The following is a 144,179-nucleotide window of genomic DNA, read 5'->3' as shown; positions in this document are numbered from 1 at the left end:
TTTGACGCAGTTATCTTCGGTTAATCGTGATAGCGCATCCGCTTTTTTATTTTTGTCTGCAGGCGTGTAGGTCACTAGGAAATTAAATCTTAAAAAGAATAATGACCATCGTACCTGCCGGTGGGAGAGAGTCTTGTTAGTCTGGAGGTATTGAAGGTTTTTATGATCTGTATATATGAGTATTGGTAACTGGGTACCTTCAAGCAGATGTCGCCAATTCTCCAGTGCCAGTTTTATGGCAAGCAACTCCTTTTCACCCACTGGGTAATTCACCTCTGGGCTGCTTAGTGATTTTGAAAAGAAAGCAACTGGGTGAAGTGATGAAGTGTTTGTTGGTCGTTGGGAGAGAACTGCTCCTACTGCCATATTCGACGCATCTACCTCTAGAATATATTGGAGGGATGGGTCTGGATGGCGTAGTATGGGAGCAGAAGTAAAGCTTGATTTTAACAAGTAGAAAGCTTGATTTGCTTCTTCTGACCATTTGAATGGTTTTTTTATACTTGTCAGTTGTGTGAGAGGTCTAACAATAGCGGGAAAGTTCTTAATGAACTTCCTATGGAAGTTCGAGAATCCAAGGAATCGCTGTAGGGCCTTACGAGTGGTTGGTATAGGCCAGTCTTGAATACAGGATATCTTACTCATATCCATCTTAATTCCAGTTTTGGATATGAAGTATCCTAGAAATAATATTTCTTCTTTATGAAATAGACATTTTTTTAATTTCACATATAGTCTGTGTGAGAGCAGTCTGGACAACACAAGTCTTACATGTTTTATGTGTTCAGGCATAGATCGAGAATAAATAAGTATATCGTCTAGGTATACTACAACACAGACATCAAGTAAGCCTCTAAAGATGTCGTTTATGAATCTTTGGAAAGCTGCGGGAGCATTACATAGCCCGAATGGCATCACAAGGTATTCGAATAGTCCGTATCTGGTTCTGAATGCTGTTTTCCACTCATCCCCGTCATGGATTCGGATTAGGTTGTATGCCCCTTTCAGGTCTAATTTGGTGAAATAAGTAGCCCCACGCACCTGTTCAATAAGTTCAGGGATGAGCGGCAAAGGATAGCGATCCTTTATCGTAATCGTGTTTAATTGCCTATAATCAATAATAGGCCTGAGACTGGAATCCTTATTGCGGACAAAGAAAAGTCCTGCAGCAGTGGAAGAAGTAGAGGGTCTAATGAACCCTTTTGTCAAATTCTCATCCAAGTATTCCTTGAGATGAGAAAGTTCATCCTGTGAAAGGGGATAAACATGACCGAAAGGCAATTTGCTGTTAGGGAGTAGATCGATAGTGCAATCGTAATCCCTATGGGGAGGCAACACTTGAGCATTTTTCTCAAGGAACACTTCGGACAGATCCTGATAGCATAGTGGTGCAATTTCATCAGACACCACAGACAGAATCTTCCCATAAGATGGGAGGTTACACGTATTCTCACAATAGTGAGAAGGGAAAACCAAAGTCCATTTTTTCCAATCTATGATTGGTTGGTGTGTGTGTAACCAGGGAAGTCCCAAAATAATAGGAAAATGGGGTGAGGATAGTATGTCAAAGGTGATGGTCTCCACATGTGATTCGTTGGTAGTGGCAAGGAGTGCCTGAGTCTGGTTGGTGATTGGACCAGAAGACAGTGGAATACCATTAATGAAACTAACAGAAACAGGCTTAGATTTTGAAATAATAGGTATTTTATTTAAGGTAACAAAGCGTGTATCAATATAGTTTCCACAAGATCCAGTGTCGACCATAGCCTTGGTGGTGATCCTAGTTTGGTCCCACTGTAATATTAAATGAACAAAAAGATAGGGGTTAGAGAAGGAAGTCGTTAATCCTCCCAGCAAGACATGTGAACACTCACCCTCTTTTTTGCGGACAAGGGGACAGGTGTTTATCAAATGATCCGAGGATGCGCAGTACATGCAGAGATTTCTGGATGTTCTTCTAGCTCGTTCAGTAGTCGTTAAAGGTGGGCGCATGGTTCCTACATCCATGGGAGTAGGGTCAACGGCCGAAATCTGAGAAGGACTAGACAACGGCATTCCCATCTTTTCAGCCCTTCTTTCTCGCAGTCGTCTGTCGATGTTGATACTAAGTTGTATCAAGGCCTCCAAGGTGCCAGGTAAATCCGCTCGGGCGAGCTCGTCTTTAACAGCTTCCGATAACCCGAGTCTGAATTGAGTTCGCAAAGATGTGTCATTCCACCCTGAATCAAGGGTCCATCTTTTGAACTCAGATACAAAGTCTTCTACAGGTCTCCTTCCTTGTTTTAAGGCCCTCAACTGAATATCAGCAGTACTCTGCCTATTGGGGTCATCGTATAAACTAGTGAGTTCCGCTAGGAATAAGGAGTAGGTGTTGAGAATCTGATCATTACTCTCAAAGAGAGAGTCTGCCCAGGCCCGTGGATCACCCGTCAGGTATGAATCAACGGTACAGACTTTTATTTGATCAGTGGGGTATGTACGAGGTTTTAACAAAAAAAGCAATTGACATGCGTTTTTGAATTCACAAAATTTTTTCCGATCACCTGTAAACACTAGAGGGTTTTTATAGTTACATAGTTACATAGTTAGTGAGGTTGAAAAAAGACATGAGTCCATCCAGTTCAACCTATGATGTGTGTGTGTGTTTGCTTTTAGCCGTACATTGTATACCCCTGTATGTTGTGGTCTTTAAGGTGTCCATCTAATAGTTTTTTGAAACTATCAATGCTCCCTGCTGATACGACTGCTTGTGGAAGAGAATTCCACATCCTTACCGCTCTTACAGTGAAGAACCCCTTACACACTTTAAGGTTAAACCGCCTTTCCTCTAGTTTTAGTGAGTGGCCACGTGTCTTATTGTATCTCCTTTCTCTGAATAGTTTGTTCCTTATGCTCGGGTCGCCAGTACAGTATTTGTACATTGATATCATATCCCCCCTCAATCGTCTCTTCTCCAGAGAGAATAAGTTCAGGGCTTGTAGTCTTTCCTCATAGCTGATGTCCTCCATCCCCCTAATTATTTTTGTTGCCCTTCTCTGGACTTTCTCCAGTTCCAGCACATCCTTTCTGAGGACCGGTGCCCAGAACTGGACAGCATACTCCAGATGTGGCCGGACCAGAGTCTTGTAGAGCGGGAGAATAATCTCTTTATTTCTGGAGTGAATCCCCTTTTTTATACATCCCAGTATTCTGTTGGCTTTGCTTGCTGCGGCCTGGCATTGCATGCCACTGCCAAGCCTGTTGTCTACCAGTACCCCTAAGTCCTTTTCCATCCTAGACTCACCCAGAGGTTCCCCCCCTAGCGAGTAGCTTGCTTTCTGGTTTCTGGCCCCCAAGTGCATTACTTTACATTTTTCAACATTAAATCTCATCTGCCATGTAGTTGCCCACTCCGTTATTTTGTTCAGGTCCGCTTGCAAGGTTTCCACATCCTGCATAGAAGATATTGGCATGCCTAATTTAGTATCATCCGCAAATACTGAGATTGTACTAGATATCCCCTCCTCTAGATCATTTATGAATAAATTAAACAGGATTGGTCCCAGGACAGAACCCTGGGGGACCCCACTTTCCACACCCGCCCAATCCGAGTACTCCCCATTAATCACCACCCTCTGTACTCTCCCCTGGAGCCAGTTCTCTATCCAGGTACTCACCTTATGGTCCATACCTATCTTCCTTAGTTTGTACAGTAATCGTTTGTGGGGAACGGTGTCGAAGGCCTTTGCAAAGTCCAGATACACCACATCCACAGGCTTACCTTTATCTAGGTGGCAGCTCACTTCATCATAGAAGGTTAATAGATTGGTTTGGCACGAACGATTTTTCATGAATCCGTGCTGATTAATACTTATAATACCGTTTTCATTACTAAAGTCTTGTATGTGGTCCCTTAACATCCCCTCCAATATTTTGCAGACTACAGATGTTAGGCTGATCGGCCTATAGTTACCCGGGATATATCTCGGCCCCTTTTTAAATATTGGTACCACGTTGGCTTTTTTCCAATCAGCTGGCACCATACCCGTCTGTAAACTATCCTTAAAGATCAAGAATAATGGTCTGGCAATCACCTGGCTGAGCTCTTTAAGAACCCTCGGGTGCAAGCCATCCGGTCCCGGGGATTTATTTATGTTAAGCTTCTCTAGTTTAGCTCTAAGTCTATCTTCTGTTAGCCATGGCGGCACTTCCTGAGGTGTATTATTTAGTTCGGCCTTACAAGCTGGGTTCGTGTAGACCCCCGATTCCTTTGTGAAGACTGAAGAAAAGAAATTATTTAACACTTCCGCCTTTTCTCTGTCCTCAGTGGCCATTTTTCCTTTATCATCTTTTATGGGGCCAATGTGTTCTGGCTTCGCTTTCTTACTGTTTATATACTTAAAGAACTTCTTGGGGTTCTTTTTACTCTCCTCTGCTATATGTCTCTCGTGTTCTATTTTAGCCGCCCTGATTTCATCTTTACATTTCTTATTACACTCTTTATAATGCTTAAATGCTGCCACTGACCCCTCAGTCTTGTATTTTTTGAAGGCCTTTTCTTTAGCTCTAATATACATTTTTATGTTGGAGTTTAGCCACCCAGGGTTTAGTTTTGTTCTTTTAAATTTATTTCCCAGTGGAATGCACTGGCCCACCCCCTTGTTAAGTATGCTCTTGAAGCACTCCCATTTTTCCTCCGTGTTCTTTGTTCCCAGGGTTCTATCCCATTTGATATTTTCTAGCAGCGAGCGCAGTTTAGGGAAATTGGCTCTTTTGAAATTCAGCGTCTTAATATTACCCTTGTGTTTCCTATTATTGTAATTAATACTGAAACCAATTGACCTATGGTCACTGCTCCCTAAGTTTTCCCGTATTTCTATATCCGTGAGCAGGTCTGCATTGTTGGTAATCAGTAGGTCAAGTACCGCATTGTTTCTTGTCGGTGCATTCACCATCTGACCCATGAAATTGTCCTGCAAAATATTTAGGAACTGCCTAGCCTTGGCTGAGTGCGCGGTTCCTTCTGCCCAGTCTATATCCGGATAATTAAAGTCCCCCATTATAATGACATTTCCCATCCTTGCTGCCAATCCTATCTGTAACATGAGGTCCGCCTCCCCCTCCTCACTCTGGTTGGGGGGCCTATAGCATACGCCCAATATTACCTTCCCCACCGTGCCTTCCCTTTGAAGCTCTACCCATAGGGATTCTGCCTCGTCCATAGCTCCATTATTAATATCATCCCTCATATTTACCTGTATACTGTTCTTAATATACAGACATACCCCTCCCCCTTTTTTACCCTCTCTATCCCTGCGATAAAGGGAATACCCCTGAATGGTCGCCATCCAATCATGAGAGCTGTCGAACCAAGTCTCAGTTATCCCCACAAAATCTAAGTCCTCCTCAAACATCAGCAGCTCCAGCTCTCCCATCTTGTTGGCCAGGCTTCTGGCATTGGTATACAAGCCTCGTAATTTAGATCGGTTACATTTATCCTCATTTGATGTTTTTAGGCTGCTCTCTTGATTTTTCCCCGTACCCACCCTGGGTTTAGGAGCTCCAAACACCCTACCGCTAATGCCCCCATTTCTGCCCTCTGAATCTTGCTTTCCACTGGCTAATTCTACATCTGTACCCTCCCCCCCATTCCCTAGTTTAAAAGCCCCTCTAACTTTTCGGCCATCCTCGCACCCAGTACGGCTGCACCCACCCCATTTAGGTGCAATCCGTCCCTACCAAAGAGCCGGTGACCGACTGAGAAGTCGGCCCAGTTCTCCAGGAACCCGAAACCCTCCTTACTACACCAGCTCCTCAGCCACTCGTTAACTTCCCTAATCTCCCGCTGCCTCTCTGGTGTGGCTCGAGGTACAGGTAGTATTTCGGAAAATACTACCTTGGAGGTCCTAGTCCTCAACTTAGCGCCTAAGTCCCTGAAATCGTTTAGGACTCTCCGTCTTCCTCTGCCTATGTCATTGGTACCCACGTGTACCATGACAGCTGGGTCTTCCCCAGCCCCACCCAGTAATCTGTCCACCCGATCCGCGATGTGCCGAACCCGAGCGCCCGGCAAACAACAGACTGTTCGGCGCACACGGTCTATGTCACAGATTACACTGTCTGCCCTTCTAATAATTGAGTCCCCTACCACCAGCACCTGTCTTTCCTTTCCCTTTCTCCCGGCCTCACTGGAGGAGTTCTTCCCCTGGCAGCTAGGGGCGTCACTCTGCTCCAGCAATGCTGGTCCCTGACTGGTTTCCCCAACATCACTCAACGGGGCGAATCTGTTGGGGTGCTCCAGCCCAGGATCAGCCTCCTTGCCTTGTTCCCTTCTACCCCTCCTAACTGTCACCCCTCTACTCTGCTCTGATGCCTGCACCTCCGATACTCCGCCCACCTCTGTGCAGACCCCTGTCTGCACCTGATTGGTACAATCCTGGCTCTCCTCCGGTATGGACATTCGTCTCAGTGTTGCCAGCTGCTTCCCTAGATTCAGGACCTGAGCTTCCAGGGAAGCAACGTGCTCACATTTTGCGCATTTGTATTCGCCCTCGATCACCTGTCCGAGGAACGCATACATATCACAAGATGTACACCGAGTCGCATCTCCACACCCGCCGGGCATTGTACCTACTAATCTAATCTAATGGGGATTCAGCGATTTAAGTCTATCCTATGTGGCTATTTCCTGGCTTCCTAACGCTACCTTCTCACCCTGTGGTATTCCGCTTCACTCACTTGACGCTCAGTTGCACAACACTCACAATCTCACAGCCCAGTCAGTCGCACAACACGGTCAGACGCACAACACTAAGTCGCACAGCCCGGTCAGATGCACAACACTGAGTCGCACAGCCCGGTCAGACGCACAACACTGAGTCGCACAGCCCGGTCAGACGCACAACACTGAGTCGCACAGCCCGGTCAGACGCACAACACTGAGTCGCACAGCCCGGTCAGACGCACAACACTGAGTCGCACAGCCCGGTCAGACGCACAACACTCTCAGTCGCACAGCCCGGTCAGACGCACAACACTCTCAGTCGCACAGCCCGGTCAGACGCACAGCACTGGGTCACACAGCCCGGTCAGACGCACAACACTAAGTCGCACAGCCCGGTCAGACGCACAACACTGAGTCGCACAGCCCGGTCAGACGCACAACACTGAGTCGCACAGCCCGGTCAGACGCACAACACTCTCAGTCGCACAGCCTGGTCAGACGCACAACACTCTCAGTCGCACAGCCCGGTCAGACGCACAACACTCTCAGTCACGCAGCCTGGTCAGACGCACAACACTGGGTCACACAGCCCGGTCAGACGCACAACACTAAGTCGCACAGCCCGGTCAGACGCACAACACTGAGTCGCACAGCCCGGTCAGACGCACAACACTGAGTCGCACAGCCCGGTCAGACGCACAACACTCTCAGTCGCACAGCCTGGTCAGACGCACAACACTCTCAGTCGCACAGCCCGGTCAGACGCACAACACTCTCAGTCGCACAGCCTGGTCAGACGCACAACACTCTCAGTCGCACAGCCCGGTCAGACGCACAACACTCTCAGTCGCACAGCCCTGTCAGATGCACAACACTCTCAGTCGCACAGCCCGGTCAGACGCACAACACTGAGTCGCACAGCCCGGTCAGACGCACAACACTGAGTCGCACAGCCCGGTCAGACGCACAACACTCAGTCGCACAGCCCGGTCAGACGCACAACACTCAGTCGCACAGCCCGGTCAGACGCACAACACTCAGTCGCACAGCCTGGTCAGATGCACAACACTGAGTCGCACAGCCCCGTCAGACGCACAACACTCAGTCGCACAGCCTGGTCAGATGCACAACACTGAGTCGCACAGCCCGGTCAGACTCAGTCGCACAGCCCGGTCAGACGCACAACACTCAGTCGCACAGCCCCGTCAGACGCACAACACTCAGTCGCACAGCCTGGTCAGATGCACAACACTGAGTCGCACAGCCCGGTCAGACTCAGTCGCACAGCCTGGTCAGATGCACAACACTCTGTCGCACAGCCCGGTCAGACGCACAACTCTCAGTCGCACAGCCCGGTCAGACGCACAACAGTCGCACAGCCCGGTCAGACGCACAACAGTCGCACAGCCCGGTCAGACGCACAACAGTCGCACAGCCCGGTCAGACGCACAACAGTCGCACAGCCCGGTCAGACGCACAACAGTCGCACAGCCCGGTCAGACGCACAGCTCTCAGTCGCACAGCCCGGCCAGGTTTATTTTAGGTTCAGGAGGCTGAATAGCAGTAAGCCGTGAGAGCTGGGTTACCTGCTGTGTCAGAGTCTGATTATTTTCTTGTACGTCAGTCAGAGCAAGTATTAACGCTTTTACTTGTTGTGTTAATTGTGTCACTTGAGTGGGTAATTCTGCTGAATCCATTTTTATGGTTCGTTCAATCTGTAACGCTCCTGCGTTTTTAGTATAGGCTGGATTTGCAGATGCAGAATCTCCACTCAGTAGTCATGTAGAGATGTGTTGAATACCAGATCCAACTCTCCAGGACTCATCACCGTGGGCCTGTCAGCTTCAACATACAGATATATACACACTCAATGAGATGTTCCTGGAGTGATAGTATGTATATGATAGTATAAAGGTGATGTGCTGAAGGGACAGGTGTGAACAGTGACAAGGATGGTAATCACTTGATAGGTTTGTATAGGAGAGTTCAAGATGGTATTAGGAATGCAGATAGGTTAGTATCGAGTATGCTAGCAGGTGGTGAGGACAGCAGATGACAAATACAGGATAGACTAACCCAGTGCAAGGATAGATAGTAGTAGACAGGAAAGCTAGCAATCTATGCAGCAGTGCAGATGATAGATGGTAGTAGGCTGAAGAGCTAGCAATCTATGTAACAGTGCAGATGATAGGATAGTATAGATAGGTAGTAACAGTCCTTAATGTGCATAGGTAGATAGTGCAATAAGGTTATGGAGGGTTCCCCTGCAGGGTACTTATCACTTGAAATGTTAGTAGTTAGAGAAGTCCAGTAGATGAGGAATGATCCGGTAGTGAGATACAGGGATCAGTAGCGAGGTTCCGGTCTGCTCCAGGTAAAGGGAATGGCTGGAGGTTCCGAACGAGAGACAGGCTTGAAAGCATGTGGGTAACAAGGCTGGTTGAACGAACAATGTGAGTGAGACCGCCGGCGGTTGAAATAGCCGCTCTGCGGCGCTCAGCAGTGACATCATCGTTCTTAAAGGTATATGCGTACCACCTGAAGAGAAAGGTGGGACGCATTACAGTGGAAAGTGGTGATTAAGCGTACCGGAGGTACCAGAATCTTACACAGAGATGGACGAGGTGGGGTAGGTGACAATCCCGCTGCATCCAATGCTGGCTGAAATAAGAAGAAAAGGACAAACCATCTTTATAAACCATCATTCAAAAAGAGTTAAGATTAGTTAGACAGCGTAAACACCCCAAGCAGACCTTAGAACAGTTGGATGTGCTTCTAATAAGCACTTTCTCATTGTAATGTTATCCAAGCTGGCAACACTTCTGATAATGGGTACACATTATGGTTTGGTTCCTAATATTACAACTGCAGAACAGTTTCTAAATTAACCAGTTCCAAACTAGCCCTGGTCCAAACTAGCCCTGGTCCAAATTTTTGGATTTGAAAGTCTCTTACTACACCACTGACTTGCAACATTTAAGTAACTTGTCTAAAATATGGCCAAATAAATGCGACATGACACCCAAAAAAAAAAATACACACAAGTTTGACTTCGAAAATCAAAGACTGCCAGGGTTCTAAAGCTCCTGGATGTTTTAGAACCTTTTGGGGCCAGAGAAATTCTCCAATTCTTCCCTGACGTTCATGATCAAATTCTTGTGCTGCTGGTGCAGCGTCAGAATGTCCCTGCACAAATTTAACGCAGACAATGTAAGCCACATCTATCCAAAAAACCGTACTAACATTTAAATGGAACATTTCCACCTTGTTCCCTTAGATCACATACCCCAGCATCGGATGCAGAATCCTCGCCAGCTCCTGGTCCAACTCCAGCTACTCCTTCAACAGGGGCCTTATGTTCTTTTAACCACTTACCGCCCGCCCGCCGTCATATGACGGCGGGACGGTGCGGCTATTATCCTGGGCGGACGTCATATGACGTGACCCAGGAAATGCAGGGCAGGCACGCGATCGCGGGCGCGCCGCCGTGCACTGCCGGTGTCGGCCTGTCCCCGGGACACAGCCGGTCACCGGCAGGGGGGAAACAGCCAATAGGCATGGCTGTTTCCCACGTGATCAACTGTGTTCCAATGACACAGCCGATCACAATGGAGGCGCCCGGGAGATGACCGCGCATGCGCGATCGGGGAACGCGCAGCGCGGTCATGTCGGTGGCACTGTGTTCCGTAGGAACACAGCTGTCACCGGCGGTAGTAAACAGTCACTGACAGTGACTGTTTACTATGTGATCGGCTGTGAATCCATTCACAGCCGATCACAAAATGTAAACAAAGAGCAGTAACTCACTGTTACTAGCTCTTCTCTCCTCATACAGTTTCCAGTATGAGGGGAGAAGAGCTAGAAACAGTGAGTTACTGCTTTGTACACCTGTAAAAAGTAAAAATCACACCAATAAAGGTCCCCACACAGTCCTCAGCCCCCCCCCCCAATGTCACCTGTCACCCAACAGTCACCTCATCAGTGCCCAGAAATTGACACCCATAACGTTCATTGCAAATTGCGGGACGCCTGTGCGTTTCCCGTTTTTTGCAATAGCACCCCAAACGCTGTGCGATGTTGCAGCCATTTCCGCCTGCCGAATCGCTGTAACATCGCGCAAACATCGCATGATGCCCAAAAAAGATACAAGAGTTTCTTTGGGGCATCATGCGTTGTTTGCGCGATGTTACCGTGATTCGGCAGGCGGAAATCGCAGCAACATCGCACAGCGTTTGGGGTGTTATTGCAAATCACGGGCAACGCACAGGCGCCCCGCAATTTGCAATGATTTCTGGATCACGGGCAGAATTGCAGTGATTCTGCCCATGATCGCTACGCTCACATGTGAACATCGCCCGTCACCTGTCACCCATCAGTGACCATCGCCCGTCACCTGTCACCCCATCAATCACCGTCACCTGTCACCCCATCAGTCATCGTCACCTGTCACCCCATCAGTCATCGTCATCTGTCACCCTATCAATCATCGTCACTTGACACCCCATCAGTGATCGTCACTTGTCACCCCATCATTCATCGTCACATGTCACCCCGTCAGTGATTGTCATCTGTCACCCCATCAATCATCGTCACTTGTCACCTCATCAATCATCGTCACCTGTCACCTCATCAATCATCATCACCTGTCACCCCATCAGTCATCGTCACCTGTCACCCCATCAGTCATCGTCACCTGTCACCCCATCAGTCATTGTCACCTGTCACCCCATCAGTCATCGTCACCTGTCACCCCATCAGTCATCGTCACCTGTTTGCCATATACATGCAATCACTTACTGACCGCCTAACGACTATATGCGTCGGCCATTAAAAGCTAAATACTGGGGTTATGGCAGCAGATAGCCCCCATAACCCCGGTATCTTTTGAAACGGCGGGCAGTCGGCTTTCAGATAAGGGTGGTCCCAGTGGCAGATTCGCCGCGGAATTACCCTTACGGTGCAGGGGAAGAGGTGCCCCCCCCCTCCTGCCGCGTCCCAGACGTTTTCCCAGCTTACCGGACCCGCCGGCAGCGGGGAAAACTATCCGGTCCCGGATCCTCAGAGACAGGAAGTCGAGTGAGGGCAAGATGGCCCTCACTCAACTCTATGGTCTTGGAGGACCGGAGCTAAAAAAAGACGTTACCTAGCAACCGGTTTAAAGGGCCGCTTTTTTTTTTCTTTTTTTTCCTCTTTCAACAATTTTTTTTTTTTTCTTTTTTAGTGTAGTTGTGAGGTGTGAGGTCTTTTTGACCCCAGATCTCACAATAAAGAGGACCTGTCATGCCTATTTCTATTACAAGGGATGTTTACATTCCTTGTAATAGGAATAAAAATGATCAAAACATTTTTTTTTTTAAACTGTGTAAAAATAAAAAAATAATAAATAAAATAAATAGGAAAAAAAAAAATTAAAGCGCCCTTTCCCCGTTAGCTCGCGCGCAGAAGCAAACGCATACACAAGTCCCGCCCACATATGTAAACGGTGTTCAAACCATACATGTGAGGTATCGCCGCGATCGTTAGAGCGAGAGCAATAATTTGAGCCCTAGACCTCCTCTGTAACTCTAAGCTAGTAACTTGCAGAAATTTTTAAAATGTTGCCTATGGGGATTTTTAAGTACCAATGTTTGGCGCCATTCTGTGAGCATGCGCAATTTTGAAGCATGACATGTTGGGTATCTAATTACTCGGCTTAACATTATCGTTCACATTATGGAAAAAAATTGTGCTAAATTTACTGTTTTCTTATTTTTTTGTTCAAAAAAGTGAATTTTTTTCCAAAAAAATCGCATTTGGAAGACTGCTGCGCAAATATGGTGTGATAAAAAATATTGCAACGATCTCCATTTTATTCTCTAGGGTCTCTGCTAAAAAAAAAATATATATAATGTTTGGGGGTTTCAAGTAGTTTTCTAGCAAAAAAAATTATTTTAGCTTGTAAACACCAAGTGTCAAAAATAGGCCCAGTCTTAAAGTGGATAAATGGACAACTTTGTGTAAAGCGCTAATTGGATGTTAGGCCTATGTATGTGGCCAGGCTGTGAAAAGGTGTTACACATGTGGTATCGCCATACTCAGGAGGAATAGCAGAATGTATTTTGGGGTGCAATTTTTGCTATGTACATGCTATGTGTTAGAAATATTGCATAAATGGACAGCTTTGTGTAAAAAAAATGTGTTTTCATTTTCTTTCCACATTTTCCAAAAACTTGTGGAAAAAAATGACATATTCAAAAACTCATTATGCCTCAAAAATTATACGTTGGGCTGTTTGCTTTCCAAAATGGGGTCATTTTATGGGGGTTTCCATTGTCTTGGTGCTCCAGGGCCTTCAAAAGTGCGATAGGTTGTCAGGAAATTATATGTGTAATTTGTGCTCCTAGAATGCCGGACGCTGCTACTTGGATGTTAGGCCTCTGTATGTGGCCAGGCTGCGAAAAAGTCTCACACATGTGGTATCGCCATACTCAGGAGGAGTAGTAGAATGTGTTTTGGGGTGTAGTTGCAAGTATACATGTGCTGTGTGAGAGAAATAACCTGTTAATACGGCAATTTGTAAAAAATAAAAAAAAATCTTAATTTTGCAAAGCATTGTGGGAAAAAATTACAACTTCAAAAAACTCACCATGCCCCTTATTAAATACCTTGGAATGTCTACATTCCAAAAAGGGGTAATTTGGGGGGTATTTGTACTTTTCTGACTTTTTAGTGTCTCAAGAAATGAGATAGGCCTTCAGTACATCAGGTGTGATCAAGTGTGATCAATTTTCAATGATTCGCACCATAGCTTGTGGACTCTATAACTTTCACATAGACCAAATAATATACACTTAATTGGGTTATTTTTACCAAAGATAAGTAGCAGTATAAATTTTGGCCAAAATTTGTGAAGAAAAATGACTAATTTGCAAAATTTTATGACAGAAACAAAGAAAAATGTGTTTTTTCACGATATTTTCAGTCTTTTTTTATTTATAGCACAAAAAATAAAAAACCCAGTATTGATCAAATACCATCAAAAGAAAGCTCTATTTGTGTGAAAAAAGGACACAATTTTTGTATGGGTACAGTGTTGCATGACTGAGTAATTCTCAGTCAAAGTGTGAGAGCGCTGAAAGCTGAAAATCGGTCTGGGCAGGAAGGGGGTGAAAGTGCACTGTAGGCAAGTGGTTAAAAAAGAGCAAGAAAATTTGGGGCCAATTTCAATCCTAGCTTCATGAATTAAGCATTGAGGCCAAACATTCCAAAGTGTTTCCCCGGGCTCATAGGACACTTGCTAGCACCCTCCCAAAGGCTAAGAAGGTATGGTCATAATACAAAATAGGCCACCCATGAATGATGACAACGGTGTTTTGAAGGGTAGACATATTAAGACCAACACTCTATCTAAAGAAATTACAACTGGGTTACCAATAACATTCATAAAAATACACATTAGCAATACATATCAACACCTTCCTCCAGGCCTTGCTGCACTGGGGGTGTTTCCTGACACTGATGCTCTTCTGTCAAGAAGACATAGCAATATGAGCTCTCATTTGGAAATGAGAGACTAGTCTTCTACATTGTTTAGCACAGGACGATTTGGGACCTACCAGAAGGAGGGTCAACATTGACGTCAGCAGCTGTGAGTCCGTCCGGGTCGCTGAGCTGCATGGGCTGCGGAGGGGCTGAGATCCGTGCTGCAGATGAACAAATCGGGGGTGTTTGAAAAAGAAATTAAAAAACTTGAAGGCCAAGTATAAAAGTCTATTCATGTCACACATAGGATAGTAGTTACTAATTTCACAACAACTCACACAATTTACATCTAAGTTAGTAACCTACCTCTGTGCAAAGCATCCGTATCAACGCCCTCCCTGGGATGGATGGTGTCGGGGCCGAGGATGGTAAGGAATGGCACCTCATAATCCCAGAGAGAACGTTCGGCAGATGGATCCAGCTGACCTTGGCGGTCATAAAGGCCATCCGCAGCCCATGCACGCAGCTTCTTTCCGAACGGACCCACGGATGTCGTTGACTCTCTTCCGCACACTTGCTAGATTGCGGCATACACTACCACCCAGTGCATTTACAGCCTCCTGGATTTCCTCCCACAGGCGTGCCCTCTCAGTGCCTGAGGTGGCCTGGGCCCTGGTCCCTTGTAGACGATCATATCTAGCCATATAAGCCTGGACCAGGACCCGGCTCTGCTCGCGGGAGAACTGGGGAAGCCGAGAGGCTGAGGACACGCTGCCTCTCCTCAAAGGTCCCTCTCCAGGAGGAGAAGCAGCTTGTCCACTTGGTGTGGTAACACCCCCCCCCACCCCCAACTTCCTCCTCCAGGATGGAGACGGTGGACTCCCTTCTGGATACAGCTGGAGCCTCCCTCACACCCAAGCCAGACAATCTGCCCCCCCCCCCCCACCTGATACCCTTGCACTCCTCCTTATAGGTCGGGGTGGGGCCATGGGAGAATGAGGTGGGCAGGTAGTCTGGCTGTCTAGCAGCAGCAAATAGCCTCAAGGCCATAATCTGCAACAAAAAAAGAGAAAAAAGGAAAGAGAAAAAACCATGAGTTCCAGAATGCGAAATACTACAGTATAATTAGTGAACAATTAGAGAACACACTTACCAAAGCTAGCCACTGATTGATTTTCAAGCCGCGTTGGTGGTGGTGGTGGTGCCTAAAGGAGGCTGCAAAAAAAATCCAAACATGAGAAAATGCATAAGCAAGGCCACTGCACGTGGGCCCAGCAAACACTTACCAAAGGTCACACAACAGTGGCTTGGTGGTGGTGGTGGTGCCTAAAGGAGGCTGCAAAGAAAATCCAAACATGAGAAAACGCATAAGCAAGGCCACTGCACGTGGGCCCAACAAACACTTACCAAAGGTCACACAGCAGTGGCTTGGTGGTGGTGGTGCCTAAAGGAGGCTGCAAAGAAAATCCAAACATGAGAAAACACATAAGCAAGGCCATTGCACGTGGGCCCAACAAACACTTACCAAGGGTCACACAGCAGTGGCTTGGTGGTGGTGGTGGTGGTGCCTAAAGGAGGCTGCAAAGAAAATCCAAACATGAGAAAACACTTAAGCAAGGCCACTGCACGTGGGCCCAACAAACACTTACCAAAGGTCACACAGCAGTGGCTTGGTGGTGGTGGTGCCTAAAGGAGATTGCAAAGAAATTTCAAACATGAGAAAACGCATGAGCTAAATCCCTGCACATGAGGGCAAATAACACTTACCAGGAAAGCAAAAAGGGGCATTTTGGAGCTGGGAAGGTGAGGGGGGAGGCACGCAGCCCTAATGGAGGCTGCAAAGAAGATTCAAACATGAGAAAACGCATGAGCTAAATCCCTGCACATGAGGGCAAATAACACTTACCAGGAAAGCAAAAAGGGGCATTTTGGAGCTGGGAAGGTGAGGGGGGAGGCACACAGCACTAATGGAGGCTGCAAAGAAAATCCAAATATGAGAAAACGCATGAGCTAAATCCCTGCACATGAGGGTAAATGACCCTTACCAGGAAAGCAAAAAGGACCTTTTGGAGCTGGGAAGGTGAGGGGGGAGGCAAATATAGCCCAAATATTCAGCCTAAATATAGACTGCAAAGATGAAACAAACATGATAAAACACATGGGAAAACAACATGCACATGGGGGAAACTGACAATGATTAAAATACACTTGAGGGGTTCCCGAGGTATGAGAGAGAGAGAGAGAGAGAGAGAGAGAGAGAGAGAGAGAGAGAGAGAGAAAGAGAGGAGAGAGAGAGAGAGAAAGAGAGGAGAGAGAGAGAGAGAGAGAGAGAAAGAGAGGAGAGAAAGAGAAGAGAGAGAAGAGAGAGGGGAGAGAGAGGAGAGAGAGGGGAGAGAGGGGAGAGAGAGGGGAGAGAGGGGAGAGAGAGGGGAGAGAGGGGAGAGAGAGAGAGAATCATTTTCCCTAAAGATAAGAAAAGTTCTTTATATCACTCACTATATCAATCTTCAGTCTCTAACATCCAGCAGCCATCTTGGCCATGTGCTCATTTTATAGCAGGCTCAGGCTGTGGCAATTAGTGGGCGTGTGTATATATTCCTGCGCATGTGCGCCGGCTAAATCCCGTGCTCAAAATGGCAAACAGAAGGCTTTTGGAAAATGCGCTCCTGGCATTTATTGGTGCCCTGTTTGAGGAGGCCAGAGCACAGGAGGCAGCAGAAGGTGGGGCAGCACCTGAGGGAGCAGCTGGGGAAGCAGCTGCAGCAGCACCTCCAGTCCCTGTGCGCTTACTGCACCAGCCACAAATTTTTGCTCCACAGGTATATTTGGACCAGCTGCGGAATTGGGATATCAGGAGGAAGTTCCTGCTCGAGCGGGAAGCAATTCTACACCTTTACCAGCTCATAGAGGACAAAATTGCACCTGACACACGTCGCTGCCATGCGGTGCCCGGCATGGTCAGGTTGCTGGTGATTTTGTATATATTAGGGCTTGGCAGCTTCCAAGCCACTTCTGGAACTATAATGGGCATTAGCCAGGCCACAGTTTCCAGGGTGTTCATGTTGGTGATTGATGCCATTATGGATATTGTGCCCCAATTTATCCACTGGCCACAGAATGCCAACGAGTGGAATGAAGTGAAGTTGGGTTTCTACCAGCGGGCACAGATGCCGCAAATCCTAGGGGCAATAGATGGCACCCACATAGCCATTAGGCCACCAAGGAGCCACAAAATGGACTATAGGAACCGCAAGCAGTACCACTCTGTGATCATCCAATTGATGTGTGACGCAAGACAGCGCATAATGAGTGCCAACACAGGTTACCCAGGGTCGTGCCATGATTCCATGATTTTAGAAGACAGTGAACTCTACCGGATGTTTGAAAGTGGCGAAATGCCCCAAAGGTGGCTTATTGGTAAAGTCTTATTTTTGGGCAACAACATAAACTATAAGGTTACATACAGACATGTTTTTTTTTACAGTAGTGTTTAGAGACGCATAGACATATGAATAAGCTACATAGTTGTACACCCTGCTTAAACCGAAGCCTACATAAAATGTAACTGTTATGAGTTGGCAGGCTGGTTGCACACAACCAGATCCTCATCTGCTTGCATGCAACCAGCCTACCAACTCACAACTGAAACATTTCAGAAGTTGTCTTCAAGTCAAATTAAGGTGGTTACCCAATCTGTAAATGCTGTCCTAATGCCACACAAGCAAAACACAAAAGTGATTCCAATGGTATTGACATATCCACAAAGTCCTTTGCAAAAGTGAGCCATTATTTGTTGCCTCAATATAGTGTAAGATATCTTCCAGAAGTAATGCCTATGCTAATCTAAGTAGAAAAAATAAGGCTGAAAGGTGGAACTTTTAATTGAAAAACCCCACTTTTTGTCTCCTTTTTTCCACTTAGATTAGGAATGGAGGCAATTAGACATATTTCAGATGTGCCAGATGACTTTTTGTTTTGCTATGATGCTAATATAAGCACACACCTAGACACACAGATGAGCAGGTTGTGTCCAAAAATCCATCATTGTCTCCCATTTTGATAACAGTCATCTAAAGTCACATGATATGAAGAACTAATGTATATCTTTTTTTCTTTTCAGGGGATGCTGGTTACCCGCAGCTGACGTGGCTGATGGCTCCAATAAGGTACCCCCTGGGCTGACCACAACATAACTACAACAGGGCCTTGCAGAGAAGCCGGGGCATCATTGAGTTGACCATAGGTCTTCTCAAATCCCGGTTTCTCTGCTCTGCTTACTCCTGTACTCTCCTCCAAAGGCTTCCAGGATCATCCTGGCATGCTGCGTGTTGCATAACATGTGCGTTGCCCGGGATGAATCCTGGGTGCTGACGGAGGAGAGGGAGCCAGAGGTCCGTCAGCTGGCGGCCCCCAGGTGGACCACCGCTGCAGGGATAGCCACCCAGAATGCACTGGTCGCTAGCCACTTTACATGTAAGTACTGTAACCGCTCGAGATACGGGATGTGTATTAACTTACTACTTTGCAGAGTTGACACTCACAGGGAGACAGATGGCAATTAACATCTGCCAATTACACTTGCCATTCTAGATAACATGTAGTCAACATTCCTAAACTATTTTACTTGAGCAAGAACACGCACCTCAAACCGAAAACATGTTGGTATTTGAAATAGTGGAGAGGGATGAGAAGACCTGGCAGGTGTTTAGTTGTGTCTGTGCCACCTGTGTAGTTATTGTCAAAATGAAAGCATGCTTGGTATCTTATGGTGTATGGATTTTTCAGAATCTGGACATCTTGGATTGGAATCATGGCACGTACCCTGAGAAGCCTGTGGTGATAGGCTGTCTTGCGTCACAGGTGTGTATTCAAATTTTGCATAAATTATTTCTAGTTTGTGTAAGTTGTGTGATGTCACTCCTGATGTAGAAAAAAATGAACTAAAAAATGAAGCAAGCGTGCAGTAAGATGTGATTGTCATGATGAAATTGCTTATCCTTTGATGTAATTTTCCAGGATTGGTAGTGTTTGCGGTTGTAGCTGGTAGAAACCCACCTTCATGGACTCCACTCGTCTTCATTTGTGGTCAGTGGATATTTTGGGAGGCACAGGCCCAGAACTGGCCTCGATCACCGACATGAACACCCTGGAACTTCAGAAGTGGCTTGGAAGCTGAACAGCAACCTGGCCATGCCTGTCCTCTATGAACTGGTAGAGGTGCAAAATTGCTTCTCAACTCTGCATGAACTTGCTCAAGATATCCGAATCTCGCATCTTTGCCTAATGTAGCCATGGAGCAAAGATCGTGGGCTGGCGCAGGAAAGGCACAGGGACTGGAAACTGTAAATATGACCTTGCTGCATTCCTACTTATGCTGTAATTACATGAAAAAAAAAAATTTTGTAAGGAACATGTCTTTCTTTTTTTTTTGTGGCTACAGACTTAAGCTGCCAATGCCAGGGCTTTGCACTTTGCATGCTGCTTGTACTGGTGATGTGAGGGGTTTGAATGTAGGGTAGGGATGGGACAGTGTTGTGTTGAGGTGTGAGGCAAAGTGTAGTGTTGGACTATGAGGGGCTGTGTTGGTAAAATATGTAGAGGGTCCAATACCAGACACATATATGCTTGGTGTTCATCAAATTCAACAACCATGGTAAATGTGTAAACAATTGCAGCTCAAGAAAAAGATGACCACACTCATACAGTTAAAATTGTGTTTGTTCCATTAGTGCTCTGTATATTTATGTAGGCTGCCCCCCCCTGACCCCCCCACAAAAAAAATAAAAACAAAAACAAAAAAAGGTTGATAGGGAAAATACATCCAAGTGTAGTGATTGTTGGGATTTGAAACCATGACCTTGTTAACTGTAGTTAAGTTGCAAAGCAGTTAGCTATTCTGCAGAATGGAGCTGTTTGGTGAAGAGAAAGGAGTGGCTTAAGGCTAAAATGCACATATAGCTAAGGTACTGAACATTGTAGGGAATCTAGGAAGAAGACCATTGAAAAAGTGTGAGGTTTTAATGTGGACCTCAAGTGGTGTAGTGGTTAGAATGGTTTGCTCTGCACCGTGCAACCATGAGTTCAAATCTAGACAAAGATGAGATAATTAAATAGCTGTACATAATGTGAGTTTGCAAGGGCTTCACAGTGTATGTTATCTGTATGTACTTGATGCAAGTTTTGGAGCCATACAAATGATCCAATCTGTCAGAGTTTAAAAAAAAAACATATCTCTCCCCAACACAACTTAGGTGGTAAGTGGAGATGGTCAGACTAGAACCTTACGGCATAGTGAAATGCATGAATCAGAGGATATGTGCAAGATCACACTAGACCACAGTGCTGTGTGTGAATGCTGCGTTCACATTGACATAAGTATGAGAATTTGAGAAGCCGCAATCGCAATTCAGCCTACATCAACGCCGCTGAAGGCGGAATTCACTGTTGCTGTCAATGCTGTCCAGTTCGCCACTGCGGGAGTTAATTGATTGGAATGCGGCGAGAAAAAAACAAGCCAAAGCAGAGTTAGGCTGGAGGTTTAATGAATTAGGCCCCAAGTCACAAATAATCTTGCCATTGCTCCCTATGTAGTCTGGACAGTCATGGAGCTCCAGGCTACTATATTTTCCCTTGTATACTAGGAAATTACATTTATAGCCTGTTGCCCTCTCACAGAGCTTATACATTTTGACCTCATATCTGGCAGGCTTCCTGGGGAGAAACTGTTTGAAAGGAAGGCAGCCAGAAAAATTAATGAGGGACTCATCTACGCAGACAACTTTTTTTTTTGGGGGGGGGGGTATAGAAGGCTGCAAATTTTTGATTAAAATAATTTACAAGGGGCTGAATTTTGTGAAGGGGATCATATTCAGGGTCGCCTCGAGGATGACAGAGTTAATTTTTGCTGAAGTGCATAAATCGCATAATCTCGTATCTATGCCTGGCCATAGCAGCAGAGAACATGGGCATTTAATGAATTGGGTCTGTGGACCAATATGACCACAACTCTTTCTTTTTACTAATGCCCATGTTGAGGGTTAGGCCCAAAAATGTATTAAATTCTGAAACCCGAGATGCATTTTTATTTGAATTGTCTGACAAGGTTCAAATTTGGGTATGCAGCGATAAATTGTTTGGCATATAAATTGCTTTGGTCCACAATAGATCCGGACAGATCTTCTGTGAACAATAGCTCAAAAAAACCAAGGGGAGGTAAATTTGCTGTTTCCACCTGAATTATGGGTTGGCCAGTGAATGGGGGAAGTATGGGCGCTGCAGAATGTTTGGGCTTCCAATCAGGATTTGCAAGCTCAGCCGGAATGGCACTATAGGCTCTATGGGCCTGTGTTCAAATTTTTTGTGGCTGCGAGACACTACTTGTGCTAGCCACTGCACCAGCTTGAACTGCAATTATGGCACTCGCCAAGCCACCAAGTGTTACTGCAGTGCAGATGTGTCTAAGACCAGGTTGTGCAAGGTTGCTGGTGCTCGCCAGTTCACCAGAAGGTAGAGCTGCACTAGTACTAGCACTCTGCTGCATACGGGAATTATGTGATTGTACCACCTCAGCAGCCTGGGCACGGGGTCGGGTATGACTGACCTTAGCAGGGACCTCTATTCCATCAGTTGAGCTATCTGTCAGGGGGCCACTGTTCTCTACGGTTTGTATCCTGAGCCTGATTTTGACTGATTGTGAAGCTTTCCCATCACTCTCATCTGTCATGCTCAGAATCCTGTAGGCCTCTTCACTAGTGTACATTTCGTTTGACATTTTGGCCACTAAATTTACAGGTACCTAGTGTGACTCACAGGAAACAAAGCACCTGGCTGTCAGAGACTGCTTGAACTGTTACAAAAAAATGTACCTGCTAGTGCTAACAGAGATCAGGCCTGATTCTTCTAACGCTGCAGTTTTGTGTACTGTGTATCAGAAGTGACAGTGATCTACAGACACTATACTAGTAGTAGTATAGTGTGTGTGTTAGTGTTACTGGCAATCAAAGAGTTAAAATGCATTAGAGAATATGTGTGCAATCTGACACTGTCTGGGATTCATGCTAACTGACGCTAACGCTATTTGGCGTCACCTGTGACACTAATACAGTGCTCAGAAAAAAGATTTGTACACTGTACTTAATAACAGTGTCAAAGGGCAGTGAAAGGGTTAACTTGGGTGCGATCAGGGGGTTAAAACTGTATTAGGGAATAAGTGGCAGGTACCCTGACACTATCTAGGACTGATGCTATCTGCCTCTAACGCTATCTAATGTCACCAGTGACACTAATACAGTGATCACTAAAAATCTGTACACAGTACCTAATGACACTGTGAAAGGAAGTGAAAGGTATATATACTGCTACATATCTTTGGTAAAAATTACCCAAAGAAGTATATATTATTTGATCTTTGTGAGGATAATAAAGTCTACAAGCTATGGTGCCAATCTTTGAAAATTGATTACACCTGATGTACTGCCGGCCTTTCTCATTTCTTGAGACACTAAGAAGCGAGGAGAGTACAAATACCCCCAAATGACCCCTTATTGGAAAGTAGACATTCCAAGGTATTTAGTAAAAGGGCGAGTGAATTTTTTTAAGTTGTAATTTCATCCCACAATTCTCTGCAAAATAAAGATTTTTAATTTATTTTTTTTTCCACAAAATTGTCATATTACTATCAAGTTATTTCTCACACACTGTATAGGCATACTTGCAATTACACCCCACAATATATTCTGTTACTCATCCGTCCTGAGTATGGCAATACCATATGTGTGAGACTTTTACACAGCCTGGCCACATACAGAGGCCCAACATCCAAGTAGCACCTCCAGGAGTTCTAGGAGCATAAATTATAATTTCCTGACAACCTATCACACTTTCGAAGGCCCTGGGGCACCAGGACAATGGAAACACCCACAAAATGGCCCCATTTTGGAAAGTAAGCACCCTAACACATAATCTAGGAGGCATTATGAGTCTTTTGAACATGTAATTTTTTTTCCACAAGTTTTGATATACTGTACACTGTAGAGGCACTGATGTGGCATGGATAAGCATTGATGTGGCACGGATGAGCACTGATGTGGAATGGATGTGGCACGGATGAGCACTGATGTGGCAAGGATGGGCACTGATTTGGCATGGATGTGGCAGGGATGAACTCTTAATGGCACTCCCAATGTGATGCGGTTTCCCAGGCATGGAACCCATGGTGACAAAGCACATGTGGTTTCTGTGCGTTTGCATCTTAAAGAAAGGTTCAGGGGACCTTTTTTCTGCATGAAATCCAGGTGAAGTAGCCCATTCACATTATGGGCTGCTATGCCCCTGCAAACGCAGCATGCAGAACTATGAAGCTGTGAACCTATGCTTGGACCTTGTGCTGTTGCCGTGGGCAACAGCTTAACTTGTATCTCAGTTTTTGCAAAACTACCACATTAGTTTGGATGGGATTCTTTTTAGCCAATGCTCAACACTTGATAAGGGATTTGGTGAAGGTGCATTTTGGTGCGCCACCATCCTCCGGCCACCCCCCTCCCCTCCACAATGTGTAGCCAGTATGTATGAACAGATTCTTCCTAGTCGCTTTGTATACTGAACACATATAACACAGTCATTGTATCACAAAATAATCCTAATTACTGTACCACAATTAACAGCCTCACACATATAAATAAATCTTTTTAAATGTTTCCATTACATATACTTTTATACACACAAAAAGAATATAATTTTGTCTGTCAAAGCGGACCATGAGGAAGAACTTCATTAAAACCAGTAACTGTTGAGACAATGGACACCTTGTGTCTCAGGACTATGTAATATACAACATAATGTATAGAGTGCAGGGGCCAGGAATCACATCATAGTCCCAGAATTTCCCCTTAAGTCTCATTCAGACCAATCCTCCATATTGAGCTGCTGTCTGTTGTGTATACATCCACCTTGGAGCTGCATGCAGGCAGTATATAGAAGTGGATGCAGACGCAGTGGCTGCATGGACAAAGTTGCATGTCAAAATTTGTCATGTGGGTAGGAGTGGATATATGAATCTAAAGCAGCTACTGCGTTTGCATCCACTTTTTTGGGCTGCCTGCATGCAGCTCCAAGATGGACACACAGCAGACAGCAGCTCTGTGTGGAGAACGAGACTCAATGCCTGTTTGAATGAGCTCTTTCAACAGAATCTGCAGAGTTCCCCTTTAAACTGTAAGGGGGAACTCTGACAAAAGGGGGCCCTGGACAACCTGATTTAGAGGGGAGCATTGGCAACTCTGATGTAAGAGGGCTCTGATGACAGAACCCCCTTACATCAGAGTTCCTCTTTACACAAGAGTTAGCAGAGTTCCCCCTTATATAAGTGTCCTCCTCACTCCCTCTTTACCTTAGGGTTCCTAGTTGCACTTCCCTCCCAAATCGTTGTCCATTCCAGGCATGCAGCCTGTAGGGCAGAGCCAGCTTACTCTGGTTCAGGCAGGCTGTTGGTCCTTCCTCCTTCTCCTGCCTGTCTTCTTCAAACTACTAGAAACAGGCGCCAAGCGATTGATGTCACGTGCACCCTCCCATACCTTCCATGCTACCTGAGTCAGGCCGCGCTCAGCTGTCTAACAATTGGCCAGCTCTAGAACTACACATGTGCAGAGCTGGGGCAAAGCTAGAAAATGTACGGGTGCTCTTCTCCTGTCTACAGACATTTAGGTTGGGTTAACATAGCTGGGGTGCGGGACACGGCATGTATCAGTAATTACATGCAGTGTTTGTATGGTGAGATTTGAGCCATTTGTTTGTATGGCACCAAATCTGCACAAAGGTGCAGGACCCTTTTTTTACTGCACCAGAATCAGATCGCATGAGTGTTCACATCTATGCAATCCAACTCTGTCAATCGCACTGCCCTTTGCAGATCGTTTTGGGGTGTCATTAACTTAAAATTTACACCCCATGCAGTTTGCATGAATGCTGTGTGATTTCAATGTGGTGAGGGAAATGCACAGGATTCGCTGCGTATCCCACACCGCATATATGTGAACCTAGCTTCATGGACAGGAAAAAAGCGCCCTTTTTTTTTTTTTACAAACTATTCGTCTGGGTTTAGCAACCCATACTGGGCTGTCTCTATATTTCCTGCTCTAACTTCTCCATCTCCCTGCCCTGTTCCCATCTTCCTTGCTCTGTCCACATCTCACCAATCACCATGTCTTCTGTTTCCTCCCCATCTCCTTTGCTCTGACTACCCCCATTTGTCTATGGTAGCGGCTAGTTCCTGTGTTCCGTGAAAATTACCTACCCGTGAGAAAAACCTACCCTCGTCACTTCCGGTGCACCCTCAGTGTCTGTAAAGCGGCGGTTACATTAAAACAGCTGTACTACAATATGAATCATCTCCGCTCCTTCCCGTGACACTTCACTGATGTCGGCTACTAAATATAAAAGCACAGGCGGGTGCATGAAAAGATAAATAACGGAGCCGCCAGCCGCTTTTATATTTACTAGCCAAGATCAGGGTAGTCACAGGGGAAGGAGCGGTGATGACTCATATTGTAGTACAGCTGTTTTAATGTCACCGCCGCGTGGGTAGGTTTTTTTCACGGACACCCTAATACTTTCATACTACTGCGCATGCCCAGTAGTCAGCTCCTTATCTTTTTCATTAGGTCTCCGGGCCTCTGAGCATGCGCACTGCTGCGCTGCTCAGCTGTTCCTGCCCGGAAGTGACGAGGGTAGGTTTTTCTCTTGGGGTAGGTAATTCTCACGTTACACCTGCCCAGTAGAAGGACCCTGGTGATGTCACAGACCATGTGACTGTTTGGTCACATGGTACAGAGAAGTACAGGAAGTGGACGGAACTCATTACATCCCATGTGTCTGCTCTGCAGGGAAGCTCTGTTCCCGGGTTTTTTTCTGCTTCTTCTTCTGCAATCTCTGCCAAGGGGGGGGAATGTCTGTATATGGGGGGAGATCTCTGTATATGGGGGGAGATGTCTGTATATGGGGGGAAGATGTCTGTATATGGGGGGAGATGTCTGTATATGGGGGGAAGATGTCTGTATATGGGGGGGAGATGTCTGTATATGGGGGGGGGATGTCTGTATATGGGGGGAGATGTCTGTATATGGGGGGAGATGTCTGTATATGGGGGGAAGATGTCTGTATATGGGGGGAGATGTCTGTATATGGGGGGAGATGTCTGTATATGGGGGGAAGATGTCTGTATATGGGGGGAGATGTCTGTATATGGGGGGAGATGTCTGTATATGGGGGGGGGATGTCTGTATATGGGGGGAGATGTCTGTATATGTAGGGGAGATGTCTGTATATGGGGAAGATGTCTGTATATGGGGGGAAGATGTCTGTATATGGGGGGAGATGTCTGTATATGGGGGGGGGATGTCTGTATATGGGGGGAGATGTCTGTATATGTAGGGGAGATGTCTGTATATGTAGGGGAGATGTCTGTATATGGGGGGGATGTCTGTATATGGGGGGGAGATGTCTGTATATGGGGGGAGATGTCTGTATATGGGGGGATGTCTGTAGCTGTATATGGGGGGGGTGTCTGTATATGGGGGGGAGATGTCTGTATATGGGGGGGATGTCTGTATATGGGGGGAGATGTCTGTATATGGGGGGAGATGTCTGTATATGTTGGGAGATGTCTGTATATGTTGGGAGATGTCTGTAGCTGTATATAGGGGGAATGTCTGTAGCTGTATATGGGGGGGAGATGTCTGTATATGGGGGGGAGATGTCTGTATATGGGGGGATGTCTGTAGCTGTATATGGGGGGGATGTCTGTAGCTGTATATGGGGGGGGGGGGTCTGTAGCTGTATATGGGGGGAGATGTCTGTATATGGGGGGGAGATGTCTGTATATGGGGGGGGGAGATGTCTGTAGCTGTATATGGGGGGTGTCTGTAGCTGTATATGGGGGGAGGATGTCTGTAGCTCCATATGGGGGGGTGCTCTATATGGGGGGGAGGGGGGAATGTCCCTCACTGTGTTTTCTGGGGGGGATGTCCCTCGCTCTGTATGGGGGGGGTGTCCCTCGCTCTGTATGAGGGGGGTGTCCCTCGCTCTGTATGGGGGGGTGTCCCTCGCTCTGTATGGGGGGGGGTGTCCCTCGCTCTGTATGGGGGGGTGTCCCTCGCTCTGTATGGGGGGGGTGTCCCTCGCTCTGTATAGGGGGGGTGTCCCTCGCTGTATATGGGGGGGGGGATGTCCCTCGCTGTATATGGGGGGATGTCCCTTGCTGTGTATGGGGGGGGATGTCCCTCGCTCTGTATGGGGGGGGGATGTCCCTCGCTGTATATGGGGGAGATGTCATTTGGGGGGTGTCTCTGTGTGTCTCTCTCTCTCTGTGGCTGTATGTGTGTAATATATATATTTCTATCAGTGTTGATTCATCCTGTTTTTGTATTGTTTCCTTCCTCTTATTTATATCAGTGTTGATTGGTGGACTGACTGTATGGGAAGGAAACAATTGAACTTCTTTTGGAGGGGGGTTATTGGGTTGAGGTTCGGTGTCATGTAAATGTGTAGCAATAACCAGATTGGAGCAAGGGGCTATTTGGCTGAGGGGGGGGGGGGGATTTAAGGGTTTAAAGTTGGTCACAAACTGGTTTTGGGCAGAAAAACTAACTTTGTCCTTTTTGCAGAACTGCAGTGAAGCTGAGAAGATTGAAGGATGGCAGCCATAAACGGGAAGATTCCAAAGAGATCCCTGAATGGGTGAAAGTGTGGAAGAATGGTGGTCAGAAGAAGGGAGGGAAGCTGAGAGATCGGGAAACCCTCTCCTACCTCCCTTTCTCTCACTCCTCTCTATCCTCCTCTGCATCGGGTCTTGGCTCAGTCCCATGCTCCTCTGGGTCGGTTCTGGCTCAGTCCCATGCTCCTCCTCTGCGTCAGTTCTGGCTCAGTCCCATGCTCCTCTTGGGTCGGTTCTGGCTCAGTCCCATGCTCCTCTGGGTCTGTTCTGGCTCAGTCCCATGCTCCTCCTGGGTCTGTTCTGGCTCAGTCCCATGCTCCTCCTGGGTCTGTTCTGGCTCAGTCCCATGCTCCTCCTGGGTCTGTTCTGGCTCAGTCCCATGCTCCTCCTGGGTCGGTTCTGGCTCAGTCCCATGCTCCTCCTGGGTCGGTTCTGGCTCAGTCCCATGCTCCTCCTGGGTCGGTTCTGGCTCAGTCCCATGCTCCTCCTGGGTCGGTTCTGGCTCAGTCCCATGCTCCTCCTGGGTCGGTTCTGGCTCAGTCCCATGCTCCTCCTGGGTCGGTTCTGGCTCAGTCCCATGCTCCTCCTGGGTCGGTTCTGGCTCAGTCCCATGCTCCTCCTGGGTCGGTTCTGGCTCAGTCCCATGCTCCTCCTGGGTCTGTTCTGTCTCAGTCCCATGCTCCTCCTGGGTCTGTTCTGTCTCAGTCCCATGCTCCTCCTGGGTCTGTTCTGTCTCAGTCCCATGCTCCTCCTGGGTCTGTTCTGGCTCAGTCCCATGCTCCTCCTGGGTCTGTTCTGGCTCAGTCCCATGCTCCTCCTGGGTCTGTTCTGGCTCAGTCCCATGCTCCTCCTGGGTCTGTTCTGGCTCAGTCCCATGCTCCTCCTGGGTCTGTTCTGGCTCAGTCCCATGCTCCTCCTGGGTCGGTTCTGGCTCAGTCCCATGCTCCTCTGTCTATCCAGTGCTATTTCCCCCTGGGGCTGGTGCTATTTATGCTCATCCTGTAGTATTGCTGGGGGCCGGGAATGGGGGTGGAGGGGTGGGATATAGAGGTTGGTGGGGGGTGGAGGGGTGGGATATAGAGGTTGGTGGGGGGTGGAGGGGTGGGATATAGAGGTTGGTGGGGGGTGGGATATAGAGGTTGGTGAGGGGTGGGATATAGAGGTTGGGGGTGAGGGGTGGGATTTAGAGGTTGGTGGGGTTGAGGGGTGGGATTTAGAGGTTGGTGGGGGGTGGAGGGGTAGGATATAGAGGTTGGTGGGGGGTGAGGGGTAGGATATAGAGGTTGGTGACGGGTGGGATATAGAGGTTGGTTGGGGGTGAGGGGTGGGATTTAGAGGTTGGTGGGGGGTGGAGGGGTAGGATATAGAGGTTGGTGGGGGGTGAGGGGTAAGATATAGAGGTTGGTGACGGGTGGGATATAGAGGTTGGTTGGGGGTGAGGGGTGGGATATAGAGGTTGGTGGGGGGTGGAGGGGTGGGATATAGAGGTTGGTGAGGGGTGGGATATAGAGGTTGGTGGGGGTGAGGGGTGGGATATAGAGGTTGGTGAGGGGTGGGATATAGAGGTTGGTGGGGGGTGAGGGGTGGGATATAGAGGTTGGTTGGGGGTGAGGGGTGGGATTTAGAGGTTGGTGGGGTTGAGGGGTGGGATATAGAGGTTGGTGGGGGGTGGAGGGGTAGGATATAGAGGTTGGTGGGGGGTGAGGGGTGGGATATAGAGGTTGGTGGGGGGTGAGGGGTGGGATATAGAGGTTGGTGGGGTTGAGGGGTGGGATATAGAGGTTGGTGAGGGGTGGGATATAGAGGTTGGTGGGGGTGAGGGGTGGGATATAGAGGTTGGTGGGTGGTGGAAGGGTGGGATATAGAGGTGGGTGAGGGGTGGGATATAGATGTTGGTGGGGGGGTGGAGGGGTGGGATATAGAGGTGGGTGAGGGGTGGGATATAGAGGTTGGTGGGGGTGAGGGGTGGGATATAGAGGTTGGTTGGGGGTGAGGGGTGGGATATAGAGGTTGGTGGGGTTGAGGGGTGGGATTTAGAGGTTGGTGGGGTTGAGGGGTGGCATTTAGAGGTTGGTGGGGTTGAGGGGTGGGATTTAGAGGTTGGTGGGGTTGAGGGGTGGGATATAGAGGTTGGTGGTGGGTGAGGGGTGGGATATAGAGGTTGGTGGGGGTGAGGGGTGGGATATAGAGGTTGGTGGGGGGTGAGGGGTGGGATATAGAGGTTGGTGGGCCAGGTTGGGACTATGTTGGTGCACCTGTTTGTTGAGAAATGATCACTCAGTCATTGGATGGAGCGATCACGTGGTAAAGGGCCACTGTCATTGGCCCTTTACCATAACCGGCAGGAAGGGCGATTCTGGGAGGACATTCCTGTACGCCCTCCCAGAATAACCGGACAGCATTGTAGCCATCATTGGGCTATGCCCCGTTCGGCACGTGGTGAATCCTCATAGTCTTAGTTATGCGATACCCGGGAGGTGGGGCTTTGCATTACCTATGTTTCACAGTATTTGGCCAAAGTCGATCCCCCATGCCAGTCCCTGTGAAAATTAGGCATTGCCCCCAAAAAATGTATGTGGCTACTGGAGGTCCTTTAGTATAAGTTTGCCAAGTTTGGTGCCCTGAACCCCTGTGGCTTGGGCCCTACATTTATAGTAGCTGCACCTGCTATGTTTTTCTATGGCAGGGTCATAGCCTGTGTCTCCTTTTCCCACCCTCGCATCATCCAGCCTGTGTATCCCCCCCCCCCCCATCATCCAGCCTGTATCTCCTTCTCCCACCCCCATCATCCAGCCTGTGTCTTCTTCTCCCACCCCCCATCATCCAGCCTGTGTATCCATCTCCCACCCCCCATCATCCAGCCTGTGTATCCTTCTCCCACCCCCATCATCCAGCCTGTGTCCCCCTTCTCCCACCCCCCATCATCCAGCCTGTGTCCCCCTTCTCCCACCCCCCATCATCCAGCCTGTGTATCCCCACCCCCATCATCCAGCCTGTGTATCCTTCTCCCACCCCCCCCCCCCCCATAATCCAGCCTGTGTGTCCTTCTCCCACCCCCATCATCCAGCCTGTGTGTCCCCCCCCCATCATCCAGCCTGTGTCTCCTCCCCCCCCCCATCATCCAGCCTGTGTCTCCTTCTCCCCCACCCACCCTCCATCATCCAGCCTGTGTCTCCTTTTCCCACCCCCCTTCATCCAGCCTGTGTCTCCTTCCCCCCCATCATCCAGCCTGTGTCTTCTTCTCCCACCCCCATCATCCAGCCTGTGTCTTCTTCTCCCACCCCCCCATCATCCAGCCTGTGTCTTCTTCTCCCACCCCCCATCATCCAGCCTGTGTCTTCTTCTCCCACCCCCCATCATCCAGCCTGTGTATCCATCTCCCACCCCCCATCATCCAGCCTGTGTATCCATCTCCCACCCCCCATCATCCAGCCTGTGTATCCTTCTCCCACCCCCATCATCCAGCCTGTGTATCCTTCTCCCACCCCCATCATCCAGCCTGTGTCTCCTTCTCCCACCCCCCATCATCCAGCCTGTGTCTCCCCACCCCTGCATCATCCAGCCTGTGTCTCCTTCCCCCCCACCATCATCCAGCCTGTGTATCCTTACTCCCCCCCATCATCCAGCCTGTGTATCTCCCCCCCCATCATACAGCCTGTGTCCCCCTTCTCCCACCCCCCATCATCCAGCCTGTGTATCCCCACCCCCCCATCATCCAGCCTGTGTATCCTTCTCCCACCCCCCCCCATAATCCAGCCTGTGTATCCTTCTCCCACCCCCCCCCCCCCCCCGTCATCTAGCCTGTGGTCTCCTTCTCCCCCCCCCCATCATCCAGCCTGTGGTTTCCTCCCCCCCCCCCATCATCCAGCCTGTGTCTCCTTCTCCCACCCCCCATCATCCAGCCTGTGTCTCCCCACCCCTGCATCATCCAGCCTGTGTCTCCTTCCCCCCCACCATCATCCAGCCTGTGTATCCTTCTCCCACCCCCCCCCCCATAATCCAGCCTGTGTATCCTTCTCCCACCCCCATCATCCAGCCTGTGTATCCTTCTCCCACCCCCATCATCCAGCCTGTGTATCCTTCTCCCACCCCCATCATCCAGCCTGTGTCTCCTTCTCCCACCCCCCATCATCCAGCCTGTGTCTCCCCACCCCTGCATCATCCAGCCTGTGTCTCCCCACCCCTGCATCATCCAGCCTGTGTATCCTTACTCCCCCCCATCATCCAGCCTGTGTATCTCCCCCCCCATCATACAGCCTGTGTCCCCCTTCTCCCACCCCCCATCATCCAGCCTGTGTATCCCCACCCCCCCATCATCCAGCCTGTGTATCCTTCTCCCACCCCCCCCCCCCATAATCCAGCCTGTGTATCCTTCTCCCACCCGCCCGTCATCTAGCCTGTGGTCTCCTTCTCCCCCCCCCCCCCCATCATCCAGCCTGTGGTTTCCTTCCCCCCCCCCATCATCCAGCCTGTGTCTCCTCCCCAACCCCCCATCATCCAGCCTGTGTCTCCTCCCCACCCCCCCTTCATTCAGCCTGTGTCTCTTTCACCTTCCCCTCCCCCCATCATCCAGCCTGTGTCTTTCACCTTCTCCCCACCCCCCCCCCCCCCATCATCTAGCCTGTGTCTATTTCTCCCCCCATCATCCAGCCTGTGTATCCCCCCCCCCATCATCCAGCCTGTGTATCCCCCCCCCCATCATCCAGCCTGTGTCCCCTTCTCCCACCCCCCCATCATCCAGCCTGTGTATCCCCACCCCCCATCATCCAGCCTGTGTATCCTTCTCCCCCCCCCCCCATAATCCAGCCTGTGTGTCCTTCTCCCACCCCACCCCCCATCATCCAGCCTGTGTCTCCCCCCCCCCCATCATCCAGCCTGTGTCCCCCTTCTCCCACCCCCCATCATCCAGCCTGTGTATCCCCACCCCCCATCATCCAGCCTGTGTATCCTTCTCCCACCCCCCCCATAATCCAGCCTGTGTGTCCTTCTCCCCCCCCCCCATCATCCAGCCTGTGTTCCCTCCCCCCAATCATCCAGCCTGTGTTCCCCCCCCCCCCCCAATCATCCAGCCTGTGTCCCCCTTCTCCCACCCCCCATCATCCAGCCTGTGTATCCCCCACCCCCCATCATCCAGCCTGTGTATCCTTCTCCCACCCCCCCCCATAATCCAGCCTGTGTGTCCTTCTCCCACCCCCATCATCCAGCCTGTGTGTCCCCCCCCCCCCCATCATCCAGCCTGTGTCTCCTTCCCCCCCCCCATCATCCAGCCTGTGTATCCCCACCCCCCATCATCCAGCCTGTGTATCCTTCTCCCACCCCCCCCTCCATAATCCAGCCTGTGTGTCCTTCTCCCACCCCCATCCCCCATCATCCAGCCTGTGTATCCCCCCCCATCATCCAGCCTGTGTCCCCCTTCTCCCACCCCCATTATCCAGCCTGTGTATCTCCCCCCCCATCATACAGCCTGTGTCCCCCTTCTCCCACCCCCCATCATCCAGCCTGTGTATCCCCACCCCCCCATCATCCAGCCTGTGTATCCTTCTCCCACCCCCCCCATAATCCAGCCTGTGTATCCTTCTTCCACCCCCCCGTCATCTAGCCTGTGGTCTCCTTCTCCCCCCCCCCATCATCCAGCCTGTGGTTTCCTTCCCCCCCCCCATCATCCAGCCTGTGTCTCCTCCCCACCCCCCCCCCATCATCCAGCCTGTGTCTCCTCCCCACCCCCCCTTCATTCAGCCTGTGTCTCTTTCACCTTCCCCTCCCCCCATCATCCAGCCTGTGTCTTTCACCTTCTCCCCACCCCCCCCCCCCCCATCATCTAGCCTGTGTCTATTTCTCCCCCCATCATCCAGCCTGTGGTCTCCTTCTTTCCCCACCCCCCATTATCCAGCCTGTGGTCTTCCTCCCCCCATCATCCAGCCTGTGTCCCACTGTCATCCAGATCCAGACGATTTCTCAACATGTATGGGGTAATTCACTTAAGTTTTGTTCAGGAGAGACGGCTCTATAATTTTCATCGACCTCCCATACAATGTTATGCACAGACAACCCCCACCCCTCCTCTCCAAGCACAGAATTAGGCCCCTCCCACTGCTGCCAGCTCCGCTCTATCGCCTCCTCCCTCTTTCCCTCACTATAGCTTAGCAGAGCAGTTCTATAATATTCCTCCACTGCCCAGGCACATTGTTGAGGTGATACCAGCTTTTTGTGATGGGGCCACACCGGAAGTGACGCGGTCAAGAATTTTGAGTTGAGGAAAACTTTAGAAAACCATCAGACGCACATAGTGAATGAGGGGCGGGGCTAAGGCTAAGTTATGGCCGCCATCTTTAAGTAGGTGCAGCCCAATGAGCCTGATCAAAAAAAGTATGGGGTAAGTTTGAGTCACTAAGTAGACGGCTATAGGTGGGGGCAGATAATTATTTCAGTAAAAGTTACACTGGGGGGGCCTGTGCAGGAAGATATGGGGGTGGGGAGAGAACTGACCACGGAGAGGAGTTTATTACCCAGATGCCAAGTTTATGATCTAAAGAGACCTTCACAATGTGTGTGGGAATAGATTATAATAAAGCAACAACCGTACACGTTTCCTAATGTTACACTTATTCATCTTCACTTTTATTACAATTCCACATTAAAACCTGCTTTTTGAACTAAATGTTTTTACTGTTTTCTTCTCCTGTGGGAAACCGTGTCTATCTCACTTACCTACAACCAATCAATAACTTTCTAGTCACATGGGTAGATTCATCCAATAGATGAAATCCACATAGTAGGAGGTGTGGTTAGTGAAATAAGATGTTACCTGCGGAGAATTGTGTAATGTTCTTCTTCCCAACCAAGTCCTCCAAGACCACCAAACAGTCCAGGATTTAGGGGTGTCCAAGTTGTGTGAGGTTTTTTTTTTTTTTTTTCTAAATCCCTTAGGCACAGCTGGGTAATCCCTAAATGCTGGACAGGTTGGTGGTCCCTAAATGGCTGTGTTGGGGATCAGTGGTGGAGTGAACAAGTCCAAAGGTTGTGGGAACAGCACAGTTGTGTATTTTTAAATGTCATACAAGTAAGGTAGAATATCCAAAAAATGGTCCAATGGCTATTTGTTTTCCTGCACAGATGTTCACAAAACACACAGGTTCAAGGTGAGAGTTCACTAGGAGTCCAGGACACATGGAAGAATATTGGAGTCCTTTAAAGGCCACATTAGTACCCAGGAGCTTAACCACAATGCAAATGTATATTATGAAACCGCATGACAGAAACAAAATCAACAATGTTGCTCTCTTTTTTTTTTTTTTTTCTTATCTTAACCACTTTAATACCGGGCACTTTCACTCCCTTCCTACCCTCCCCCCAATACCGGGCACTTTCACCCCCTTCCTGCCCTCCCAATACCGGCACTTTCACCCCCTTCCTGCCCTCCCAATACCGACACTTTCACTCCCTTCCTACCCTCCCCCCAATACGAGCACTTTCACCCCCTTCCTGCCCATCCCAATACCGGCACTTTCACCCCCTTCCTGCCCTCCCAATACCGGCACTTTCACCCCCTTCCTGCCCTCCCTATACCGACACTTTCACTCCCTTCCTACCCTCCCCCCAATACCGGGCACTTTCATCCCCTTCCTGCCCATCCCAATACCGGCACTTTCACCCCCTTCCTGCCCTCCCAATACCGGCACTTTCACTCCCTTCCTGCCCTCCCCCCAATACCGGCACTTTCACCCCCTTCCTGCCCACCCAATACCGGCACTTTCACCCCCTTCCTGCCCCACCAATACTGAGCACTTTCACCCCTTTCCTGGCCCCCCCAATACCGGGCACTGTCACCCCCTCCATGCCCCCCCCCCCCAATACCGGGCACTTTTACCCCTTTCCTCCCCCCCCAATACCGGGCACTTTTACCCCTGTCCTGCCCAGACTAATTTTTAGCTTTCAGCACTCTCAGGCTTTGAATGATAATATGTAATGCTACACTGTACCCAATCAAAAGTGTAATCATTTTTTTTTTCACACAGATAGAGCTTTCTTTTCGTGGTATTTTTTTTTAACAACTGTTTTTTTTTTTTTTGCGACATAAGTGAAACTTTTGAAGACAATAACACTTTTTTTAGTTTCTATTATAACATTTTGGAAATAATTTTTTTTTCTTCATACATTTGGACCAAAATGTATACTGCGACACATATTTGGTAAAAATAACCCAAATTAGTGTATATTATTTGGTCTGTGTGAAAGTTAAGCCCCGTACACACGCAACGATTATCGGCCGACCGATCGTCCGTCTTTTGTCCAGAGTTGTGTTTTGTTGGTTGGAATGTGCCTAGACTGCACACAAATTTTCTCAGCCAACAAAATTCTACTTCAGAAGTGATGTCATGTGTTGGTTTGCTTTCTTTGTGTTCTTTCTTCACTGAGCATGCCCAGTCTTGCTCTTAAGATTTTTCCCTGTCGAAATCTGTACTGACTGCACGAAAATCGGCCGTGTTTTGACGGCAGACAAAAATTTTATAGCCTGCACACCAGATTTTTTTCGGCCGAAAAGTCATAGTCGGTTGTCGGAAGCATCATACTAACAAGCTGAAAAGTCCTATGGGAAGAAACCGGTCAGATTAGGAGGCGCACACGTCACACACAACTTGCGGTCCATGCTGCAGCCGGCCGCAAGCCTTTGCAGGAATTCGTATGCCTATGTTTATGCTGAATACAAGACATCTAATTGTAAGTGCATTATCAACTGTTTTTTTAATAAATCTCAAGGGTAATACACTATTAGCCCTCTTTTTTCCTTTAATACACGGTGGTTTTGTGAGCTTGTAAAGAAGGATGAGGCTGTGTTTCTTGCTGGTACTCGTTGCCATCTAGTGGAGAAAGAAAGGTAGAGCGGTTCTACATCCCACTTCAGGATTTTAAAGAGGAAGCAAGGCGGTGGTTTCACTGAACAAGTGCATACCTATTACCATCTGGTAAGAGGCTAATTCTTGGTGATTTACACGTGGTGTTTGTTCACAAGGAGATTGGATATTTTTTCAGCACAAGAAAATATAGTTGCACCTTATTTATTTCCGTTTGGTAAGGATGAATTTCACTCGGTGGTGGATACACGTATTATTCGGATAGAATACAATTCTACTCACCTGCAAAATATTTATGGACACTTATGAACTTTTATGTTTATGCACCAATTGATTTGCATTATTAATTGGCTTCACAAATTGATATATGTTATATATATTTACTTTTGTTGATTTGGTTCACACATAGATATATGTTATATATTCATTATTTATTTGTTGTTTAGCGCACCCCACACCACATATACATTTATCTATATTCAAAAGCACTGAATACCGGGAGCAGCTTCAACACACTATCAGCGCACCCATCCCCCCTTACAACAGATTTTTAAGTATTACCTTGGGGAGATGCAGACTAGAATACTGCAATCACTGAGCAGCAAATGAGATCACCTGTGATGTAGTTTAGTTATCTTGCAAACCTGGCCTGTTAGTGGGCCCTGAGGAACAGAGTTGAGGACCACTGCTCTAAGGGGCTGTAGACAGGTACTTGGGTACTCTGGTGGGCTTCAGATAGGTACTTAGGTACTCTGGGCTGGAGACAGATACTTTGATGGTCTGCAGATAAGTACTCTGGGCTGGTGTCAGATACTTGGGTACTCTGATGGGCTGGTGACAGGTACTCGGCTACTCTGATGGGCTGGTGACAGGTACTCGGCTACTCTGGTGGGCTTCCGATAGGTACTTAGGTACTCTGGGCTGGAGACAGGTACTTTGATGGTCTGCAGATAAGTACTCTGGGCTGGTGACATGTACTCGGGTATTCTGATGGGCTGGAGACAGGTACTTGTGAGAAGAAGACAGGCGCCACTGTAGTAAGCCAAAATAATTTATTGCACAAGGTTTACATAGTAACTTACACTGTAGTAAGCTTCAGTCCGTGTATCAGCGTATCCAGCCGTCCACCGGCCCGGAGGTGACGTCACAGGAAGCTGGTCCGGAGAAATGGTAACACCGGAAGCCGCAGTGGAACGCAGGCTCCCGGAAATGAAGCAACGCGTTTCGGAGCATGTGCACTCGGCTCCTTTCTCAAGCGTAAGAGACTGCCACCTGGAGTCAGGTTTAAAATAAAGTTTAATTAGCAGTATAGGAACTAGGAATTCCTATCCCTATAAAGGACCATTGTTAGCAGGAGGTATAAAGGTCCTTTAAGTGGATAGGAACTAGAGTTCTCACTGTGAGCTGGCTAGTTCCTATCCTTTAACAGGACCCGACCACTATGGAGAAAAAGGTCCTTTCACAGGATAGGAACTAGCTCCCTCACTGTGAACCGTCTAGTGCCTATCTCTGTAAAGGACCATTCTTAGCTGGAGGTATAAAGGTCCTCTGAGTGGATAGGAACTAGAGTTCTCACTGTGAGTTGGCTAGTTCCTATCCTTTAACAGGACCCGACCACTATGGAGAAAAAGGTCTTTTCGCAGGATAGGAACTAGCTCCCTCACTGTGAACCGTCTAGTTCCTATCCCTGTAAAGGACCATTCTTAGCTGGAGGTATAAAAGTCCTCTGAGTGGATAGGAACTAGCTCCCTCACTGTGAACCGTCTAGTTCCTATCTCTGTAAAGGACCATTCTTAGCTGGAGGTATAAAGGTCCTCTGAGTGGATAGAAACTAGCTCTCTCACTGTTAACCGTCTAGTTCCTATCCCTGTAAATGACCATTGTTAGCTGGAGGTATAAAGGTCCTCTGAGTGGATAGGAACTAGCTCTCTCACTGTGAACCGTCTAGTTCCTATCTCTGTAAAGGACCATTCTTAGCTGGAGGTATAAAGGTCCTCTGAGTGGATAGGAACTAGAGTTCTCACTGTGAGTTGGCTAGTTCCTATCCTTTAACAGGACCCGACCACTATGGAGAAAAAGGTCCTTTCACAGGATAGGAACTAGCTCCCTCACTGTGAACCGTCTAGTGCCTATCCCTGTAAAGGACCATTCTTAGCTGGAGGTATAAAGGTCCTCTGAGTGGATAGGAACTACAGTGGGTACGGAAAGTATTCAGACCCCCTTAAATTTTTCACTCTTTGTTATATTGCAGCCATTTGCTAAAATCATTTAAGTTCATTCTTCTTCCTCATGAATGTACACATAGCACCCCATACTGACAGAAAAACACAGAATTGTTGACATTGTTGCAGATTTATTAAAAAAGAAAAACTGAAATATCACATGGTCCTAAGTATTCAGACCCTTTGCTGTGACACTCATATATTTAACTCAGGTGCTTTCCATTTCTTCTGATCATCCTTGAGATGGTTCTACACCTTCATTTGAGTCCAGCTGTGTTTGATTATACTGATTGGACTTGATTAGGAAAGCCACACCCCTGTCTATATAAGACCTTCCAGATCACAATGCATGTCAGAGCAAATGAGAATCATGAGGTCAAAGGAACTGCCTGAAGAGCTCAGAGACAGAATTGTGGCTAGGCACAGATCTGGCCAAGGTTACAAAAAGATTTCTGCTGCACTTAAGGTTCCTAAGAGCACAGTGGCCTCCATAATCCTCAAATGGAAGACGTTTGGAACGACCAGAACCCTTCCCAGAGCTGGCCGTCCGGCCAAACTGAGCTATCGGGGGAGAAGAGCCTTGGTGAGAGAGGTAAAGAAGAACCCAAAGATCACTGTGGCTGAGCTCCAGAGATGCAGTCAGGAGATGGGAGAAAGTTGTAGAAAGTCAACCATCACTGCAGCCCCCCACCAGTCGGGGCTTTATGGCAGAGTGGCCCGACGGAAGCCTCTCCTCAGTGTAAGACACATGAAAGCCCGCATGGAGTTTGCTAAAAAAACACCTGAAGGACTCCAAGATGGTGAGAAATAAGATTCTCTGGTCTAATGAGACCAAAATAGAACTTTTTGGCCTTAATTCTAAGCGGTATGTGTGGAGAAAACCAGGCACTGCTCATCACCTGTCCAATACAGTCCCAACAGTGAAGCATGGTGGTGGCAGCATCATGCTGTTAGGGTGTTTTTCAGCTGCAGGGACAGGACGACTGGTTGCAATCGAGGGAAAGATGAATGCGGCCAAGTACAGGGATATCCTGGACAAAAACCTTCTCCAGAGTGCTCTGGACCTCAGAATGGGCGGAAGGTTTACCTTTCAACAAGACAATGACCCTAAGCACACAGCTAAAATAACGAAGGAGTGGCTTCACAACAACTCCGTGACTGTTCTTGAATGGCCTAGCCAGAGCCCTGACTTAAACCCAATTGAGCATCTCTGGAGAGACCTAAAAATGGCTGTCCACCAACGTTTACCATCCAACCTGACAGAACTGGAGAGGATCTGCAAGGAGGAATGGCAGAGGATCCCCAAATCCAGGTGTGAAAGACTTGTTGCATCTTTCCCAAAAAGACTCCTGGCTGTATTAGATCTAAATCTATTCTATTCTATTCTACTAAATACTGAGCAAAGGGTCTGAATACTTAGAACCATGTGATATTTTAGTTTTTATTTTTTAATAAATCTGCAACAATGTCAACAATTCTGTGTTTTTCTGTCAGTATGGGGTGCTATGTGTACATTCATGAGGAAGAAGAATGAACTTAAATGATTTTAGCAAATGGCTGCAATATAACAAAGAGTGAAAAATTTAAGGGGGTCTGAATACTTTCCGTACCCACTGTAGCTCTCTCACTGTGAACCGTCTAGTTCCTATCCCTGTAAAGGACCATTCTTAGCTGGAGGTATAAAGGTTCTCTGAGTGGATAGGAACTAGCTCTCTCACTGTGAAACGTCTAGTTCCTATCCCTGTAAAGGACCATTCTTAGCTGGAGGTATAAAGGTCCTCTGAGTGGATAGGAACTAGAGTTCTCACTGTGAGTTGGCTAGTTCCTATCCTTTAACAGGACCCGACCACTATGGAGAAAAAGGTCCTTTCACAGGATAGGAACTAGCTCCCTCACTGTGAACCGTCTAGTGCCTATCTCTGTAAAGGACCATTTTTTTTTTTTTAATCAAACGGTTCTTTATTGAACAGAAAAAAGAATGTAAATAACAGTAACAGGGTATTACAGTAATCCACAAATAATTAGCCAAGCAATGATCAGAACATCTGGGCGTGAACATCAGAAGGTAACAACAGCAAGTGCACATTCTTGAAAATATCTTAGACAAGTAACAAAAAAGTGGAACAACTACACGACCTTGTAAAGCAGGAAAATCAATAGCATTGTGAACGATCTATGGACCATGGCATTATGTAGGAGGGGGGGTGGGACACCAGGACCTGCACATGTCTCCGGGGCACTAACCCATCTGTCCCATATCTTAGTAAATTTTGTGGGACATCCACGATGCGTATACAGAAGTTTTTTGTACGGGACAGTAGCATTGACCTCCCTCAGCCAGTCATGAAAAGTAGGAGGTCGGTCTCGCATCCAACTTCTCGCAATCAGCTTTCGGGCAGAGAACAGGGTCTGATGTAGGAAAACAGTAGTAAACTTATCCATGCTGACATCAGGAAAAATTCCTAATAGACACGGTTTGGGGACCAGAGGGGAGAGCCCATGGTGTCATGCAGGAATTTGACTATCTGTGCCCAGAATCCCTGAACCTCCGGGCAGCTCCAAATCAAACGGTAAAAGGTTCCCCGTTCCCGTTTACACATAGGGCAGGCGTCCGAGGTGTCCCGTCTGTATTTGGCCATCAGAATAGGGGTAAGGTATGCTCGATGAAGGATATAAATCTGCGTGAGGCGGTCGGACAATTTAGGGGAAGCCAATTTACAAGTGTCAAGGGCATCACTCCACTCGTCATCCTCCAGATCTCCCACGTCCTCCTCCCACCTAGCTTTAGGAGCATAAGCCAGAACAGTGGATGCCGGCTCGTGCAACATAGTATATAAAATTGAAATGAGGTGACTAGGGTTCGAGCAACTAACCACCTCCAGCACAGGAACAGGAGGAAGTTCGGGCAGAGGCTGAGGAAATTGTGCCTGGAAAGCATGTCTCAGTTATAGGTAACGATAACGCATATAAGGGGGAAGATGGAACCTGTCTATAAGGGACTCAAAGCTCCTAATAGTACCATTAGCAAGGATATGTGACAAGAAAATGACACCGTGTCGGACCCATACATGCACATCCGGCACAGTCTGGAACTCAGGGAGGGAGGCATTACACCACAAAGGGGTATATTCGTGAAGGCCCGGGAGGGACAGCTTGCTCGAAACCACGTCCCACAGCCTCCGATAGTGATACAACATTGAAGTCCTGCTGTCCCTGTTAACCGCTCCCTGAACACCCGAAACAATGACAGACAGCGGATCTGTGAGTGCATGGGTCCGAGACGGCGCAAGGAGCGCCAGGAATCTATCCCTATCAGATGAATTAGAATGGAAAAAATGAGACAGCTGAGCTGCAATATAATATAAATTAAAATCCGGGAGAGCCATCCCTCCAAGAGTGGTAGCATTCTTCACCTTCCGCCAGGACAGCTTGTGCCTGGAAGTTCCCCAGACAAACGGTTTAAGAAGAGATTCCAGCTGAAGAAAGTATCGGAGTGGAAGATACATCGGGGAATGCCACAAGACATAGAGTAGTTTTGGAAGCAACACCATTTTTATGAGGTTGATGCGTCCCATAACCCCCAGTGGCAGTCGGGCCCAAGTTTGAGTCCGTGTTTTGACCATGGTAAGGAGAGGTAGCAAGTTGTCCGAGACATAATCAGACGTCCTCTTCGTGACGTGAACTCCCAAATACCTAATGCGGTCCACCCTACACAAGGGGAACTCCAGGCTATGGGGAATCGACGAGATGTCGTCAATAGGCAGGATTTGGGACTTATCCCAGTTGATTTTTAAGCCCGAAAAGTGGCCATAGCGGCCAATCAGGGACAGCGCAGTATGGAGAGAAGCCTCCGGGTCCGCAAGAAACAACAGTGTGTCGTCCGCGTACATGCTAATTCTTTCCTCAAAGGGCCCTACACGTAAGCCGCCTATATCCGGGTGGGTCCTGATAGCAATGGCCAGCGGTTCCGCAACTAGAGCGTATAACAATGGGGACAGCGGGCATCCCTGACGCGTCCCTCTGCTAAGGGGGAAAGGATCAGATGTCCAGCCGTTGGCCAACACTCTGGCCACCGGGGCCTGGTACAGCACCTGCACCCAGCGGACAAAATGCGGGCCAAAGCCAAACCCCTCCAGGCATCGCCAAAGAAACCCCCACTCGACCGAGTCGAAAGCCTTGGCGGTGTCAAGGGACACCGCCACTCTAGCTCCCACATTGTCATGCATGGCCTGTAAATTCATAAATAGCCTTCGCAAATTGAAGGAAGTGTTCCTGCCGGGCATAAAGCCCGACCGGTCAGTGTGGATCAGGGAAAGGATGACCTTGTTAACCCGAATTGACAAAAGCTTGGCCAAAATTTTCACGTCCACCTGGAGAAGGGATATGGGCCTATAGGACTCTGGACGTTGCGGATCTTTACCAGGTGTAGGTATTAGAACCACCAGCGCCTCTCTCGTGGACGGGGGCAGGGTAGAGGTCTCGAATATACCAGTAAATAGTGCCAACAGGCGGGGAGCCAAGTCTTCAGCGTAAGTTGCATAGAATTCTATTGGGAGACCGTCTAGGCCGGGCGACTTGGCTCTCGAGAATTGCGATATGGCCTCCATGATCTCCTCCACCGTAAGCGGGGCCTCCAAAGACTCCCCCTGCTCGGCCGACAATCGGGGAAGCTCTATGGAGGCCAAAAAGGCATTCATAGGGGAATCATCCGCCGGGGCCACAGAGGTGTAAAGATCCTGAAAGAACACCCTAAACATATCTGCCACCTGCCTGGGGTCTGCGGTCAAGGAACCCTGTGGTGAGCTCAATTTAATCACCACCGGGGGTCTGTCTTCGCAATGCACCAGATAAGCCAGCAGCTTACCCGCACGCTCCCCGTGCTCAAACAGTTTCTGCTTCTGAAAAAACAGCTTCCTACGTGCCCTTTCGTATTCCATCTGTGCCACCACCCTAGTCACCAGCTGGAGCTGGGCGGCTCCCTCCGGCGTCGGAGCCGCCTGAAAGGCCTGCTCCGCCGCAGCCAGGTTGCGCAGGGCTCCATTATAACTCTCCGAAGGTGCAGCCTTGATCTTATTGATTTCCTGCGTTAAGTGGGATCTAGCATGAAGCTTAAATGTCTCCCAGACCACCGATGGGGAGGCAGAATGCTCATTCTCCGCGAAAAAACGTCGCCAGACCGACGATACATCCGCCTCCTCAGGTAGAAGCCCAAGCCAATGTGGGTTGAGCCTCCACGCCAGAGGAGGGCGGTCACGGCCAAAGCCAATCTTCACCCAGTAAGGACAGTGATCCGACACACCACGAGCCGCAAACCCCGCGTCCATCAGGCGTGGGAGAAGGGAAGGGGATACCAGGATAAAATCTATGCGAGACATGGATTGACGAGCAGAGGAATAACAGGAGTAGGCCAGCTTGTCAGGGTATTTAGCTCTCCAGGTGTCAAATAAATTAAATTCCGTCAACAGTCTAGCAAATCTGGTCGAGGTAGGTAAGGGAGAGGACGGGGGCACCGTATGAAGTCTGTCCAAACTGGGATTCAGGGTATTATTGAAATCCCCTAACCAGAGCACAGGTATGTGGGGGTTCGACACCATAAAATCTAGGCCCTCCATAAGGACAGTGCATGAAAATGGGGGGGGGGGGGCGCATAATACGCCATCAACAGAAAAGGTTCCCCGTACAGCAGCACAGAAAGAAACACATATCTACCCTGAGGATCCACCAGGGACCCCCGGAGCTCGAAGTGAACAGTCTTGGCCACTAGAATAGCCACCCCCTGTGAATGGGAAGTGTACATAGAGTGGAACGTCCAGCCGAGCCACGGGCGACGGAGAGCCATCTGAAGTCTGCCTTCCAGGTGGGTCTCCACCAACACCACAACATCAGCACGCTGGCTTTTAAGAAAGGCAAACACCGCCAAGCGTTTAATCCTATCACCCAGGCCCCGGACGTTCCATGTCAGAAATTTAAGTTGGGCCATAGAATTTCGGTATCAGCCAGCCGTTCAGGAGCCCCGGGAGTCCCGCAGGACCCGCAACAATAAAAGGCACAATGCGTCGTATGGGAGCGACCTCGGCCAGGCCCAGAGATAGTCGTTCCATTGGTACTGTAAATAGCCGTGGTACAATGAACATGGTAAGCAATATACATTCCCATAGATACTGGTCAGTTATGAACAATAAAGAAAACAATTCCCCCCACCCCGCCCTGCACCAACCCAAACACGTGCGGGCTTCCAAATCCCATACCCAACCACAACAGAGTCTGGACCTGTAAAATTTGAGAAGATGAGGACCACAAAAAAAAACCCCCGCACAAAAATGAGGGGGAAAACAGGTCCAGTGTCTGGCCCAGGAAAACAACAGCCTGAGCATATGCCCCCACTGTCCACACAGACAGAGGAGGGGTGGTTGGTGCGCGGCTCCGCCTAACACAGAGCCCCCGGGCGAAACTTCGCTGGGTAGCAAATGCACAATTGTAGGAAAGCTAGAAAAAGAAAGAGGGAGTACCAAGAGAGAAAGAAGGAAGAGAAGGAGAGAAAGAAAAAAAAAAAAAAAAGGGGGGGAAAAGGGGTAAGGGGAGAGGAAGAAAAGGGGTAAGGAGAAAAGAAAATCAGGAGCAGAGACAAGGATCAGAAAACAACAGACAAGAACGGGAAGGGAAAAAAAAAAACAAAAAACAGAAAAAAGGGGAAGAGAAGAGAGGTTGGTAAGAGAGAGAAACAAGCGAAGAGGACTAGGGCCCACCGGCCAGAGAACCTCACGGGCAGCAGCAAGTAATGACACACATGGATTCATAGTAGGAGATAGAGGAGAAGGCAGATACAAACCACATTCACCGAGACTAAGAGAAAAGGGGAAGAAGAGACACAAAGCAACAGATTCAAACATTTCAAAAATATTAAGGCACACGGGAGAATTGCACGGTCCTCCTCCAGACCAGGGGATGGATCGTGGACTGGGCAGGATGCAAGGAGGATTGTAAGGCAGCGCTGGAACAGTCATAGTCACCTTCCTACTTGGGAAACAGGATGTAAACCCCTAAAAGGGGAAAAAGCTGCCAAGCAAGCAAAAGTGCCAACAATCCAGTCACCAACAGGAAACAGAGAAAGAGGCAGGGAGGGGAATTCAGTTCCGAGTGTCCAGGCGCTCCAGCCACGCTATGGCAGCCTCAGGGTCATCGAAAAAATGAACTCTGTCACCCCCCTCCACTCGTAGCCGAGCCGGGAACAACATAGCATATTTTATGTTCTTGACTCGTAGTCTTCGTTTGGCCTCAAGGAAGGTCTTGCGTTTCTTCTGCACTTCGGCCGAGAAGTCGGGAAAAATCGCAATCCGGACGTTTCCAAAAGGGATATTACCCTTTTCCCTGTTAAGACGCAGTATGGTGTCTCTGTCTCTATAGTTCAACATCTTGGCAATAAAGGTGCGGGGGGGGCGCCCCCTGTGGAGGGGGCTTCCCCGATAAACGGTGGGCCCTTTCCACTGTAAATGTGGGGGAGAAGGCCTCTCGCCCATACGTATCGGTCAAGAGCTTTTCTAGGAAACCCGCCGGGTCTCTGCCCTCTGCCCCCTCCGGGAGACCAACCGACCTGATATTACACCGTCTCAGTCTATTCTCCATGTCATCCTGTTTGAGCAATAGCTGGCTCACCTGAAGCTGGAGACGCTCGGAGACATGCTGCAGGGGGGGCGGGGAATCCTCCACACCGCTGATCCTGTGTTCAGCCTCGTCGACCCGGTCTCGCAGCTTCTGTTGGTCCTGGCGGATCAGGGAGATGTCGACCTTAACCTCCTCTATTTTGGCCGTCAGGGAGGTCTGGCAGAGCGAGATCGCATCCAAGACACGAACTGTGTCTGCAGCCGCTACGCTGCCTCCCGCTCCCGCCTCGGCGCCATCTTGGGAAGAGCCCTCCTTCTCCTGGCGGCGATATTTGTCCAGTTTAGCCACGGTGTCCGTGGGTTTTTTTCGGCGGCGACATGTCGCCCAGGAGTTGGGGCACAAGGAGGATGGCGTGGAGCCGAAAGAGACACCCGGGGTTCAGGATAAACGGGATTAAAGGATGATCTGCCGGCGGAGCTCTAGTCACTAGCGTCCTACTTCATGCCGCTCCAGGCCACGCCCCCGTAAAGGACCATTCTTAGCTGGAGGTATAAAGGTCCTCTGAGTGGATAGGAACTAGATTTCTCACTGTGAGCTGGCTAGTTCCTATCCTTTAACAGGACCCGACCACTATGGAGAAAAAGGTTCTTTCACAGGATAGGAACTAGCTCTCTCACTGTGAAACGTCTCATTCCTATCCCTGTAAAGGACCATTCTTAGCTGGAGGTATAAAGGTCCTCTGAGTGGATAGGAACTAGCTCTCTCACTGTGAACCGTCTAGTTCCTATCCCTGTAAAGGACCATTCTTAGCTGGAGGTATAAAGGTTCTCTGAGTGGATAGGAACTAGCTCTCTCACTGTGAAACGTCTAGTTCCTATCCCTGTAAAGGACCATTCTTAGCTGGAGGTATAAAGGTCCTCTGAGTGGATAGGAACTAGCTCTCTCACTGAGAAACGTCTAGTTCCTATCCCTGTAAAGGACCATTCTTAGCTGGAGGTATAAAGGTCCTCTGAGTGGATAGGAACTAGCTCTCTCACTGTGAACCGTCTAGTTCCTATCCCTGTAAAGGACCATTCTTAGCTGGAGGTATAAAGGTTCTCTGAGTGGATAGGAACTAGCTCTCTCACTGTGAAACGTCTAGTTCCTATCCCTGTAAAGGACCATTCTTAGCTGGAGGTATAAAGGTCCTCTGAGTGGATAGGAACTAGAGTTCTCACTGTGAGCTGGCTAGTTCCTATCCTTTAACAGGACCCGACCACTATGGAGAAAAAGGTCCTTTCACAGGATAGGAACTAGCTCCCTCACTGTGAACCGTCTAGTTCCTATCCCTGTAAAGGACCATTCTTAGCTGGAGGTATAAAGGTCCTCTGAGTGGATAGGAACTAGCTCTCTCACTGTGAACTGTCTAGTTCCTATCCCTGTAAAGGACCATTCTTAGCTGGAGGTATAAAGGTCCTCTGAGTGGATAGGAACTAGAGTTCTCACTGTGAGCTGGCTAGTTCCTATCCTTTAACAGGACCCGACCACTATGGAGAAAAAGGTCCTTTCGCAGGATAGGAACTAGCTCTCTCACTATGAACCTTCTAGTTCCAATCCCTATAAAGGACCTGGCCACTAGGGGGTCAAAAGGTCCTTTAGCTGGGTAGGAACTAGCTCTCTCAATGTGAGTTGGATAGTTCCTATCCTTATACAGGACCTGACCACTAGGGGGCTAAAAGGTCCTCTAGCTGGATAGGAAATAGCTCACTCACACTGAGCCAGCTATATCCTACCCTGAGAAAGGACAGGGTCCTTCTACTGGCTAGGAACTAGTCGCAACCATTTGTCTATGTCCCGTCCTCATTTTTTCATCTTTCCTGTGGGAGCCATAATGTACAGTCACTGGGCTGTATAATGAGAACTATCTAAGGACTTTGCCCTACCTTTCACTGTGCCTGTGAGATCCCTCCATACTGGCTCCTCCCCCTGGTCTCGGCTCCTCCCCATCATGTCACACATGCCTGCAGCTCAGCTGCGAGTGTCTCCAAGCTGGAAAGGTGCATCCCCAGGCTCTGCTACCACCCAGGTGGGAGGGAATTTCCTTTCATTGCGGGCGCTGCAGGGAGAGAAATGGCTGGTGGAGGTGGGTCAGGTGTTCAGAAAGAGAGTGGGCATTGGAAGAGAGGAGGAGTAGGGCGGAACTTGGGGAGAACAGCCAAAAGTCACTGTATGGAGGCAGTAGCTTGTGCTGGCCGACACCGTGCACTATACCTGACCTGAGCTGGGTAAAGCTGAATGTGAGCAGGGCCGGTGCTAGCATAAATGTACACAGGAGCAGGAGGTGACTAGTATGCTGGAGGCACTGAGGCAGAGATGGTGCTATTTTGTGCACTACTATGCCCGGCCAGCGGCCGCAACACTGAGCTAACACATGCCGGCAATTTTGCGATGTTGCCTCTGAGCGTGGCCGCCCCTGTTAACAGTGCCGCCTGGGTCCAATGGACCCAGCGGGACCCATGGTAGGGCCGGCCCTGGCTGCAGATGACGGAGTCACGTAAACTCACCACGGTGTCAGGGCTCAGCAGTCATTGTAAACCGGGGTCAGTTTACAGGAGGTAGAGCAGAACCAGGCAGGATCAGCCAGATATTTCAGGCGCTACAGGGAACCAAATTACCCAGCACAAGCACTGTGCTGTATAACATTCTTTAACCACCTCAATACAGGGCACTTAAACCCCCTTCCTTCCCAGACCAATTTTCAGCTTTTAGCGCTGTTGCATTTTGAATGACAATTGCGCGGTCATGCAACGCTGTACCTAAACCAAATTTGTGTAATTTTTTCCCCACAAATAGAGCTTTCTTTTGGTGGTATTTGATCACCGCCAGGTTTTTTCTTTTTTGGTGCACAAATAAAAAAATACTGAAAAGTTTGAAAAAAAAAAAAAGTTTTTTTGTTTAGGTTATAAAATTTTGTAAATAGATGTTTTTTCCTGCACTGATGAGCACTGATGATGCCGCACTGACAGGCACTGATGAGGAGACACTGATGGGGTGGCACTGATGGGGTGGCACTGATGGGGTGGCACTGATATGCAGCACTGATGGGCACTGATAGGTAGCACTGATATGCAGCACTGATGGGCACTGATATGTGGCACTGATAGATAGCACTGATATGCAGCATTGGTGGGCACTGATAGGCAGCGCTGATGGGCAGTGATAGGCAGCACTGATGGGCACTGATTGGCGGCACTGATGGGCACTGATAGTGGCACTGTTGGGCGGCAATGATCGGCACTGATGGGTGGCACTGATGGGGGGCACTGATGGGCACTGATAGGCAGCACTGGTGGGCAATAATGGGCACTGGTGGGCGGCACTGATAGATGGCAATAATGGCACTGGTGGGCAGCACTGATAGATGCCATTGGTGGGCAACACTGATAGGGAGGGCACTGGGGGGCTCTCTGAGCCCTGCTTGCCATCCCTGGTGGCCATAGTGGGCATCCCTGGTGGTCATGGGTGGGCATCCCTGGTGGCTTAGTGGCACCCCTCCCCCCCCCCCCCCAGGGCTGCACTGGTAATCAATGTTCTGATTACCAACACAGACCCCCCCTGTGATCAGTGAGTAATTAGAAATACTCACTGATCACCCCAGCAGCAGCACCGATCCTCTGATCTTCTCCTCACTGACAGGATCTGTCAGGAGGAGAAGAGATCGAAGCCGTTACAACGGCTCTATTTACATTACATGACGGCTGTGATTGGACACAGCCGTCATGTGATCAGGAGGGCCAATCACAGGGCCCTCCTGCCGAATGATGTCGCTCTGTGTCCGAGGGACACAGTCACATCGAGATCGCGCCGCTGCGCGTGCCCTCGGCGGCGCGATCTCTCTCCTTCTGAAGGACGTTCCGGAACGTCCATTCAGAAGGACAAGACTCCCGCCCGGCCGTATATGTACTATGGCCGGGTGGGAGGTGGTTAAACCAGGGATATGCAAACTGTGGCCCTCCAGATGTTGCAGAACTACAAGTCCCATGAGGCATAGCAAGACTCTGGCAGCCACAAGAATGACACCTAGAGGCATGATGGGACTTGTAGTTTTGTAACAGCTGGAGGGCCACAGTTTGCATATGCCTGCTTTAAAGGAACAGGATTCTTTTTTTTAATTATTTAATATTTTCTTTTTTTTAGGGTTACAAACACTTTAGCCCCCGTTCACACTGGGGCGACGCTACTTCGCCGGGCGACCTCACAGGTCGCGGCGCGCTGCTCGCCCCGCGACCTCGGAGCGGCCGGCACGGACTTCATAACATTGAAGTCAATGCAGGTCGCTCCGGGTCGCCCCAAAGAAGCTCCGGACCCTTTTTCTAAGTCGGAGCGACTTGTGTCGCTCCTATTAAAACGGGTCCGCAGCTTCTCTATGGAAGGCGACCTACGGCGACCTGTCAGGCGACCAGGTCACCTGACAGGTCACCCCAGTGTGAAAGAGGGCTTAAAGTATAAATAAAGGCAATTTTTTTTTTTAATTTTGGATGGAGTGGAGAGGGATTTGACCCCCTGTCAGTTTTTATTGCAGCCTGTGCCTACGTTAAGGTGATTCATCCTCCCTAATTGTCCTGTATACCTTTATCACTGAAAGTAAAAGAAAACCCCAAATTTTGGGTTACCCCCAGAAAGGTACTAGAGGGGAAATCTTCCAATAGGGACACTAGTTCTGGTGACCTAGGGGTCCCCAAGGGACTCCTTTAATCTGCAGGGATTTTCTCTCATTTCCTGTTTGACTATGGGACAGAAAGTGAATCTCCACAATGGGACACATATGGCGAAAAAAAATCTGAAAGCGGTTATAACCCTCCATTGCTCTATTCAAAATGAAAAAAATAAAAATAAAATGTTGCCCATAGTTCTACTTTATGGCTTTAGAACCATTTTAAAGCTGTAATGCATATGCAGTTTCTTTTAGGCTTCATTCACACTTGGCCTTTTGGAATCGTGGCAGAATTGCCGCGCTTATGCCCACAATCTCAAAACACACTACAAATGCAGGTTCACGTGCCAATATTTTCAATGGCCCCTTAAAACACAGTGCAGTTTTGCCACAATTGTCGCACAATTTATCGCAAATCACATTGAGTGAAGTTTGGGGCCCAAAAAGGATCAGCAGCTTCTTTTGGGCGATCAGCTTCAGGCGATGCGATTCGCTGCATGGTGATTACGGCAAAGCCTCACAGCGTTTTGGGTGCCATTGAAAATAATGGCACCAGAACCTGCATCTCGCAATTGCAGTGTGTTTTGAGATTGTGAGCAGGGTTGCAGCGATTCTGCCCCGATCCCAAAACGCCAAGTGTGAATTGAGCCTTAAAGAGAACCCTTTTATCTTACACTTGAGTAGAAGTTGAATCAGGAGGACACAATATCAGTCCAAACTTGACTGAAGCATGTTTTGGGTGCAACTTTTCTCTTTTACCAGGCTTCAGGTCTGTGATGTTGATTCGTGCATTATAAAAAAGGATCATTTAAAAACATGGAGGACAGTTGTAACGTACAATTAAAGCTGGAATACATACAGAATCCTTTAAAACGTAATCAATAGTGAAGTAGCTCTGCTCTATGCTACAATTACACACACTAAACGTGGTTCTCACATGGTAGAACGTACAACAGACGTCACACGCATCCGCCACACCAGGTGACATAGCCAGGCCTTATTATTGGCTATTACGCCGACCTCTTCCTAGTGCTGGTCTCGCGAGAGCTAGGTCGTCTATTTAAGTAGTGGTTGGGTCTCCCGCCCGCCCTCAGTAGACCGTCCATTACAGTAAGAGAGCGGCGGAAGAAAGGGAGCAGTGTGTAAAGATGGAAGACAGCATGGACCTGGAAAATTTGCCCCCTCTGCGCCCCCAGAACTTCCTTTTCGGTATTTTGCTGCATGTATTGTCATTTTTCCCTGTTCTTTGTAGTGTATGTTGCGTCGTGTGCGAGGCCGGCTCCGCCTTCCTTTCTGCACAATGTTAGGCGGGTGAGGGTAGTGTAATGTATGTTGAGGTGACCTCGTTCGCTTTGTGCGATGTGATCGGCACGCGAGCTCGGTAGCCGTGAGGCGTGATTTGGCCGGTGAGCAAGCTATTGTCGCACACCGCCACGTGTGATTAGCCACGTGCTTTGGGTCTTTCCATCAGTATACATGGCCGTGTAGTGTGGGCCTCATCGCCGCATGGAGTACAGCTACACCCTAAAGCAGGCCATGCCCAACCTACCGAAATAGAAGTGGAACTTATAGAAAGTTTGAAGCCGTGCATGGATAAATTCCTGCTAGGTTGTATTTTTTTTTATATAATCTGTATTTGATCTTAAAGCAGTAGTAAAAACCAATCCAAAAAATGTCATGTTGCAGCTTGTTTTTCAATGTCTGTATTAGCTTTGAATTAAGCTTTACCCCCCCCCCCCCGTTTTGGCCAGTAACACAACCTGTTCGGAGTACCCCCTCTATGGATGATTGTGGACAGCAGCATTGGGGGGTAGGGGGTAGTGTTGGATGTACTAGCAGATACATTGAAGCCAAACTCCAGCTCCCATGCAGTTACATTAATTTTCTTTTGGGAAAAGGTTTTACGTAAAAAAGTTAGCACCCTTGTCAGCAGTACAGACGGTCCCCGGGTAACAGTGCCGGTTCACACTTCCGCGTTTGCGGAGATCGCATGTAATTCGGAGCGCACTGCTCCTTCATTACATGCCATCTGATGTGCGGATGCGAGTTCAGCCATACACTTTGTATTGCTGAATTCGCACTGTATCCGCACCAAACACGCACATGAGGCTTTTTTTTAATCCGCAGCATAATCGGATCGCACAGTGGTTCACACTTGAGCGATCGGATTCTGTGCATACTTGCAGATCGCACTGCGATATGCGATCGCAACTGGGGGTGCCGTTAGGTCCGGTTCACACTTATGCAAGTGCGGGAAGGCTGCGAATCTGCAGCCTGTTCCCGCATTGCACGCGCACCCCCGGCAGTTCACACTGCCATATGCGATACGCTGGGGGTGTCAATGTAATCTTAACGACACCCCCAGTTTGATCGCATATCGCAGTGCGATCGTGCAGTTCGCACAGGATCGGATCGCACAAGTGTGAACCGCTGTGCGATCCGATCCTGATGCGGCTTCCAAAAAGGGTCCTGTGCCAGTTTGGTGCGGGTGCGAATTTAGCCATACAAAGTGTATGGCTAAACTCGCACCGCACAGCCGATCGCATGTAATGAAGGAGCAGTGCGCTCCGACATAACATGCGAACCCCGCACTCGCAGTAGTGTTAACCCGGGGTTTAACTTTTAATCGACACCCCTGCGTATCGCATATGGCAGTGTGAATTGCCAGATGTGCGGATGCGATGCGGGTACACGCTGCATATTCGCAGCGTTCCGTGTGAGCCGGCACTCAAACATCTGACTCCTGCTTACAAACGGAGGGAGATAGCAGGAAGTGAGAGGAAATCTCCCCCTAGGATGGGAATTTCTCTCCTGTAAGTTCTCATGGGAAAAAGGAGTCTCCACTGAAGCTTTAACAACCCAAAATTTTCAAAATCAAGTTGCCATAGGGGTAGAAAGTGAGGTGAAATCTTCTGAACAGGGGTACAGACAGCAAAACAAATGTTGCAAGGGTGTTGACCTTTCTCTATGCTATCCAAAAAACTTAAAAATTATTTTGGCTGGAGCTAAACTTAAAAAAAAAAATGTACTTGTTGCGACTTACGAACAAATTTGACTTAGTGGAGTTCCACCCATTTTAATAAGTTTAGATGTACATAATCCCCTTTAAAAATACTTTTAACAATAGAAACTTTTTTTTTTGCAAGGAAATAACTTTTCTTCATTTGCACTTCCGGGTCCAGCCGCCTATAGGCTATTGCGTCACTCGGCAAATCGCAAGGGCATCTGGGATGTATCCCAGCAGCCCTTGCGCATTGCCTAGTGACGAAATCTCACATTACGCCAGCACCAGCTGTACTCGGATGTATTGCATTAAGTCCATGCCCCTTCCTCCTCTCAGTGAGCTCTACGGGATGTATTGGATTGAGTCCACCTCTGCCCGCCTCCTTTTAGTGAGCACGTGCTGAAAGCATTACATCCCATAGAGCTCACTGAGAGGAGGCGGGGCAGAGCACGGGCTCAATCCAATACATCTGAGTACAGCTGGTGGCGGTGTAATAATGCGAGATTTCGTCACTCGGCGATTTGCAAGGGCTGCTGGGATGGCCCTTGCAAATTGTCCAGTGACGTAATCGCCTATAGGCAGCAGGACTAGGAAGTGTGGATGAATAAAGAAAAGGTATTTCCTTGCAAAAAAAAATTTCCATTGGTAAAAGTATTTTTAAAGGGGATTACATGCATCTAAACTTTTTAAAATGGGTGGAACTCCACTTGAAGAACAAACCTATAGTCCCTATCTTGTTTGTAACCTGGGGACCGCCTGTACATGGTTTGTTTTAACACTTTGCTACCTTTGCAGGAGAGCTTGTGCTGTTGAAAAAGACTTGCTGACAGTAACACCACATGGGAAACAAAAAAAAAAACTTAGCGGAGCTTCACACAAAAAAAGCACTTATTCACACCCTCCTGCCACATTTGGCACTGGAGGGGGGTTTGACATGTACCTGCTCCCACTTATGGGTAAGATCGCTACTACTATCTATTTGGGACCCCTCCTTTCCACCGCTGCCTTCGCAAATTGTGTATGCACAGAAACCAGCTGTGCAGCCTTAAGGTTTCACTTCTGGTTTCTCAATAAAGGTGGCGGCGCCTGCACCTGTAGCAGATTACATAATCGGCTTGGGGTGTTTATGCCACTGGATTTCTGGACTGGTGAGTGTCCTTATATTAAAAGTCAGCCGCTATAGTATTTGTAAGTTATTGGTTGAGCTAGATGGACTTGTGTTTTTTTAACCTGACTAACTATGTAGCTGCTGACTCTGACACTCTTGCAAAATTTCAGTGTAAAATGCACTTAAGTGAATTTTAGGGCAAACAAACTCCATAAGTTACCAACATGTTTGGTAAAATATAAGACAAGGTTGTGCCGAGTAAATGGATACCAACATGCCAAATGATATATTTGTGCGCCAGTGAATTGGCGACAAGCGTTGGTACCCTATACTTTCTAAAGGCGATACTTCAAAAGCCCCCTATAGGTATTAGTTTAGTGTTACGGAGGAGGCCTTCTGTTACAACTTTTGCTCACTCCGGCGTGTGCAGCGACGTAACTTATCGCAATCAATGTGTTAATATTCGTTGCGAGGGGGGGGGGGGTTATGTGCTTGGGTAGAACCTAATTTTGCATCACATAGGGGGCAAAAAGTCCTCTGACGTCTTTTTGTTACAGGTCCTGTTTAATAATATGCAGGGTGTAAAAGACCCTGCATGTCTCCTCTGGGCTACACTGAATGTTTGACAATGCAGATCGCATTGCCAAATATTCCTTTCTTGCTAAGGTAGCTGGGGACACAGAGGCTGACCCGGAAGTGATGTCAGACTTCACTTTCCAGGTCACAGTAAGGGGAGGAGAGTGGGACGGCCATCTGGGGACTCCATCCTCATTGGCCATTGGCTCCCATTGCAGTCAATCACAGCCAGTAAGCCAATGAGGAGATAGAGGGGGCCGAGCTGTGGCTGTGTAAATTAACATGTGAAGCACCAGCTTGGGGGTAAGCTTGCTTGGGTGCCCAAAGAGCAAGTTGCTTGCTCTGGGAGCATTAGGCAGGAGAGGGGGACCTGAAAAGGAGGTTCCAGGCTGATCTGTGCAAAAACCACTGCACAGAGCAGGTAAGTATAACATGTTTGAAAAAAAAAAAAAAATAGCCATCTGGCAGATTTACCCCCCTTCATGACTAGACCATTTTTTGCAACACGGCACTGTGTTCACACCATGTCATTCCGGATCGCATTTCTGCCTACAATCTTGAATCGCAAACCGCAGGATGCGCTTGTGATCCCTGTTACTTTCAGTAGCACCCCAATCTGTAACTTCTCTAACGATTCTGTTTGGGCAATTCATTGGGTGACAATTGCGTGCCACGTTTGGGGTGCCATTAAGAGCAGAGTGGATTGCAAGCTTGTTTTTTTTGCGGCTATTTGGAGTCGTGGGCAGAATTGTCGCTTTTTTTTTTTTACGAGACATCGTGGTGTGATTGGAGCCTAACTGAAAACTGCACGCACGTGTGACTCTGTACTCAAATTAAGTTTGACCTTTTTTTCCCCTCAAATAGCTTTCTTTTGGTGGTATCACACTGGGATTTCTATTTGCACTACAGACAAATTTTGAAGAAAAGCTTTTACGTTCTGCTATAAAACATATCCTATAAAGAAAAAAAATTTTTCTTCAATTTAGGTAAATATGTATTCTGCTACATATATTTGCTTAAAATCCCAGTAAGGGCTCTTTCACACAGGCGGTCCGCTCTCATCCGATTCCCCATAGAGAGCAGCGGGGGCTGTGACACCTCCCTCTCCGCACTGCAAGCAGAGACGGAGCTGTCATCCGCCGGCTCAGCGGGGATCGCGGATCGATCCCCGCTGAGCAGCACGGATCCGCCTACGGAGGCGGACCGTGTGAAAGAGCCCTAAGTGTATGATTGGCTTGTGCAGGTAGTGTCTACAAAGTATGGTATATTTTTTTTTTATTACTAGTAATGGAGGCCATCAGCGACTTGTAGTAGGGCTTCGATATTGCGGCGGACTGTCGGGCCACTGACACGTTTGGCACTTTTTGGGGACCAGTGACACGAGTGATCAGTGCTAAAAATTTGCACTGACACTGGCTGGTAAGGAGTTAACATCAGGGGCGATTTATGGGTTAACTGTGTGCCTAACCAGTATTTTCTCAGTGTGGGAGGTGCTTTTACTAAAAAGCATTGATCCATGTTCCTGCTTTGTGGGAACACAGGATCAATACCTATCAGTAGACAGAACGGTGATCTGCCTATGTAAACAAGGCAGATCACCTTTTTGGCTCTGCCGAATGATCCGTGGGTGCTGGCAGACAGTCCATGGTACCAGCAAATCAGCACCCGCTGTGTCCAATCACAGTGAGAGGATTGCTGATGACGTGCATGCGTGCCCCAGACGCATCGGATCACTGTGAACCGGCGCAGAGATGTTGCAGTGTGTGGTCGTAAAGTAGTTAGGATCACTTTAACTACTTGAGCTCCAGAAGATTTTACCCTCTTTGACCAGACCATTTTTGCGATACATAGTTTGTGAGGTTGAAAAGACATCAGTACATCCAGTTCAACCGATGTGTGTGTGTGTGCTGTTAACCGTACATTGTATTCCCCTGTATGTTGTGGTCTTTAAGGTGCCCATCTAATTGTTTTTTGAAACTATCGATGCTCCCTGCTGATACCACTGCTTGTGGAAGAGAATTCCACATTCTCACTGCTCTGACAGTGAAGAACCCCTTACGTATTTTAAGGTTAAACCGTTTTCCTCTAGTTTTAGTGAGTGGCCACATGTCTTGTGTTCCCTTTCTCCAAAAATTTGGTTTCCTATGCTAGGGTCACCAGTACAATATTTGTACATTGATAATCATATCCCGTCTTAAGTGTCTCTTCTCCAGAAAGAAGTTTAGTGCTTGTAGTCTTTCCTCATAGCTGATGTCCTCAATTCCCCTAATTATTTTTATTGCTCTTCTCTGGACTCTCTCCAGTTCCAGCCCATCCTTCCTGAGGACCGGTGCCCAGAACTGGACAGCATACTCCATATGTGGCCGGACTAGTGGGAGAATAATCTTTCTGGCACTGCGTTACTTTACCTGACAGGTGCTCGGTTATGGGACAAATTTTTTCCCACATTTATTTTGGTGGCATTTGATCACCTGTGTTTTTTAGTGCTGTATAAACGACCGAATAATTTGGGACAAAAAAGTATTACTTTCTGCTACAAAACATACTCCCCAAAAAAGTAAACAAATTTAAATTTTGACATATATATATATATTCTGCTATAGATTTTTGGTAAAAAAAAATATATTGGTTTGCACAAAAAATATAGCTTCTACAAACTATGGGTTATTTTAATTTTTTACTAGTAATTAATGATCGTGATCAGCGACTTACAAGGCGGTCCCTGGGTTACAAATATACGACTTACAAACGGAGGGAGACAACAAAGTGAGGAGAAATCTAGGCCTAGGAAGAGATTCTGTAGAGTTCTCATGGGAAAAGTGTCCCTGCTGGAGCTTTATCACCAATCTGTTTCCACAACAACCCCAAATTTTCAAAATCCAGTTGTCATAGGGACAAAAAGTGAAGTGAAATCTTCTGAACAGGGGTATAGACAGCAAAACAAATGGTAGTGTTAACCCTTCCCTAAAAACTTAAATTATTTTGGCTGGAGCTACACTTAAAAAATGTACCTGTTCTGGCTTACAAACAAATTCGACTGAAGAACAAACCTACAGTCCCTATCTTGTTTGTAACCCAGGGACCGCCTGTATAGCAGGACTGCAATATTGTGGCAGACAAATAGGACACCTAACTGACAGTTGACACTTTTTGGAGACCAGTGACCTGGGAATCTGTGCTAAAAAAAAAAATCTGTCGCTGTACTAATGACACTGGCTGGAAAGGGGTTAACATCAGGGGTGACCGAAGTTAACACTGCCTAGCTATTGCTTACAACTGTGTGCTTTGACTAGGGGAAGGCAAAGATCTGTGTTCCTCCTTTGCAGAAACACAGGATCAAAGCCTTCCCCGCTGAGAACCACAATCCAGTACTCTTCTGTCCTCCCTGCCCAGTGCAGAGCACACCTCTTTTTTTCAGACCTTTCTTCTCTGCCCAATACAACGCTCCTCTCCCACAACAGAAAATGTACAGTAAGGTACAGTAGGTCAGGCTTCTGGAGATGCTGCATATACGCCACCCCTGCTTTGCACTGCCCCCTACATCAGCCTTTCTCAACTGGGGGGACACATGCATCCTGGTAGAGGCTGTTGCATGAAACTGAGCTCCTGATCCCCAGCTGAATTGTAAATTGGCATTGCATGAGCTTGGTCAGACTGAATACACTTGGGTAAGTGAAAACAGTGGGAGGGACAAGGTGTCGGGAGTGCTGTGCTCTTCCTCCTCCTACAGTACAGTGCAGTACCTGGCTGTGTGAAAGTAAAATACTGCAATTTTTAAAAGGGCTATGTTTTTACGCCAAGTTTAATCCTAGCCTGTACAATCAGAACTCTTTTTTTGGGGGGGTGTCTATATAACAGCAAGGACTGGTGCTCCACTAAAAAGCTATCCATACTTGATTGCTATTAAGAGGCATTTGACATGGTATAGGCATTTTGTCCCCCGCCTCACTGCCTGTTTTAACCCCCCCCCCCAAAAGTGGCATCACCAAGCCACAACCACGTGCAATGCGCATTGTTGCGGTGTGGCTCCTCCACCCCATTCACCTGGATGTATACTTATAATGTTGTCACAGCATGTGTACACCCCTGGATGCGGCCTCTGAAGATAGAGCGGGAGGGTGGGAGTAAAAAAGGCTCAACCATGTATTTTACTAACCAATCCTTACATGTGAATAAGCCCCCTGTCTCATTTGTGCGGCTGCATGTAGGAAACACTGGACTGCATCTCATGTGAACAGCCCTAAAATAGATGTGCTGCATATTTACGCAAGGGTTTTCAATCTGTCCTTGCATTGAGCAGTGTAGCCTAATGCACCTGATGTAGACAGGCCCTAAAGAATCTTTTCTGCCTTCTAGATAACTGGCTTTAGGGTTCTGTATATACTGTTTTTTCATTGTATTCTATTGAGTGAACTCAATCGACTCAATCAGCCTATCTATGTAACCTGAATATTTGCTAGGTTCACATCAAAGTGGACTTGACTCTTGTTAGGTCCATCTGGCCCCCCTTCAGCGAATGGCTTTTTTATTTCAAACAATGCTTTATGCAGGCCTCGACAAATCCCGGGCGCCAGGTCGCATTTGCGACTAGAATTAGCGACCTGGCGCCTGGGGTGCCCTGCAGGATGTGTCCTGTCCCTTTTGCGCCCCCCACCTCCTCTTCGAGTTCACGGACTTCCGCGGCGTCCAAAAATTTAGTCCCCGGCTTTTCGGCCTTCTTCTGTGAGATGAGAAGCTAGGGGAACTGGCGCCCTCTTGTGGTGGCCGGGAGTAATGCATGTTCTCAATGCCAAAGAGGAGAAGAGAGGGAATTTTTTTAAGGCTTCATCTCTCTGTCCAGTTACCTTTGCTTAAAGGTAAGTGGACAGGGAGTGTGGTTATTATTTTATTTTTTAAATGTAAAAAAAAATAATAATTTTTTCTTTTTTTTTTAATTATTAAAAAAAAAATAAAAAAATGTTTTTTTTTTTTTTTTTCCAATTCTTATTAAAAAAAAAAATATATATATATATATATATATATATATATATATATATATATATATATATATATATATATATATATATATCTTTTTTTTTTTTTTTTTTCCTCATCGCCGTGCCACAGCCGAAGGCCCCTTTCACACGGGCTGTCTGATCAGGTCCGCCTGTCAGTTTTTCAGGCAGACCTGATCGGACCGTTCAGTCTCCTCTATGGAGCAGTAATCTGCCGCCATCTGACCCTGCCCGCCAAAAACAGACGGATGGTGGTTCTATTTTCTATCCATCCCGTGGATCGGATCAGATGGCATCGGATGGAAAGAGACAGACAGTCTGTTTCCATCCAATTGCACTATAGAGGAGAGTGGGGTTCTAGTCCTATTTATGTGTAAATTTAGTATCCGTTTTATTAAATAAAGCTTGGTGGTTAGTTTAAAAAAAAAACAAAAAAAAAAACTGGCTCCTAACTTTTTTAGCTGGCTCCTAGATTTCAGGCAAATTTGTCAAGCCCTGGCTTTATGTATGCATATCAAATCCTTGACCTTTGAGTCCATGTTGAAGGGGTTGTAAAGGCAGAAGGTTATTTTATCTTAATGCATTCTATGCATTAAAGCAAAGTTCCACCCAAAAGTGGAAGCTCTGCTTATCTGTCTCTACCCCCTGCGCCTGGGTGGCATCTTCTGGGGAGGTTGGAAGAGCAGTTCCCTGCCACAGCAAGGTGTCAGAGGTTCGGCTCCCCTCCTTCCCCGCTGGGCCATTCAGAAAGCGCAGTAGGGAATCGGGCGTGAAGTCTCAAGGCTTTACCGTCAGTTTCCCTTAAGGCTTTGGCGGCAGCAGCACAAGAGCCGATGGAAGCATCGGCTGGGGTGCTGTTATCGCTTGATGACAGGCAAGTGTCCTAATAAAGTCAGCTGCTACAGTAGGAACAAGAGGGACCAGAGAGGGGGATCAGGACTGCTCTGTGCAAAACCACTGCACAAAGCAGGTAAGACATTATTTTTAAAGAAAATAGACTTTACAATCACTAATTGTCTAAAATGTTAAATGAACATTTTGTTGTGTTCAGCAATAAAGTAATTTACTGCCTTGATTCTTGTAGGCTGTGAACTGAAGGCTGACAAAAAAGAATATGCGTTTAAAGTGGATGACGATGAAAATGATCATCAGCTATCTTTGAGAACGGTAAGAAGTATTAAGCACAGCAAGCTTTAAGAATATGGGGTCAATTCACAAAAGGATATTGCATGAGCTATTTGGGTCACATGATATTTAACCCATATATCTTGTGATATGATTCACTACAGGTTTAAGTATCTTAAAGGTGCTCAAATGCACGTTTTCCTGGGAGCAGCTGATGCATGTTTGTCTTCAGTTTGCCTTTGTACACGAACCCCCTCCCCCCAACAAGCCAGGTATCTTTTTTTTTTTCTTGTGTTCTCTTGACAGTGGCAGCCCATTCGGTATTCCTTCACCATTGGGTAATGCGCCTTCTCTGCAGGAGCAGGCTAGGTAGTGAAAAGGCTTTTACACACAACACACCTCTAGGGGGCTGTTCCTCAGCCATTACCCATCAACCACTAGGTGCTGCTCTTCAGTTTCATACTGCCTAGAGTAGGACCTAGGTTTACCTGCTGAGACCCATGTCTCAGTTTTTGTCTTTCTTTTTAGAAAAAGTTTTTCCTTTCTTTCCTCACTCACTATTGCAGTTCCCTGGAGGATTACAAGCGACAGCAGAGCTGGGCCTCACACTGGATAATATAGATCCTTACGGTGTCCCAGCCTGCCAAAGAGTGTCGCAGGTCATTGGTACGCTCATGCCTCGCCACGTCGGTGCCAATGAGGACGGGGACGAGCCTGCGGAGAACCCATCTTTGCCCGAACGCCCGTGTGTTGCTAGCATCCCTTCCTGGCTGACGGCACCCCCACTCAGGGTGGGAGGTGTTCCGTATCGGAGAGGAGCCCATGGTATGGTGAGTGATGCTACCCCCGGTGTCCCTGGGACAGTTGTCCCTGTGTTGGCAGCAGCCATTTTCTAAGCCTTGGCGCTGGTTCGGGCGCCATCTTAACTTTTGCTGTACGGCCGGTTTGGAGAAGCTGGACCGGATGACGGGGCGTCACTTCCGGTAGGGGCGAGCGCTTCCGTCGGCAACAGCGGAGTATCGGAGAGGAGCCCATGGTATGGTGAGTGATGCTACCCCCCGTTTCCCTGGGACAGTTGTCCCTGTGTTGGCAGCAGCCATTTTCTAAGCCTTGGCGCTGGTTCGGGCGCCATCTTAACTTTTGGTGGCCGCCTAGTGAGGGCGGCTGCCATTTTGAGTACTTCTGTGTACATTGCATACAATAAGATAACATTATATTGTGGCTCAGGGCTCTATCAGCCTCTAGTGGCTGAGCACGCTTGCTTTGCTGCAGAAGTTGGTGAGAATGTCTGTCTGCTTTTACATTGACGCTGTGGGGGCTGTTTTTGGTGTTATCCCCATAAAGCTGTGCCATTGATGTTTCTCTATCGCTCATTGACAGACGTAGTCTTCTTGATTCTCAAGAGCTGGGTTATGTTGTCTCCGCAGGAGTAGGACTAGGCAGAAAGACAAAACGTTCTGGCTCCACCTTAGGGGCAGTCCCTGAGGGTATATCCTCCCTCTCTCTGCTACAGGGAATCAGTTTTTTTCTGTCTAGTCAGGAGTAAGGACCTAAGTTCCTTGCTGGGATCTTTTGGTCCTGGCAAGACTTTTTTTCTTTAAGAAAAAGACATTTTTTAGGTAGTTTTCTCCAGTGTTTTTTCCTGTGAGATCTTCAAGCAAAAATGCCGGACTGGGCGACACTTGTGGTCACCCCAGCCGGCCTACGAGCGTGCGCAGACCATGGCATTGCGCTTGGTCGGCCGCGACATATTCAAGTAAGTATGCGGGGCCGGGCGACGGGCTGGATGTTGAGATCCAGTGGTCACCCCGGTTTCTGCCTACGAGCGCGTGCAGACCAGAGCTCCGCGCTGGGTCGGCCGTGACGGAGTCCCAGTGAAGGGACTGACTTTGCGAGTTAAAAGTCTCGCTTGGACGCCAGGTACCAGAGAGTCGAGGCGTCCACAAACCCCCACCCTGGTGGAGAGGGTATTGTGAAGAGAGGGTGCCTGTCGGTTCGGTATGGTGAGTAAACGTTCCCTTTTTTCCTCATTTTGAGGCAGTATGTATTATGGGCCCCTCCATATATGGTCAGTATATATCTGATACTTACAAGTCCCCCTTGTAATACAGCATGTGTTTGTGGGAAGTGGACTTGGTTCAAGAGCTAACACTCTACCCAGCAGACTGTAACATTACAGCAGACATAGGAGGTATAATCCTACCTTATGTGTAGTGTATCTCTGTAGATCCATATATCACCTCTTAGCAGAGTGCAGGTGGATGTGCTGGGAAGACTATATCGGCGGTCCGCCGCCATTTTGCCGTAGACAGAATGCATGTATGTCCTCAGGTCACGCCGGCCGCCATGTTTTTGGAGTCTTATGTCTCTTCTATGGGGGCGGCCATGTTTTGTGAGCCCAGCTACCTCGTGGAGGGCTGGGAACGCCGGAAGGCGTACACAGGGGGCGGAGCCACGCCTTCTACCCGGGAAAAAGCAAACAGCTCCTTCCAGTCTGTGTAAGACAGACGCTGACTGCAGTTGGTTGGAAACTGCACTGCATCGGTTGGTGAGCCTTGGGGGTCCCTCTCTCTCTCTCTGGGATCGAGAAGCAGGTACTCTGAGGGGCGCTATTGCGCTAGGGGGAGACACACAAAAAAAGAAAAAGTTTTTTTGTTTTGCTGGCAAAGGTGTCCTGTATTAACATGGACCCTGCCACTCATGTATCTCCTCCGGATCCCCTCGAGGGGTCTGCGGGATCCTCCAGCACCCCATTGACAATTGAATCATTGCCAGCTATTATGGAAACTTTTGTGTCCCGGGTGGAAGTGGCTTGTCAGGGACAGGGCGCAAGAAAGCGACCCCCGCCTAACCCCTTATTATCTGAAACCTCGGATTCAGACTCTGAGCCTATTTCTGCAGTTGCAGGTACTTCATCTGGTATTGGTGTCTCGGGTCCTGTCTCTTCAGACAGTGAGGAGGATGTTTCGGCATCCGCCATAGCCCGAGAGGAAGCGTTGGTAAACGCACTCATTGTATCTGTTCAAGAGACCTTAAGGTTACAGGGTATTCCATCGGAAATAGCTGAAACTGAAATCCCTTTTGGGACTAAAAAACGCATCAAAGTGGCGAAGGTTTTTCCATTGCCCAAATGTTTTGGCAATCCAATCGAAGAAGAATGGCGTCTGCCAAAACGCACTTTTACTATTTCTAAACGCATTGACAGGCGTTATCCGTTTGAGGAAACCCTTAAGAAATGGACAGAACCACCTGTGGTGGATTCACCAATTGCTAGATTGAATAAAGCCACGGTTATTCCTTTAGAAGACGCTCCGTCTTTTAAAGATCCAGTGGATCGCAAGATAGAAGCTATGTCTCGCACCATGTTTTCCTTGATTGGATCAGCTTTCAGACCTATAATAGCTATTGGTCTGGTTTCGCAGGCTGTAACTGAATGGACCAAGTGGTTACGCCGGGACTTAGAAGAGGTCCCTCAGGCGGTATCAGATTTGTTGGAACAAATGATACAGGGGTTACAGTTTGTGTGTGATGCGGCGTTAGACGCCACTCCATTAATGGCGCGAGCATCAGTCTCAGCCTTATAATGAGCCTTTAAAACTTCTAGTTTGGCACCGGTTGGGCCTTCTAGATTGGATTTGATTTTGTCAATCCCACCCCTCATTTGTGGCACTGCTTCTGGATGTCCCAGCTCTTGAGAATCAAGAAGACGTCTGTCAATGAGCGATAGAGAAAAATGGATTTTTGTAAAATCTTACCGTAAAATCCTTTTCTCTTAAGCTCATTGACAGACGTAGTACCCGCCCCTCTATCATTGAGTTGGGTTGGGTTAAATTCTCTGTACTGCTTTAAACAGAACTGATTCCCTGTAGCAGAGAGAGGGAGGATATACCCTCAGGGACTGCCCCTAAGGTGGAGCCAGAACGTTTTGTCTTTCTGCCTAGTCCTACTCCTGCGGAGACAACATAACCCAGCTCTTGAGAATCAAGAAGACTACGTCTGTCAATGAGCTTAAGAGAAAAGGATTTTACGGTAAGATCTTACAAAAATCCATTTTTTTTGCATCATTTGTAAGGGGACTCCGGCGGCGGTGCAGAATTGCGGTGTGGACCGCAGAAAACCGCTGATTTAAAAGGTCAGTGTCCTAATTTATCTTCCAAAAAGTCCTAAGATGGTAATTTTTCCGTTCGCCTTATCTGGCTGTTCCTAGGGATGAAATGGTCTTTTGCGACCAACTCAGTCTTTTCTCTCTAGAGTGGTGTCTGCTTTCCACCTGTTTGGAGCTGTTTTTCCCTTGTCGTCTTTCAGGACAGGCACTTCTGAGAGAACCGGGCTCCTCCCTTCATAGGAAACACCGCCCCAATCAAATAGATTTAAGCCTCCCTCCAGCTGGCTGCCTCAGTTCTGGTGTTTCCTCCAGCGGGAAGACACCGTCCAAAGAGGAGCCATAGCTGAGGCTGGGAGGCTGAAGCTTCAGGGAGTCAGACACTCTCGATAGCGGCCAGAAAGACAGCACCGGGGGGCACCCGCCTACCTGTCGGCCGCAAAAAGACATAATCCCAGCCCCGCTCAGGGGGGGTTTCAGGCTGGGGGGCCTGCTCTCCACACTCGGGGAGAGCGTCCAGGTATTGTGCACCGCCCCCTGCTGTACGGCCGGTTTGGAGAAGCTGGACCGGATGACGGGGCGTCACTTCCGGTAGGGGCCAGCACTTCCGTCGGCAACAGCGACTTCCGGGTCGCGGCGGTGAGCGGGCCAGATATGAAGACTGGTGCATTCAAACTGCTGGGGTACAGCTGCCTGAAGGTGTTCGTGAGCCACTCCCAAGAGCCATGTCGGAGGCACAGGCCTCAGGGACTGCTCCTGGGGAGAACAGCAACAGCCACCATAAGGTAAGGAGACATGGGGTGGTACTCCCTTACCTTCTCCCACTAGCTCCATTTCTTTTCCCCTAGAGGCTCTATAAGGGAGGCTTGAGGGTTACACTGGGATCTTTTGGTGATGGTCTTCCCTAGTAACATCCTCTGTTGGGGCAAGCTGTGCGGGCTGGGGGCGCTAGTGAGAGTATGTTTTTTACTAGGTTTCATTTTTCAGATTAAGGCCTCTGAGAAAGCAAAAACAGCCCATATTGCAAAAAGATGCCCTTCCTGCAAAGCTAACATGGGGGAATACTGGACTAAACCCTTATGCAAGGATTGTCTGGATAGTTTAGTCAGGGAGCACACAGAAAGTAAAAATGCAGACTTGGCTACATCTGTCAAGGAGCTTGCTAGCACCTTTCAGTCCTTTAAGGATTTGTTTGCCAACATTCAGCTTCCGCAGAGTTCCCCCCAGTCGGCACGGCAGGAAATTGCTCCAACTCCGCAGGTACTACCCTCTACAAGTGGGGAAGCACCGGCGATTTCTGAATATCGGGGGAGAGTGCGACAGCACACCCCCATTTCCCAAGGGGAATCTGAGGCAGAGGGGTCGGATGGGGAATCCAACAGAACCTCTAGGTACAAACTGTCTCTGGAAGAGGTGGAGGGCCTTCTACTGGCTATCCACACCACTCTGGGAATCCAAGAGGAAAAGAAAACCTTATCCCTACATGATCAGATGTATGCGGGTCTAGGCAAACCTAAGAAATGTTTCCAGTACACGAGGTCCTGGTAGACACCATAAAGGAAGAATGGCAGGACCCAGAAAGAAAACCCTTTTTTCCGGGGCTCTAAAAAGGTTTCCTTTTTCTGAAGATGATTCAGCGGTCTGGAATAAATCAACCTAAACTGGACGCAGCCTTTTCACGAGTCTCCAGACATACGGATCTGGTTTTGAGGATATGGGGTCGCTTCCTGATCCCATGGATAAGAGAGCAGACTCCCTCCTCAAAAAAGCATGGGACTGTTCTTTAGGAAACCTAAAACCTGCTATGGCAATTACTGTGGTTGCCAGAAACATGGAGTATTGGCCAACACAGATAAAAGCGCACATTGAGGCTGGTACTGCCAAGGAGACCATATTCTCTGCTATGGGGAGTAGCATACATTGCGGATGCCTCCGCAGAGTCTGTACGCATGGCCAGGTCATCTGCCTTAACCAATTCGGCTAGGAAAGCCCTCTGGATAAAAACTTGGCAGGTTGACGGGGGATCCAAAGCTAAGCTGTGTGGGATCCCATTTACAGGGCACCACATATTTGGTCCAGGGTTAGAGACCATCCTAGACCAAACGGCAGATCAGAAGAAATCCTTTCCGGTAAAACGGGGAAAAAAGTGGGGTTCAATAAAAGATCATATCCCAAAAGAAATTTTTGGCTCCAAGAAAATCTGAAGGACAGAGGAAATCCTGGAGTCAAAAAGGGAAGGGCCCTGGGGGGCTATTTTTCGCCCTCCTGAACAGCCCAGGAAGTCACAATGATAGCCTCACCACAGTGGGAGGGAGACTGGGGGCTTTTCTCCCACGGTGGGAAGAGATCACCTCTGGCCATTTTATCCTGGAGATCGTAAGACGGGGCTATCATTTGGAGTTCTCAAGCCCTCCCCCTGCCAGGATGTTAATTAACCCATCTGCCAAGGTGCGAAAAGAAGGCCACGGCCATACACTCCTCCCTCAAAGACCTGAAGAAACAGAAGGTCATCAGGAGGGTATCACCAGGGGAAGTAGGAGAGGGGTTCTACTCCCACATTTTTGTGGTAGTAAAGCCCTCAGGCAATTACAGGTTGATCTTTAAACCTAAAGCCCCTGAATCGTTCAATCAGATACAGGAAATTCAGGATGGACTCTATTCGATAAGGGCTATCCATCCCCCAGATTGTTATATGGCCTCGATAGACCTCAGGGACGCCTACCTGCACATTTCCATTGCATCGAGAAGCCAGAAGTTCCTTAGGTTAGCCGTAAGAATAAGAGAGGACATACAGCATTGGTAATTTCAGGCCCTCCCATTTGGTCTATCCTCTTCCCCCTGAATATTTACCAAGGTCATGGCAGAGACCTTGGCATTCATGCGTCTACAGGGTTTGTCGGTCATCGCTTACCTAGACATCTGCTACTTTTTGCCCATTCCTGAGAACAATTGTCCAGGGACCTCCGAGATGCAACAGATTCTGGAAAGGCTGGGTTGGCTTCTAAATATAGAAAAATCCTCCCTAGTACCAACACAAAGGATATTGTTCCTAGGCTACGAGATGCTCCACTGTCCAGAAAGTCTTCTTACCTCTGGACAAGAAGCGGAAGATAGACAAGGCGGTAGGACAGTTACAATCCAACCAAGCAATCTCGGTCAGACAGTCCATGTCTATACTGGGGTTGCTAACAGCCGCCATCCCAGCAGTTCAGTCGGCAGGCCTTCATTTTCGTCCCTTACAACTGTTCATTCTGGAAGCATGGGACCGCAGCCAGGACTCCCTGGATACTCTTAATCCACATCCCAACCGGAGTAAAACGATCTCTGTGGTGGTGGAGAAATGCCTCAAACCTATCGCAGGGCCTATATTGGGTTCAGATAGCTTCCACTATTATCACCACGGATGCAAGTGGCACAGGCTGGGGGGGCCATCTGGGATCCAAACTAACGCAGGGGTCTTGGGGACTTGAAGAAGCGAAACAATCCTCCAACTGGAGGGAATTGAGGGCAGTAGAGCTGGCCCTCAGAGCTTTCCAGGAAGACTTGCAGGGACGCCGAATCCAGGTTTGGTCAGACAATGCCACAGTGGTGGCATATGTAAACCGACAGGGGGGAACCAGGAGCAATCTCCTATGGGGATTGGCAAAAAGGATTTTTCAATGGGCCGAAGTTCAAGTCCTCTTTCGGTGGTTCACCTCAAGGAAGAGTTAAACCAACCGGCTGATTTTCTCATCAGGAGAACGGTAAGGGAAGGCGACTGGACTCTGAACCAGGAGGTGTTCAATGGGATTACCCAGAGATGGGGAATGCCAAATATCGATCGGTTTGCCTCGCGGCAAAACAGTCGCCTCATAAAAAGCGAGGACCAATGCGCTACCTGAAGTTTTCAATTTCAAACGGACAAACTAAGAAAAATAAAGAAAAAGCTGCCAATCTAAATCGGTGTCCCCACCGTGAATTGTACTGTGTATGGTGAATATGATCGACGCTAATTCAAAGTGATAAAATTACATGTATGTATAAACCATTCTCATAATTCAAAAACAAGGTAACTGTGGATCACTGTGAAATAATGAAAACAAGGTATATATCTCCAAAAAACGTGAATTATATAGATATCTAAAAATCGTGGAAAAAATACCAAATCAATCAATAATTCAATCAATGGTGTAAATCATAGTGCTAAAATATAGTTGTATAATCAAAGAAAAAGTCCCAAAGTTGCACAGTCCTAAATCGTGTAACTGAGCCAATCTTGAAGAAATATTCAAATCAACCAATCGTGAAGTGTAACATAGCAGTCTGGATATCAATCCAATCTGAGACCTAAAAGGTGTGCAGTGGCCGCTTACCTTAAACACACTATATGCACATGTGTGTAATCCAAAAGTGCAGGTTCTGTACTCCCCAGCAGGCTTCAAACAACGATCCTCTCCAGCGGGAATAGAATCACTGATGTCCGCAACACGCTGATCTCCTGGTGCGATATGGATCTTCCGCTGTGCAATTCGATCACTCAAGAGGAGTCAATCCAGCAGTGTATGCTGGGAGTTGTAGTGGCTCATACAGGCAGATTGCTGGGGGTATTAGTCCCTCCGGACAATGCCTGGAGCCGGCTCCGTAGCACAGCGCTGTGTTTTTGTCCGCCGTCAAAACACGGCCGATTTTCGTGCAGTCAGTACAGATTTCGACTGGGAAAAATCTTATGAGCAAGTCTGGGCATGCTCAGAGAAGAAAGAACACAAAGAAAGCAAACCAACACATGACATCACTTCTGAAGCAGATTTTTGTTGGGGCGAGAATTTGTGTGCAGTCTAGGCACATTCCAACCAACAAAACATCACTCTGGACAAAAGACGGACGATCGGTTGGCCGATAATCGTTGCGTGTGTACGGGGCTTAAGTATGATATATTTGTCTCCCCAGTGGCCGGAGGTACTCTTGAAGAACTGAGGCATCCAGCTGGAAGGAGGCTTAAATCCATTTAATAGGGGCGGTGTTTCCTATGAAGGGAGGAGCCAGGTTCTCTCAGAAGTGCCTGTCCTGAAATACTACTGGAAAAGACGTTACCAGTAAGTAACTTTAATTTTTTTACCTTCACTTGTGCAAAGCCCACACTACCCTGGGACTTTGCTTTGCATTTATTAGCTGTGGTCCTGGCGATCAGGGTTGACCTGTCTGCCACGGAGTCCTTTAGGGAGTCTACCTGTCTGCCCTTCCGAGGGACTTTGGTAGGGTTTAGCTGTGTCCGCTGCAACCCTTTCCTGTTAGGCCGTACAGGTTACTGCGCTAGCCTATTCACTGAGGGGTCAGGTGCCTCCTTTCCCTGCGAGCGCACGCTCAACTAGAGCTGTCCTTGCCTTTTTGGGCTTTTCGTTGTCAGTTTTTTGTGGCTCCTGTGTGCGCACCAGCGGCATGGTCGTCTGTGCATGCTTTTCACAAACTTCTACGAATTTGATGTAATAGCAGCCAAAGGAAGCATCCGAGGATGCCAAGTTTTGTGCACGGTTCTTGCAGAGACTTATTATTCTGTCTCGTCTTGGGGTGCATGTTCTAGGGTTGGCTCCTGTTGCCCTGTTGGCTTAGTTTTTTTTTCTCTGGCCTCGATACGTTTCCTTTTCTTGGTTGCGTCTTCCACCCCTCACCTGCACTGCTTTGGGACGTCCCAATGGTGAAGAAATACTAAATGGGCTTAGACTGTCAGAGGACGTAAGAAAATATAATTTTGTAAAAACTTACCGTAAAATTTTGAGTCCTGACAGTCGCAGCCCCTGCCTCTCTATTTTTTGGGGTTGCTTATCTTCCTGTACTGCTTGCTACGAAACTGAAGAGCAGCACCTAGTGGCTGATGGGTAATGGCAGCACCTAGTTGCTGATGGGTAATGGCTGAGGAACAGCCCCCTAGAGGTGTGTTGTGTAAAAGCTTTTGTTAACCTTTCACTACATAGCCTGCTCCTGCAGAGGGAGCATTACCCAATGGTGAAGGAATACTGAACGGGCTGCGACTGTCGGAGGACTCGGAAAATAATTTTAAATTCTTACAAAAATTCTATTTCTTTTTTTCACTGGTAAGTGCTGCAGAGGCCTTAAATTTTGTCTATTGTGCAGCTTTCACAGTATAAATGACCTTCTTTCCCCCTCTTTCTAGGTTACTTTGGGTGTTGGTGCTAAAGATGAACTGCATATTGTTGAAGCTGAAGGATTGAATTATCAAGCAAAACCAATAAAAATTGTGCTTGCATCCTTGAAACCATCTGTACAGCCAACGGTATAGTATCTACACGGCTCTGTAGACACTTTCAAGAGTGTGAATGTTGGTGTATGTGGCTAAGGTTGCTGTCCTGTGTGTATTACAATTTGTAGAATGTATATTTTTGTTTACTTCTAGGTATCTCTTGGGGGCTTTGAAATTACACCTCCAGTGACTTTACGACTTAAGGCTGGTTCTGGCCCTGTGTACGTGAGTGGGCAGCATCTTATTGGTAGGTAATTGGTTGTACCCACCAGTCTTTAACTGTTCTAATTACAAAAATGTTAGTCAATTGTCATGCTAACTTCACAATCCAGTTTGCCGTATATGGCTTCTTTCACATTAACATATACATACTTTCTGTATGGAAAACAAATTCCTGCTGGCATAGCTAGCAGAAGATCCCATGTAAAACACATGCCTAAACTACTTGTGCTTGAGTACAACTAAGGGTCCTTTCACATGGGCGGACTGTATGTCCGTTTTTCCTCCCATCCGTTTGCGGATGAAAAACGGACATAATGTATGTCTATGGGATTGTGGACGTTAGTGGATGACCATCCTCTGACATCCGTTTTGCCTCCATTCTGTTCAGTTCCGTTTTTTGAGACTGAAGAGAACCCTATTTTTCTTCCATTAAAAAAAAAAGGGATGTCATATGCTAACTTCCGCAATGCCATAGATATACATTGTCAGTTTTTCCTCCGCAAACGGATGGATGAAAAATGGGCATATGGAACGGACCCTACTGAAGTGTCATCCGTGTCCGTTTAGAAAAGTCACTGAGCGGAACAAAAAACCATAGCTGACCGTGTGAAAGGACCCTTGGGAAGTAACCAGTTATAGCAGTGAGCCTGTTTTTTTTTTTTAACTTGCGCCTGATTTTTGATTGCACATGTGTGGGCTGGGTTAATTATAGTCCTGGGGTTAGCACTCAAGGCTCCCAGCTGGAGATGGCTCCAGCAGGCAGTCAGGAGGACTCCACCCCACACACGAGGTCTGTGTATGGGAGTCAGGAGGGCTCACACCTCATGGGGGTGGCAGTTTGAGCGTACGTCTGCAGGAGGTAGAGGTAGTCCGCAACAACATTGTGCGAAGCTGATCCTAAGTAAGATACAAGGGAGCTTGACTGAAGGGTACTTGTGTTGGTCTGAGGAGCAGACCTAAGGCATAGGCGTGAGGCCTGAAGCAGCAAGTGAATAACCCAGGAGGCTAAACTAACAAGTTACAGTAATTGTGGAACCCCCTCCGAGAAAAAATTGCTGCTGTTGTGTAAACTATTCTTTTAACCACTTGCCGTCCAGCCGCCGTAGTTATACTGCGGCAGGTTGGCTTTGTTGCGTGAAATTATGTACAAGTACGTTGCTTTATGCAGCAGTGTGGTCGCACACGCTGATTGGCTAGAAGGAAAGCCAATCAGCGGGTCCGGTGGCCGTAATGTCTGCCGGGCACCCACAATCGCTCACCATCGAGACAGAACGGCTGTCTGCCGATGTAAACACGGCAGACCGCTGTCTGTCAGTGATGAACACATGGATCCTGTGTTCCTATTTAGGAACACAGGTCTGTGTTCATCCAGTGAGCCCATCCCCCACACAGCATCCCAATGGCACACATTTGAACGTGTTAACCCCTTCCCTGTCAGTGTCATTAGTACAGTAACACTAGTAAAGTCACTGGTCCCCCTCAAATGTCAGGTGTCTGATCTGTCCTCCACAATGTCGCAGTCCCACTAAAAATCACTGATTGTTGCCATTACTAGTAAAAATAAATAAAAATTGCATAAATCTTCCCTCTAATTTGTAGACACGATAATGTTAGCGCCAACTAATGTACTTTTTGGGATTTGTTTAAACAAATATGTAGCATATTGGTCTAAAATGCGAAAATTTGATTTTTTTTATTGAGAATTGTTTTTATAGCAGAATTTTTTTTTTTTTCTTTTTATAGCCCCAAAAAAAAAATCGCAGGGGTAATCAAATGCCACCAAAAGCTATTTGTGGGGAAAAAAGGACATTCATTTTATTTGGGTACAGCATTGCATGACTGCGCAATTGTCAGTTAAAGTAACACAGTGCCGTATCGCAAAAAAATGGCCTGGTCATTAAGGTCCTCAAGTGGTTAGGTGGGCTGCCATGCCCTTAAATGCAGTCTGGGACTGCGACATTGCAGCGGACAGATCGGACCCTTGACTGACATTTTCGACACTTTTGGTTGCCAGTGACATTTCTACAGTATTCAGTGCTATACATATGCACTGTTGCTGTAAATGACACTGACAGGGAAGGGGTTAACTTTATTGGAGAAGGAGGGGTTAAGTGTGTCCCTAGGGGCGTGCTTCTAACTGAAGGGATGTGGTTGGTTGTGTAACAGATATATGATCCTGCATAGCAGGACCGTATGATCTGTTCTTACACAGGGGAGAATGACAGGCGGCTTTGTTTACATTAGCCGCCTGCATTTCTCCCTTCACAGCGGACAATCGTGAGTGACCGACGGACATTGGGTCTGCCGGTCACACGCGGGGGCAGGGGGGCGGTGAACGAGCAGGGTCGGGAGCGCGCCTCCGGCGGCGAGTGCTCGCCCCCTAGAGCCTCACAGGCTAGCGACTTAGTACTAGGTTGCTTTGCCTGTGAGGGGCTGACTGCTGCAGTAAATATACTGTGGGCGGTCGGCAAGCGGTTAAGGTCTCCCAGTCTGGCCAGCAAGCATGTGCAGGTTAGAGCGCTCCAGTAAGGAGGTGTGGGTGCGGTTGTTGCTGACCGGCCTGTCTGGATCCCACGCAGGGGTCTTTGAGCAAGTTTCCGGCCCCCTCGGGGTTAGTGACTAGGTCAAGGATGTCTTTTGGGCTCCCTGCGGTGGTTACAGGCTTGGGGAGCGCAGTTGTTTGTTCATCCGTGGATCTGCGCATCACGTGGCTGGATCGGGTCGAAATTTTAGTCCACTGCTTTGCGGCCTACTCACGGCTGTCCAGGTACCGGATAGTGCCTGACCGAGATAATCTCTAAGTGCCTGACCAGTGGATGCCGACCGCCTCACATGGACAGATTGGGCCAAAAATTAAGGCCTCAGCTTGCGCGCCTACTCCTGGCTGACGGAGCTTACTGAGTGACTGACCGTCCCAGCTGCTGATCAAGCTGATGAACTCGCGACTGCATCATTCTCCAAATTTAGGGTGCAGCTTTGCGGCCTACCTGTGGCTGGCTGTTTAAGCGGTTGACCAGTCTGTGGATGGGTGTCTGCCCCCTCGGTGGGGTGGACATATGGACTGCCTGGCGCCCCCTTAAACCGGGGGGGCGCCGTGGGGTATTGTGTGGGTTCTCTGCCTTCGCGTCTGCTTCACGGTGGCCCCTTCTTCCCCTTTATAGGGGACTGTCTTTTATCTTAGGTCTAATAGGGATCCTTTTGTGGAACTTTAGACGGTGTCTCCTTGCGGCACTGGCCGGCGACCTCCCCTGCTGCTTATATTCTCAGGGTGAGCTTGGCATATAGCGACTACTGGGTCTGCGTCCATGCCCTTCGTGGACCTCTGCGGTGAGGATGTCTACTTTTTTACTGCGCATGCATGGGAGCTGGTGGATGCACTGATTGTATCGTTGCAGAAAATTTCAACATGGGAGGTGTTGGGGCCTGCTGATCCCCTAAAAGTGGCAAAGGTACTCCCTTTTCCTGCCTACTGTGATAAAGTTGTTGCGCGTCAGTGGCGTTCTAAACGCAATAATGGTATCCACGCATGGTGTGGCTTAAAAGCTGGTCTGCGGACCAGGCTTCTAAAAGGGCTCTCAGATCTCCCCTTTACGGGGGACTGCTTATTTGTGTCTTGGATGAACTGCTCCAAGGTCTCACAGGTAGGTTGAGTAAGCTTCTTTATCCGCTAAGGGAAAGTCACTGTGTAATAGACGAGGCCCTTATTTTTCAGCACACAAACTGCCACTTCGTGCCTCTGCACACACGAGAAGGGACCTTGCCCACTCGAGGGGTTCCAAGAAGATGTAGTCGGGATAAGCCGAGAACAGGCCCCTCCAGATCTGTGGACAAATCTCCATCTGCAGGAAGGCACCCCCCCCAAACTTATCTGGGGGGGGGGTTGCGTCTTTGTTTTCGGTCTGGAACCAGGGACCTCGACTCAGGACAAATAGGCAAACGATCGGGTTACAAGAGCGAATTCAGGTCCTGACTGTTAGACAGATTCTCCCCCATCCAATCTACGCCTTTTTTTAGATCGGTTAAGGCAGTGGTCCTTATCTCCGATCCTTGGTGCCCATTAACAGGCCAGGTTTGGAAGATAACTGAGAGCGGGCGGAGGCGGGGCAGAACACGCAGTACAGCTCATCTCCTGTGTAATAATGCGAGATTTCATGCCCTGAGATGCATCCCAGCACACACTGCGAATTGCCGAATGACGTAATCGCCGACCGGACCCGGAAGTGAGAAGAGGATAAATAAAGCAGAAAATAAGGTATTTACTAGCAAAAAAAAACTTCCATTGGTAAGTCGTTTTAAAGGGGATTACATACATCTATGTAATCCAATTTATTAAAAATGGGTGGAACTCCACTTTACATCACAGGTGATCTCATTTGCTGCTCTGTGATTACAGTATTCTAGTCTGCATCTCCCCAAGGTCATTTAAAATCTGGCCTGTTAGTGGGCCCTGAGGATCGGAGTTGAGGATCACTGGGTTAAGGGAGCTACGAGAGGCTGTACAATATCTGATGTTGCAAAGGGTGGTTGTGCCGGTTGCCTCTCAGGAACGCTTTCAAGGGTTCTATTCAAACCGGTTTACTGTTCCCAGGAAAAAAGGGAAAGTGCGTCCAATTCTGGACCTTAAGGCTCTGAATCGCTTTGTCTGGGTACAAGGCTTTGAATGGAGTCCATTTGCACGGGAGTGGCGTTCCTACTCCAAGGGGATTTTTTGGCTTCTATCGATATCGAGGATGCATATCTGCATCCCTATTTGGACACCAGTGTCTTCTTCGCTTCGCTGTAGGGAGGAGCATTATCAATTTGTGGTGTTACCGTTTGGTCTCGCCTCTGCCCCCATTGTCTTCCAACATGTTGGCTCCGGTATTGACATTACTGTGACAGCGGGGGATTGCAGTACTAGGGTACCTGGATGATCTCTTAAGAACAGACTCGCACTCAATTCTGGTGGGCGATCTGTCGATCACTGTACGGACTCTGCAAGAGTTTGTTTGGGCCATCAATTTCAGAAAATCTGCTCTGGTCCCAGCCTCCAAAATGGTTTATCTGGCACTTACTCTGGACTCAGCCTCTGCAAGGGGGTTTCTTCCCCCAGAAAATCTGCAGAAGTTGCAGAGGGCGACTGGACTGCGGTTATCCAGCACTGTCATTGTGGATTTACATGCGAGCGCTAGACCTGATGGTGTCTACCTTCGGGGCGGTTCCATTTGCTCAGTTGCACAGTCAAAAAGGCAAGAAGTGATCGTCTGTGATGGCTTAATTTCTTGGCCCGGTGTCAGGGCAAGTCCTTCCTTCTATTGTATTGAACCATGGTAGCCACGGATGCCAGCCTGTCCGGCTGGGGGGGGGGGGGGAGTACTTGGAAAGCTCTTTCAAGGGGACCTGGACTCTAAGGCTGGCCATACACTATACAATTTTCTTATTCAATTTCCTTTAGATTTACCTTAAACTATGTAGTGCAAGGGCCTGCCTGATTGCATACAATTTGAAAGTGTTTAGGTTTGTCCTCATATTATATGGTTTTGGTAAATCTAAAGGAAAGTTGAACAAGAAAATAGTATAGTGTATGGCCAGCCTAAGAGTCCAGACTTCTGATCAATATTCTGGAACATGAAGCGATAAAGCTTTGCTTGAGTCACTGGACAAATCGTCTGCAGGGTTGTCCAGTTCTGGTTCAATCAGACAATGCCAGAGCCGTGGTTTACGCCAATCGTCAAGGGGCACCAAGAGTGTCCTTGCGGCCCGGGAGGTGGCCGAGATCTTAATATGGGCAGAAATTTTTGTTCCAGCCCTCTACGCCGTGCATATATCGGGAGTGGAGAACTGGCAGGCGGATTAAGGAGTCGTTAAGTGTTGGATCAAGAGGAATGGTCCCTGCACCCGGAGGTGTTTCACCTGTTGTGTCCAGTGGGGGACACCCGATGTAGTCAATATTAGTTTCTCCGCTCAATAAGAAGTTGGAGGTTTGTAACCAGGTCTCGGGATCCTCTGGCCGACACCACAGACGCAATGGTGGCTCCTTGGGGTCATTATCGGCTGATCTGTGTTTCCTCAGCTGCTGCCGAGGCTTCTGCGCAGAATAGAGGTGGAAGTGATTACGGTCATTCTGGTAGCCCCAGACTGGCCTTGGCTGTCTTGGTACGCAGATCTGGTAATGTTGGTTGCCGATGCTTCTTCGAGACTTCCTCTCAGGGAAGATCTGTTGTCTCAAGGGCCAATCTTCCATCTTGCTTTATGGTCGCTGGCTTTAACTATGTGGCTGTTAAGAGCCAGGTGTTGAAGGATAGAGGTCTTTCTGTCTCAGTGATTCCTACAGTGTTGAAAGGCTAGGAAATCTACCTCCAGGAAGATTTATCATCGTACGTGGAAATCGTACATCTCATGTGAATCGATTAAGGTGCATCCACACTCCCTTTCAGTGGCTAGTATATTGACTTTCCTCAAGAGGTTGCGCAGCGGTTGGTCTTGGGTACTATTAAAGGCCAAGTGTCGGCTTTGGCAGTGTTTTTTCAATGCCTTTTAGCTATGCATTCTTTGATTCGCACTTTTATCCAGGGAGTTTGTGGCTCCTCCGATACGGTCCTCGTTACCTCCGTGGGATCTTAACCTGGTACTGTCTGTCCTTCAAAAACCTCCCTTTGAAAACTTGGGGAGATTCCTCTGCTTACTGTCACAGAAGGTAGCCTTTTTGGTGGTGGTTACCTCTGCCTGCAGAGTGTCTGAATTAGCGGCGCTGTCCTGCCTTTCTTTTTCCCTGGTGGTCCACAGATTAAGTGGTACATCGACCTAATCAGTCTTTCGTCCTAAGGTGGTTTCTGATTTCCATTGCATGAAGACATTGTTGCCTTCACTCTGTTCTAACCCCAAGCATCCCAAGGAAATGTTCTTGCCTTCTTTGGCTTGGGGTTTGCCTGGTGGTTACGGAGTCTTTCATAAAATCAGACTTTGTCCTTGCGAAAGGACCTCAGAAGGGATTGGCTGCGTCTGCTGCAACCATATCCAAATGGATCAGGCAGATGGTGGTACAGGCTTAATCACTGAAGGCTCAGGTTCCACCTTTCCCTGTAAAGCGCATTCTACTAGGGCGCTGAGTGTTTCTTGGGCTTTTTGCCATCAGGCATCAGTAATGCAAGGCGGCAAATTTGTCTGTGGTTACGTTCACAGAATGCTACAAAGTAGATGTTGGCATCCTCGCAAGGTTTTGCAGGCTGCTGTTTAAAAGCAGTTCTTTTTGAGGGTGTATGTTTTTAGGTGAGCTCCATGTTACCTGGTTGGCCAAGTTAAGCCTTTAGTGAACTAGGTTCTTTCTGCATTTTCCCACCCCTCATGCAAATACTGCTTTTGGACGTCCCAATGGTTAGGAAGAATATGGAGCTGCGTCTGTCAATGAACGATCGATGACTGGATTTTTGACTTGCCGTAAAATCCTTTTTCTCTGAAGTTCATTGTCAGACACGGCACCCGCCCTCTATTTGTGTGGGTTGGCGTTTTTTTTTACTTCTGACACTGCTTGCAACAAAACTGAATCCTATAGCAGAGTGGGTGAATGCCTTCCGGGACTGCCCCATAGGCATGGTAAAGTTTTTTTTTTTTTTTTTTTTTTCCTCCCTAGTGTCCTACTCCTGTAGGGGGCAGCATAACCCAATGGTTAAGACTATGAGCTGCGTCTGTCAATGAACTTCAGAGAAAAGGTTTTTATGGTAAGTCAAAAATCCAGTTTTGTCTTACCGTAAAGTCCTTTTCTCTAATGTTCATTGATGGACTTGGCACCCACCCCTCTTGAGTTGGTTTATATTTCTTCTGATACTGCTTGCAACGAAACTGAGTGCCTATAGCAGGAAGTGAGTATATCCCCTGGGACTGCCCCATAGGCGTGGTGAAGCTTTTTCCTGCCTAGTGTCCTTCTCCTGTAGGAGGCAGCATAACCCAATGGTCGAAGATTTTGGCGATGTGTCTGTCGAACATCAGAACATCACCTTCTCCCAAAAATCCAATTTTCTGTGTACTGTGGGATAACAGATTTAGTAAATGCAGAGTCCTGGGTTTGGTTAACACTACTACTTGACCTCCAGCACATTTATCCCCCTTCATGACCAGACCATTTTTGCGAAACGGCACTTCATTACTTTAACTGACAATTGCGTGTTTTTTTTTTTGCGGCACTGTACCCAAAATCCCCCCCAAATAGAGCTTTCTTTTGATGGTATTTGATCACCAGAGCATTTCTTTTTTTTGGCGCTATAAGCAAGACTGACCATTTTGAGAATTTTCTGCTATAAAACATCCAAAAAATGTAAAATCATGTCTTCATTATTTTAGACCAATGTTTTCTGCCACTTTTTTTTACCCGTAAAAAAATATACCAGCAAGCGTATATTGATTGGTTTGCGCAACAGTGTCTAATAACTGAGATATATGCTGGAATTATTTTTCTTTACTAGTAATGGCGGCGGCGATCAGCGACCTTGTAGTGGGACTGTGATATTGCAACAGACATTCGGACGCTGACACCTTTTTAGAACCAGTGACACGAATATAGTGATCAGTGCTAAAAATATATACTGCTACTGTACTCACACTGGCTGGGAAGGGGTTAAACATAATTGGTTAAATATGTACCTAACCAGTGTTTGTGTACTTTGTTGTGCTGTTACTAGGGAAAGTAATTGTATTCCCTGCTTTGCAGAGAGAATGTATTACTTCCCTGCTGACAGGACAGGGCTCTGTCTTGTTTAAACCATTGGCTGGCACCCGGTGATCAACATCTTCTGTTTAATCGTAGCACGGCCACATTGCCAGTGGCATGCTCGCCCTCTACCCGAATGTGTCAGATCACGTACTAGGTGCATATGGTGCAGCCGAGCTGCATTGCTACTGTATGTTATACGGTTGGCAAGTGGTTAAAGGGTAAAATGGATGGTGTGGTAGTGTTTGCATTTATTTAAAATATTTAAATTCTGTTCCGTTGACAGCCTTGGAAGATGCATTGGGGTCATCAGATGAGGAGGACGAGGACGAGGAGGAGGAGGAAGAAAATGCTGGCATAGTAAAAAATGCAAAAAGGGCTGCAGCAGCTTCTACATCAAAGGTTCCACAGAAAAAAGCAAAAATAGAAGCTGATGAAGATGAAGATGATTTTGATGATGATGATGATGATGATGATGAAGATGAGTGAGTAATTTTGGCACTTTTCTCTTTACGATCATGGGGTGTTCACATTTGACTAAAAGTCAAAGTATTAAACTATTGGAAAAGACAGGAGCTAATGGGAATCCAGGTTTTTCCCCAATGGGCAAACTGTAAGCAGTGTGCAGACTGTGGGGTACTAAGCCAACATCAATGTGAAAATGGTGGAACTGTACTAAGGAGTAACAAGTGAGGATCAAATGCCATTTGGAACTTGTTTCATGGATTCAGGATGTAACCGTACGAAGCCAGGGGTACTTAACCTTTTAAAGAGCAAGAGCCAATTAAGTGACTTGGGTCATAATGAACTACGGGGTTTTACAGGCTCCTGTGGGGAAAATCCACTTTTTGCTTGCAAAAATGTATGCATTTTCCCCTTAAGCTGAACTTGGCATTTGACCAGAGTCCCCAAGGTGCTGTTCACCTGAAATCCCCTTGAGTCTGGGGGGGGGGGGGGGGGGAGAATGTATAGTGTGTGTGTGTAGACCCCTCTATATCACTGCCTGCACAGTTCACCTGTTCATGAATACTCATGGATCTCTGTAGTCTCCTGTTATATCTGCCCTCATCCAGCCTCTTACAGCTCTGCAGATGTCCTTGGCTCTGACTGGTGTGTGTGTGGGGGGACGCAGATATCTGTAGTCTCCTCCTGTTATATCCATTCTCATCCAGCCTCTTACAGCTCTGCAGATGTTCTTGGCTCTGACTCCTCCCCCCTTGCTTTAAATCTAACGAGAGCTGTGCATGATGGTAGTCTAGGCTCATTACCAGCTGAGAGGAAGTTGGCTGCTATAAGGTATTTACTGGCAGGAAAAATATTTTACTATCCAAAGTTAAAACCACAATGGCAGAGTATTTAATAGATGGAAAGTTGAAAAATGACTGAAGGTCCGCTTTAAGACACTAGGTTTTTCAGCTGTGCTTGTTCAAGGTTTTTTTTTTTTTTTTTTACTTCAGGCAAAAGCTGCTGCAATTTGGGCTGGATATCTGAAATCCTGAATTTCTATAATCGCCTAATGCACATGTTCCCAGTTGCCTGAAATATTGATCTCATTGTAGCAGCCCTGTAGTAGCATGATGTTTCTTCTATTGCATAGGGTTCTACATGTTGCAAGACCAGATATTGAATCTTAACTGCATTCAAAATAACATTTTTCCCAAACTAATCTTTAAAAGTGCTGAAGTATGAGTGGAGGGAGATCTACTTGTGGACACAGCAAAAAGTGGGTTAACTTCCCCACTATACTAAACATTTTGAATGCAGATGGAATTTAGTTGAAGAATGGTGCTCACATAAACTGCACGGCAACACAAGTACTGACCTAGGAGCAGTATTCTTTAGGCCAGCACAAAATCCTGAACTAAGCTTTGGTGCTTGAAATTTTGGATACAAAGATAAATGTTTATGTTCGCTTTGTTAATAAATGGCACCTGTGCTGTTTTATTTGAAGGGATGAAGAGGACGATGACGATGAAGAAACACCTGTAAAAAAGGTATCCATTTACTGACTTTCAGTAGTCCTGGTACAATATGGAAAGCTTGAAATTTTGAATTTGCTCATTCAGGTGAAAATGTATGTCTCTGGATTACGGATTATACATCGATTTCCCAGCCACCCTTACCTTGGCTTACACAACATACCTAGTGCTTCTGGGTGTGACCACTTATGTGGTAGTGTCTAGGTCCTTGGGCCATTCTCTAGCACCATCACATGACTGAGACAGGAGCAGCGGGGGGGGAAATGGTGGGGGAGAAGGGGCTTGTGTCACACTCACTACACACTATAGGTGAATCGGCAAAGTCTTTCCTTCCTTGTAGCCCAGAAGATCTTGTGACTGACCTGGGTTTAGCTTAAGATGGTGTGGGTTGATATGAAGGTTTGAAGAACTTATAGCCTGCAAAGACAGGTTTCTCACCTGTAGATAATTAACTTTTACTACATATTTTTCTCAGTCGTCTTCCAGGACAGCCCATGAGACGTTAGGCTCCTCCCCCAGGGACAGGAAACACATTCCAAAATTAAAATAAAAGGCGGTCCCTTAGTCCTCACCTTCAGTATTTTTGTTTCCTCCGGACAGGGGGTAACATGTTCCTGGAACTGAAGCTCCCGGTCTCCTGGACTGTCCATGGAAAGACTTGGAAAGATGCATCTCCTCGGCCCATAGCGGTACCCCTTAGTGCCGCAATAGGGGCTGACCGCTGTCTCCTGTTCTCCTAGCCTCTCGGCAGGACTACGGATGCTGTCTGGTGGAGCGTTGGGGAGTTCACTCCGTTGGTCGGCCGGTTCCTTGGAGCAGCAGTGCTGTGTACCCGTGAACCGCTAACTTCGGAAGAAATTTTGAAGTTGGCGCCAAAGACGGAGGGGGCGGAACTCAGCGTATCCACTCTGGCCTCACGGGAAGTGACAGTGTCACTTCCGGCGCAGTGACGGCATCCGCGGGCGCCGGAAACCCTCGTTCCAGTTTCCGAAGGCGCGAACAGAGTTCAAATGGGCGACCGATGTTAGGGGAAACAGCAGTTGCTGGGACCACCATACAGAGCGATGGACACCACGGCAGCAACCGCACAGGCGGCGGAAGTCGGCTCTGGCATCGGCACCTCTCAGGTAAGCAAGGGGGAACGACACCCTATTTGCAGGTACCTGTTAGGAACTCCGTTCCCCTTCCCCCCTCTCTTTTCTATCGTTAGGGGCAGGGGTTAAGCAGCACCGCTCCCTCTTTTCTATCCACAAGGTGGAGGGGGAAAAATGGGAGGTGGGAGGACGACAAGTATCTCTAATTAAATTCCCTTGTCTTTTATCTTCCAGGCCAAGGCTCAGGACAATAACCCACCTCAGCCCCCCAAAAAGAAATGTGCTGTATGCGGAGAAAAATTGAGTTCCTCTTGGAACAAAGCAGTGTGCCGGGCATGCATAGCTAAACTGGTCAGAGACGATTCTGCAGTCTCTACCCAGAAAATGCTGTCCTCAGTGAGAGATGAGCTAAAAAGTACATTTAGTTCATTCAGGACTCTCATTGAAAAGATGCAGGCACCAGCCCAGCCTTCCACCCTAGCTCAGGCTCCACCATCCCTAATTGACCCATTGGTTTTGGAGGAGGAAGTTTCTTCTTCCCACTCTTCTGCAGAGGGATCAGGATCAGGAGAGGAACCAAAAAGCAATGTTTCCCATGATAGCTCCAACTTTAAACTGAGCCTGGAGGATGTAGATGATCTACTCAAAGCGGTTTATACCACTCTAGAGATTGAGGAGGAAGAAGTGCATCTCTCTAAGCATGACTTAATGTACGCTAGTCATAAAAAGCATGCTAGAGTGTTCCCTGTGCATAGCTCACTATTGGATGTGATTAAACAGGAATGGAATTCTCCCGATAAAAAGCCTTTTTTTCCAAGAAACTTAAAAAGAAGGTATCCATTTGACGAAAGTGTGGAACAGCCCTGGAACAAAATCCCTAAGCTGGATGCCTCTCTTGCCAGAATCTCCAAAGGAACTGACTTGGCATTTGAGGATTCAGGAGCACTAAAAGACCCTATGGATAAGAGAACAGATACCTCTTTACGTAGGGTCTGGGAAGCCTCCATTATGAGCTTAAAGCCAGCCCTGGCATCCACCTGCATAGCCAGACACCTGGAGCTGTGGCTATCTCAAATCCAAACACACTTGACTGCAGGAACATCGAGGGAACAGATTAATAAATCATTTCCACTCTTATTCCAGGCAATAGGATTCCTGGCGGATTCTTCAGCTGAAGCTGTAAGAATGGCAGCAAGGACCTCAGCTTTAGCTAATACGGCCAGAAGAAGCCTATGGCTCAAGACATGGTCGGGAGATGTTACTTCTAAATCTCGCCTTTGTGGTCTTCCCTTCACAGGCGACCACCTTTTTGGCCCAGGCCTAACAGAAGCCCTGGAGCGTACAGCGGATAAAAAGAAGGGATTCCCAGATAAGAAAAAATTCCCCTATGCTCAGAGGAATTTTCGTGGCAGGGGCAAACAGCAGAAGTCTTTTGAAACTCAGCAAAATTTCAAAAAACATTGGACGGGGCATAAAGGAAAGGGGAGGGGTAACATCCTGTTTAACCCTCCTAAACGCCCCAACCAGCCCCAATGACTCCCTTCTCAGAGTGGGAGGAAGATTAGGGGCCTTCCTCCCACTGTGAAAGAAGATTACTTCCAGCCCTTTTATTCTGGACCTAGTAGGCCAAGGACACAGGCTGGAGTTCTGTCTTCAACCTCCAGAAAGGATCCTGATCACAAATCTTCCCAGGGATCCAGTCAAGGCCTCCGCCTTGAGTCTTCAGTTAGGGGACCTATTAGATCAAAAAGTAATTATCCCAGTCCCCAGAGAAGAACAAGGAACAGGGTTTTATTCTCACATCTTTGTGATTCAAAAACCCTCAGGAAGTCATCGACTGATCCTGAACTTACGCAATCTGAACCTTTCAATAGCTAAGGCTAAAAGCTATCATGATCACCCCCTACCTGGACGACATCTTGGTAGTGGCAGAATCATACCAGAAACTGGAAGCCGACCTCCTCATAGTTCAGGAATTCTTAACTTCCCTAGGCTGGATAATCAACAGACAAAAGTCTTGCCTGGTACCCTCACAAAGAGTGACCTACCTGGGTTACGAAATCTCCTCACGGGATCAGATGATCTTCCTCCCTCAGTGCAAGATGGAGAAAATGAACCTGATGGTTGCCTCTTTACAGACCAACTTATGGGTCTCTCTGAGGGATGTCACAAGAGTGATAGGCTTGATGACCTCCTGTTTCCCAGCAGTCCCCTGGGCAAGGTTCCAACAACGTCCACTCCAAAAATTCTTTCTACAGAATTGGGATGGGCAGTCAAGTTCCTTGGAACAAAAAGTAAGGATTCCCACCAAGATAAAAAGGACTCTTTGGTGGTGGAGATCCTCTCTTCACCTATCAAGAGGGCTAAACTGGACCATCCAGGTATCACAGAGGATTACCACGGATGCAAGCGCTTCCGGATGGGGAGCATATCTGCAGGACAGATGGGCGCAGGGTACATGGTCCCCAGCACAAAGGAAGTCTTCATCAAACCAAAAAGAACTTATGGCGGTCCAAAAGGCCTTGGAGTTTTTTCAGGTAGAGGTAGAAGGGAGCCATCTACAGATCAGGTCAGACAATATAGCAACGGTAGCGTACCTGAACAAGCAGGGAGGTACTCGAAGTCTGGGCCTACAAACCATTGCACAGAAAATCTTTGTCTGGGCCGAGCGGAACCTAACATCCATTTCGGCCATTCACCTAAAAGGGACGCAGAATTATCTGGCAGACCATCTCAGCCGCCACCAGATGAACCAGGACAATTGGTCCCTCAACCCAGAGGTGTTTCTCAAAATCACAACCTCATGGGGCCTACCGGTAGTGGATCTATTTGCCTCCCAGGCAAACAGGAAAACAGAAAAATTCTTTTCCATAACTCAAGGGGATCAGGCGTTAGGCATAGACGCTTTCGCCCACCCCTGGAAAGTCAGACTGTTACGCATTTCCTCCGATCAGATTGATCCCACAGGTTCTTCAGAAATTCATCCTAGAAGACACAGAGATGATACTGATAACCCCATACTGGCCCAAAAGGCCATGGTTTGCACGCCTTCAGGCGTTGGCAGCGCAACCTCCAATGACCTTACCTTGGAGACCAGATCTCTTAACACAAGGTCCGGTGGTCCATCCATTTCTCAGGACCCTAAACCTGACGGCCTGGTATCTGAGGAACAAATACTAGGCTCTCAGGGGTTCTCAGACAGAGTCATCAAAACATTGACCAGCTGTCGAAAGCCGGTCACTAGAAAAATGTATGCTAAAATCTGGAAGAAATTTCATTTTTGGATGTTGGAGAATCAGAGACATTCCCCAGATATACCAACTATCTTGGATTTTTTTCAGGAAGGCATAGACAAAGGTCTCTCCTTAGGGACTTTAAAGGTACAGGCTGCCGCCCTTAGTGTCTTTCTTCAGTTTTCCCTTAGAGAAGACCCAAATGTGAATGCCTTTTTCAGAGCAATTGCCCGGACAAAGCCAACCGTGCTTAAAACGTGTCCAGCTTGGAATCTATCCCTGGTACTCCAGGCCTTGGTTACCAGTCCGTTTGAACCCTTGGTAGACCTATCAGTAAAAATGCTCACCCTAAAAACCTTATTTTTAGTAGCTATAACTTCAGCTAGAAGAGTTAGCGAATTACAGGCTCTCTCAATCAGAGAACCTTTTCTTATGATTTTTGATGACAGGATTGTGCTAAAAACAGATCCAGGATTTTTGCCAAAAAGGGTCTCTTCTTTTCATAGGACTCAGGACATAGTCCTTCCTTCCTTTTGCAATTTCCCAAACAATAAAGAGAAAGAATTTAGCTGTTTGGATGTCAGAAGATCCCTCTTGAGATACCTGGAGGTGACTAAAACCTTCAGGAAGACTGATACTTTGTTTTTACAATTTTCCGGCTCCCATAAAGGGGAAAAAGCTTCTAAGGCAACCTTAGCTAGATGGATCAAACAGGCTATCACAGAAGCCTATATAGTGAAAAAGGTGGCTCCACCTTTCATTACTGCACACTCTACTAGAGCATTGTCCACGTCTTGGGCTGAAAGGGCCGGTGCCTCACCAGACCAAATCTGTAAGGCAGCTACCTGGTCTAACTTTTCGACCTTTGTTAGACATTATCGCCTGGACCTCCTCTCTTCTCAGGAACAGGCGTTTGGTCGAAAGGTGCTCCAGGCAGTTGTCCCTCCCTAGACTGGTAAGTGCTTGCTCATCGTCTCATGGGCTGTCCTGGAAGACGACTTTGAGAAAAGCTGGGTTATACTTACTGATAACTCCTTTTCTAATAGTCTTCCAGGACAGCCGGATTCCCACCCGAACTATCTGGTATTATGTATAATGTATGATATGTGTCTATATATCTATGTATATGTTTTACAGGGTGTCCTGTGGTTCTCATGAAATACTGAAGGTGAGGACTAAGGGACCGCCTTTTATTTTAATTTTGGAATGTGTTTCCTGTCCCTGGGGGAGGAGCCTAACGTCTCATGGGCTGTCCTGGAAGACTATTAGAAAAGGAGTTATCAGTAAGTATAACCCAGCTTTTCTTGAGATATACTGCCCAGGGCTCGACAAATCCCAGGCACCACGGTGACTAGAAATTGCGTCCTGGTGCCTGGGCTCTGTCAGTGACAGGTGCCTCAGCTGCTATTACGGGTATCTTGACTGGAAAGGTGGAGACGGGCCGTACCTCGTAGGCCCTCCAGACACATTTGCAACGCGATTGGTGACAGTAGCTGGGATGAAGATGATCTGAGGATGAAGCAGACATTGGAATTAAGGAAAAGTGAGTGGCCAGCAGAGTGCAGTTCAGCTTGGGACCCCAGACAGCCCCTTGTCCCTGCTGCTGCTCTTCCCAGGGGAATTGCTGGAGCAGGCCCGTCTGAGTGAGGTGGGGGCTCTGAGGTCAATTGCTTTTCAACACCAGAGCCCCCTGCTCCACTTGCTGGAGGAGAGGCTGAACTGGGGAGAGAGGCCCTTAACCTGTCATCCCTACCTGCTGGCATGTCGTGCTTGGGCACATACTGCACAGCCGGTCTGTTCACATGGCACAAACTTCACAACTCCCACTACTGGAAGCCTGCTGTACGAAAACATGGAGGCTGCTATTACTGCTTCTGTTCCTCAGGAGCTAGACTAACATCACTGTGTGCAGGGCACAGGAAGCCTAGCAAGTAGCATTTTTCAAAAGGAGCTCCGCAATGGAAGCCTCCCTACATGAGGGAGTACATGCATGCTTGATGATTTATCCCCAGATTTCAGGTGATGAGGTCCGCATCATGGCACCAGGGTAGATGGTGCACAGCATTTGAATCTGAAAGCTTCAGAGATCATCAGCAGCTGGAGTTCCACAGTAACATCTCAGCTGGATTCAGACGTTGCAGGTGTACAGTGCACCATATCTACCCCATTGTCATGGCATTGAGCGGGGCACCATTGAAACAGGATAGAATGTATTCATGGTGTTTGAATCGGAGCGCAATGGCAAAGCTAAGTACCCTGTCCTGCATCAGGAAAGATGCACATCAGGGCTATATAAGGAGTATTGTTATAAATAAAGCTTTGCTGAAAAAAGGCCCCTAACGTTTTCAGCTGGCTCCTAGTTTCAAAGCAAATTGGTCAAGCCCTGTACTTTGGACACGCCACAGTTGTGGGCCAGCCCACAATATAAACCACCTTTATCTGTTCCGTGCTAGACTGATGAGCAGCTTTTACTTTCCCTGCTGGGAAGTCAAGCCTTTTTGATAGTTTCCATCCTGTTCGGCCTTTCCTAACCCTAATTAGGAATTTCTTCCCAAACCCCACTGGACTGGTTTATGGGGTAGTCTAGAATGACCATGGAGGCTGGGCTATAGCTGGTAGTGCCAACCGAGTAGCAAAAATCCAATAAGGCGATTGTCCAGAATTTGCTGAGTAGACCGACTACTGTACAACCCTGCTGCAAAAACATGTATTAAAATTTGGCTGTCCCTGCAGGACTGGATGACTTTCGATCCATGTATGGCCTACTTAAGATTTTCTAGGTAAAATCTGTCCTAAAATCCTGACCTGTGAATAGGCCACTGTCTATGATGGTGGAATCTTAAAGGTCTCAAGTGGCAGGGTTTTTTTTTTTTGGTTGATCTCAATTCACTCTCACCAGCCACTTCATTAGGTACACCTTGCTAGTACTGATTTGCGGGGGTCCCTTTTGCCTACAGAGCTGCCTTAATACTTTGTGGCCTAGATTCAACAAGGTGTTAAACATTCCTCAGATTCTTGGTTCATATTGACATGATGGCATTGCGCAGTTCCTGCATATTTGTTGGCTGCACATCCATGTTGCCAATCACCTTTTCCACCACATCGCAAGGGTGCTTTGTGACATGATGCATTATCCTCCTGGAAGTAGCCATCAGAAGATGGGTATACTGTAGCCATAAAGGGATGGACCTGGTCAGCAACTATACTAAAATGATGCTCAGTTAGTACTAAGGGGCCTAAAGTGTGCCAAGTAAATATCCCCCACACCAATTACACCACCAGCAGCCTGAACTGATGATACAAGGCAGGATAGATGCATGATTTCATGTTTATGCCAGATTCGGACTTTATCTGAATGTCTCAACTGAATTGGAGACCGGTGAGCCTGTGCGAATTGTAGCCTCAGTTAGCTGACCGGAGTGGCATCAGAAGTGGTCAATATGCTTTAAGGTTCAACATGTGTTTAGAAATGGTATTTTTGTCATACCTTGGTTGTAACAAGTGGTTATTTGAGTTACTGTTGCCTTTCTATCATTCCCATTCTGACATCCAGTCATTTTCATCCATGCAACTGCAGCTCACTGGATTTTTGGTCCATACTCTGTAAATCCTAGAGATGGCTGTGCGTGAAAATCCCAGTAGAGCAGCACTTTTTTTTTTAAATACTCAGACAAGCCCATCTGGCACCAACATCATGCCACGTTCAAAGTCACAATTAATAGTCTGCACTGCGTCTAGGTGCCTAAATGCATTGAGTTGCTGTCATGTGATTAGCATTTTGTTATGCAGCAATTGAACAGGTGTACCTAATAGTGGCTGGTGACTGTATTTCTAGTACAAAGTTGTCTTAATCTTGTGGATTTTCTGAGTTCGGGTCCCTTTTTTTGAAGTGGTTAAATACTAGAAACCTGGTTGTCAAAGTATACATGGGCAGCATACTGGTCATTGACAGGGATGCATGCTGTATTAGGTCAGTTGGCTATCACTGTTGTTCTTATGTAGCCACTTCAGCTCCAGAAGGTTTGATTCCACCCCCCCCCTCGTGACCAGGCCATTTTTTTTGCGATATGGCGCTACGTTACTTTTAACTGACTATTGATTGCGCAGTCGTGCAACGCTGTATCCAAATAAAACTGAGGTCTTTTTTTGCCCACAAATACAGCTTTCTTTTGGGGGTATTTGATCACCTCTGCGTTTTTTTATTTCTTGCGCTATTCAGACAGACAAAAAAAAATATTTTACTAATGCTATAAAACACCATAAAATTGTGAAAAAAAAAAACCTGATTTCTTCATCAGTTTAGGCCAATATGCATTCTACATGTTTTTGGTAAAGAAATTCAAATAAGCCTATTTTGATTGTTTTGAGCAAAAGTTAAAGCGTCTACAAACTATGGCATTTATGGATTTTTTTTTTTTTACTATTGCAGTGATTATTAGCTGGACTGCGACATTGCGGAGGACAAATCTGACAGTGACACTTTAGGTGACCAGTAATACCAATACAGGGATCAGTCCTAAAATGCACGGTCACTGTACTAATGAGACGGGCAGGGAAGGGGTTAAGATCCAGGGCAACCAAAGGGTTAAATTGCTCCTAGGGAGTGCTTTCTAACTGGAGGGGGGGGGGGTGCTGGATGGCCTAACTGGATGAACAGAGAGCTGCATTTCTGCTCTGAAACACAGGATCTCAGTTCTGCCTCTCCTCTGAACAATTAGCGGGTCCCGGCAGACATCACATGCCAACAGCGAGCACATGTCCAAGAGGAGGGACAGAGTGGGCAGATTGCTGGAGTTGTATCCGCCCACGCTAAACTTTCAGAGGACAATTACTGGCAGTTTCCTGATTGTCTGTACTGCACTGAGAAAGAGAAGGCATGAAAGCATGAAGGGAATATGCATGATTAAATTTGCCTTTCCTACACTTCACCTTTAAATAGAAATATGCATCATGTTAACCAGTTTCTTTCTTCCTCTAGCCTTCCCAAGCTGCAAAACCTAAATCTGCCCAGAAATCGAACCACAACGGAAAGTTATCTGAACCGTCCACACCTGCTAAACCTGCTAAAGTGAGTCTTCTACAATATGCTTTGACATTTTATAAAGACCCAAAACCAGTATCCAAAGTCAAATAGAAATATTGTGATCTCCAAATGTTTTTTGTGTTCTTTGAGGGACATGGCTTTAGTGGGTTATACTTGGGTAACCTAGGCTTATACGGTCGCATTCAAGAGAAATTGGCTCATAAAGAAAAACTAAAGGTCAGCCCCTTTGAGAACATCACCCCCACCCATACTTGCTCAGCTTTAATGACTTGGCCTGAGTCGCAGACTGCCTATTAATGTTCTGGAACTCCGCGCAATCAGCCTTTGGCTCATTGGACAATTAGTCTTCAGGGGTGTTCAGTACGAATTTGGACAATGCCACTGCCATGGTCTGTCAGTCACCAAGGGGGCACAAGTAGTGTCCTGGCGGCTCAGTAAGTAGTAGCTGGGATTCTAAGGTGAGCTGACCGATTCGTTCCAGTCCTCTCAAATTTCTGCCACGACTCCTGTGCAGTATCAAAGCAGAAGGGATTCCATGTAGTCTGACCTCGCGGGTCTTGGTATGCTGATCAAGTACAGCTGATCGCAGATGCTCCTTGGGGGGGAAGATCTGCTGTCCCAGTGACCGATCTTCTATCCTGCTTTACGGTCGCTGGCTTTGACGGCTTGGCTGTTGCTGGTGCTGAAGGATGGAGGTTTGTCTGAGTCTGATTCCTTCGCTTTTGAAAGCTAGGAAATCTACTTCTAGGAAGATCTGCCATTGTATGTGGAGACGTACATTGCATGGTGTGAGTCTCCTGTGATTCTTTCTCGCTGCTTTTCGGTGGATTGGATCGTAACCTTCAATGGGGGGATTGAACAGAAATTGGCCTGAGTACCATCAAGGGCCAGGTATCGTTTTTGGTCTTTTTCCAACAACCTTTGCCCTCACTCCCTGACGAAAACCAGTCAGCGTGGTAGTGACCACCATTGGCCTCACACAGGGATTGGCATAGTTGATGTGGTTGATTGTGGCCTGTGGAATGTTGGTCCACTTCTCTTCAATGGCTGTGCGAAGTTGCTGTAAATTGGCAGGACCCAGAACACTGTCGTATACATCGATCCATAGGATCCCAAACATGCTCAATAGGTGACAGTCCTGTGAGTATGCTGGCCATGCAAGAACTGGGATGTTTTCAACTTCCAGGATGTGTACAGATCCTTGCATCATTCTGCAACATGAGATGGTCGTGGATGAATGGCACAATGGCCTCAGGATCTTGTCACGGTATCTGTGCAAAATGCCATCAATAAAATGCACCGGTGTTTTGTCTAGAACATACGCCTGCCCATACCATAACCCCACTGCCACCATGGACTGCTTGATCCACAATGTGACATCAGCGAACCACTCACCCACAGGACACCATACACGCTGTCTGCCATCTGCCCTGTACAGGGAAAATGGGGATTCATCCATGAAGAGAACATCTCTCAAAAGTGCCGGGCACCATCAAATGTGAGCATTTGCCTGCTGAAGTCTGGTACAAAGTGCTTATGAACAGATTAAGACAGATTTGTGAACATTTTTTTGAGAGAAATAGGCAGTTTGTGTACATAGAAAGTCTTAGATCTTTGAGTACGCCTCATGAAAAATAAGGACAAAAACAAGTTTCACATTTAGAACTTGGTTCTGTGTGTGTATGTGTATAATATTCTCAAAAATTAAAGGAACACTTTGAAAACCTCTGTCAGTCAGGGTGCCATCGTCTAGCCTGTAGAGGTCTGTGGGTCCTTCCGTGGATAAGCCTCCCCAGACCATTGCTCACCCACCACCAAACGGGTCATGCTGAACGATGTAACAAGCAGCAAAACCTTCTCCGTGGTTTCTCCAGACCCGATCACATCTGTCACATGTGCTCTGGGTGAACCTGCTCTCATTTGTGAAAAGCACAGGGCACCAGTGGCAGGCCTGCCAATTCTGGTGTTCAATGGCAAATGCCAAATCAAGCTCCATGGTGCAGGGCAGTAAGCAAAGAGCTCAGAGGACATTCGGCTCTTAGGCCACCCTCATGAAGTCTGTCTGGTCAGAGAAATTCACACCAGTGGCCTGCTAAAGATCATTTTGTTCCTGGTCCTCCTTGCACAAAGGAGCAGATACTGGTCCTGCTGATGGGTTAAGGACCTTCTACAGCCCTGTCCAGCTCTCCTAGAGTAACTGCCTGTCTTCTGGAATCTTCTCCATGCTCTTCAGACTATGCTGGGAGATGCAACATACCTGGCAATAGCACGTATTCATGTGCCATCCTGGGGGCTTTGAACTGCCTGTGCAACCTTTATAGGGTCCAAGTGTTGCCTCATCTAACCAGTAATGACACTGACCCTAGCCAAATGCAAAACTAGTGAAAAAGTCAGAAAAGATGTACCTCCACCTGTACAATTATTCCTGCTTTGGAGGTTCTCATTGTTGCCCATCTAGTGCACCTGTACATCTAAGTAGCTGAAACTGATTAACACCCCCCTCTGCTACTTAACTGACCAGATAAATATTGCAGGAGTTTAATTGACTGGATGCTATACTCCGATAAAAATGCCCTTTATTTTTTTTTAGTGTAAAGTGTGTGTGTATATATATATATATAATATTAGGGCTGCACGATATTGGGGAAAAAAGTACATTGCAAGATTTCGTTTTTAAAGATATATATCGCAATATTTCTCCCAGACAGTCTCCGGAGGAGGGATCAGCTTTCTGTCAGGGGATCCGCCACACTTGTAGAACTTCTCCCGCCCGGACAGCCCGATCCTTGTGTCGGAGCCGGAGTGTAGAGGAAGCGGGCTGAGTGAAGTGTCGGTAGCAGCCTTTGTCCCCGCGGTGCTCCTCCGCCATGCTCCGGGCGTCTCTCCCCCCCCTCTCCTGCTGCTTTGCACTGTAGCGCCTCCGCCGCCATGCAATCCGCCCCGCACTCCAGCCCTCGCAGCTCTGCCTCTTAGTCAACAGCCGACCATTACTCCGCCCATTGTCTCTCCATTGAATCTATTTACAAAACATTACAGCCTGATCCCGCCCCTGATGTACCCCCCCCCCCCCCCCCGAGTCCCGACTTCTCCCTGCCTAATGCCTGAATATATGTATGTGTGTATATATAAGCTGTATTGTTGCTTTACCCCTCAATTGCTTGGGGACATCTAATGGTCTATGAATTGATTTGTGTCCTGTAGGGTGCAATGAAGGAATTGTCATTCTTGTAAATTTTGATTATAGTACAGGGAACACGAGTTATATGTAGCTACCTTCAGGTGATTGGTCACTGGCAACAGCCGTGGTAGGTCTGCCACCTAGTGTGCCCCCCAACTTAACCCTGCCCACTGCTTGTAGATCTGATCTTTATTGCTTAAAACAAGCCTTGGAGTGGGTGGGGTTATATGGGGTCACTAGGGAGCAGACACAGCAAAGCTGTTGCCAGTGTCCATTCACCTGAAGGTAGCTGTATTTTACTCATGGTGAATGACTAAAGTCCTGTACTGTATGGAAGCTACGCAATTTAACCACCTCCATACTAAGCACTTTCACCCCCTTTCCTTCCCAGACCAATTTTCAGCTTTCAGTGCTCTCAAATGCATTTTGAATGACAATTGGCTTTTTTTTTTTTTTTTTTTGGTGGTAGGTATTCACCACTGGGTTTTACATTTTTTGCGATATATTTGAAAAACATTTTTTACTTTAAGTTTCAAAAGAAATCCAATAAAATTTAGACCGAAATGTATTCTGCTACATGTCGTTGATAAAACAAAACCCTGATAAATATATGCTAGGTTAGTGTAAGTTGGTCTACAAGCTAGGCTACGTATCATTGAAAATTGATCAGTCCTGATGTACGGACTACCCATTTCTCATTTCTTGAGGCCCTAAAATGTCAGGACAGTAAAAATGCCCCCATATGACCTTTTTTTGTAAATTTACATTCCAGGGTATTTAGTAAGAGGCATAGCGAGTTTTTTGAAGTTGCATTTTTTGCAATGACACCACATCCTGGCCGCAGAATCCCAACATCCAAGTAGCACCATCAAGCGTTCTAAAGGCATAAATTGCACATTTCATTTCCTGAGTACCTATCACATTTTTGAAGGCCCTGGAGCATCAGGACAATGGAATTACCCACAAAATGACCCCCATTCTGGAAAACACCCCAATATATATTCTACGAGGCATAATGAGTCTTTCAATAAACGTATTTTTTTTCCCCCACCAGTTTTTGGAAAATGTGGAGAGAAAATTAAAACTTGTGTGGGAGTTTTTTTCCCCAAAGTTGTCAACTTATAAGATTTCTAACACAAAGTATGTACATAGCAAATATTACACCCCAAAATCCGTTCTGCTACTCATCCGGAGTATGGCTATATCATGTTTTTTTAGGACAATTTACGGTTTGATCACTCCACCCTTCGGAAGTGGATGTGGAATTGCCTAATGCTCACATCTATACATCTGTTTCCATTTCAGAGCCACTGCTTTCTACTGGCTCATACTCGCTATCTGAGTCTGACAGTTCCTGCCACTCTTGTCTGACATACTCTGGAGTATATGGAAAGCCTCCACGCTGATGAATTTTGTGGACATGATTCCTGGGAAAGTTGTGGCAGATGTGCACCAGTTGTTCACGGTAACAGATTTTACTGGGACAGATGTGTGACCGATGTTTTCACTGTTGGGGAAACTAGCTGGATGATCAGTGTTAAAAACAGTAAAACCGCTCAGAACTCGCTGATCCCTGGATAGCAGCACATATCAACTCTTACTGACAGGCTGTGTTAGGAGAAGCCGAGCCCATCGCCATTACAACCACTGTGTTGACATTACAGCTGTGATTGGACACAGCCCTCATGTGATCAGGAGGGCCAATCTCAGAGCCCTCCTGCTGACCAGTGTTTCGCTGTCAAGGGGATACAGGCACACTTGAGATCACGCAGCTGCACAATCTCCCTCCTGAAGGATGTTCAGGAACGTCGACCAAGCCGTTATATGCAGTGGCCAGGTGGGAGGAGGTTAAGGAATGTCAAAGTGGTACTAAACAGGCAACCGCTCTGATCCCGTTAACTTTGTAATGAATCTGTTGACCAAAAAGAAACCCAAAGTTCTGGCCTGACCTGAATAGCAGTCGTGCTAAGAGCAGATGGGTTTGTGACTGCAGGGGGAAGTCAGAACACCAGTATACTTAAAATGGCAAACCTCTGCTTGTTGGCTACTGAAAACATCCATACTTTCCAATATCTGGCCTAAAATATTCTGTAGCTTCGTAGTAGAATGGATGCCCACTATGTATTTTTTGCTTGAGATGCCCACTATGTATTTTTTGCTTGAGATCTCGAAGTTCACACTCAACTATCTAGGTGTGATGGTTTGTTTACAGACTCAAAAGGGGCTGCCTTCAGTTTTCAATGTGACTTTTGCTTTCTCCTGTAGGCAGCAATTAAAAGCTAGGTTGCTTAAAATGTAACTAAAGATCTGCTATTACAATTTGCAGGCAGGCTCTTTTTTTGCAGAAGACACGCAATGAGGTTGATTTACTAAAGGCCAATAAATTGTACAATCGCACTCTGAAAGTTCAGTTGCTCCAGAGCTTGGTAAATGAGTTAAAGCTTTACTTTACAAAGAATACAAAATTGCAAGTAATAGAAGTCAACAGAGCTTCCTATCTCCACAGTAAAGCAACTAGTTGCAAAGAGCATAGTCTTATTTTCCTTTAGTAAAACAACCCTAATGTCTATTGTGTAGTAAAATACATGTACCTGCTTCCTCGCATTGTTCCCCAGCTCACCAGAAATCACTTTTTTAATTTTCCATTGAGAAGCGTTCTTCCTGGTTACTCCTCCCACAAATGCAATTCAGTCACTTTAAGTTCTTGTGAGGGTCACTTGACCAGAGATTCCAAGTTGGGACACAGATGGCAATAAAAACCAGATTGAGTGAGGGGTTCTCAAGTCAGAAAAATCCCTGTTATGGCTGGAACAAAGTGCATCTGCTGGAATATTGGAGCATGAATTATTTTGGCTGAGTTTAAGATGGGGAAATTTGCATTACTTGGCCTGACAGCTCTGTTTTACTAACTGTAATCTTATGCTATGAAGTACATATTTTTACTCAATTGGAAAACAAACCTCAAGGGTATACAGAGCAGCCTAGAGTTTATCCTTGCTTTTAACTCATTCTACTCTAGGTCACTTCTTTGCATTGGGTCACCTTTTAGAGGATGGGTATGGTGCTCGTAATGTATAACGTATCCTGTATTTGTATATCTATTAACAGACTCCTGAACAGAAAGGGAAACAAGAAGCGAAGCAACAGACCCCAAAATCTCCAAAAACGCCCTTTACCGCTGAAGAGATTAAATCAAAAATGCAAGTCACTTTAGAAAAGGTAAGATTATTGAACAATTAAACCATATGATCTTCAGAAAATTGCTTTATTTTATGCATAGAAGCAAGCATGCCATTGCTAACTTTTACTGCATTGCCACAATTATTATGGCAAGGCATTTTGAGGTAAGTAAGCTAATGGCTGTGATGGCAGGCATGGATTTGGTTTTCTGTCAGGTTTGTGGTCTTTTGCCAAATCACTTCTAAATGGTGGGGAGGTAAATCCTAAATTAAAATGGTGTATTTGACATTAACAGCCAGATTGAGAACACCTATTTTAAGTTTGCATGTCAACATGGCAGAACTAAAAAAAAAAAAAAAAAAAGCTACTTCCTTTCTCTTACGACAGTCGCTGCCCACTCATACAGTCTTCACCAATGGGTATTGACTTCCTCTCCTTAGGAGTAGCTAGGCAAAAGACTTGTTAAAACAAAAGCATTTACATAGACACACCCATGGGGGCTGTCCCACCAGTCCAATACCCCTCCTGCAATAGCCATCTCAACTCAGTTTGTCTTCTGCCTAGTTCAGGAGTAGTCAGGCTTCCCTGTGCTGGGGCTACAGTCTCAGCCTTCTATTTTCAGCGGCGCTCTTAAAGGGCCAGTACCAAAAAAAAGTTTTTTTCCTTTTACAATGGACTCCCAGGACAGCAAATTCCCGCCAGCCTTGGTGAGGGATTCTAATTCTTCTGAATCCTCTACTCTGACTAATTTGGCTGCTGTTGTGGCGTCTTTGGTGTCCAAAATGGATGTGCTGATGGCTGAACGTGCTGCTAGAAAAAGGCCTAGGATTTATTTTTCTTCTGATTCTGAATGTGGCATGATTGCTGTAGGTAGTGTACCCCTTTCAGGGTCTCGCTCTTAGGACCTGCTCGAAGGGGCGCACTCACCCGTTTCAGGGGTGGGGGGACATCTGCGCTGTTTCCTCCAACCTTGGCTCCTCCGGATTCTGGACAGGTGGGTTCAGGAAATCATTGGATCTGGCTACAAGATCGAATTCCTTTCGCGACCTGCGCACAGATTCTTTCCCTCAAATCTTCATTTGACCCCAGATCGGTTGCACGATCTTCATCGGACGGTGCAGGTTCTCCTCGCCCAGAGGGTTGTCGTTCCGGTGCCTCATCGGGACAGATTTCAGGGTTTTTATTCAAATCTGTTCACTGTGCCCAGAAAGGAGGGCAAGGTGCGTCTGATTCTGGGCTTAAAAGCTCTGAACCGCTTTGTGCGCGTTCAAAAATTCCGCATGGAATCCCTCCGGTGGTGGCCTCCTTGAGTCCGGGAGATTTCCTGGCTTCTATCGACCTAAAGGATGCTTATTTGCACATCCCCATATTCGAGGGTCATCAGAGGTACCTCCCAATTCACGATCGTGGAGGAACACTCAGTTTTTGGCGTTACCTTTCGGTCTCGCTTCGGCTCCAAGGGTGTTTACCAAAGTGCTGGCTCCTGTTCTGGGCCTGTTACAGGCACAGGGCATTGCAGTCTTGGGATACCTGGACGATCTCCTGTAAAGATCGAGTGCCAGTCAGAGCCTGCTGTGCAATCTGACCACTAGGGTTCAGATGCTCCAGGAGTTCGGGTGGACCATCAACACTCAGAAGTCGACTTTGACTCCTTCGGTTCGTCTCCCGTATCTGGGGATGGTCCTGGACTCCGTCCAAGCGAAGGTGTTTCTGCCGGAGGACAAGCTCCGGACCCTGCAGGACGAGGTGAGTCCTCGTCACTCAGGACCTGTATGCAGTCCCTGGGGTTGATGGTGTCGGCCTTCGAGGCTATACCGTTTGCACAGTTTCACACGAGGTCTCTCCAGGCGGAGATACTTTCGGAAATCTGATTCTTTGTCCTTCCTGAGGGACCTCGGAAGGGTATGGCTGCGTCTGCGGCAACCATTTCAAAATGGATCAGACAGACGATTGTACAGGCCTATTTGATTAAGGAACGGGTACCGCCATGTCAAGGCGCACTCTACCAGGGCGGTGAGTGCGTCCTGGGCCTTCCGGCATCAGGCTTCGGTGGCCCAGGTGTGTAAGGCTGTGACTTGGTCGTCAGTGCACACTTTTTCCAAATTTTATAAACTTTGTTCTGGCATCAGCTGATGCCTCCTTTGGCCGCAAACTTCTCTGTGCGGCAGTACCTTAAGTGAACCCTTGTTTTGCGGGTCCCTGGCTGTTGGGGTTGTTTCCCCCTTAATTTGCTTTCCTTAGTTGTTGCTCCAGTTGAGCTTTTCTGTTGCCCAGAGGATACCTTTCTGTTCACGTAAGGTTCCTTTCTCTGACGTGGGTGCTGCGTTGCCTTTGTGACGGTTGCGTTTCCCACCCCTCATGTCTACACTGCTTTGGCACATCCCATTGGTGAAGACTGAGTGGGCGGTGACTGTCAGAGGACATAAGAACTGAATTTTTGTAAAATTCCTTTGAGTCCTGACAGTCGCCGCCCCGCCCCTCTATTTGGGGTTCTTTGGACTTTAACTGCTTGCTACCAAACTGAGTTGGGATGACTGATAGGGGGGTATTGGACCAGTGGGACAGCCCCCATAGGTGTCTATGTAAATTACTTTGTTTTTAACAAGTCTTATGCCTAGCTTGCTCCTATGGATAAGAGGTCAATACCCATTGGTGAAGACTGAGTGGGCGGCGACTGTCAGAGGATTCAGAGAAAGGAATTTTACGGTAAGATTTTACAAAAATTACGTTTTTACAGCCTCAATCTGGGATTGTAGATATTCTGGTTGATAAAAAAAACACAATATAGGAGTTTTCTAAAATGTAACTATTAACAGGCCAATTTAGTAGGTACATCTGTTCAATTGCTTGGTAACACAAATTGCTAACCAGTCAATCATATGGCAGCAACTCAATGCAGTTTAGGCATCTAGATGTGATGAAGACTACTTGCTAAACTTCAAACTGCGCATTAGAATGGAAAAAAGGGGAAGGGGATTTGGGTAACTTAAAACGTGGCTTGATTGTTAGTTTGCAGAGTGGTCCAGGCAAGAAAATATCCTGTGAGTGGCAGTTGTGTGGACGAAAATGCCTTAGGATCATAAGCAGACTGGTTTGAGATGATAGGCAATAGTAACTCAAATAACCACTCGTTATAACCAATGTATGCAGAATATCATCTCTGAATGCACAAACCTTGAAGCAGATGAGCTACAGCAGTAGATCGCACTGGGTGCCATGCCTTTCAGCAAATAACCGGATATTGAGGCTACAATTCACTTGCCAAAATTGGACAATAGGTTAGAAAAATGTTATCTGCTCTTGATTTAGCTGCAAAATTCAGATTGCAGGGTCAGAATTTGGCATACACCTGAAAGAATGGATCCATCCTGCCTTACATCAACAGTTCAGGTTGGTGGTGGTGTAATGGAATGGGAGATTTTCTTGGCACACTTTGGATCCCTTAGTACTAAATGCCATGGCCTACCTGAGTATTGTTGCTGACCATGTTAATCCCTTTATGACTAGTGTACTTATTTCTCTTACGTCCTCTGACAGACGCAGCCTCTTCCAAGTTTCATCACTTTTGGGTAATGGCGCCATCTGCAGGAGCTGGCTAGGTAGTGAAACTTCATTAATAACCTTTAACTAGGCACACCTTTAGGGGCCTGTCCCTCTAGACATTACCCTCAGACACTTGCTGCCTAGCTCAGGAGTAGAACCTAGGATACCCTGCTGGGACTCTAGTTTCAGTCTTTTTCATTGAAAAATGTTTTATTTTCCTCACTATCGCTAGCTAGTCGGGTAGATCCTCCTGAACAAGCAACAGCCAGGCTGGGCTTCACACTGGATAATATAGATCCTTATGGTACCCCAGCCTGGCCTATGAGCGTGCGCTGGTTGTGGTCCGTCCAGGTCTTGCCACGACGGTCCTCCGACAGATGGGACGAGCCTTCGGAGGAATTTTCTTCGCCGGGAAGCATCAAACCTGAAACGCCCTGTTGCAGCGTCCCCTCTTGGCTGGTGGCACCCCCACTCAGGGTGGGAGGTGAGCCGTGTTGGAGCGGAGCCCACGGTCCATGATATGGTGAGTGATGCTACCCCCTGTGTCCCTGGGACAGTCCTCTGAGGAGGGGGAGGTGTTGTGGGCCCACTACTGGGGATGTCAGAGCTGCGATCTCTGTGGTGTCCCCCTGCCCAGTCTGGACGGATCCTGCCTCCCTGCTCCTTCTGGGGGCACTCTTAAGGGCGCCCGCTGCGTGGGGGAATGTAGGGTTACATTGTCCTGAGGGGCTTCCTATTGTGGATTACCATGGCGGCCAGGGTTTCCTGGGCTCCTGACTTGGGCACCATTTTTTGACCTGCCATTTTGGGCGAGGGCCTGCCCTGCTGCATTAGTTAGGGCAGCAGCCATTTTCTTGTATACATGTGCCTTTGGCGCAGTTTTTCCCCATATACTTCTATTGGCATCCATGTTTGTGTATCTCAGGGCGCTGTTCGGCCTCTAGTGGATTAGGTCACTTCCTCCGTCCATCTTTTCAGTTGCTGCAGGAGAAGCGAGGAGAGCGGTCTGTTTTTATCTCTAACACTATGGGGTTTTTTACCGCTGTGGGCATTGTTCCTTAAGACACTTTGCTTGCTCAGTTCTGACAATATAAAGGGGGTCTCTGGCTGCAGTGCGGAATCGTGGTGCGGACCGCAATTGCTGATTTAAAGGGCCAGTGTTCCTCCTTTTTGTAATTCTTCCAAATGGAGTTCCAGGGTAACCATTTCACCCCAGAGCTTGTTTGTGCATCTGCCATTGAAATTTTGGCATCCAAAGTTGATCTCATGTCACATGGCAATGTTCAAAAATGCCCGATGCCCTCTTAGTCTTCTGATTCAGAGCCTGACATGGTTGCCAGGCTCCTCCTCACACTCAGACGGTGAGGAGGAGGAGTCCTTCGTTTCAGCGAAGGAACGCGCTTTGGTTGAAGCACTTGTTTGCTCCGTTAGGGAGACTTTGAACATTTATGAGCCCACCCTGTCAGGTAAGCGGGTTTCCTTCGGGTCCTGCAAAGCCCAGAAGTCGAGTCAGGTTTTCCCCTGTCCCGAGGTGTTTTGCGATATCGTGAACAAAGTGGCGTTGCGTTAAGCATGTGCTGTCGGTGTCTGAGTGTTTTTCAGCGCAGTTATCCCTTTGCAGACCCGGTTTCCAATCGCTGGACGGTGTTACCAAAAGTGGACCACACTGTTTCCAGGTTGAATAAATCCACGGTTCCTGTGGAGGATTCCCTGGTGTTTAACGACCCGATGGATAGGTGCGTGGAGTCACTTTCCCACCACATGTACTTGGTGGCGGGCTCACTCCTCAAGCTGATGTTTGCGTCAGTGCTGGTGTCTCAGACAGTTACGAAATGGATTAAGGTGCTTAGGCGCAACCTGGTGGCTGAGTCGGTTCCTCCGAATCTCATTTAGCTCACGGACCAAATGGCCCAGGCCATGGTGTATCTGTGATGCGGCCCTGGACGAGGCTCTTCTGGTCACAAGATTGTCTGCGGTCGGGATTGCACTCCGCCGCATGGTGTGGTTGAAGAGCTGGTCGGAAGATCATGCCTCAAAAGACCGTGTCTGATATCCCCTATTTGGGGGGAACGCCTTTTTGGGGACTCCTTGGATGAGATTATCAAGGGTCTCACAGGGGCTAAGAGTACCCTCCTGCCCCAATCCGCGAAGGGTAAATCTCCCTCCACGCAGCAAGGCTTACCAGACGAGGAACCCTGGTCTGGTAAGCCCAAGGCCGGTCAGTCCATTCCGGTGCTGCGGCCCACTCCTCTTCCGCATTAAGGGATGCCCTCACCAGTTTCAGGGGTGGGGGGACGTCCGTGCTACTTTCTGGAACCCTGGTTGTCCCCAATTTAGAACAAATGGGATTAATCTCGGATGTCCCCTCCCGCTGCCTGTAAGAACAATCAAGCGGCCGAACGGGGGGGGGGGAAAGCCCAGAAGAGAATCAGGGCTGCTCTGTACGAAACAATTAGTATGACACGTTTAAAAAAGTAATCTAAAGTGAAGTCAAGTCCACTTTTTAATTTGTACCCAAAGGTGAGCTTATGAGGCTTACCTTTACTGTGAGTATCTCCAACTTGAACTATTTAGGGGAGATTCACACGGGATGCAGCTGGTGATGGTCACCAGCGCATGTGCGCTGGAGGGACTGCATACCTGTATTGTCCCTTCAGAGCTCCATGCCGGATAAAAATGGAAGCTCCAGAGAGCCGTGAACGCTGCCCTGATGGCCTTCGTGTGCATGTAGGTCTGTTCTAGTATGTGGTGCATATTCGTACATTATGATTTAAACCTGCATGGGGCCTGATTTCTTCATACACATATTTATAATATGAGCCCAGAGAAGCTGGAGGCTAATAGACTGGAGATAAAATAAGGCATTACAATTTAAAGTTTACCAGTATTGGGCATTATTTTTAAAATGGCACAAGTCTCAGCCTTCATATAGCTTCATGTCTGACTCCCAGTAAAAGACCCTGTATATCGGACTTCTGGGTATATTATACAGCAGGGTTGGGGAACCTGCGGCCCGGCCCGCACAATCGTTGCTTCCGGAAAGTCTGTCACTCTGCATTGAAAGGGGGCCCACGGCAGAAAAAAGGTTCCCCACCCCTGTTAGTTTGATATGAGATGTATAAGAGTAAAAGCAGTTTTGTTAAGCATATTTCATGAGTTACATGTGTTTTGAATCACAGAATAAATTTCAGTGAGATTTGAAAAAAATTGATCAAAATTTGAGAACCCTTTCAGATACCTCCCCAGTTATTGGTGGTGTACTGGCACCTTGTGTTAATTTCTTTAATTTTCTGACAAACCCTAATTAACTGACAGCCTAACTTTCCAGTTTTCACTGACTTTGCAATATGGTGAGCCGTTCTAAAGTGAGTGAAACCCTGCAACGGCAGGTTGTCCAGATGAAGGCCAAAGGGTCTGACCCTTTCAGCCATGGCAAGAGAAGTTTGTTGTTCCAAATCTGATTTTTAGAATATTGCATCTTTATGACGTGAGAAACTCATTCAAGTACCCCAAAAAGGCTGGTCGTCCACGGAAGACAAAATGCAAGAGGACAGGATAATGTGGAGAATCTTAATGGGCAATCTGCTCAATACTGCAGCTGTGATTTTTCTCGCTAGTTCAGCGCTGAACAGAGTAAGAATCTGTCTCGTTATTAGTGTCTCGGCAGTTTAAGAGAATGTTGACTGAAAGCCCGCTCTGCAGTGACCAAATCTCTCAGCAGAAAGAATCAAAAGGCTAGACTAACCTTTGCGGTTGAGCATGTTGTGTGGACCAAGAACTGGTCCAAAGTTCACTTTAGTGAGGAAGTTTCATTTAATTTATTTGGGTTACCCTGTTCGTCATCAAAACTAGTGAAAGACTAAACCCAAAGTGTGTGAAGACAGTGAAAGGTGGGGAAGGGGTAAGCGTCATGGTTTGGGAGATGTTTTCTGCAGCATGGGTTGGGCGTCTTATTCAGCTTCAGAGTGAATGCAAATGTTTATCAGAACCTTCAATATGTGGTTCCTTCCCTGCATTCATCATGCAAGACTATGCCCCCTTTCACACAGAAAAAAGGCTAAAGCAGTTCCTTGAAGCTGAAAACATTGAAATGGCCAGCCAAGAGTCCTGATCTAAACCCCAAAAAAAACATCTGGCGACAAAGTTATGGGCAAGAAACCCACTACAGTCACTGAACTGTGGAAGAGACGAACAAAATCACACCAGAGCACACCTGTTGAAGTCATTGAAAGCAAGGGCCTGTACACTTCCTTCTACAGGCGGTCCCCGGGTAACGAACACAATAGTAGGGACTGTAGGTCTGTTAAGTCGAATTTGTAAGTTGAAACAGTGCATTTTTAAGTGCAACTTCAGCCTGTGCAGGGATGTGGGATGTTCCTGGCGTGCAGTCATGTTATCTGGGGATCTTGTGGCCATGCAATACATACACTACTGTAGTGTGTAATGTGTCTGGCGGTGCAAGATGGCTGCTCAGCGGTAACTGTGACCAGCGTGGAGCACAAGTGACAGAAATTGACATCCGTTCGTAAGTAGGAGTCGCTCGTAACTCGGACTGCCTGTAATTGTAATCTTCAGATATTTTAGTGGTCATCTTTCTCCATGCTACAGTCATTGCTTTTCTCTAATTGATCATTGCGTTTTCTACAATGTTGTTTTTAAGTGCCTTGGTTATTTTGAAAAACACTTCTATTAGCATGGTATAGCCACAACAAAAATTCCATCAAATGTTGAGCACGGATGATTTAGATTATTTCTGAAAAAAATCAAGTGTTCATAAATTCTCTAAGATCATTTTTTTTTTTTTTTGTAGAGACCCTAGACCTAGAGAATAAATTGGAGAATATTGCAATACTTTGTCACACCGTATCTGCACAGCGGTCTTACAAATGCAATTCTTTTAAAAAATATACTTTTGAATTCGAACAAAGTTAGCAAATTTTTTTTCTATAATGTGAAAGATAATGTTACGCCGAGTAAATGTCATGCTTCAAAATTGTGCACGCCCGTGGAATGGCGACAAACATTGGTACTTAAACATCTCAAAAGGCGACACTTCAAACATTTGTATAGGTTACCAGTTAAGAGTTAGAGGTCTAGGGCTAGAATTTTTGCTCGAACGATCGCGGCGATACCTCGCGTCGTTTGAACAGTTTACATATGTGGGCATGACTTGCGTTCACTTCTGCGCGTGAGCTCAGAAGGAAGGGACACATTAAATTGTTTACTTTTTTACACTCTTTAAAAAAAAATTGATCACTTTTAGTCCTATTACAAGGAATGTAAACATCCCTTATAATGGAAATAGGCAGGCAGGACAGGTCCTCTTTAATGTGAGGCCTGGGGTTAAAAAGACAGACCTCACATCTACCCTTAAGTCATTTTTTTTCAGCAAATAAAAAGCACCCTTTAACCGCTTGCCGACCGCCGCAAGTAGATATACTGCGGCGGTCAGCCCCGGCCAGGCAGAGAGTGACTTGTATATGTCACTAGCCTGTGACCGGCTTGTGAGCCAATAGCGGGCGAGCGCGCACCCGCCCTGGCTCATTCACTCAGGAGTCCGCGTGTGACCGGCGGGCCCGATGTCTGCCGGTCACACTACGATCGTCGGTAGAGAGGGAGAAAGGCGGGCGGCTTATGTAAACAAGCCGCCTGTCATTCTCCCCTGTGTAAAAATGGAGATCAGACGGTTCCACTATGTAGAAGAACCGTTGATCTGTTTTTACAATAGTAGACATGTCCCATCAGTTAGCACGCCCCTTGGACACACTTAACCCCTCCCTCTCCAATACAGCTAACCCCTTCCCTGCCAGTGTCAATTTTACAGTAACAGTGCATATGTATAGCACTAATTACTGCAGTAATGTCACTGGTAACCCCAAAAGTGTCAGTCAAGGGTCTGATCTGTCCGCCGCAATGTCGCAGTCCCGCAAAAAAAATCGCAGATCGCCGCCATTACTCGTTAAAAAACCAAAAATGACAAATCTTTCCCTTTGTTAGTAAACGCGATAACTTTTGCGCAAACAAATCAAAATACGCTTTTTGCATTTTTTTTTTTTTTAACCAAACATTTTTTGGGGGAATTTCGTATAAAAAAATGTGAAAAATATTATTTTTGCAAAATTTACGCTTTTTTTTTTTTGTTTATAGCGCATGATCAAAAAATCGCACAGGTGATCAAATACCACCAAAAGAAAGCTCTGTTTGTGGGGAAAAGGACGTGAAATTCGTTTAGGTACAGCGTCGCACGACCGCGCAATTGTCCGTTAAAGTCACACAGTAAAAAAATCGCAAAAAACCCCCTGGTCAGGAAGGGGGTAAAATCTTCCGGGGCTTAAGTGGTTAAAGCTGTTAGGAGGAAGCAACATATGATGCTGCTCCTGTCTTCCAAGGCCTTCCTGCCTGGGACATGGACAGACCGTATCGTTTTCCACGCTACCGACAGCTTTGGTAAGTAGGGGAAGCTTTTGGCGGCACAACTCCCGGTGCCCATAAAAGTGATCCCGTGGCAAATCTGTAGCTGGGGCCACTTGTGTGAAAGGATGGCGGAGATCTGCGATTTTTAGCAGGACTGCCGGAGGCAGATCGGACACTTGAGGGGACCAGTGACCTTGCTATATTCAGTGCTAAAAATATGCACTGTTACTGTACTAATGACACTGGCAGGGAAGGGGTTAACACCCGAGGAGATCAAAGGGTTAAGTGTGCTCCTAGGGAGTGCTTTCTAACTGGATGGGGGATCGACTCGCTGGATGAACAGACCTGTTCCTAAATAGGAACACAGGATCCCAGTGTTCATCTTTGACAGAACCAGCAGTCTGCTTTGTATACATAGCCAGGCAGACTGCTGTTCTGTCTCCATGGGGAGCGATCCCTGGTGTCAGGCAGACATCACTGTTTGCCTACCCCTCTGGCGTGTGCAACCCCCCTCCCCCCCCCCCCCCCCCCCCTTACACGAAGCGACGAACTGGTAACGACTTTCACGTAATGGAGCCGACCTGCCACAGTAAAACAGGTCTTTTGTCCTCAGTGTGTGTTAGATATTTTTTGTTCCCTAACCATATAGCTGGTTACTTATGCACTGCATATAGGTATTCAAGTTTAAATACTTTAAGCTTGTTAACTAAACTATACATCAAACCTTTTTGAGAAGTTTATCTGATATAATTGACCACCTAATAGATTATGCAAATTGTTAGTTGCAGGTCCAGTAGTCACTTTTACAGTGTTTGGTGAGCAACAATCCACTAAATATTGCTATGACGTGAGATGTAGAGAATCTCTATAAGTGCAAATTTTTCATCCAGTCATTTTTGACAGTTTGTGCTGATTGGATTTGGTTTATATACCTCATTTCAGACTGCATAACTTAGATGGACTAGTGAAAGATTGTCTGTTGGGACATTTTTCTTGATGCCTGTATAGTGCTTGCGCTAAGGGTCTGCGTAGGGAGTTACTGTCATATTTGGTTCAGGTTGCAGAGCTGTAAACATTTTACCTGACTAAATGGCTGATGGATTCACTGCTAGATAGGGGAGATGTAGATAGTCTACATTCCATAGAGACGAATCTGCAGTCCCAGCTAAAAGATTTTCCTTACAGATGGGCTTGCACAGTACAGGGGTGCCTGGCCCTGCAGCTGCAACATGTTCCTTAACCAGTGTGACTTGCAGGAAGATACTAGGTCAATAAAAGCACCTAAAGTTGCTAACAGCTGGACAACCAGTGCTAGGTGGCTGTTTTTCTAGTGTCCCAAGCAGTATGTCTGTTACCTTACCTTTATGGGTTCACAATCTTGTTCAGCGGAGTTTACAGTGCATGACTTGATATCCTTGCCGAATATAAAAAGCACAATCGGGTAGAACTTTCTTGCCTTGTGGCATATTTGGGTCCCTTTGCCTTGGCAGCAACCCATAACCAAATTGTCCTCTTCCCTTCATTAATCTCCTGGCTCCAACAGGGATCTTGAAATAACAGCCCCCGGCAACTCTTCGCTACCTTTAACTCTCTACTCCGTCCTCCACTACCCCCTCCCACCGACTCACTCACTGCCCAGGAGATTGCCAACCACTTCAAACAGAAGATTGACACAATTCGTGAGGAGATCGTTGCTGTTCAGATACCTTCCTCCATGCCTTATGCTGCACGCCCACAAGTGCGATCATTACTTCCCTCATTTAACCCACCACTACAGACGAGGTTGCTAAACTACTTGCTAACGTCTACTTAAAAACCTGCCCTCTGGATCCTGTTCCCTCGCAAATGCTACGGTCACCTTCTGGCCCTATTCTACACTCTCTAACCCACATCTTCAATCTCTCCCTCTCTTCTGGCATCTTACCCAACTCTCTAAAACATGCCCTAGTCAGCCCCATACTTAAAAAGCCCTCACTGGACCCAACCGATCTGAACAACCTACACCCCATTTCCTTGCTCCCCTTTTCATCCAAACTCCTCAAACGTCTAGTCTACAACCGACTGTGCGAACACCTTGCCGAGAATAGCCTCCTTGATCCCCTTCAGTCTGGATTTCGGCCTCAACACTCCACTGAAACTGCACTCCTAAAGCTGACAAACGATCTAACGGCCAAAACCAATGGACACTATTCAGTACTCCTACTCCACTATTCAGTACTCCTACTTCTGGACCTTTCTGCTGCCTTTGATACGGTTGACCATCCCCTCCTCTCCGTGACCGTACTCTTCACTGGTTATCGTCCTACTTATCTAACCGCACCTTTAGCGTTGCCTACAATTCTACTTCCTCCTCTCCTCTTCCCTTCTCTGTTGGAGTCCCCCAAGGCTCTGTTCTTGGACCCCTCCTATTTTCAATCTACACCTCCTCTCTAGGTCAGTTGATAGCCTCCCACGGCTTCCAATACCATCTCTACGCTGACGATACCCAAATTTATCTATCCTCTCCCTCAGTCTCCTCATGTATCACTAATTTACTATCCGATATATCGGTCTGGATGTCACACCACTTCCTCAAACTCAATCCATCCAAAACCGAGCTTATAATTTTTCCTCCACCGCGTGCCTTCCCCCCTGATTTCTCCGTCAACATCAATGGCATTACCATCAGCCCATCCCCACATGCCAAAGTCTTAGGTGTTGTCCTGGACTCTGAACTCTCCTTCAAACCCCATGTCCAATCGCTGTCCAAATCTTGCCGCCTCTGCAACATCTCCAAAATACGCCCCTTTCTAACCAGACACAACAAAACTCCTAGTTCACTCCCTGGTCATCTCGCGCCTCGACTACTGCAATTCCCTTCTCATTGGCTTACCTCTACACAGGTTATCCCCCCTTCAGTCCATCATGAATGCTGCTGCCAGACTCATCCACCTCACCAATCGCTCAGGGTCTGCTGCTCCTCTGTCAAGCCCTCCACTGGCTTCCGCTCACCCAACGAATTAAATTCAAAATACTTACAACATCTTACAAAGCAATCCACAGCCTAGCCCCCAGCTACATCACCAGCCTCATCTCAAAATACCAACCTTATCGCTCTCTTCGTTCCTCTCAAAACCTCCTCTCTAGCTCACTGATCACCTCCTCCCATGCTCGCCTCCAGAACTTTTCCAGAGCCTCTCCAATCCTATGGAACTCCTTACCCTTATCTGTCCGATTATCCCCCACTCTATTAGCTTTTAGGCGATCTCTTAAAACACTCCTTTTCAGAGAAGCCTATCCTACCAACCCCTAACAAAAGTACCCCCTTTTTCTCCATCAACCCATCCCCCACAGTTATTGCCTTTTGTTTCACTTGACCCTCCCTTCTAGATTGTAAGCTCGAACGAGCAGGGCCTTCTAGTTCCTCCTGTTTGAACTGTATTGTCTTCCTTCACATTGTAAAGCGCTGCGCAAACTGTTGGCGCTATATAAATCCTGTATAACAGCCAGGCCCAGCAAGGATACCTTTAGTTGCCGGGCTTAGAATTCCAGAGTCACGTTAAGCAGTTGGGTCTGTAGTCTTAAATCCAGGTACGGTTTTTCTTTGGCATGTGAGTCTTTTTTGTGTGGGGGTTTTTCGGGACTTCTGCTGCATAGGACTTGCAAGGGAATTTTTGACCAGAAGTTTGTAGCGCCTTGTACCCCACTGTGAACCTATGAAGTATATTTTTAAGACCATAATTTTACTAACAAAGCGGCCAAACAGGAAATTGTTAGTCACTCGGACTTTATAAATGGTACATTCTGCAGTGTATTGATGTAAAGATTCAATTCATTAGTGTAATCTATATTTTACTTTTCAGGGTGGTGCGCTTCCAAAAATTGAAGCAAAGTTTATAAACTATGTGAAGAACTGTTTCAGAATGGATAACCAGAAGGTAAGACCTTTTGTGCTACATATGTGAATTGGAGTTGCCACCTTATCCCTTTAAACCAGGACACAATAATTACACAGGTTCTGTGCCTGATTAAGGTGGTAATTAAGCCTTATATGCTTTATATTACACAGGTTCTGAGGCTAATGTGTCCTGGTTAAAGGGATGAGGTGGCAACCCTAATTTGAATAGCTTAACATTAAATCTGCATATCCAAGAGGACTTAAATTGTCACTAGTTCCAGTTTTCGGGAAAGTCCTAGTAAATCACTCTATTGGTAATAGACAGGTAGTTTCTCCAAATCAGACGGTAGTCCTTATTCAATGCTTTATGGATTAGGCTCCATGTACACGGGACGTTTGTAAATGTCATTTGAACGCCGGAAAAAACGCCCGTTGTGCCACGTTTGCCATGCCGCATTTAGCGGCGTTTGCGTTCAGAGGCGTTTTTGCAAAGCTCATCAGGATACCCTCCCAAACACCCACAATGCAACAGAAATGTGTTTTTGAGCAATTTCCATGTGATAGAAGAGTCAGAGAAGAGTGAGCAAGGGGCATAGAGCATATATAGTGTGTGTGTATATATATATATATATATATATATATATATATATATATATATATATATATATATATATATATATATATATATATGGAGAGATATAGATGTATATAAAAAAGGCCTCCTGCAAACGCTAAACGCAGGGTGAACGCGTTCACTCGTGGTCGGACGTGTTTTTGCGTTTGAAACCCCGGGAAACATGCGTTCCAACGCAAATAATTGCGTTCTAAAAAACCGTCCCTAACTCAACTGCCTGCAAATGACTGTAAACGACCCTGTGTACATGGACAGATAAGATAACATGTAGCTGCGTTCAGGGGCTTCTGAGAAAAACGCCCAACTGCTCCTAAACGGCCATTTCCAGCGTCCCGTGTACATGGAGCCTTAGGGTGACCTTATAATAACTGGTACATAGTACAACAGTGGATTTCTCTATATCAGGTTTTTCAGGTTGTCCAGAAATCTGGCAAATTGGACAAAGTAATATAAACATTTTCATGCCTTAAGTGTATAAATTAGAATTAAGTGATGACTCCACGCAAATTTTTTCCATTGGCGGCTTGTTCACATGGCTGTGCCAAAATTATTGATCTACTGTCCCTGTGTCGTCGTAAATGAACCGTGATGAATACTTTGTGTACAAGAAACGGATGTTTTCTCTCTTCTAATATACTTTTTTTGTTTACAGATAATACAAGATCTCTGGAAGTGGAGACAGTCACTAAAAGATAAATAACCTGCCTGTATCTCTTGCTGTCCTTAGTTTCACATCTTGTTTTATATAATTTTTTTTTTTTTGTAAGTAGATGAGAATGCATTGGTCTGTTATACTTGCCAAGAATGTTAAATGCCTGAAACTGCATATTTTGTACACACATTTGTCAAGATATGGTAAGATGGTCAGGCAGATCTGAAGTTGAAACATGCTTAAATAAATCTGTATTTTTTACTTCTTTTGGGGCCCTTGTAGAATTTACTAATGTTAATGACCAGAAAAGTGTCAGTGCTTAGTATGGTAAAATGTGTCCTATGAAATGCAGTAAAACTTGGATTTTAACCCCCCCATGACCTTTTGACTGGGTCTCGACACTGAGGCAGGTGGTCTTCCCAATCACATAATCACTTGGATTGGCGAAAGACTTTGCTACGCCTATTGGCAGTCCTAGCTGGTATACAGCCCTCTCTCTGCTATAGACCTTCAGTGTTCCCTCTCCCCCACAGTCAGGATCTAGCTCCCTGGCATGATGTTTGGTTATGGCAATTTTTTTCTTTTAAATGGCATTTTTTCTGCCATCAACTGCCAGACTGGATGTCTACATCCAGCTGTTCTCGCCCAGTTTGGCGAGCGTGCACAGAGCAGAGCTCCATGCTAGGTCGGCCGCGACAGCCCTACTAAATGGGGGCTGGCCTGTGAGTTAAATGCCTCGCAAGTGTCTCGGCCTGAGTTGCAGCGTTCCTTCTGGCCGACAGCCAGGAGGTAAGGATGTTCTGTCTGGAGTGGTGTCTGCCTGGTTCCTGGTATGGTGAGCATCTGTCCCCCCTCTCCCCCTGGATGGGCTTGGGGTGGCCGTGGGCCCCTCCCTGGGATGGTTGAACCGGCAGCTTCCCCTCAGACCCCCCTTTTTGTTTGAGCTCTGAAGAGGTCACTTTTGACAATGTATAGAAAAATTTGGTATGACCCAAACAAAAGAACTGCGCAAAGAGTGATATCTGACAATATTAACTATTAAATCAACAAGATTGGTGCATACAAAGTTTTGGGAATTCCACAGTGCAAGCTGCAATAAAAACGTAAAACTGTGAAAAAGGGAAAAATATATTGCGCTCAGCACTCAAAATCACAAGAAAAAGTGCTTGTGTGCATATAAAGCTGATATTAACCATAAGAAAGCAGCATTGCAATGTTGCAGGTAAAACCAGCTGTGTAATATAAATATATAGTCCTTTCTTTGAAGTAGGTGAATAAATAAATAAATGTGATAGTCCTTAAAGTGCTCAGTGCAAAGGGATATCTCGGCAATCCGAGTAAACTTGAACTTGATGTAAGGAACCTTCACCAATAAACCTCCACCCAGTGCTCAGATTAGGTACTCCTTACCAGAGATAATTGACCCCTTAATTACAGGGGGTCACATTCAGCATTGATCTCCACAAAAGGCTCCAGGCTATCCTTATCATGATATCCTCATCGATATGATCAGGCTCAGCTAGCATGGAAAGCTCCGGGGTCAATGATATCCAAATGCAGGAAATAGAAAGGAGACTCCAATAGTGTAATACCGTCTAATACTCTGGGTTTATTATTAAAAAATGCACTTACTACAAGACAATGTTCAAAACGCCTTCATTCCAAATACACAAAGCTTGCAGGTCTGGTGGATGGGACGCCACTCCACGCCTGCGTTCCACCAAACCGGAACTCTACGGGAGCGCGAGACCCCTGGTGGCATCCCATCCACCAGACCTGCAAGCTTTGTGTATTTGGAATGAAGGAGTTTTGAACATAGTCTTGTAGTAAGTGCATTTTTTAATAATAAACCCAGAGTATTAGACGGTATTACTCTATTTCCTGCATTTGGATATCATTGACCCCGGAGCTTTCCATGCTAGCTGAGCCTGAGGATATCATAAGGATAGCCTGGAGCCTTTTGTGGCGATCAATGCTGAATGTGACCCCCTGTAATTAAGGGGTCAATTATCTCTGGTAAGGAGTACCTAATCTGAGCACTGGGTGGAGGTTTATTGGTGAAGGTTCCTTACATCAAGTTTACTCGGATTGCTGAGAGATCCCTTTGCACTGAGCACTTTAAGGACTTTAAGGACTATCACATTTATTTATTCATTTACTCACCTACTTTAAAGAAGGACTATATATTTATATTTATTACACAGCTGGTTTTACCTGGAACATTGCAATGCTGCTTTCTTATGGTTAATATCAGCTTTATATGCACACAAGCACTTTTTCTTGTGATTTTGAGTGCTGAGCGCAATATATTTTTCCCTTTTTCACACTTTTGACAATGTCAGCTTCGTTTGGAGACTTGCATCCCACAACTGTTTCTAACCAGGAGAGCATGCTGTATAGACATTTGGTGTATGTGTATATACAACGCGTGAACAAGTCATCTCGTTTGTGAGTATGATGTTACATATAGTTGCATAGGTAGGTTGAAAGAAGACCATCCGGTTCAACCAAACAAAAAACCGTATTGAAAACCCAACCATACAATCCTATACTGGCTGTTGATCCAGGGGAAGGTGAAAATAAACCCCAGAAAAGCATGATCCAATTTTCTACAGCAGGGGGAAAAAATTCCTTCCTGATCCCCCGAGAGGGAATAGGAGAGGATATAGGATATTCCCTGGATCAACTTTACCTTAAAAAAAAAAAAATGTAATACCCATTTATATTATGTACACATAGGAAAGAATCCAGACCTTTTTAAAAGCAATGTAGTGAGCTAGCCAGAACCACCTCTGGAGGGAGTCTATTCCACATTTTCACAGCTCTTATGGGCCATACACACTAAGATTTTCTGAAGACTTTTTCCTTCAGATTTACCTTTTCTATGTAGTGCAAGGGCCTGCCAGATTGCATACAAATTGAAAGTGTTTAGTTTTGTCCTCGTATTATATGGTTTTGGTCCTCGTATTATATGGTTTTGGTAAGTCTGAAGGAAAAAGTCTTCAGAAAATCTTTTAATGTGTATGGCCCATTACAGTGAAGAAACCTTTCTGTATTTGGAGACAATCTGTTTTCCTCTAGACGTAAAGAGTGACCCCTTGTCGTCTGTTGACCGTGAACAACTCGACACCAAGTTCACTATATGGACCCCTTATGTATTTATACATGTTGATCATATCCCCCTTAATCTCTATTTCTCAAGAGAATAAATTCAGTTCCTCTAATCTTTTCTCATAGCTGAGGTCCTTCATGCTTTTTATCAGTTTGGTTCTCTGCACTTTCTCCAGTTCTCCGATATCCTTTTTAAGAACTGGTGCCCGAAACTAAACTGCATATTCCAGATGAGGTCTTACTAATTTGTACGGGGGCAAAATGATATCTCTCTGGAGTCCATGCCTCTGTCAATACAAGAAAGGACTTTGCTTGCTTTGAAAACAGCAGTTTGACATTGCATGATCATGAGATTAAGCTTGGGATCTACCAGAACACCCAGATCTTCTCCGCTATGGATTCCCCTCAGTTCTACTGCCCCCTCCCCAGTATGTATGATGCATGCATATTCTTAGCCCCCAAGTGCGTAACTTTACATCATCAACATTAATTTGCCACATAGTTGCCAAATAAAACAGCGCATTGAGGTCAGCTTGTAGGTTGGGAGACATCCTGTAAAGAAGTTATTCCACTGCAAAGCTTGGTGTCATCTGCAAAGACTGAAATGCTACTTTTAATCCCAGACCCTATATAATTTATAAAGATATTACAAATGAAGGGTCCCAACACTGAACCTTGGGGTACACCACCGATAACTTTAGTGGTTAATGATTCTTACTCTGAATGGTCTACTCTCTGAATTCTATCTTTTAGCCAATTTTCTATCCAATTGCAAACTTATCTTTTCAAGCCAGTAGACTTTACCTTACACATTAGCCGTGTGTGTGGAACTGTGTCAAATGCTTTTGCAAAATCCAAGTATACCACAGCTACCCCTGTCCAAGGTTTTACTTACTACCTCATAAAAAGAAATCAGGTTTGTTTGACAACTTCTGTCTCATGAATCCATGCTGTCTGTTGCTTAAAATATTTTTTTCTAGCAAGAACTCATCTATGTGGCCTTTTATTAAAACTCTCCAATATCTTCCCGACTATAGAAGTTAAACTAACAGGTCTATAGTTGGCAAAACTAACAGGTCTATAGTTGGCAAAGACTTCGATCCCTTTTTAAATATAGGCTTCACATTGGCCCTACAACAATCCAGTGGTACTATTCCAGTCCTTAACGAGTCCCTAAAAATTAGAAATTACAGCGCTCAGGGCTTTTATAATGTGTGGGGGGGATGCCATCTGGTCCAGACGCTTTATCCACCCTTATTCTGTCTAAATATTTCTGGACCATATCACTTTTGAGCTATTGTGGATCATTTGGGGCTGTGACAATACCGTCCTTATTATGGTCATGAGCTCCATTGTATATACAGAGTTGACAAAAGTATTTAATTTGCCTTCTTTGTCCCCAGTCACCCACTCCTGATTATTTTGTAAAGGGCCTACATACTCAGACCTAACCTTTTTTACTGTTAATTATTTGAAGAATTTTTTGTGGTTTGTCCTATCTTTTGCAATCTGTGCATTTTGAATTTTTGCGTCCCTGATTTCCTTTTTACATATTCTGTTATATTCTTTGTAACAATTAAACAATGATAGTGTTCCCTCATTTTTAAAAGATCCTTTCTATCTATAGCTTTTTTAACTTTTGCCGTGAGCCACATAGGTTTTATTTTTAGCCTTTTAAACTTCTTACCCATGGCAATATACTTTGCAGTGAGTTTGCACAGTCTTGTTGAAAAATTCCCATTTTTCTTACTACGTCTGACAGTCGCCGCCCACTCATACAGTCTTCACCAATGGGGTATTGACTTCCTCTCCTTAGGAGTAGCTAGGCAAAAGACTTGTTAAAACAAAAGCATTTACATACACACCCCTGGGGGCTGTCCCACTAGTCCCAATACCCCTCCTGCAATAGCCATCCCAACTCGGTTTGTCTTCTGCCTAGTTCTGGAGTAGTCGGGCTTCCCTGTGCTGAGGCTACAGTGTCAGCCTTCTATTTTATTTTCTGAATGTAATTTTTTCTTTGCATTACTACTAGCTGTTTATTTGGTCTAGCTGTTTATTTGGTCTAGCTGTTTATTTGGTCTAGCTGTTTATTTGGTCTAGCTGTTTATTTGGTCTAGCTGTTTATTTGGTCTAGCTGTTTATTTGGTCTAGCTGTTTATTTGGTCTAGCTGTTTATTTGGTCTAGCTGTTTATTTTGGTCTAGCTGTTTATTTTGGTCTAGCTGTTTATTTTGGTCTAGCTGTTTATTTTGGTCTAGCTGTTTATTTTGGTCTAGCTGTTTATTTTGGTCTAGCTGTTTATTTTGGTCTAGCTGTTTATTTTGGTCTAGCTGTTTATTTTGTCTAGCTGTTTATTTTGTCTAGCTGTTTATTTTGTCTAGCTGTTTATTTTGTCTAGCTGTTTATTTTGTCTAGCTGTTTATTTTGTCTAGCTGTTTATTTTGTCTAGCTGTTTATTTTGTCTAGCTGTTTATTTTGTCTAGCTGTTCTTCCACAGTATTATAGCGGTGTGCTGCGGGGTCCGCGGCGCTCTTAACCACTTGCCGACTGCGCACAGTATATTTACTGCAGCAGTCGGCCCCGGCCAGGCAGAGTGACGTAGATCTACGGCACTCGCCTGTCACTCCTTCTAGAGCCAATAGCGGGCGCGCGCCCGCCCGCCTCGGCTCGTTCATGGAGGAGTGCGGGAGTGTGACTGGCGGACCCGATGTCCGCCGGTCACACTACGATCGCCGTACAGCGGGAGAAAGACAGAGCGGCTTATGTAAACAAGCCGCCTGTCAGTTCTCCCTGTGTAAAAATGAAGATCAGACGGTTCTACATAGTAGAACCGTTGATCTTTTTTTTTTTTTTTTTTACACCAATAGCAATGTCCCACTACAGTTAGAAGCACGCCCCTAGGACACACTTAACCCCTCCCTGTCCAATACTGTTAACCCCTTCCCTGCCAGTGTCATTTTTGCAGTAACCGTGCATATATAGCACTGATTACTGCAGTAATGTCACTGGTAACCCCAAAAGTGTCAAATGTCAGTCAAGGGTCCGATCTGTCTGCCGCAATGTCGCAGTACCGCAAAAAATCGCAGATCACCGCCATTACTCGTTAAAAAAACACCAAAAATGACAAATCTTTCCCTTTGTTAGTAAACGCGATAACTTTTGCGCAAACCAATCAAAATACACTTTTTGCGATTTTTTTTTTTTTTTTTTTTTTTACCAAACCTAGGTAGAGTAAAACAAATTGGCCGAAAATGTTAAAAAAATTTTGATTTTTACATTTTTTTGGGGGGAATTTCATATAAAAAAGTGAAAAATATTGTTATTTTTGCAAAAATTTTTTTGTTTATAGCGCGTGATCAAAAAATCGTACAGGTGATCAAATACCACCAAAAGAAAGCTCTGTTTGTGGGAAAAAAGGATGTGAAATTTGTTTAGGTACAGCGTTGCACGACCGCGCAATTGTCCGTTAAAGTCACGCAGTAAAAAAATCGCAAAAAACCCCTGGTCTTTTAGCAGGAAAATCCTCTGGTGGTAAAGTGGTTAAAGGGCCAGTACCATTATAGAAAAAAATAAATGTTTTCTTTTTACAATGGACTCCCAGGACAGCAAATTCCCGCCAGCCTTGGTGGGGGATTCTAGTTCTTATGAATCCTCTACTCTGACTGACTAATTTGGCTGCTGTTGTGGCATCTTTGGTGTCCAAAATGGATGTGCTGATGGCTCAACGTGCTGCTAGAAAAAGGCCTAGGCTTTCTTCTTCTGAATGTGATGGTTGCTGTAGATAGCGTACCCCTTTCAGGGTCTTGCTCTTCTCAGAACCCGCAAGAGTCTGAGATGCCGGAGGAACACGCGGCTATGGACACGCTGATCTCTGCCATTTAAGCACACTACATTTAGAGGATGAGCCCAATCCTCTGGGCATTGTGTCATCTTTTGGTACACACAGAACACGCAAGATGGTGCAGATTTTTCTATGTCCCGCTGAGTTTCATCACACTGAATGAGCAATGGCGCAATTTGAAACACACCTTAACGGTGCCAAGAAGGTTTCAACTTCTTTATCCTTTTGCGTCTACTACGGTTGCACGCTGGTGTGTGGCTCCTCAAGTGGATCACACGGTAGCCAGGTTAAACAAGGCTACTCCTGGTTCCTACCGAGGATTCTCCGGTATTTAGGATCCTACGGATAGGAGGCTGGAATCACTTGCCTGCCACTTCTATGTGGTGGCGGGTTCCATGCTCAGACCTATTTTCACCTCTGTCATGGCGGCTCAGGCTGTGGCAGATTGGACCAAGGTGCTCAGACGCAGGCTTGTGACTGATTCTGCTCCCCCCACTACCGTGGAGATGGTGGACCAGATTTATCAAGGGGTCATGTATTTGTGTGATGCTGCCTTAAATAAGGCCCCTTTGGCTGCGCGCCTGTCCAGTGTTGCGGTGCTTTTCAACCGGCTGATTTGGTTGAAAAGCTGGTCGGCTGACCAGAAATCCAGAAAGACGGTGGCTGACATACCCTATGCGGGGTTTCGCCTTTTTGGGGAATTCCTGGATGAATTGGTTAAAGGGGTAACTGGGGGCAAGAGCACTCTGCTGCCCCAGAATCCTAAGGGCAAGTCTTTCCGCGGCAAGCGGGGTCCTGCCTTTAAACCTAATCGGGGATCCTTTCGTGCCTTCAAGGCACAGTACAAGGGGAAACCCTTCAAAGGCCAGGGTGGCCAGAGAAAACCTTGGGCCGGCAAACAAAAAACCGGGCAAGTGGGTGCGGTGGCTCAGTCCGCCTCTGCCTGAAGCAGCGCCCTCACCCGTTTTAGGGGTGGGGGGACGTTTGCGCGGTTTCCTCCAACCTTGGCTCCTCCGGATTCTGGTCAGGTGGGTTCAGGAAATCATTCGATCAGGGTACAAGATTGAATTCCTTTCGCGACCAGCGGACACATTCTTTCCCTCAAATCTTCATTTGACCCCAGAACGGTTGCAGGATCTTCATTGGGCGGTGCAAGACCTTGTTGCCCAGTGGGGTGATTGTCCCGGTGCCTCATGGGGACAGATTTCAGGGGGTTTTATTCAAATCTGTTCACTGTGCCCAGAAAGGAGGGCAAGGTGCGCCCCGATTCTGGACTTGAAAGCTCTGAACTGCTTTGTGTGCGTTCGAAAGTTCCGCATGGAATCGCTCTGCTTGGTGTTAGCCTCCCTGAGTTCGGGAAGACTGAGTGGGTGGCCACTGTCAGAGGACGTAAGAGAAAATGGAATTTTTGTAGAATCTTACTGTAAAATTCCTTTCTCTGAGTCCTCCGCTAGTTGCCGCCCCTGCCCTCCTTTTGGGGTTCTTATACACTAAACTGCTTGCTACTAAACTGAGTTGGGATGGCTATTGCAGGAGGGGTATTGGACTAGTGTGACACACCCCAGGGGTGTGCCTATGTAAACGCTTTTGTGTTAAGTCTTGCCTAGCTACTCCTAAGGAGAGAAAGTCGATACCCCATTGGTGAAGACTATGTATGAGTGGGCGGTGACTGTCAGAGGACTCGGAGAAAGAATTTTTGTAAAATCTTAATTACCATAAAATTCCTGTTTTCTGTTCTGTGCTCATCTGTCAATATTCCCTCCCAGTCTAAATCCTGGAGAGCAGCCCTCATCCTTGGAAAATTTGCACTCTTAAAGTTAGGTGTTTTTTATTTCCTATATGCATTTTATGCTTACAGCTAACATTAAATGAAATCATGTTATGGTTGGTCACTACTACCCAGATGTTTTTATATGAACATTAAGCGCTGCATGGCTTGAGATTACCAGGTCCAACAGAGAGCATCATTTCTAGTGGGGGCCTCAAACTGCACCATAAAATTGTCTTGTAATATAGGTTTATAAATTTGTGCCCTTTAACTGTTGCAGCAGTGCCATTATTCCAGTCAATGTCTGGGTAGTTAAAATCCCCCCATTAACTGTCCCAGCCATTGCAGCCCTTTAGATCTGTCCCAGGAGCTGAGTCTCCCACTAATTAATACTGGGAGGTCTATAACGAACTCAATGATGATCTTTGTTTTTGTTTATGCATACCCATGTACATTTCAACCCATAGTGCGTCAGATTCCGCATTCTCTCCATCTAGGTCATCTTTAACACTCACTTTAAGATCACTTCTCACATAAAGACAAACACTACCACCCTCCGTTTTACCCTTTCTTTCCAAAAGAGCATAGCCAGGAATATTAAAGAGGAAGTTAACCCTCCTCAGGAAATTGTACCTATAGGTAAGCCTATGATAAGGCTATGATACATGTACGGTTTAGGAGATATTTACCTTTAATGCAGCCAGTGACGTCACTGGCGCACGCGCTCTGAAGGAACGGCTGCTCGTGCCGTTCCTTCAGAGCCCCGTGCCATGACCGTCGGCTCCCGCGCGTGTGCGCGAGAGTGATGTCACCGCGGCTCCGGCCAATCAGATGCCGCAATCCCGGAAGACGGGCGACTGAACATGTCGCCCGTCATAGAGGTGAGTGAGCGGCGTGGCAGGGGCTCGTTCTAAGGTAAGTATTTCATAATGAGCTAGTATGCGATGCATACTATAGCTCATTATGTCTTTCTCTTGCAGGTTGTAAAAAAAAAAAAATTTTTTGAACGAGTTTACAACCTCTTTAATAGCCCAGTCATGTGAAGAATGAAGCCAAGATTCAGCAATACCAATTAAGTCCTAGTGCACCAGAGCTTCTAACTTGCCTATTTTGCTTGGCAGACTTCTGGCATTGGTGAACAAACACTTTAAATCATTGTCCCATTTTGCATGTTTTAATTTTGGAACAAATCGTACCATTTCCAATGGTTGTAACATGGGAAACTTCTTATCCTCTGCCATAAACTGCCCTCATGTTTCCACATTCTACCCACCAATAGGGGCTGACCCTTGTCTGCCCCATTATAATCAAATTCACCCCCCCCCCCCCCAAATCCTAGTTTAAAAACTTCTCCAGCCTTCCTATAAACCTCTCCCCCAGCACAACAGACCCCCTTCCATTTAGGTGCACACCATCTTTAGCATACAGGTTGCATGCAAAGTGAGCCCAGTGCTCTAAAAACCCAAATCCCTCCTCCTTACACCAGGTCTTTAGCCATGCATTCAGCTCTCTAATCTCCCCCTGCCTTTCCTGTGTTGTGCATGGCACAGGCAAAATTTCAGAGAATATCACCTTGGAGGTACTTCACTTCAACTTGCAGCCTAGTTCATTAAATTGGTTCTTAAGAAGCCTCCATCTTTCATATATTCTGTCATTGGTTCCAATGTGGACCAAGACAGCTGGGTCATGCCTAGCCCCTACCAGTAATTTATCAACCTGGTCCACCACAGGCCGAGCCCTGGCACCAAGGAGACAGCAAACCCATTCAGTTAAGGCAATCCTGGTGACAAATTATTCTCAGTCCTTCTGATTATAGAATCCCCAATTACCACCAACTGTCTAGGCCTACCTACAGTCCCCTCACCACCTCTAATTGACGGACTGCTCTCCCGCCTGTTAGGGATAGCAATGCCATCTAGGGCTACCACCCCCACATCTTCACCCAACATGGCAAATCTGTTAGGGTGCTCAAACCTAGGTCTGGCCTTCCTTTTCTGTGAGCTCCTACCACTCCCTCTGACTGTATTAACCCATCTTCCTACCTGATAAACCTGACTTACCCCTCCACCCTCCCCATTTACCCCACTAGCCACCTTCTCAACTAGCAGAGGACACCCTTCAAGGTTGTCAGTTCTGCCCAGTGTTGCAATTTGCGCTCCCAGATCTCTAATGCAAGTTTCCACAAGGACAACCCGCTCACATCTGTCCATCCTGGAGCGGTTGCTCCGTTATTGTATACATGCGGCACACTGCACTGCACAAAACCTTTCTTTGACAGTCTGGAAAGCAAAAGAAACTTGCCACAGACGTGGCCTCTTTCTTGGCTCACAAAGTTTTTTTTTTTTTTTTCTTCATCCCTCAGGGTTTACTGACAAGGGGGCCAAAACCTTTCAAGGGGGAGGTTCCAATTGGCCCAGGCCTGGCAAGCCATGAGTCGGATTCTGTAGACCCACAGACAAGGCTCCTTCAGCATGAAGGTGCACCCTCACCCCCATGCCTGGGGTGGGAGGATGTATAACTGTTTTTTGGGCCTGTGGATGATCCTGGTAAGCGACAAATGGGTCCAAAAAGTGATACTGTCCAGTTACAAGATAGTTTCATTCTTTCCTTCAAATGTTCCTGGACAGATTGCAAGCTCTCTTCACGGCAGTGCAAGGACCTGTTGCTTCTGTGATTGAACAGGTTTGCTTAAAATCTTTCTGACACTTGGACACAATCCCAAAGGAGAGCAAGGTACGATCCTGGACCTCAAGGCCCTAAAGTGCTTTGTGCTGGTACAAAAATTTAGAATAGTCCATTTGCATGGTGGAAGGAGCAAAAACTACCAGAAAGTGGTGGGGAAGGGAAGAATGTGCTCTCACTGAGTGGCTGCATCAATTGTCATTGCAAGAAAGTTGACTGTTGGCTCAAAACAATGCTACCCCAGGGTAATGCCGAAGGGGTTAAAGTGATTGTAAAGGCTTGTGTTTTTTCCCCTTATAAAAAATGTCCTGCTTTCTTGCTGTGGATTTGCACAGAGCATCCCAGATCCCTTCTCTTCAGGTCCCTCTTCTGTGATCCTGGCCCCGCCCTCCTGTTCAGTGCTCCCACAGCTCCCTGTGTCTATTCAGACATGGAGTCCCCTCTCTCCACTGGTTGGCTAACTGACTGACAGCAGCAAAGTAAGAGGCAGAATCTCAGACAGATGACACTTTTGGACATTGCTTGACACAGAGGGACCTTGGAGAGGTGCTGTGCACAGATTTTTTTTTTTATCCTTATTAATAAATAAATACATACATACATACATACATCAAGGTAAAGGCAAAAGTTTTTTTTCTCTGTCGCTCATTGACAGACGTAGTCTTCTTGATTCACAAGAACTGGGTTATGTTGTCTCCGCAGGAGTAGGACTAGGCAGAAAAGGAAAAAACGTTCTGGCTCCTCCCTAGGGGCAGTCCCAGAGGGTATATCCTCCCTCTCTCTGCTACAAGGCATCAGTTTTTTTCTGTCTAGTCAGGAGTAAGGACCTAAGTTCCTTGCTGGGATCTCTGGTCCTGGCAAGATTTTTTTTTAGAAAAAAATATTTTTTAGGTAGTTTTTCTCCAGTGTTTTTTCCTGTGAGATCTTCAAGCAAATACGCCGGACTGGGCGACACCAGTGGTCACCCCAGCCGGCCTACGAGCGCGCGCAGACCATTGCATTGTGCTTGGTCGGCCACGACACATTCAAGTAAATGCGGGGCCGGGCGACGGGCTGGATGTTGAGATCCAGTGGTCACCCCGGTTTCTGCCTACGAGCGCGTGCAGACCAGAGCTCCGCGCTGGGTCGGCCGCGACGGAGTCCCATTGGAGGGACTGATCTTGCGAGTTAAAAGTCTCGCTTGGACGCCAGGAACCAGAGTCGAGGCGTCCGGAGTGGTCCACAACCCCCCACCCCGGTGGAGAGGGTATTGTGAAGAGAGGGTGCCTGTCGGTTCGGTATGGTGAGTAAACGTTCCCTTTTTTCCTCGTTATGAGGCAGTATGAATTATGGGCCCCTCCATACATGGTCAGTATCTGTCTGACACTAAAAGTCCCCCTTGTAAATACAGCATGTGTTTGGTGGGAAGTGGACTTGGTTTGAGAGCTAACACTCTACCCAGCAGACTGTAGTATTACAGCAGACATAGGAGGTATAATCCTACCTTAATTGTAGTGTACCTCCTGCAGATCGATAAACCGCCATTTAGCAGAGATGCAGGTGGATGTGCTGGGAAAAACGATTTCGGCAGTCGCCGCCATTTTGCCGTAGACCGGGTGCATGAATGTCCTCAGGTCACGCCGGCCGCCATGTTTTTGGAGTCTATTGTCTCCTGTATGGGGGCGGCCATGTTTGATGAGCCCAGCTACCTCGTGGAGAGCTGGGAACGCCGGAAGGCGTACACAGGGGGCGGAGCCACGTCCTACCCGGGAAAACTAACACAGCTCTTTCCAGTCTGTAAAAGACAGACGCTGACTGCAGTTGGTTGGAAACTTCTCTGCATCGGGTGGTGAGCCTTGAGGGTCCCTCTCTCTCTCTGTGGGGATCGAGAAGCAGGTACTCTGAGGGGCGCTATTGCGCTAGGGGGATACACATAAAAAAAAAAAGGTATTTTTTAATAAAAAAAAAAAAAAAAGTTTTTGTTTTTTCTGGCAGAGGTGTCCTGAATTAACATGGACCCTGCCACTCATGTATCTCCACCGGATCCCCTCGAGGTGTCTGCAGGATCCTCCAGCACCCCACTGACGGTTGAATCATTGTCAGCTATTATGGAAACTTTTGTGTCCCGGGTGGAAGTGGCTTGTCAGGGACAGGGCGCAAGAAAGCGACCCCCGCCTAACCCCTTATTATCTGAAACTTCGGATTCAGAATCTGAGCCTATTTCTGCAGTTGCAGGTATTTCATCTGGGATTGGTGTCTCGGGTACTGTCTCTTCAGACAGTGAGGAGGATGTTTCGGCATCAGCCATAGCCCGAGAGGAAGCGTTGGTAAACGCACTCATTGTATCTGTTCAAGAAACCTTAAGATTACAGGGTATTCCGTCGGAAATAGCTGAAACTGAAATCCCCTTTGGGACTAAAAAACGCATCAAAGTAGCGGAGGTTTTTCCATTGCCCAAATGTTTTGGCAATCAAAGAAGAATGGAGTCTGCCAAAACGCACTTCTGCTATTTCTAAACGCATTAACAGGCGTTATCCGTTTGAGGAAACCCTCATTAAGAAATGGACAGAACCACCTGTGGTGGATTCACCAATTGCTAGATTGAATAAAGCCACGGTTATTCCTTTAGAACACGCTCCGTCTTTTAAAGATCCAGTGGATCGCAAGTTAGAAGCTATGTCTCGCACCATGTTTTCCTTGATTGGATCAGCTTTCAGACCAATAATTGCTATTGGACTGGTTTCGCAGACTGTAACTGAATGGACCAAGTGGTTGCGTCGGGACTTAGAAGAAGTCCCTCAGGCGGTATCAGATTTGTTGGAACAAATGATACAGGGGTTACAGTTTGTGTGATGCGGCGTTAGACGCCACTCCATTATTGGCGCGAGCATCAGTTTCAGCAGTGGTTCTCAGGCGTACACTGTGGCTAAAAGGTTGGTTAGCCGACCAAGGTTCCAAAAAAGCATTGGCTAATATCCCCTTTTTAGGAGAGCGTCTATTTGGAGCCAACTTAGATGAGATCATTAAGGATCTCACGGGAGGAAAGAGCACCTTTTTACCGCAAAATGTTAAAGGTAAAGGACCTCGTCAAAGACGAGGGCCTTCTTTCTCTGCTCACAAAAAGTTTTTTCGTCCCGCGGGTGAAAAAATTAAGTCCTCCAAAGCTCCTTCAGGAGGCTTCAGGGGACGTTGGTCGGGCAAGCAAAAGCCCGCCCCCTCCAGACCTGAAGATAAATCGTCCAAAGCCTGAAGGTGCGCCCCCACCCATAACTGGGGTGGGGGGACGTCTTCGCCGGTTCCCGGATCCACTGCTTTCCAGAATCCCGGACAAGTGGGTTTGCGAAGTCATAAGGTCAGGGTACAAGATCGAGTTTCGATCTCTCCCACTGGCGCGATTCTTCCCTTCCAATATCCGACTATCCCCGGATCGTCTAGAAGATCTGCGGAGAGCAGTCACAGATTTACTACAACAAGGAGTGGTAGTCCACGTTCCTTGGACAGAACGTTTTCAGGGGTTTTATTCAAACCTATTTACAATACCCAGGAAAGAGGGCAAAGTGAGTCCAATTCTGGACTTAAGGGCACTCAATTCCTTTCTCAACATAAGAAAATTCAAGATGGAATCCATTCGCACAGTAGCAGCCTTCCTGCATCCAGGGGATGTCCATCAAGGACGCCTATCTTCACATTCCCATTTTCGCAGGACATCAGCGGTTTCTACGCTTTTCCGTAGAAGCGAACCACTATCAGTTTGTGGCGTTACCTTTCGGTCTCGCCACGGCTCCTCGGGTCTTCACGAAGGTGTTGGCCCCAATGCTGGCACTACTGCGCCAAAGAGGCATATCGATTCTAGGTTACCTAGACGATCTCCTGCTTCATGCAGAGTCTCCTCAGACCCTGCTACAAAACATAGAAATTACTATAATTTCTTTACAGGAATTCGGGTGGCTGGTGAACCAGCAAAAGTCATTTCTGGTTCCCACCCAGAGGCTCGAATATCTGGGTCTAATTCTAGACACAGTCAGGACAAGAGTTTTCCTTCCGGTAGGGAAACTCCGGAAGATTCAATCAGCAGTCCAGTTGTTACTATCCAACAGCTGGTCTTCTCTTCGAACTTGCATGAGGGTTCTGGGGTTGATGGTGGCTTCCTTCGAAGCAGTCCCATTTGCCCAGTCCCATACCCGAATTCTTCAGCAAGAGATTCTTCTCAGATGGAATCGGAATCCGGAATCCCTGGACAATCGGATCCGATTGAGCAAACAGACCAGAGAGTCTCTGGTCTGGTGGCTTCGGTCTCCGATGCTCAGCCAGGGAAAGTCATTTCTGCCAATATATTGGACGATAGTGACCACGGATGCCAGTCTATCCGGATGGGGAGGAATTCTCGGTCAGTTATCTGTCCAGGGACTTTGGTCCCCGGAAGAATCCAGGTTGCCGATAAATGTATTGGAACTGAGAGCGATCAGACTTTGTCTGATTCACTGGACCGAGCAGCTCCAGGGCAGCCCGGTTCGGATCCAGTCGGACAACGCCACGGCCGTGGCTTATGTCAATCACCAGGGGGGCACCAAGAGTGTCCGAGCGGCCAAGGAAGTGGCTTGCATTCTTCGCTGGGCGGAACGATTTGTTCCAGCGATCTCTGCAGTGTTCATTCCGGGGGTGGAAAATTGGCAGGCAGATTATCTCAGCCGTCAGACTCTGGATCAGGGGGAATGGTCCCTCCATCCAGAAGTCTTCCACCAGTTGTGCCTACGTTGGGGCACCCCGGATGTGGATCTGTTGGCATCACGATTCAACAGGAAAGTACAGAGATTCGTGGCTCGCTCCCGCGATCCTCTAGCAGAGACCGCAGACGCACTGATCGCCCCGTGGGGGCAATACCAGCTAATTTATGCCTTCCCTCCTCTCGGGTTACTGCCAAGACTTCTTCGCAGGATAGAGGAGGAAGGAATTCCAGTAATCCTGGTAGCTCCGGACTGGCCTCGCCGAGCGTGGTACGCTGACTTGGTCAGACTGGTGGCGGACGTCCCGTGGAGACTTCCTCTCAGGGAGGACTTACTGTCTCAGGGACCGATCTTCCATCCTGCTTTACGAGCGCTGGCTTTAACGGCCTGGCTATTGAGACCCAGGTGCTGAAGGACAAGGGATTGTCAGCTTCAGTTATTCCTACTCTAGTTAAAGCAAGGAAAGCGACTTCCAGAAAGATTTATCATCGCACATGGAAGTCCTACATTGCATGGTGTTCCGTCCACGGTCTTATTCGGTTAGTCGAATATTAGCTTTTCTGCAACAAGGGGTTGAGCAGAAACTGGCCTTGAGTACTATCAAGGGTCAGGTCTCAGCATTAGCTATCTTCTTTCAGAAGCCTTTGGCTACTCATTCCTTGGTGTGGAATTTTATCCAGGGGGTGCGACATCTGGCGCTGCCAGTGCGCGCGCCGTTACCACCCTGGGATCTTAATTTAGTATTGTCGGTTCTTCAGAAACCTCCCTTTGAAGATATTAGGGAGATTCCTCTACCTACGTTGTCCCAGAAGGTGGCCTTCTTGGTGGCTATCACTTCTGCACGCAGGGTGTCAGAACTGGCCGCATTATCTTGTCGTTCCCCATATCTGGTGGTTCATAGAGATAAGGTGGTTCTTCGTCCGAATCCATCCTTCCTACCAAAAGTGGTTTCAGAATTTCATCTGAATGAAGAAATTGTATTACCTTCCCTGTGTCCTAAGCCCAGTCATCCTCGGGAGTTTGCTTTACACTCCTTGGTGGTCCGGGCGATCAGGGTATACTTGAAAACGACAGACTCGTTTCGCAAGACGGATTCACTTTTTGTGATCCCGGATGGACCCAAAAAGGGGTTGCCTGCATCTGCCGCGACTATTTCCAAATGGATCAGACAGACGGTGGTACAGGCTTATTCTATTAAGGGTCGGGAGCCCCCGTTCCCTGTTAAGGTGCACTCCACTCGGGCACTTAGTGCGTCATGGGCCTTTCGCCATCAGGCGTCCGTGGTCCAGGTGTGCAAGGCGGCTACCTGGTCGTCGGTGCATACCTTTACAAAACATTATAAAGTTTATGTAATGGCATCGTCTGATGCCTCGTTTGGCCGCAAGGTTTTGCAGGCCGCCATTTGAGGAGACCAGTGGTCTACCTCGAGGGTTTTTTTTCCGTTGGAATTTTTATTTGAGTCTCATTCTTTGTTTATAATGAGCCTTTTAAACTTCTAGTTTGGCACCGGTTGGGCCTTCTAGATTGGATTTTGATTTCTGTCAATCCCACCCCTCATTTGTGGCACTGCTTCTGGATGTCCCAGTTCTTGTGAATCAAGAAGACTACGTCTGTCAATGAGTGACAGAGAGAATCGGATTTTTGTAAGATCTTACCGTAAAATCCTTTTCTCTTAGCTCATTGACAGACGTAGTACCCGCCCCTCTATCATTGAGTTGGGTTGGGTTAAATTCTCTGTTGCTGCTTTGTGACAGAACTGATGCCTTGTAGCAGAGAGAGGGAGGATATACCCTCTGGGACTGCCCCTAGGGTGGAGCCAGAACGTTTTTTCTTTTCTGCCTAGTCCTACTCCTGCGGAGACAACATAACCCAGTTCTTGTGAATCAAGAAGACTACGTCTGTCAATGAGCTAAGAGAAAAGGATTTTACGGTAAGATCTTACAAAAATCCGATTTTTTTTTTTTTTATAAAATAACTTCTCTTTAATACACCATAAGCCTTACCTGTGTTTTTAAACTGACTGCATCTTTAAAGGTATACATACCATAGAGCTCTGGGAAAGGAAGCCCTCCCTTGCATTGGGGCTGTGCACTCCAACGGTAATTGACTGCTAAGCCTGTGGGACTGGGTAAAGCAGTTGCTTACCAGATCCTCTGCAGGCTCCTTGGGGCTACTAGATGGGCCCCTGCAGCCTCCCTCACCCCTGCACACTGATAGGCAGAGGCTCTAATGTCAGGACTGACAAAGGGGCCTATAGCCCTTCATTGGACATGAGGAAGGAAAGATGTATTGTACAAACAGTGTAAAACTACCCTTAAACTAGCATCTAATGCTTGCAGTGTGGAGGCAGCTCAAGAGTGCCTTCATGTTTCCTGGAGTTGGGCTTTAAGGAAATGTGTTTATGGTGTTTTCCTTCTGAGCCTGGAACAACTGCACCGTTTATAAGAAAATTAATTCTACAAAACAGTCTGGCTATTTGCAGCCCTGCACCTTTAGATAACTGGCAATGCTTTTGCATACATCCCCTGGGTGTACCTCCTGATAATCCTAGCCCACCGTGAGACCTCAACTTTTTTGCTGTCATTCCTGGATGCTAGAAACTACTTCATAAGTGGGAAAAGAGGTCCATGCTGAACTAGTTTGTGCTTTGAATCCTTTGACTCTTCCCTTATATGGCTTATACCCGTGTCAACCTTTTTTCAGTCAGGCATCCTTTGTCTATAATTTTATGTTCTAAGCACCTAATTCTACAATGGAAAGAACTATTCAAATAGCTTTACATAATGTAGCATATTCTACACATAGGAAACCCAACGTTAGAGGTGATTTATTCTTCCAAAGCACATACACTTGCACACTGGTACTGACTAGTATTGCAATGTTTCTCTTTCCCTCAATTTCTTTCTGTCAGACTGCTAATGTCATCCCTGTGCTGAGGGAGACAGGAGCATCAAACAAAGATGCTGTGAAGGCAACAGACATCGTCTTTATTAACTGGTGCTGTCTTTATTAACTGGTGCCGTCGTTGGTTGCTAGGATGCTAGCATCTAAAAGTTTTATATTGGTACATATCGCAAAATCCATGGCTTTGTGTAACGAAAATGCAGGCTTGATTCTCCTACTGGGTTGTATACAATTTTTATGCATTTTTTCCAAGGCAAAAAGTGGTCACTTTAGCCACCGTTAACTGATCTAAACAGCAAGGGGCACAGGAAGGGCAAATGCATGTAAAAAAAAAAAAAAAAAAGCTAAGGAATTTCCAGTCACAACTTACTAACCAGCTTGTGACCAATCGAATTAACCTGTCTAACAGTTGTGTTAAAAACAAGGGTTTAGTTGCACACATTTGCAAATACATGTGTAAGCCGCAGGTCCTAACTTGAGTCTCCACAGTGGTAGCACATGTATTTTGATGGATAGAGGACAGGTGACTGGAGGGAACCCACCCCTCCCTAAAAGTGCAGGAATGTACTAAACATCCAGCACATTGGCAGCAAAGGTGTAAGTGTGTCCTGACCAATATAACCACACTACAAAAAGTGGTCACTTTCCCCCCACCTAGAACTGGTCTAAAACAGCAAGGAGTACTGAAAACGCATTTAAAAAAAGTCAAGGAGTTTCCAGTCACAACTTACCAACCAGCCTGTAACCTACCGAATTAACCTGTTTAACAGTATGCATTAAAAATGGTGTTCTCTTATGTCTTCTGACAGTTGCAACCCAGTTCAATCAGCCTTCACTATTGGGTAATGGCAACCTCCACAGGAGTAGCTAGGCAGTGGAAAAGTTAATACAACCAGACTTTTACACTTGACACCCCTAGGGGCTGTCCCACATACACCCTGCTCACCTCATCACATGCTCAGTTTTTTTTGCTGCTTATCTTCGGGGGTAGATCTAGGTTACCTAGCTGAGAGACCTACATCTCAGTTTTTCTACATTTTTCTTTGTGTTTTATTTTCTTGTTCATTCACTCACTATCACCAGTTAGTTAGGGGGATCCCTTGGAGGACCACAAGCGACAGCAGAGCTGGGCCTCGCACTGGGTAATTAGACCCTTATGGTGTTCCAGCCTGCCACCGAGCCTTGCAGGTCTGTGATGTGCCCAGGCCTCGCCACGACTATGCCCCTCTGGCTGGGGACGAGCCTGCAAAGATTCTTCGCTGGGATGTCTCAACTTGTACGCCCTGGGTTACTAGCGTCCCTTCCTGGCTGACGGCACCCCCACTTAGGGTGGGAGGTGTTTCCTGTCTTGGAGGAGCCCGCAAATTGTGGTATGGTGAGTGATGCTACCCCCTTGTCCTGGGGCAGTCTGCGGGGGTGTCATGTGGGCCCACTCCTAGGGGATGACAGACATTTAAGGTCTTTGTAATATCCCCATGCCCGACTGTTCTCTGAGCTGGCCCTGCTGGGGGCGCTATGCGCGCTGATAAGAGTGTGTGGGGGCTTGCTTCATGTCTGGGGGGTCCCTGGCAGCTATCCCTGTGGTGGTCAGTGTATTTGTGCGGTCAGAACTTGGCAGCAAACTTTCGGCCGCCATTTTGGGTAAGGGCAGGCTTCTAGCCTCACTGTGGGCAGTGGCCATTTCGTTTTGCCCTTTGGCGCCATTCGGGCACCATCCTGGATTTGGGCAGCTGCGGTGTGAGGGCAGCAGCCATCCTTAATCTCTCCTCTCCCTTACTGATAGGCAGGCAGGGCTGGGGTGGCCTTAGTGCATTACATTACTTCCATTTCTTCACTGCAGCAGCACGTGGAGGTCTGGTACAGTACACTGGGGGCCGACTTGCTATTTTCCCTGCAATACTTTCCTTTCTCTGCTCTAGTTAAGTTTACAGGGGGTTCTCTATCAGCGGTGTAGATTTGCGGTGGGAACCACGGGTACTGCCGATTTAAAGGGCCAGTGTCCCAAAAAACATTTTTGTGTGCATATGGACTCACAGCACAGCTTATTCCCTCCAGACCTGGTTGGGGCTTCAGGGTCACCTGAATCTTCTTCCATGGTCTCCTTATCTGCTGCACTTGCAACTTTAGTGTCTTAGGTGGATCTGCTGATGTCAGAACGCACTACTCAAAAACGGCCGATGCCCTCTGTCTTCTGACTCAGAGCCTGACTTGGTTGCCACAGACAACGTTCTGCTGGAGGGGTCCCTGTCCTCGCATTCAGATGGGGAGGTGGAGTCTCCCTCCAATGCGGCGCGGGAACGGAGAAAGGAGTGACATTACGGATGGGATGAGCATGGATTTAGAATCTGTGTGGGTTGAACTCGATAGGGAAGAAGATAAGGGAAAAGTAGTTGTGGGGGTTTGCTATAGGCCACCTAACCAAGGGGAGGAGGTAGAGCTGGAATTTTTAGCACTAATAGGTAAAGCGGCAAAACTAGGATCAGTCATCATATTGGGGGACTTCAATTATCCCGACATTGACTGGGAAGAGGGGACTGCACACTCGCATAAGGCCCGGCTATTCACGGAAACCTTACAGGATAACTACATGTCGCAGTTGGTGGATTCCCCTACTAGAGAGAATGCTATCCTGGATCTATTGATCACTAATGACCCAGACATAATCTCGGAGGTAGGAGTCCAGGACAACCTGGGCTCTAGCGATCACAGGATGATCACATTTAGTATAAATAACAATATAAAAAGGCAAGTGGGGAACATAAGAACCCTAAACTTCAGAAGGGCAGACTTTCCAAAATTGTACTCATTGATGGAAAGGGTAAACTGGGACCAAACCCTGGGATCACTGACCACAGAGGAAAAATGGGAATGCTTTAGAACAATATTAAGCAAAGGCATCTTGCAGTGCATTCCTATGGGGAATAAATTTAGAAGAGACAAAGCCAAACCTGGCTGGCTAAACCGTAGCGTTAAAAAACTTATTAGGGGAAAAAAATTGGCCTTCAAGAAATATAAATCAGAGGGCACTGTATCGGCCTTCCAGCAATACAAGGAGGAAAATAAGAAGTGTAAACACGAAATCAAGATGGCTAAAATCAACTTTGAGAGACAAATAGCGGAGGATAGTAAAAAAAACCCAAAGAAATTCTTTAAATATATCAACAGCAAAAAAACTAGGGCAGAGCATATTGCACACATAATTAGCGATGATGGGAGGATGGTTACAGAGGACACTGAAAAAGCAACCGTGCTGAATTCTTTTTTCTCGTCAGTCTTTACGCAGGAAAAGGAAGGGTACACTGACCATGACTGTATGGTTAGTAGTAATACACAGGACTTGCCACTATGGCTAACAGAGGGGGAAATCAGGGAAAGACTGGATAAACTTAACACAAACAAATCACCAGGCCCGGATGGCGTACATCCGAGAGTGCTCAAGGAACTCAGTATGGTTATATCTAGACCACTGTTCCTGATCTTTGCTGACAGTATTAGGACAGGAGATGTACCAGGGGATTGGAGGAAGGCTAACGTGATTCCGATATTCAAAAAGGGCCAGAGACATATCCCGGGAAATTATAGGCCTGTCAGTCTGACATCAATAATATGTAAACTTTTGGAGGGGATGATAAGGGACTATATCGTAGAGTATGCTAAAGATAACAACATCATCAGTAGTAACCAGCACGGGTTTACAAATGGGCGATCTTGTCAAACCAATCTCTTAGCATTCTACGAGGAAGTGAGCTGTGAGCTAGATAGGGGGAGACCAGTGGATGTGGTGTACTTGGATTTCGCTAAGGCGTTTGATACAGTTCCCCACAAGCGCTTAATTTATAAAATAAGGTCTGCAGGTATCGACAGCAGGGTTTGCTCTTGGATATGGAATTGGCTAAAAGGCCGTGTCCAAAGGGTAGTAATAAACAGCGCATACTCAGACTGGTCTGAGGTAGTAAGCGGGGTGCCCCAGGGCTCAGTCCTGGGACCAACCTTGTTCAATTTATTCATAAACAGCATTGAGGACGGGATCAGTAGTTCGTTATCAGTTTTTGCAGATGACACAAAATTGGCCAGGGCAATAACTGCACAGCATGAAGCAGATATCCTACAGAATGACCTGGACAAAATTACGGAGTGGGCAACGACATGGCAAATGAGGTTTAATGTGGAGAAGTGTAAGGTTTTGCACTTGGGGACCAAAAACATAAAAACACAATACACGTTAGGAGGGGAACCCTTGGGGGAATCAAAAATGGAGAAGGATCTGGGAGTCTTAGTTGATGATAGATTAGGCAACAGCATGCAATGCCAAGCGGCAGCTTCCAAAGCCAACAGAATATTAGCATGCATAAAGAAAGGGATGTATTCCAGAGATAAGACTATAATCCTTCCACTTTATAAAACTCTGGTCCGACCGCATCTGGAGTATTCTGTCCAGTTCTGGTCGCCAGTCCTCAGGAGGGATGTGTTGGAGCTGGAGAAAGTCCAGAGAAGGGCAACTAAACTGATTAGGGGGTTGGAGGACCTTACCTATGAAGAGCGGCTGCAATCGCTCGATTTATTTTCCCTGGAGAAAAGACGTCTGAGAGGGGACATGATAGCAATTTATAAATATCTTAATGGGGATCTCAGCTTAGAAGAAAAGCTGTTCATTCGAAGGAATTGCATGAGGACTCGAGGACATACAATGCGATTAGAGGAGAAGCGTTTTAACCTCAGGCAACGTGGGGGGTTCTTTACTGTTAGGGCTACAAGATTGTGGAATTGTCTACCACAAGAGGTGGTTTCTGCGGGTAGTATGGTGACTTTCAAAAGACTCTTAGACTTACATCTCAAGGATCAGGAGATTGAGGGCTATTTTAGATGATTACAGTCACACACACCTACACAGGTTGAACTGGATGGACTATTGTCTTTATTCAACCTCACCTACTATGTAACTATGTAACGCGCTATGATGGATGCACTAATTTCTTCTGTCAGGGAGACCTTAAATATTTTAGAAGAACCCTCTCAGTCAGGTAAGCGGGTTTTTCGGGTCCCGCAAAGGCCCAGAGGTCGGGGTCAGGTTTTCCTCTGTCCCGAGGAGTTTCATGAAGTGAACGATGGCGTCGCATAAAACATATGCTGACAGTACCTAAGCGCTTCCAGTACCGTTATCCCTTTGCGGATGCAGTTGACAACTGCTGGACAGTGGCGCCTAAGGTGGACCATACGGTTTCTAGGTTGAACAAGTCCACATTAAAAACCAAGAGTCCTCCACGGGCATTAAAGACCTGGCAGACAGGCGCACGGAAATGCTTTCCCGACATCTTTTTGTTGGCGGGTTCCCTACTCAAACCGGTTTTCGCTTCTGTGATGGTGTCTCAGGCGGTCACAGAGTGGCTCAAGGAGCTAAAGCGCATCCTGGTGGCAGAATTGGCCCCCCCCCTGCGGCCCTCGATCTGGTGGATCAAATGGCCCACGCCATATTGTATCTATGTGATGCTGCTTTGGACGAGGCTCCTTTGGTCGCAAGGCTGTCTGCAGTGGGGGTCGCTATCCGTCGCATTATTCGGCTAAAGAGTTGGTTGGCTGACCACGCCTCCAAGAAAACTGTCAGATGTCCCATTTATGGGGAAATTACTTTTGGGGATACTTTGGATGAACTGATCAAGGGTCTTACAGGTGGTAAGAGTTACCCTACTGCCCCAAAATTCTAGCGGTAAGCAGCCCCGCCCTCAGAGGGGTCCTTCCTTCAAGGCTTATCGGGGGTCCTTTCGTGCCTCAGGGTCACAGGACAAAGGAAGTGCCTTCAAGGTCCCGGGGGGACCAAGAAACCCTGGTCTGGTAAGTCCAAGACAGGTCAGTCCGGCTCGGCGGCCCAGTCCTCCTCAGCCTGAAGGGATGCCCTCACCTGTTGTAGGGGTGGGGGGACATCTGCGTTACTTTCAGGTACCATGGTTGTCTGAGATTCAGGACAGATGGGTTCACAAGCTGATTTGCTCAGGGTACAATATAGTTTCGCTCTCGTCCCGCAGACAGTTTCTTTCCTTCAAACCTCAGTTTGTCCCCCGACCAATTAAAAGATCTCAAGGGGGCGGTGCAGGATCTGGTTGCCCAAAGAGTGATTTCGCCAGTTCTTCAGTGGGACAGGTTCCACGGGTATTATTCCAACCTATTCACGGTGCCCCGAGAAGAGGGAAAGGTGCCGCCGATTCTGGACCTCAAGTCCCTGAACCGATTTGTGCAGGTGCAGAAGTTCAGGATGGAGTCCGTCCGCTCAGTGGTGGCGTTCTTGAGTCCAGGAGCCTTCATGGCCTCCGTCGACCTAAAGGATGCATATCTGCACATCCCGATCTTCGAAGGTCATCAGCGGTATCGCCGAGGAGCACTTTCAGTTTGTGGCCTTACCCTTCGGTCTCGCTTCGGCTCCCAGGGTGTTTACTAGGGCTGCGCATCTTCCCTTACCTCACAATGCGATTACGATTATTAGGGTCGCGATTTGATACGATTCGATTCCACGATGCATCACGATTACTGCCCAAGCCCAGCCCACTGCCCAATGGTTTTAGAACTTTATAAAAAAAAAAAAAAAAAACAATCAAGCAGTCACAAATTTAAGAATCATTTTTATTTTCATTTGCTTTTAAAGGACACTTCCCTGGACCCTGTCATGGCCTGCAAGCCCTGCATACTTTAGTGCACTTGCACTGCAAACATATAGGAAGGTCTGAAAATGAAAATAGCATAGCAGAGACAGACAACAATACTAGTATTTAACTTGAAGTAACAGTAAAATTAGTAAAAAAAAAACGGTAGCAGTGCAGTTTACTGCTTCATAAAAGAAAATAATATAAGGTCTACCACCTTTTAAAGTACAACTAAAGGCAAAACTTTTTTGATTTTGGATAAAGTTTTGCCTATAGTTGTACTTTAAAGCCAAGATAAAAGCCAGCCAGCCAAGCTAATATTCTTGTGAAAATGGTCATCATAAATTCCCACAAAACATTATATATATAAATCCTTTTATGTGAATATATGCATTGCAATAAATTCCAGGTGTACCATAACCTGTCCTCTACAAAACTTCCTGACTAGTAGCAAACATCAAGGGTGAACCTGGAAATAGTGCACTGCTGCATAACTTCCATGTTCACTGTGATGTTCGTTTCCCTCTGCAACTGCCAGTCAACTCAAGTGAGTTGATGGCTGCTAGAGGGGAGTTATAAATATAAGCTTTAAGCTTATCAATTCACTTATGTCACTTTTATGTCACTTACTTTACAGAAAACGTTACCTGTCCTGCAGACAGTCTCTGTCTCTACCACGATTGAACCCAACTCAAGCCAAGCCACCATTAGAGGAAGGAAAACCTTTGACAGAGTAAATCATCAACTGAAGCTTAAACCTTGAGTAAATCTTCATGGGATCACAAAAAAACACACAACACGATTGTCTGCATGAGAATCTTGAGAAGAAAGGTTTGGCATTGGCACTGGTACAACTCAAGGCATATGGGTTAGGTCAGGTTTGTGTGTATTTGTGATCCAGTAAAGATTTAATCAAGGTTTTACGCTTTAATGTATGATTGATTTAATATTTCAAGGATGTCCTTTCCTGTACCGTGGCTGGCTTGCCTTCAGTTGTCTAGATACAATTTTACCTTTAGTATTTGTTTGGTTGAGGGAACCCCATACACTTGCTATTGCTACAGAGTACAACAGACACCAGACAGACATGCGTTGCAATAAATTCCAGGTGTGTGCCATAACCTGTTTTCTACAAAACAGAGCACTTCCTGACTAGTAGCAAACATCAAGGGTGAACCTGGAAATAGTGCACTGCTGCATAACTTCCATGTTCACCGTGATGTTTGTTTCCCCCTGCAACTGCCAGTCAGCTCAAGTGAGTTGATGGCTGCTAGAGGGGAGTTATATAAATATAAGCTTAAGCTTAAATATCAATTCACTTATGTGAATGGACCATTTTTGAAAACAAGCCATTCTCCACTGCCAGAAAAGCTGTAAAAAAATATAAAATGTTCCAGGTTCACTGTAATTGTGTTTGCCCCTGCCATTGCCAGTCAACTAAACACAGTCACACAGTGTGTGACTGTGTGTGTCGTGACTCGAGTTGTGACAACTCAAAAGCTTATACGCAGCTCTAGCATCAACTCAACACACACACACACACACACACTATGTGTGTGTGTGTGTGTGTGTGTGTGTGTGTGTGTGTGTGTGTGTGTTTGTTGAGTTAATGCTAAAGCTGCGTTATAAGCTCTTGAGTTGTCACGACACTCATGTTACAGAAAGAAAACCTTACCTGCACTGCACTGAGCAGAACTCTACCACGTTGATTACATCTGTAACTGAAGCCAAGCTAGCCAACAAGCCATTAGAGGAAGGAAAATCCTTGAGAGAATAAATTGTCAACTGAAGCTTAACCTTGAGGAAATCCTTATGGGGTCACATTCATAAACTCACAAATATAGTATATTACACAAGAATCCAAAATTGGTGTATTTATTTGTGATCCAATAAGATAAGATTTACTCGAGGTTAAGCTTCAATGTACAAGTTATTTCTCTCAATGATTTTCCTTCCTAAATTGCTGGTACCGTGGCTGGCTTGGTGTCAATTGTCTAGAAGAAAATACACTTTAATATTATTTATGTGGTTGAGGGTTAAATGAACCCCTGCCTAGACCCTTTTAGTGTGAAGCAACAGATTATGGATTGGCAATGGACACATTGGACGGGACAATCTTCAAAAACAAACCATCAGTGCTATAAAGTTATAAAACAACACTGGTGTGACTGGCAGACTGAATTAGTAATTACCAATTCATTAAAAACATGAATTAGTAATTATTACAGTGCTTAGCATTTGGGAACATGTAGGTTTTTCTGTAAGAACACTAGCTGATCCACGTACTCAGGTTTCAGACTGCTTCTTTTCGCTGTTATAACATCTCCTGCAGTAGAGAAAACCCACTCTGCAGATACACTTGTACCTGGGATACCCGCTCTGCAGATACACTTGTACCTGGGATACACAAGTATTGCTTTGACAGCTGAGAGAGGAGGGGAAATATAACCTCATGCTCACGCCACCATTTCAAAGGGTCCTCAGTGAGAGGCAGAGGTGGGGGCTTTACAATATTTTTCCATTTCGTCTTCTGCCTTGGCATAGGGGGTCTTACGTTCTATTGCACCATCAGTGAAAGACTGCCCCAGCAAAGTCATGAGCAGTGTTGTTGTGGCCTTTTATTTGGGAGGAGAATGGCTGTCCTCAATGGGTGTTTCTTCTTCCACAGTTGCTTTTTCCTCAAGCACTTTATCCTCATTTGTCCTTCTATTAGATGTAATCTGTGTTTGAACAAAAGATAATAGTATAAGAAGAGCTCAACTGACTAAGAGTGTGATTCATTGATGAGGTGTGGGAAACCGCACAGTAATCCATACCATACAGTTCCACTTCCCACACCGCATCAGTGAATCAGGGCTTGTTATTACACAACACAATGTAGCTGAGCTTCTAGCTGTCTGGGAGGAAACATGATGAAATTCTAACCACTTAAAGCGGTAGTATAGTCAGCACTTCGATATCTGTAAATGCAATCTAAGCCAGTAACATTTAATTTTCAATCAAATAGCATGTAATCATTGTATTACACATTTTCCTTACAATTGTATTTTCTTCCGTTCTGGACTGTCTTCTTTCGTGTTGTGCGCCACCATCCTTGCTATGGTTTCCGTCTGCTGAGCATTGCAGTATTTCCGCCCACATTATGTGTAGTGTTCGGAAATCCTGCGCATGCGCAGTAGACGTTGAAACCAAGCCTCGTTTTGGTTTCATTAACCATTTTGACAGCCAATAGGAGGCTGTCCACTATCTCCCTTCTCGTCTTCTTCTCTCTCCACTAGCACTCCCCTGTGACGTAGCAAGTCACATGGGGTAGTGGAGAGATTTCTTCATGGGGGCGGTCGGAGTCTCGCGTGAGCACAGGGCTGACGCCCAGCAGAGGAAATGACGCAGCCCCGGCATAGACCCTGCATTTTTCCGGCAGCATCATTAGCTTGCCGGAAAATCAGGGTCAAATGAGCATGCGCGGGTGACGTCATTGACCCGAACGAACAAAATATACAGAGAACGGCAGATGTGACAGGCAAGAGAAAAGGTCAGTGATGTCAAACGGACAAATATGATTTAGATTGTGCAAAGTGCCGAAAATTAGTATACTACCGCTTTAAGCCCCGGAAGATTTTACACCCTTCCTGACCAGGGCCTATTTTGCTATCCGGCACTGCGTGATTTTAACGGACAATTGCACGGTCGTGCAACGCTGTACCCAAATGAAATTGACATCCTTTTTTTCCCACAAACAGAGCTTTCTTTTGGTGGTATTTGATTACCTGTAATTTTTTGATCATGCGCTATACAAAAAAGAGCGACAATTTTGCAAAAATAACTATTTTTCACATTTTTTTTTATATGAAATCCCCCCCCCCCCCCCCCCCAAAAAAAATGTAAAAATCAAAATTTTTTAACATTTTAGGCCAATTTGTTTTTTGCTACATATGTTTGGTAAAAAAAAACGCAAAAAGCGTATTTTGATTGGTTTGCGCAAAAGTTATTGCGTTTACTAAGGGAAAGATTTTTATCATTTTTATTGTTTAACGAGTAATGGCGGCGATCTGCGATTTTTTTTTTTTTTGCAGTACTGCGACATTGCGGCGGACAGATCGGACCCTTGACTGACATTTTTGACACTTGGGAGGTACCAGTGACATTACTACAGTAATCAGTGCTATACATATGCACTGTTACTGTAAAAATGACACTGGGAGGGAAGGGGTTAACTTTATTGGAGAGGGAGGGGTTAAGTGTGTCCCTAGGGGTGTGTTTCTTACTGTGATTGGATGTGGCTTTGTGTGTAACAGCACAGATCAACGGTCCTACATAGCAGGACCGAGTGATCTGTGCTTTTACACAGGGGAGAGTGACAGGCGGCTTTGTTTACATTAGCCACCTGCCTTTCTCCCTCTCCACCCGACGATCGCGAGTGA

General features: G+C 46.9%; 1 protein-coding gene across 1 annotated transcript; it reads left to right on the top strand.

The window, feature by feature from the left end:
- The first annotated feature begins 52,292 nt into the window (after positions 1 to 52,292).
- Positions 52,293 to 114,383, top strand: NPM1 (nucleophosmin 1). The gene is made up of 10 exons (XM_082257162.1): positions 52,293 to 52,450; positions 62,008 to 62,090; positions 72,299 to 72,418; positions 72,539 to 72,632; positions 81,577 to 81,775; positions 83,242 to 83,284; positions 92,575 to 92,664; positions 98,927 to 99,037; positions 112,798 to 112,872; positions 114,119 to 114,383. Exons 1-10 carry the CDS (start codon positions 52,390 to 52,392, stop codon positions 114,164 to 114,166), a joined length of 924 nt encoding a protein of 307 aa, XP_082113288.1. The 5' UTR covers positions 52,293 to 52,389; the 3' UTR covers positions 114,167 to 114,383.
- The last annotated feature ends 29,796 nt before the right edge of the window (positions 114,384 to 144,179 follow it).

The sequence above is a fragment of the Pelophylax lessonae genome (genome assembly GCF_965119305.1).
Source record: "Pelophylax lessonae genome assembly, chromosome: 4".
In the NCBI taxonomy this organism is placed as follows: domain Eukaryota; kingdom Metazoa; phylum Chordata; class Amphibia; order Anura; family Ranidae; genus Pelophylax; species Pelophylax lessonae.
The sequence above is the reverse complement of the archived record's forward strand: the minus strand, read 5'-3'. Positions and strand labels throughout refer to the sequence as shown.

Excerpts from the sequence above, each read along its gene's own strand:
- NPM1 (XM_082257162.1), top strand. The coding sequence starts at position 52,390 with ATGGAAGACAGCATGGACCTGGAAAATTTGCCCCCTCTGCGCCCCCAG. Across the intron at positions 72,419-72,538 it reads AACCATCTGTACAGCCAACG|GTATCTCTTGGGGGCTTTGA; the intron begins GTATAGTATCTA and ends GTTTACTTCTAG. Across the intron at positions 99,038-112,797 it reads TGCAAGTCACTTTAGAAAAG|GGTGGTGCGCTTCCAAAAAT; the intron begins GTAAGATTATTG and ends TTTACTTTTCAG.